The following is a 144,179-nucleotide window of genomic DNA, read 5'->3' as shown; positions in this document are numbered from 1 at the left end:
TGTTAATGTTGGTGTTAATAAACCTGGCATATTTTCAACTTAGATTGACACTATTCAAACTGATACTTCTCAGTAATAAAATATGTCACAAAATCTGGATGAAAACATTGGCTAGCTAAGTCAGGCTGCCTTACTTGAAAATATTGGAGGCTATTACAGATGTTCCATGATCAAATTATATTTTTTCATAAAATTACTACCTAGGAAGCCAAGATTAAATAATGGGCTATGTAGTCTACCTTCTGGTTAGAGAAAAATCACCAACACATAATTATCTATGATATTAAAGTTTTTAAAAAATAAACAAATTTACTTATTTGGATTGTGAAATGGAATGATTGTTTTATTGTTACTTTCCTTCCTTTAGCCAATATATATTGAGTTCATATTATATGTACTTTTGTGTTTATGATGTATATGGAACAAGACAGATAAAGATGTAGTCTACGTCTTTTTGATTTTATTATCAATTTAAAGTCTTGCTAAAGACTGACTGGAACACACTAGTAGAACAATAACTGATTGACAAAATCAGCAAGCAACTATAGACCAGAGACACACTACAGTGAGGGGCGTGGGGAGGAGAAGAGGGATTAGTGTCAGAAAAAGGGAATTGTATGGGGAATATAACCAAAATGAAAATGCATACATTATGCAAAAATGAAAAATGATGTAAGAATTATAAAATAAAATAATTCATAAAAAACAATAACTGATTGAAAAGCTATAATGACCTATAATTTAAATTTTTTATATGTAAAAATATATATTATTAAACATGTGAGACACATAGCATATAGACTTAAATTTATTGTTTGCAATACGTGATAGCCTTTTATGTGATTATATATTTAGGATAGCATAGAAAATTATTTATTATGCTTATAAATAGAGAAGATAAATTATTAGTATTTCATTTTAACGTAATTAGCACACAGATTCATAACACATTAGTCCAGATTATATAGATGAATTTTAGGAACCCTTATACCCAGGAGACAAGATTATCCAAAAATAAATTGTACCTTGAGACGATCTTATAAATAAATATGGGAAAACTTGTTATAATCAAGTTTTTTTGGTCATATTTTAAGTGTATCTCAAGGGACTGCTGAAGAAGATAATGAGCATTTAATATCAGTGCCTTCTAAATGGTTTTCTGTTTCCATGCATTATCCCCATAGACTATTCTTAATACAATAGCCAGAGGGATCCTTTTAAAATGTCTGATTTACTCACTTCTCTGATCAAACATTTTTTTACCCCAATGGCTTCCCAGCTCAAGTATGACATAAAGACAAATTCTGGCAGTAGCTTTTATGGCTCTTCTCCCCACCACCTCTCTGAACTCATTTCCTACTAATCTCATCACTTACTCTGCTCCAATCACATAGGTCTACTTTTCTTCAAATACAGCTAGCACCACTCACCCCAAGGGCTTCACATTCTTCCCTCTGTCCAGAATGCTCATCCACCCCAGGAAATGGCAGGACTTCCTCTCTCACTTTTTCATTCCTGCTCAAATGTCATTTTTCCAGAGGTTGTTACTGGTCACCTTACATAAAGTGATAGCAACAGCCACTCCCCAGCTCAGCACTTCCTATCCCTCCTTGCTCAGCTTTATTTTTCATTATATAGAATGCATTTATTTGCAAATTTCTTCATTGTCTGTCTCTTTCCACTATCATAACAAGGGTGAGATAAGGACTCTCCTCTAAATAAAGACTTTGTTTTCTACTGCCTCTTCCTAGAGCTTAAAGCAAAGTCCAGCAAAAATTAGGCACTCAATAAATATTTGTAGAATGAATGAATGATGAATGAAAAGAAGCTTAAACAATAGGGGATTTTGCCATATGATAGTAAAAAAAAAAAAATACAGAGGTAATTTGTCACAGGCTGTCACCAAGGACCTTCCACTGTGTGCCATCTTTAAGGCATCCACTGTTGTCATAAAGATTTCTGCTTCAAGATTACAAAATGACTCCTGCAGTTCTAAACATCACATTTGCCCACAAGTATTTATATTTACTCAGTCAGTCAATAAGCCAAGAAACTACTAAGTACAGGACTCATTCTAAGCATGAGAACATGCACAAAAACAAAACAGGTTAAGTCCCTACTCTCATGTTGCTTCATTCTAATGTGAAAAGATTCAAAAAAAGGAGAAGAGGGAGAAAGTACTTTTCTTACTTGTATCACTTTTAATGCTGAAGAAAAATCCTTCTCAGAAGTCACCAATCAGAATTTTTATTATGTCTCATGGGTCAGAATTATGTCTCATGGTTAACTCCACCTGCAAGGGACCTGGCTAGGAAAGCAAGTCTCCAAATTTTTCAACCTCTATCATGACATGTGGAATTTGCTATAGGAAATCAGAGGTAGGAGTATTTCTGCTACAGAGGTAACTGAGTGTTTGCCAAAAATAGTGCTGAACATATCTAGTCATTGATTATCTGTATCTGGATAAGGCACAAAAGTTGAGGATGATTGCCCTGTATTTAATAATTATTTCTGAGACTAAGTTTCTGTCACTTCTATCAGCCTTGAGCATACAACAGCTAATATAGTCAAACGAATACACTTTGGAAATTGACCAAGAAATGCTGGATTGCTCCCAGGACTAAGTGACGGCATTTAATTTTCTCACCTGGAAAGAACTACAACTCCAGAGAAGACCATTTCTCCTTTTGTTACTGATTGGCCAACCAACAACCTTAAGGCTAAAGCTGTGACTATATTTTCTGTCAGCCTTCTTTGTGTGTACTTCAGGACCAGGCCTGAGCCTGAAACTTCTTTTGTCCAGGGATGCTGCAAACCCAGCTCCAACTCCTCCCTTGGCTTCTCCTTGGGCAAAAAAGCAGCAGTTCCGTCAACATTGTCCATATGGCAAATGAGAAGTGATGGTTTGAGTATAAGATACTGTTTGGAAAAGAAGAGGAAGAGGCAGCGCTTCTGACAGCTGTTCACACTTTCTGGGCAAGCCTGGGAGACATTAGCTGCCTTTCCCCAGACTGGCCTGCTTTCTGGCATGGTAAGATAAAAACCCCGACAGCCTCCAAGGTAAACTGGATTTCTTTCATACACATTTAACAGCTAAATCACCAAAAGTCACTTTCATGTATTCATTCCAAGCTGCCTCTTTCCCCAAGGTCAAGAGTTCACTCAGAGTTAATAAAAAGGGACTTGTGGAAAAGAGGCAGGAAAAGAGACAATATTGATAGATTATCTTTATTCAAAAGCTTTTTTTCTTTTTGAGAGGGTTTTGCTCAGGAAAGTAGATAAAAGATAGTTTTTTCAATTGTGTCTAAAGAGACATAATTCAGTAGCTTCAAGTGAGGACTTATTTCAGCATTTGGACAGATCCAGGGAGTTTGACCTGTCTTTGTAGCATTTTGTGAGCACAAACTGGTTCCTTTTGGGTGGAATCTCAGGCAGAAGCAGGAGAGCTTCAGGTTTCCTATCACACATCTATGGATGATTGATTGCAAATCTTCTTTTAAACAACCTCTACCCTGTTAAAATCTACAGTATCTCAGACAGAGTCATACCTGAAATGCAACATACTGTTTGCCTATAAAAGAACGACTGAAACATTTTTACTGTAACCTGTAGTAAAACATGCATTGGATCACATGTGCGCTTGTGTGCTTGCACAAATACACACACACACACACAGCACTTGCCCTTACTAAATACAAATATTCTCTTTTCAAATCAAATCTATCATTTACTTTTTTTAAAGTGTTGTCCCTACTATATTGATTTCTCAACCCTCAATATGTCATCACCTGCAGTTTAGGAAACATGAATTTAAAAGACATGCTGTTAATTTGTCACCTTGATTTTAAAAGTTCTCTCTCCATGCTACTTAAATCATAAGAAAATAATATGCCTATAGAATATTATTTCCGTCCTCAAGGACTTGCTGTTAATTCATATTTTAACTTTGCCTTTCATCAAAGACTGAGATAAGGTATGACCATATGCAAGTAGACTCCTTTGTAGAGTAGTATTTGCTTTAGTGACAGAATGTGTTCATTGTGGAGGTCAAGAAAGTTTGGTCTTGACTGGTATAGACTTTTACTAGATAATTACTACTAAATAGCATCTTTTTATTTCAAAATTTTCCATGACTGTAAGTCAACTTAAAACATTAGGAAGTCTCTATGGTAGCTTTTCTTTTCTTTTTATATGTAATTTTTTAAATTTATTTTTTATTTTAACATTTATCATTTTTAAATTTTTTTAAGGCGATATTTGCTTTCCCCCACCCCCTCAGATTGAGTCCCCATAGAATTTCCTTCCCCAAGGCACCCATGCACCATCATATGGTAGCTTTTCTTTACATGGATTTTCTTGTGTCATTGTTTCATCTTCTCTGTCTCCAAGCTCACCATCTTTCTTCCTCTGTTCACAATGAAATTACTGTAATAGTTACAAATCACTGTCCGTAATCTTTTTACTCCTTATTCCACACTCTGGAATAATTTTACTAAAGCACGCTGTGATTATCTAAAACACAAAAATCATTACTCCAGTGCTTCAAATTTGTTCATGCCCTCTTCAGGGTCACTTCCAATACTTTGATGGCACACTAAGACTCTTCTGAAAAACTAGGTTGGAAAAATCTTATAATATTAATTTTGTAATACTCCAAAACCACTGATAAAAAGAGAAAAACTTCTAAATGGTTAATAAAGAACATGTGGCTCTAGATTGCTGATTGATTATATATTAGTTTTTAGTGTGCACATATTGAATCATAAAACATATAAGCTTATATATATAGGAGTGCTCTGGCTTATTCAACAGAAGAGAAACATGTAGATATGGATTTTAAGCTAGTGGTTCATAGGCCAAATTTGGTCTAGGCTTAGCATTTCATGGGCAACATTTTAAAATGTCTGTCTGGAATACCTTTAAATGGGTATATGCTAATTGGTTAACTGTTTTACACAGAGCCTGTCATATTCATTTTAGTACCTGCTAAAGCCAAAAAGTCTAATTCCCAAAGTGCTAAAAACCTGGAAGTCTTCCTGCCAATCCAAATAAATACATAAGTAAATAATGAAATAAAAACTTACAGTTTAGAATATGACATCCCTAATGAGATGGCATTTACACTGAGATTAGAAGGAGGAGGAGTGGGCTATACAAAGAATCAGTCTTGGTATGGAAAGGAGATTCTAAGTGCAAAGGGCCTGTGGCAGGAAAGAGGATGCTCAGTGTATTGGAACAATGTGACTAAGGTTTTTAGAAAGAGCAAGGATTGTTATGATATTGAAAATATCAGGGTTGGGAAGATGAAGCACCCCATCGATCATGTTAAGAATGAGCTTGTGGGCCTCCCCTGGTGGTGCAGGCGGTTGAGCGATGCACTGTGAAGCTGTCCGCAGCCTCTGCAGCGCCAGTTCAATCCCTGCTGGCCGGCGAGGGTCCCACATGGTGCAGCAGACCTCTCCTGTTGCGCCTGCTGCTCCCCTCAGCAGTGTATTTTATCAGTCTGCCTGTTCTGTTCCCCGCTCTGGCTCTGGTGAATCCTGTCACCCTCCCACACATCTGGCCTGTACACCCAGTTCTTGTATAAATAAATAAATAAATCTTTAAAAAAAAAGAATGAGCTTGTGCAGTGGTGAACAGAAGAGACTATCATGATTCATTCTTGGCAGGTTCAGTTTGAAATCTATTATCCAGCCATACAGATAGGACCCAAAGGAGAGGTACTAGGTAGAAGATGCAGATTACCTTCAGTTACAGATCGAATTTCAAACCTCAGTCAGGTGTAGACAGATAGGAGGTGGAATCCAACCCAAGGTGTGTGATACTCCAACAGTAGGATGACAATGTGATACCACCACAGCCTTCCAGGATGGAGGTGTCTACCTCATTGGATGATGTCGGAAAGACAAAATGAGGATAAAAAAATAATCATAGAATTTCACAGACTGCAGATAACCTGAAAATAAGTTTTGGTGAATGGTAGAATGGAAACCAAAGATTAAAGATTGTTCAATAAGTAGCTTTGCACACCTACTTTGAGCTACTTAGAAAGCTTAAAGCATTGTGAAAATATGAATTGGAGAATATGCTTGTACTGTTTGTCTTACCTCGAGGACCCCTTTCAATTTGAGGAAGTCAGCCTTTCCCTTGGTTCAGCCACTACTGCATTCAACCAGCTATTCTCTATAAAGACAGTTTTACTACTCGGCTGTGATCATTCTCTCCATAACTTCAGGGCCTGAGGTTATCTCAAGATGTTGTGATGGAGTCTGTACAAGTTTCATTTATTTAAAACTTGGACTTGGTTAAAGAGTCTCTTGAGATGTAACACCTCCCTCCCCTGGCAGGCTTTGGGAGGGAAAACAAATCAAACATGGCAAATATCATTTACACCATTCTAACACATTTCTTACCAAATCCTAATGAAGGGAGAGGGAGTACATATGCAATAGAGAAATTTAGATTAACATAAGTTCATAAAATAAGAGCTATACAGTTGCTTTTATAATATATAATCCAGTAAGGAAGTTGAGGAAAAGCTGCTGACCCTGACCCAAAACTTATTTTTTACTTTAATATAGTGTATTTTTATTTATACTCAGTGATATAGTTTTTATTTTTAAAATATCTGGCGTTTTGAAATCAGAACTAAATTAGTATATCATACATATCATGAGATTTTTTTTTTAAAGATTTATCCATTTATGATACAAGAGCTGGGGTACAGGCCAGAGATGCAGGGGTGAGAGGATTCACCAGAGACAGAGTGGGGAACAGAACAGGCAGACAGACTGAAGACACTGCTGAGGGGAGCGGGGGAGGGGGGAGCAAGACAGGAGAGGTCCTGCTTCGCCATGTGGATTGCTTCCTGGCCACCAGGGATCAAACTTGTGCTGCAGAGGCTGTGGATTGCTTCATAGTAAGGTGCTTAACCCCTTGTGCCACCAGGGAGGCCCCATATCATGAGATTTTATATAGCTATATAAATAAATACAAATATATAATGATAACGATACATACATAATGACTAAGATGCAGTGTGATAGCATTTGTTGATTTGATGACTCAACTAACGTAAATGACTATGTTGTTCATGATGTGTTTTGTTTTTTTAATTTTTTGTTATATTGATTTTCTTTTTCTTTCACTTGAATTTTTTACTGTAGTGTCTACCATAGATTTACATCAATGTTAGTATTTTGGAAGTTAAGGATCTCCCCCTTCAGGTGTAGTTAACCATAGAATACCTACTACCAAAGTAACCAGAATCCACCGTGCTCTCCCCCCTTCACCATGTTCTAACCCCTCCCTCTTGTCCACCTCTGGAGGTTATACCAATTGTTTGTTTTTTTTTCCCTGACCATTTTAACCTGAAGAGTTACCAGTTTCTCTATTACATGTTCTCCCATTGATTCCAGCTATTTTTACAGGAATCAAGATTCATCTCTATGGTCTGTATTTTCCTTGCTTCCTTTACTTATGCATTACTTTTCCTTGTCTAATCGTACAGAATTTCAGTAGGTCTCCATGAGCACCTAATTGTCCTGGTTTGCCAACAGGTCAATTTGTTACATCAGATTTCAGGAGAACCTGTAAATATGAATCTACTCATCCGTTATTATCCCTAATCAACGCTCACCACTTTTGTTTAATTTTCTTACTTCTCTCATGAGGAACCTATTCTAGTTTTTGGCTCACTTACTGCAATAATTAGAAAAATCCTTTTGCCTTAATGTCTAAATAAGGTAGCAATAATCGTATCTCAAGTGCATAGAGTTACCAAAAGAACTTGTCATAACTAAAACAAGGAAAAAAGATTCAGGAAATAATGAATTTATAGACAGTATTATTTGAAACATGTTCTCTTATGGTAAAGATGATTTCAAATAATGTAAACTTTGATATGCCTTTCATGAGAACATACTCAGAAATAATTCATTTTCCTGAGTCTAATTGACCATTGTAGCATTTTGGACTCCTTTTAACAAGCAATATGTACAACTTGGTTTGCTTCTCCAGTAGAAAGAAAAATGTTCTGACCTATAGGAGAATCCAGAATTTGAATCTACATATCTAAAATCTACATTTCTTTTTCTTTCTTTCTTTTTTTTTTAAAGATTTTATTTATTCATGCATACAAGAACTGGGGTTCAGGCCAGATGTGCAGGAGGGTGAGAGGATTCACCAGAGACAGAGCAGTGAACAGAACAGGCAAACTCACTGAAATACACTGCTGAGGGGAGCAGCAAGTGCATCAGGAGAGGTCTGTCGTGCCATGGGGGTATCTCCACGGCCAGCTGGGATCGAACCTGCACTGCAGAGGCTAAGGACAGCTTCACAGCGCTGCGTTCACTGCCTGTGCCACCAGGGAGGCCCTAAAATCTACATTTCTAACAGAAACTCAGGTAACTATGGAAACAAAATTATAACCCGCAATTCTTAGAAAATTAATAAATTTTATAAACAACTTTGAAGTTGGTGTCAAAATTTCAAAGTGACATTACTGAAAGGCTTTGTATCAAGACCCACCTGCCACTTCCCATGCTAATCACTCCAGTGAAGTATTCTCTAGACTTTATTAAGACAGTTTCTAACACTCTGACCTAGGTTGCCAGGGTTCTGATGAAAGATTCTCGGTGGCACCCAAAAATATAAAACCAAAAATCAGGTATTATTCCAAATGTGAAAAAAAACACTACTAATGTTAGAAGAAATAACCACATTGTATTAAATTTTAGCGTGAGATATTAAGAGAAAAGCTTTGGTAGAGGGAGAAATGAAGACATTCTAGAAGGCAGATAATACAGACAAAATGTAAGGCTAAAATAATAAACAGACTTGGAAAAAGCAAGTAGATCATCTGAGTTGAGCTGACAAAGTATTGAGTGAAGAAAGAAGAGAAATTTAAGGAGGTTATTGAAGAAAAGCTTAAAGAGTTCAAAATTGATGTGCTAAGCCAGAGGGAGCCACCACAGATTATTAAGCAATGAGAGATTTCCATTTCACTACTTTGATATGGAGGTGAAAAAGTACACTTAAAATCACATTTGCAGACTTCTTTTTAAATCTGCCCTCGTTAAAAACATCTTCTATGCTATTCAGATCTTGAGGCTTTACTGATTCTCTAATGGAAGACTTGGTGGGAAACACAGGAGTTTCAAGATATCCGCTAACGTATTTGGATTTTTGTTACCCTTACTAAATCTCAGTTTCCAGAAATGTCATCTTGAAGGAGAATGTTCTTAGAATTTTTATACAATCATTGACATACTAAAATGTCATGGTCAAGATGTTAGGTTTAACTAATTTTAATGTACTTTTGACAAACTGAAGGTGAGAAAGTATTCCTTGTCAATTAGTTTATTTTCTCTCCTTGCTGAATGATTTCAGTCTTATGAATTCTGAGGGTAAGATTAAAAGTGCGGTAATAGTCATTTCTAAAAGGCACAATTGTATAATGAAAGCTATGTATCTTGTAATGTCTCCAATTCCTCACGTGAAAAATAGGGCCATGTACTTATTCATTATTTTTCTTCATTCACTTTATACCATATCCTGCACGCATATTCCTTATAATTGGATATTGTCCAGATTTGGGCCAAAAGTTTCAGTTATTTGTTTCTTATCAAAACTGGAAATTTGATTGAAATTGGATATTAAATAATTTAAGATTATTTTCTTGGAATTCGTTTTGTTTTTATTTTTTGCTATACAATACATACAAATAATTTTAGATATCAAAGAGTGCTAAGGGGCTTCTAACAAAAATATAGCAATATCTGTCTTCTCCCACTTTCTCACTCCATTTTCATTTTCAGCTTTTTTGTTGTCTCCTCTGACCTTCACATCAACATTGTAAAATGATATACACAACATTTTGATTCTGCCTAAAAATCAGAAAAAGTGACTATTAATAAGACCAATGTCTTTCTAGTTTTTGTTCTTTTTAAGATAACCCATTCTTCTTAAGATCTTTTTGCTCCCTAATGTTCTGACATTTCACCATTAGGTACCAGACTGCAGGTTCTCTTTGTGCATTCTGCTGGCATTTGTCTTCTTGGTTTGACAGTACAGATGTAAAACTTACGCCATCCTCTTGAGTCACAAAACTGATCCACTTATCAATTACTTTTCAGGAGATTTTTATTTCAAGGAAATATTCTCATTTATATCTTCCTCACCTTCACCTCTATTCTTTTTTTAACTTAGATCTTCTATTCTTTAGATATTTTGAGCTCGGAATTTCTTCTATTGTCGTCTCTTTTTCCTTTGGTTCAAAGCTTCTGAATCTATCATGTTTACTCCCCTATGTTAAATTCTCTTATGTTTCCTTTCATTGTGTGCTGTTCTTATCTTACTTATATGACACTTCTCTCATCTGTTGATGTTTTCCTTGAGGCTTCTTTCCATCTGTCATTTTTTTCTTTTTCCTCTTTGCTTATTTTGATGTTTATTTCTTCTTGGAGATTATCCTCAAATGCCTGGTTATCAACAGCTTTTTTTTTATGTTTAAGAGTGAGACACTGAGAAATTTCCTGGCATCCATTTGTACAGGGTGGGATTGTGTGCTGGCAGCTTCACTTCAGGGCAACAGAGAGTCCCGCTGGCTTTTCACTTGGGGCCTCTCCAGATCAATATCAGTATGTCCTTCCTCCACAGGACCTTATTTGGAGGTGAGTTGATGACTGGGGAGAGAAGATAACCTGGTTGCTGTTCTAGGAATGGATGGGTGGGGATGGGGAAGGTGGGTGGGTGGTCATCTCACCCTTCAGGATGCTTGTATCCACTTGGTAGCACTGTTGTGGGTACGCCACCCCCTGGTCTCCATCCCACCAAAATATTAATGAACTCTTCTAAAGCATGAATGTATTGCTTATGTAGTAATTAAATTTTTGATGGGATTTGCAAATAAAAAACTTTTTAGAATGAGAATAATTAGTATTAAGTAAGTTCATGTAGCAATTATTTAAGCAACCTTTGTCCTCTGAGACCCTGCCACATTCACTAGCATAAGAACATAATTTGCAGACAGAAGGAATATTGTTTATTCCATTTGTTCTAGTCAAGAAGTGTATGTCTAGAGCATCCTAGTAATTGAGCTCCTAAATTATCAAGATATAGGACTGAGAAAAGGAAAACCACTGTAGCACCACTTTAAGCTCAAAAGAACAGGCTATTTCTGAGGAGTCTAATTCTCATGTCAGTGAGGAGTAAGTGGGTTTCCGAGAATTCTAAGTAATGAGGAATCCACATCTACTTTTTGATGAGCCACATGTTAAAATTCCTGTCTCTGGAGTTAAACTCCAAGAAAACAGGTAAAAGTTGAAAGCCATCATTATACTCTCCCTGTCAGATTTCTCCATGGGATGTTGAAGAGTGAAAAGCTTTCTCAGTGGTGAAGGAACCATTCCCTGGCTTTGCTGTCCCTGTGCAAATGTTTGGCCTGGGAAACCCAGACTTGCAGTTTGTTTAGGAATAAACAGGAAAAATATGAAACTGGGATTTCCACCAATTTGATAGCTCTGTATTTACAGGGGCATAAAAATTACTCTTTTATTTGTAATAGGAAAAATAAGGAGCCTCTGATAAAACTTTATTCTTGGAATACTAGCTAAATTCACTATTCTTCAGTAAAAGCCCCTAATCACAACTCACTTGTATACAATGATCATTTTGGACACAAAAGTAAACGAAACCCTCTTTGTATCACCAGTGCTTGATAGTTTCTGTTTTGATACGAATCTATGTAATGTTTGTGTTAAAGCTAGAAGGCTGAATACTTGGTATCTATACTTATTTACATTTTATTCTGTATTCAAGAATATTACCAAATATGTAAATTTGCATTCCATTTTTTAGCTATCATTCTATCATAAAGAATAGCAGTTATTTCATCTTAATAAAGATTTATGCCCAAATCCTAGCATGCTATGATCTCAGTCTGGGTGCCTGTGCAATGTGTCTGATGTGTAAATTCAACACACTTGTGAAATGCAAGTGTTCTCCGTGTACTGAAGGGTACTAATGATTTTAATAAGAGTGTAACGTTGTGCTTAAACCAAACTGATTAACCTTGACAACAGAAGTGTAAACAAGAGTCTAATGAATATTAATTTTTCTTTTTTCTTGCATTAGTTGTAGCCGTTGACTGATTAGCTCTGACACCTACATGGTCAAATTAACAAGCACATTTGTAAGACATTTTCCATTGTTTACAATATCAACCACATTTCTGAACTTTCATAAGGTTATAAATAGCAAGTTATCATCATTTCTTAAAATCTACCAGGTTAAGTTTAAATCATATAGATTAGCTCCCATGTTGCAGAAGATACATATCTTGGAATGGAGGCATATAGTTCCAATAATTTATAATGGGATTTCAGAGGCTAAACTAACATGTAATAATGATTCCATGGTAGGACTTACACAGGAGCTGGATTACTTATCAGCAGCATTGACACAACGACAAGCTTGATGTATCCAGAGCTACCATATTGAACTAAGTGCCACTTCCCATTATGCCCTTGCCATCTGTATAATGACATCAAAGGAGACAAGGCAGGAGCAGATGGCACCAATGGCATACAAGAGCAAAAGTCACACCCACAGCATGCTGCTGAGTAATGAAAGCGAGGTGATACACAGGCAGAGAGCAGAAGGAAATTAAGAAAGGGTCATGGTGGTGCTATGGACTGCTTAGCTCCCACCATTACAAAAGCACTTGCCCCACCCACTCCTCTCTCCTTTTTATAGGAAATGCGCTTCCACATTCCCAGCATGTGCTTCTAACAGGGGCTGTTACGTTTTTATAGGATCCCAACCTCCCTGGCAATAGCTGATTATTTTAGGAGGTTAGCACCTGACCCAATCTGGATCCATTTTGCCCAGAATTTGCATTAACCAAAAAGAGCTCTTTTTCTTCAGTGGTGGTGAGATACACAAGATAAAAACCTGTGAGTTGTTAGTAGTGAATGAGGACAATACTAGACTATGGTTAGAAAGAATGACATAGAACACCAACATGAAGTGAGAAGCAGAGATAGGAGATATATTTGAGGTTAGATTTCAAAGAGTAAGAAACCTCTGAAATGGATGAGAGATGGAACTCAGCCATAATCACTTCTATTCTTTTGCTACTAATGCTGGCATGCTGGCATAGATGTAAACTTTTGTAGGCTATGGCAGAACAATGTAAAAACTGGAGTACCCAAACTTGACTGCAACAGTCAAGGCTGGAAAGGAAAGTTTACTCTCAATTTGAGCTAAGAAAGGCATTTTTACCTGCCCTGTTTATAGACTCTCAGACTCAGATTGGGACTTTCATCAATATTTAGACCTTGGGCTCAGACTGAATAGCACTGTGGCTCTCCTGGGGCTGGTGCTGTGATCCTCTAGTTTGCAAATGGCATATCATGGGACTCCCCAGCCTCCATAACCATGTGAGCCAATTCCTGTAATAAATCTCTTATCTGCATCCCAATGTTTCGTTTTTCTGAGAACCCTGACACCAAAATGTGTTTAAATGCCTAAAATATAAAAAAATTAAATAAAGGAACATAGTTTTAAGCTTAACTACAAAGATATTTCAATGACTTTAATGATATATAGGACCTTATTATATACATATATAGTAATTATATTGTATAGCCTTAGTGGCTAGACCCTGAAGAATGCAAGATTACAAAGAAATCAATTTAAGTTTAATTATATTGTTAGTAACAATAGTGATTTGATTGTTTTTAATTGTATATTGTTAAGATCAAAGAAATAATTGTCATTAGAAACTAAGATTTTCAGTATAAGAGAAAGGAGATAAAACTATAAAATTAAATGTTAAAGTGATAAATTTATGTTGGAAATATTAGTATAAATTCATGCTATATCTTTTCTCGAAAAAATGAAAGTCCTAGTTCTGTTTTATTGAAAAGGCCTGAAAACAGTGATCATGTGGTAGTAAGTACTCCTAGTGCCCAAGATGTGGTTTCTAAATACCGTTTCCCACTAAAAGGAAACAGGGCTGATTGGACAGAGTTGATTCCAAACAGTGCAAAATAAGTCTTCCATCATTCCCCAAAGCAAGAAAGTACAACACTAGAAAAAGACCAAAGGAAAGAGAAATCAACTTGAAGAGTCTTTCTTTGGGCAAAGATAGAATAATTTTTTTGAATTACACATTCAAAATATATTTTGAAATCCCTGAGTTCTTAATAACAGGCAAGAATTTTTAAAAAATCCATCATTTCTCTTTTATACATTTTTGCTTCAAGTTAACTAATGGAGAACTTTATTAGAGTTGGATCAGGCTTTCAACACATAAACTCATTCATTTCTCTTAACATCACACACACACACGCACAGAGAGAGAGAGAAAAAGAGAGAGAGAGAGAGAGAGAGAGAGAGAGAGAGAGAGAGAGAGAAAACCTGACAATGCAAACCTCCTGATATATACAGAGAACTCAGGACTACTCATGAAATACTCTTGCAAGATAAAATCAAATCTGATTACGCTTGTAGGTCTAATTATCAGTTTATTGGAAACCCAGAGACTACAAAAACAGTTTTTTAAAGATTTATTTTATTTATTTATGTATACAAAAGCTGGGGTGTAGGCCAGAGGTGCGGGGAGTGAGAGGATTCACCAGAGACAGAGTGGGGATCAGAACAGGCGGATTGACTGAAATACACTGCTCAGGGGCAGTGGGTGAGACAGGAGAGGTCTGCTGTGCCATGTGGGTTAGCTCCCTGGTTGGGGATTGAACTCGTGTTGCAGTGGCTGCCTGTAGCTTCATAGTGCTGAGACTTAACCCCTTGTGCCACCAGGGAGGCCCTACAATAACATTTTATATACAACAATGAATAATTCCAGAAAGTTGGAAATACCACAGGCAATGGTCTTTTAATAAATTCATAGCAAGAAAAAAAATGAGAGAATCTATGGATTAATGAGAATTAAGAGATCTAGCATTTTATCCCATGTGTGTCTCTGGAATAGAACTATCAAATGAAACATAGGCAGCTGGAGACATTTTAACGATGACTGCATATTTAATAATAAATTGTTGGTATTTTCATTTTAGGCATTTTAATGATGTAGGTTTTTTGGTTTTTTTTTTTTTTTTTTTTAAGTCAAGGATTCTTTTGAAGGAACATTTAGTTATGGGCCTCCCCTGGTGGCGCAGCGGTTGAGCACTGGGCTGTGAAGCTGCCTGCAGCCTGAGCAGCGCCATTAGATCCCCGGCCACTGCCGAGGGTCCCACATGGCGTGATAGACCTCTTCTGCCGTGCCCCCTGCTCCCCTCCCTCAGCAGTGTATTTCGTCAGTCTGCCTGTTCTGTTCCCTGCTCTGGCTCTGGTGAATTCTCTCAGCCTCCCGCGCTTCTGACTATACCCAGTGCTTGTATAAATAAATAAATAAATCTTTAAAGGAACATTTAGTTTGAAGCGTATATTGGTGAAATAATAGGATACTTAAGATTTGCTTTCAAATAATCCAGGTTGGGGACCAATGGTAAAAAGTAGGTTGGCTTATAAATGAAGCAGTTTAGGCCATGGGATGATAGTTATAGAAACTGAGTGATGCATTCACATAATTTATTATACTAGTTTCTCTACTGTTAATGTATGTTGGAAAAGTAAAAGGTATCTTGTCAGGATTCCTAACCCACTTTTAGACTCTTTGTTCTTTTTAAGATGTTCCTTTTTTAGAGATGTTTGTGATTAAATTACATGCTGAGGGTTCTTAAAATTGAATCGAAGTAAAAAATATGGGAGTAGAGGGGGAGCTAGTTAGCCACAGGAATATTAAACCTAAAAATCTAGCGTCCAAGTCATAATACATTAGTATATAATTACATTTGTCCTCACTTTTGTTTGACTTCAAATGAAGCTGCATTTCTTCAATTCTCTGCCACTGGATAATAGTGTGCGATGAATGTCAAGCATAATTAAAACATAGCAGAGCACAAGGAGAGACATTGTCAGCAGCCAGTGAATACAGTGCTGTTCCTCATCCAGTCAAAAACTGTGCCACCGGCAGCTGAACAGATGCTGCATTTAACTCAAAGGAGTTTATAGAGAAGGGAAGCAATTTCATAATATAATATAACCCCTTTCTTTTCATCTCCTGGCCTTTTATTACCTGAACTATTCATAGTCTCTTACCTGTTTTCCTTGCCTTCAGACTTTCCCTCTCTAATTCTTCCAATTTTCCCAAAATGTGACCAGCTCAGATTCTGCTCTTGGCTACCCAGGTCCCCCCGCAGTCTGTTCAAGTCAACCCTGCTCCTGATCCTGGCATTCAAAGCCTCCCACCATCTGGCTCTAACCTTTGTTTCTGGCTTGAACTCCAGCTACTCTCTTTCCTACATCCCATGCCCCAGGCAAATTGGCTACTTATTCTTTCCTGAACACAACCAAACTCCTCATTTAGAATTACCAAGTTACACCTACTTCTTCCACCCTTTACTCTCTACCCTCTCCCTAATTTTAAAAGGAGCCTCAGAAACCTTCCAATTCTTAGATTGTCACTCCATAACTCAATGTCTGCATTCACCTGTCAAAGTCATGTAGCTAGATAACATTTTCATCTTCCTTCTTCAAGTTCCAAAGCCTTCTGTTGGTTTCTTCCCATTTATATCACTTTCATTTTATCTTTTTACTCCTTCCAGTTCCTTCTTTCTTGTCAACCTCCCATTTGTCCTCTACTTGCTAGGTCCATACATCTTTTGCCCATTGTAATAATTGCTTGTTAAATCTGTGTCTCCCCAACAAAGCTATAAATTCTCTATGACAAGGACCACACTTGTTTTTTTCACATGGTAATCCCAGTGTCTGGAGCAAAGAGACCAAACATGTATTTCCAGTGAATGAATAGGTGCAAGAAATCTCATACCTTCATTTTACTGCAATATTAATTACCTAATATTATTTATCCAATATCAATTTTGTTTTCTACTGAAGTTAGTGCATCCTCCACTACATGTCAGGAATAATCTTTTTTCTTCCTTTCATCATTAGAGAAAAATTTTGAAACTCAAAGTTCCTTTACATAATTTTTTTTGAAAGATAGTTTGCATGAACTCTGACAAACCTAAGCTATCTCAATACAGAATATTTGCTTTTCCTTAAATATCCATATCAAGGCTCCAAAATAGAAAAGTTATAAAATAAATTAATATTTGGGGTAAAGGTAAATCTAACCCTAGGAAATGATATCTGCATAAAATAGGGAATGGCAGACTACAGCCCATAGGTCACATTGAGCCTGTGGACTATAAAGCAATCATTGGAACCCAGCCACCCTCATTTATTTACATACTATTTATGGCTACTTTTGCACTGTAAGGACAGAAAGGTGCAGTTGTGACAGAGATTGTGTGACCCACACAGCCTAAAATATTTGCTATCTATTCCTTTAAGAAAAAGTTTGATGAGTCTTGGTGTAATTGTTTTTTAGTGAATGTTGCCAGAAGGACTTGTGATTTGGGTCCTAGTGAAAAGACATGTAGGGAGAGCAGTCTGGGCCATCTAGTGAACCCTTTGCAAGGTCTCATGAGCCCCGCGATAAGAAAAAAACCAAAATGAAAGTATAATGGCACAAGGAAGAAATAATTACTTAAGGGGAAGCAATCTATGCTATATAATCTATACTAGAAAACCAGCAGTAACCCCAGATGCTCTGGCCTGCTTGTGGGAATCCAGGAAGCATGCATCCAAGGCAAAGTAGTTCAAACTCTGATCATATCCAGGTGTGTTGCATCTGAATTAATTATCTGAGAGTTTGTATTTAATGTTAAACTAGTGGGTTTGTGGTGGTTGATGCTCAGAACCAAAGACCCAAGAACAATGAGGGAGAAGAGAATGAGAAGAATGCTGTGACCTTGGGGAGGTTGGGGAAGTATGCCTGACAACTTTGGGTCTCTGTTATCCCAGATGTGAGGTAGGGGTTAAAAATATGTAAAACGGGCCTCCCCTGGTGGCGCAAGGGTTGAGCACTGGGCTGCGAAGCTGCCCACAGCCTCTGCAGCGCCGGTTCGATCCCCGGCCGCCAGTGAGGGTCCAACATGGTGCGACAGACCTCTCCTGCTGTGCCCTCTGCTCCCCTCAACAGTGTATTTCATCAGTCTGCTTGTTCTGTTCCCTGCTCTAGTTCTGGTGAGTTCTCTTACCCTCCTGTGCTTCCGACTGTACCCAGTGCTTGTATAAATAAATAAATCTTTAAAAAAAAATATGTAAAACTTAGTAACAAAATGTATGTGGAAGTATCCTGACATAGACAAGTGGATATATTATCCTTGGTTTGGCGGAATGGGACAACTAGAATATATCATGAAAGGTTTGCCATACTCATGGATCTTGGCAGAATAAACTCACTGTAGATAATACTGTTTACATGTCAAATTACATAGAAATAGTCTCATGGGGTTGCTTTTCCTCAACTAGCCATAGAAGCAGAAGTATTGCATTTTTCTATATGTGTGATGGCTGGTTGTCCAGAAGTATCTCACAGAGATGACAATTTGCCATATTTTAGTACTAGTTTCTCTGACAGCCTTTTTGTGAAACTGCTCTAGTGTCTCTGACCTAAGCCAGTTTTTGTGACCCCTCAATGACATGATGTTACTATACTATTTTCTCGTGATCCCCAAAGTCACAGCTCGCCCTATGAATTAATGAGCAGGTAGCATTGCCTGCTCCACAACCCTTCCTATTCTCCCTTTAAAATAAGCTCTGATCTGGTCTGTTTGACAGTGACAACCCTAAAGGACCAAGGAATTGTGCTTATATGACAATTTTCTTTGCCATTCAATAGGGGGTTTTCATTTGTTCATTAAGGGCCTACTGTAGGCCAGATATGAATGGGATTTGAAAGCACAATTGTATATGTTAGTGCTCCTTAAGGTAATACTGGTTAGGTAATACTGGTTACCTTAAGTGTAACCTGTATTAAATGTCCACATCTCATTGGTTTAAACTAACAGACTTGTGCTGCTGGTTCTGTAAAGTCCAATACTTGGAGGAAGGGGGTGGAGCTCTCTGCACCATATAATCATTCAGGGATCAGAAAAATAGAGGTTCTGTTCTCTCTATGGCTCTCCAAAAGGTCCTGAGTTAGCAGATGAGGGGTAAGAGAGGGCCAGGTATTTTACGGGCAGGTCTAGAAGAGGTAGACCTCACTTCCATCCACATTCCTTTGGCCAGAACCAAGTCAAGTTGCTCCTTAGATGCAGGCATGCTGAGCAATGGTGTCTGTGACTAGAACTCTCATTGTTGCAACAGTTCTATGCTATTAAAGATGGAACATAGGCCAGACAACTTCCTCATAAAGAGAAAAACACCACTAACAATTACATGCATAACTATTTGAGCAGTTTTAAAAAAGCAGGGTTGTCAAAGGAGCCATCAGAGTTCACACAGTCTGTCACATGGAGCTCGCTGGGAAATTTTAGCAAGTGGTATCAACCCTTTAAATGCAGCTCATACATATTTTCATAATCAAAAGCAGAAAGGCACAGACTCATACCAAACAAAGGTTAATGCAAGGGTTTTGCTTTGTTCACTGTAACTTTATTTTACCATTTATGAGATCATTCCAACTTTCTTCTCAAAACTTTCCCTTCTTAAATTTGCTGCTATAACCTTAGAGAATGCATAGATAGATAGGTAGATAAATAAGCAAATAGATGAATAAATACATTTAAAAAATCCATCCCTGTTGGAGACTTGCTTGATGAACATCTGTCATAGTGTTTAATTGTATGTTAACAGTAACCATAAAAACATGCATTAATGACTTGCAATCTCGAACTGTTTATCTTGCAATCGTGTGGCTCATATTGTATTATGAAGTTTTTGCCAGGGAAAAACCAGAAGTTTCCAACTATCACAGGAACTCTGGGTCCTAATTAAGCAATCAGATCTGACAAAGTGTGTATTAATGTAAGATCACATACCTCAGGGGCATTGAAAAGCTGAAGTCTACTCTTGGGAAATCAATTAAATTTGTCATGTCACTGTATCACTGTAATATATCCCAAATTGTAAATGAAAGTATCTCCAGAGTTAAGTTGATAAAGTTTTTAAACTTTAATCCTTCCCTCAAGCAGAAAGGCATTTATTTTGAGATCCAAACATAACTTTATTGTATAATATTGATAGTTTTTACCTAACAGTGTAAGCATGCAATTATTTCTTAGATGTCCTTTTTGTTGGTGATTCTAATACCAGTGTAGTAATCTACACTGGAGTTAGGAACCTGAATTTTCATAATGGTGAATATCACTGTAAAATTCTGAACAAAACAAAGGCCAATCTCTCATGAAATTGAAAAATTATGAAAAATCAGTGTAGGTTACAGTATTTGAATCACCAATGCCAGACATTCAACACTATTGCTCTCCCATTTTAAAAGTAAAATGATAACTACTTCCTTATGTTTACTTTGTAGTCATATGTGAACTTTTATAAATCTTTCATTATATGTTACTTTCCCTTTATATCACCTGTGTTTTTGCTTTTGAACTGATGAATAACAGGAGACACACAAAACCTTTGTGACCAGTCTGAGAAGATCAAGAATCACTGTTTAGGTCTGGGTAGGTTTGCAAAATTGCCATGAAATCATAGCTAGAAATGTAACTGACATTTATGGAGTCCTTAACATGCACCAAGAAGTATGCTAATCACTTTACAAATATCTTCTCATTTGACTCTTTCAGTAGGTACTATTTTTATCTCTGTTTTTATAAGTGAGACAAGTTATTTTAAACTATTTATAGCACCAAAGGATTAACCCTGAGAAAATGATTTACAAAAGAAAAAGTTGTCTAGAACAAAATGAAGTGATGTAGAAATCAATGAATGAGGGCTTCCCTGGTGGCGCAGGGGTTTAGATGCAACCTATGAGGCAATCCGCCGCCACTGCAGCACGAGTTCGATTCCTGGCCTGCCAGGGAGAAACCCATATGGCGGGACAGACCTCTCTTGTCTCACCTGCTGCTCCACTCAGTAGTGTACTTCGGTCCGTCTGCCTGTTCTGTTTCCCACTCTGTCTCTGGTGAATCCTCTCTCCCCCGCATCTCTGGCCTGTACCCCAAATCTTGTATAAAAATAAATAAATCTTTAAAAAAAAAGAAATGAATGAAACAAATGATTGAAGTGCCTGCAACAGCCTGTGAACGAGGAGTTGTTATTACAGCTCTCTGGGGTGAAGTTGGGGGGAAAATAGGCAAAGATCTCTACCTATCAAGCAGACTATAAATAATAAATTCAATAAAGATATTTACAGTATGTTGGGATGTGATCAGTGCTGTAGGAAAAGGGAAAAGCAGAGGGGGCAAGGAGCATCAGCATATACGGTGAGGGAGTGAGAGGGAGGAGGGCAGGCATCATTTTGGGTTTTCACTGTGGATACAGAGGCCTGAGCAGAGGAGGAACAGCAATAGATGAAATATTGAAAAAAATAGACAACTGAGGATGTTCAACAGTAGGAAAAGAGTTAAAGTCCATGAAAGAATATGAAGTCTTTATTTAAAATACAGTCTTTTAAAAATCTATAAATATTTCTATATTCAAATCACAGAATATAAAAATAAAACACAATTGATTATAATCTTTGATTACTGCCATATTTAACTGAGAGGTGATTAGTGAGAAAAAGGAGAAAGTCAACTTCTATTTGTCTGACCAAGTGACAGAATAGAAAAAGTAGAGGAAAGGAAAAGAAAATCTTTTTATCAATCAATTAAGTCCTCAAACTAGCACAGCACCCCATGTGGCAGCATAATATCGAGGTCACCATGACATGCTCTCCTATATTCCTCTTTATATAAACTAAAGTTAGATACATACAAGTCAAATACACAACAAGATGAAATCTTTCCTAAGGTCAGAATACCTTCAGCTATTTCCTTTATAGAGTTAGTTCCCTTTTCCTTGCACTTCTATTTCATCCTCGTATTTTATAGAGACAAGTATTTTTTTTTTTAGTTGTGTTTATTGATGTAAAGTTGGTTTATATTGTTGCATCTTTGGTGAGTATAGGTCCAAATCGCAACAAATGCATAGACATAAGTAATTTAAAGATCTTTCTAACTTGAAAAATCCATGATGATTATTATTTTTGTAATTAATAGAGGCTCAAATCTCTGACCTCTGTTGCTTTGGTGCCCATAGCAGTGCTCAAACATATCGAGAGAGAGAGAAGAGCTATATAAAATAAACAGACCTTAAATGTGTCTGTTTCTTCCCCCGTTTAAAGAGTAAAAATGCAACCCAAGTCTCCAAGGTCAAAATCTCTGTTTGGCTCTTCTTCGTGAATAACTTCGTCACAGACTCAGGCAAAACCTTTGACCCCTAAGAAGCCAGCAGCATGGGTAATTATGCCTCAAAAACAACTCTTTATATGGTACCCACTCTATAATGGATTCAGAGACATGAATAAAACATCTTAATTTTCAAGTATTTCTTTTCAAATTAATTTTTGAAAGAAAAAGATCTTCTTGTAAAGAAAAGGGATTTTTTTTCAAAGGCGTGCAGCTCTTGCATAGAAAGATATAGTTTTCATGGCCTGTCTTGTTAAAAATGTTCTAGTACCCATCTGATGCACACTTATTTATGGATTTTAGACTAAAAGCTCTTTTTTGCCAGTTTTCTTCACAAGCACTTATCTCGACATCCTCATTAGGTGATTTTTCTCTTTTCTTTTTTGTCGAGGCCTAGCCATGCCCTTGGTACTCTCTTTTGTTCCATGCTGCAAAAGGAATGGTTTTAAAGGCTCCCTCTCCACCAGTCCCACCTTTTTTTTCCCTTTGTAATTAGCCTTATTTCAGGACCAGAGAAGCAAAAGACTGGAAAGAAATACAAAAACTGTTGAACAAAAGATACGATGTTCTTTACCCCAACCATATGCTGTACGGCTTGTGTACAACCTGGGTCAGATGACTCGCATATATGCCTTTAAAATGAAAAGAGAAAGAAAAAAAGAAAGAAAAAGGCAAAGCACTGACTTACCCGGCAGCTGCATTGGTATAAACAGGCTGGGAGTAAATGTCACAGTGAAAAGAAAATAATACATTTTACCTTCATTGCAAAAGCAATTCACTTTAAAACCAAAGAACATGATGAGACGCCATACCTGGTAACAATGCTTGCAGGCAGCCATTTGAATATCTTAATATTAATTTGCTTTAATTGGAGGAAGAGAAACAATTTCCTTTTTTCCAACTCTAAGCATACTTTATTATTTGAGCCCCATGCAAGGGGACTTGTTCAGCTATTTCCTTTAAAATGGGTTCATTAAAAAGGTTTTGATGCAGTGGTGATTAATGAAGCCTTTTTTCTCCTGCCTTCTCTTTCCTTGGTTCATTAGTTAAAAGTCTATGTTTAAATAAAGCGTCAAGCAATTTTTGCTGTCCTTGTTTTTAGAATCAGAACTCTACCTTCCAAAATATTACAATTCATAAATACTATCAACTGGCTGCTGGACCTGGAATAGGTCAGAATAGCTAAAAATTAAAAGGTATTTGTACCCGTAAAGATCCATGAGGATGATTTTCAAAGGCAGCTTTTAGAGGGCAAACGTTATAAAGTATGAAGACTCAGGACTCTGAAGTCTTAGTCAAGAAACCAGCCCAATCTCCCTTCCCTCAATACTCCAAAAAGAAAACATCTTAAGTTTACCTGAATTGGGGCTTTGGTTTCCCTATGATTTCCATTTTGATTGGGTAAGCATCAATGACCCAGCAGGAAACATGGAACATTAATAACTGGGTAACTTAAGAGTTCAGTAGGCAGACTATTGTAAAAGTGTAGAACATAAGAAGTAAGTTACAGTGTTGGTAAGCACTACCTTCCCTAGGACTGAAGTTATAAAAGGGAGGAACCATTATCAGAATGAGGTGAGGTTGCTATATGAAATGAAATATGGCTTTTTGGAAGGATTTGGCGCCAACCATAGTGACTTGGCAATGCAGAAGTTCAAGGAACAAACAGTCAGCCTTTCTCCTCCTGCCCACTGATTTTCTGCAGATACTTCCCATTTGTTAAACCCAGCTGCACCGAAAAGGACAAGGGACTCTACTGGTGCCATCCATACAGATGCACCCCTCCAGGCACGGAGTGGGTAGATGGGGAATCAGGAAGGGCAGATGGAAGTGCTCTGGTTTTTATTTTAGTCCCAAGTAAGCACCTCTTTCTCTCCCTACTTTTTACTATGGATGAAGACATGTATTCCCGGTAAGCTGTATTTTCCTTTTATGCAAAATTAGTTTAATGGAAGCAATTCTAAAAAGCATGCTTGGTCTTCTTAATATGTTAAAACATCTCAAGGAGCTCAAAATACCTGAAAAAGTTAATGCTCCTCTCTTCACCATCTACTGGGTGGAAAGTAATTAGTTGCTGTGATCATTTCATTCTGCAAATATTATTGAGCACTGAGCATATGTAAGGTACCATCTAAGAACAATGGTGTATCTTAAGGTATATCTAATATGGATCCCATCACAAGCATCTATCTCTACAGTCCCTGCATCCTTAATGTTTTCTTCTATTGTCCATACTCAGTCACAAGAATGGGTGTGTGACCCAAACCTGCCAATCACCTTTTTCCTTTTTCCAGGCTTGTGTGATAGCTTTAGGAAAGATAAATTATCCAAGATAGACTAATACGAGTCTTATTTGGGACTTTACTACCATATTTATCCTTCAAAAGGAATTGTTCCTTGAACAGGATATAGATAGTGGCAAGACTCTGAGAGAGGGGGATGAAGCCAAATTGACCTAAGAGAAGGAAATTGAACCTTTTGACCCAGCCATGCCTGGATCCCATTAGACTGCAGTGTTCTGAGATGATAGATTATCTTATCTTAAGCTGTGACTATCTTTGACAACCCAATGAGTCTTGACTAATCCATTCTCCTCAAGAAATTTATATGTAGTAAGGAAGATATGTGTGTAGTAAGGAAGATATGTGTGTAAGTTAAACACAAGATACAAAGTGAGAAATGGCATTTTTAAAAGATAAAGTGTTCAAGGAGGCTTGATTTACTGACAGACTTGATTATCTAAACTACCAAAGCAATTAGGATGCCATTTGAACTGGGTCCTAAGTCATAGAGAAAATGTGAAGTGTTGCTCTTGGGGCACAGAGGTAGCAGTATTGTGTACTGCTATTTACAAAGAAAGAGGTGAATGATACGGTGGAAACATGTTACAAGGTGTTGCTATTGAGGACACAAACTTTTTTTAAATGTATAATTTTGGAACATACAGTAAATTACTTAACAGTGCTTAACTTTTTATAGTAAGACTATGAACCATTTGTCTTCTCTCTGGTTTTCTACTTTTCAGACTGCATTTTGCCAATATGGAGAAAATACAGGTTTTTAAACAATTGTGAGAAAATGCCAAAATCTGTTAAAAATGGGAGAAGGATCACAATTATTGTCGTTTTGCAAATATTCATCCTAAAGTCCATTTTGTTTTGAAATGTTTGAAGACTAAATTCACATGTATTGGTCAACAACAGTTCTTAAAAGCATGCCGACAAATTCCAGCATAGAATTAGCTCTGGCCATGCAGCTCAGTTTTCAAACCACTTACTGTTTTTACAGGTTGCCTAAGATCAGTGTGTCAGAGAACTTGTTTTAACACTTCTTTGTCACTCTAGGAAACTAGATTTTATCAAAGAGTCAAAAATTCAGTATAACTATATGAACCAAACAAAACTGGAAAAATCCAAGCAGATTCTTTGGCTGGCAGAGGGGAGAGGAAGGAGATGCCTCAAAAATTGGTAATTGTTTGACGATTTCCTTTACTACAAGAGGGAGAAACTGATTTTGTGTGAAAATGGATAGTGCAAATATGCACGTTGGCCTCTAAAAGAACTAGTGAAGTAAAATCAAAACACTTTACAAAAATAATTAAGGTATTGTAAAGACTATAGCCAGTTTAGACTCTGGAGATGCTAACAATTTCCTCTGTTCTGTCACCTCTGAAAAATACAGAAATCTATCTCTTAGATGCTTTCATTTTTTAAAATTAATTTTTTCTTTAGACTCTTTTATAGACCGTTTGGATAATAAATTTTTGACATCCTTCCTCTCCTATCAGCTTTAATCTTTTCAACAGATTTTCCTCCTCTAGTTTCCTCCATTAGTTTTTAGTAAAGCTAGGAGATATGGGAAAGAAGGAATTGGAGTCCTTAGATTTTAAAATTTGAGACTATCTTTGTAGCATCACAAATTTTTTTTTCTCAGATTTAGCATTATATTTATTGCTTGTTTCAGATATCATTTTGCTATTACTGCCTTGTAATTCTAAAATGAGTTATAATTTGCATCGAGTCCTTTTTACAAAATTTCTAAACATGCACTAGTAAATTAGTTAGGTACATATGTACCTACTCTTTAGTGAATAGAATTTGTTTATTCTGAATTTTGAAGTAGGCTGATCAGGGAATTAACTTTCTTAGCTGTTAAGAAAAATCTATGATAATTTTAAGAACTATGCTACTATAGAAATAGAAATCAATGGAAAATTTCCATTGTGTCCAGAAACAAACCTGGGTTATATTTAGGAGTGTAATAGCACTTTAAATCATCAGGGAAAAGATAAACTTTTCAATAACTAGTTTGGGGATAACTGACTATCTACTTGGAAAAGATATCCTTACCTCACACCATCCATAAAAAACAAATTCCAGGTAAATAAATACTTGAATAAAACCTATGTTTTCACTGTAAATGTTGTAGAAGACAATATAGTAAAACCACTTTATAATCTCATGATAGAGAAGTTCATCAAAAATTTACCAAGACATACAGAAAGAAACCATAAAAGAAAACTATTAAAACCCAATCACACACATTTCTATTACCTTGTAAACTGAAAGATACCATAAAGTATGTAGTCTGAATTAATATATTGGAAGAAAATATTTTGCACACGTCACTCAATGACTATTATTCATTGAACATAAATAGTTCTTATAAATCCATAAGGATTAAATAAATAATTCAACTAAAAATGGTCCCAGAAGAGAAAAAAGTGAATGTTGAACTCATAAAAATGGTTACTTACATGAATAAAGAAATGTTAAGTAACATAATGAAATACGACTACAACTGTCTAGAAGCTTAATAGCAGAGTGTTTGCAAAGATGTAGACATACACAACATAATTTCTTATTTCTCACAGTTCTGTGGGGGCAGCAAAGGTGTTTCTTCTGACTTATGTAATCTTGACTGCAATAGTCACGTTCCCCTGCAGTGGTGACTGGTCAAGGCTAGACTTACTGAAAGTCTTCTCTAATGTCTGGTGCTTTAGTGCCCCCACATGACCTCTTTCCCTTCCCCTGGCTAGCTTGAGCCTCCACCCAGCATGGTGGACTTACAGTAATCAGACTTCTTTTATGGCAAATAGTTTTCAAGAGTCAGCATTTCAAGAGGACAAGCCCCATTGTGAAAGTGTTTATCAAGCTTCTGCCGTCCCATTACTTAAAGCAAGTCACGTGGCCAGGCTCATGTCCATGGGGGACAGACCTGCACAGGGCATGGATACCAGAGGAGGTGGTCCTTCCCTTAGGGACCATCAAGTAACAGCCTTCTGAACTTACAATAGAAAATAGCACAGCCATTTATAAAAAGGAAGGAGTCATTTTTATATTCCTTATAGACAGAAAACTGTCCAAGATGTATTTCTAATGGAAAAAGCAAGTTGCAAAACAGAACTTTTAGTCCAATCACATTTTTCAATTAAAAAACTACATGTATATCTCATATATGGGATATGCATGTGCATTTATGTATGCATGTATATGTATGTGTATATATACACACACACCAAAAGATAAGGAGAGAGAGATCTAAAAGGATAAACTCCAATATACCCAATCTGCTAAGAATGGTAAATACTGGAAATTAGGGTTGGAATGGAAAAGGCTTTATTTAAATTGTTGTGATGTTTGGTTTTGACTATAATTTTTGTGTTCTGTGTATTTAAATTTAATGCAACTAGCCCATGTTACTTCCGTGGTTTTTTTAAAAGGAAAAGTATTTGGAACTATGCTTTAGTTCATTGTACAGACCCATAAACAGTTGCAACGAACAGCATGCTGGTTGTGTTCTACCAAAACAGTGTGCTGAGGAGGGGCAGCAGGTAAGCAAATACACTCAGACATGAATTATGGCAGACAATTTATTGTAATGACTTTCTAAACAGTTTTAAAGTGTGAAAGATTACTTTTATCATTTCTCCCACTTTGGAATGTGACTTTTCCCAGCAAAATTCAAGTGTGATTTTGGTAGTAATTAGAATTCCATTTGTTTTACACACCAAAACCTCCCCAGTGGAGTTTATTTTCTCTTTTTTTTGTTGACTGGTGGTAGTCAGAATGGAGTAACAGTAATGATGTAACAATGGTGATAATCTAGTGCATGATATATATCAAGCCCTGTTTTAAGCATGTTGCATCCACAACAATCCTGTGCATTATCTACTACTGTAATCTGAAATTTGCAGTTGAGGAAACTGGCACATAAACTTGTACAAGTGGCATAGACGATGGTTGCTGAGATTTGACTTCATGCTATCCTGGTTCAGGGCTCCTATTAGACCACTTCTCTGTGGGAATGATGATAGGTGGCCTCTGCATATACAATCATCCTTCAAGAATTAGAAGCCCCATTCTTAATACAGATAAGAATGACAACTGAAAGTGTTCATTATTTAACACCCACTTCCCGTTATCATTGCGGTCCAGCTAGCTGAGGTGAAACATACATATAAGCCCATGATCTTGATTTTGGTATTGAATGAATTCAGAGGTAGTCAGGATTTCTAGCTTGCTTCTAGAACCCCATATCAGTCTGTGTGTGCCATAAGAATTCTCTGTGCCAGGAAGAATCTGATCTACCAATATTCTAATGCTGAAATTAAAGAGCTCAAACAACAGCTGATTGCACACCATGAGATCCACTAAAATCTGACAGCAGGTGTATTCACCAATTTTGACCATAATGACAGCAATAAGGAGACTTTCTGTTAAAGGGACAAGAGAGCAGATATCTGGCACCAGGCACTGGGAAAAAGCAAGACAATTTTAAACAAGTACCACATGTGGTGACTCATTAGATGTTGAGAGCTAATAAGAGGCTGAAGATTTTTAGCTTAGCACTGATGCTGTGGACAGCAGGGTATCCTAACATCTAGAAATTGAGAATGAATCAGGAGGTGGTGATAAATCCTGTGCTGATGCCTGGTGTGTGGAACTGTTGTATTTTTAGGATAAAAGTAAAGATATAAAAATCCGAGAGCGTGCCAGAGTGGAGCAAATACATTGAAAGATCTGCACATTTGTGTATTCATTCATTCATTCTTTCATTCATTCATTCAGCAAGTATGAGGGGATGGGTAGCAACCTAGGTTTCAGAATACAAAAGTCAACAAGAAAAACATAGCCCCTTCCTGATGGAGCTGGTAACTGAACAGAAAAGAAACAACTAACCAGATAAAGATTATAAAATATGATAAGGACTGTGATGCTACAAAGTATAGACAACCAGGAGGGCCAGGATCCAGAGAACTGAGGAAATCCCAGCAGAGGTCCAGGGCAAAGAGAAGGACATGAGCTTGAGCTGCCTTATTAATACTAAGGTATATAAAACACTACCTGGTGCATAGTATTTCAAAACTATAAAAAGAAATTAAAGATTTTTAAGTAACATTTCAATCCTACCTAATAAAGTGATTTTCAAATTATTCTCGACATTGCTTTTTGCAGTTCACTCTGAACCTCTATTGAAAAACAGCACATTCTTTCCCCAGAGTAATGCACACGTTGATAGGCACATGAAATTTTGGAAATGTTTATTGATGAGAGCTCTAGACAATTTTTGCAGAGCTTTTGAAGGGCTTGTTTTACAATAGAAACTGAACTGACAATTAGAACTGTGATTCCATCGAACCCCTCTGAGCATCCCAACTTTCTTGACAATGTGACTTAAATCTTTTTCCCTCTGTTGCTCATTCCCCCCTCTACCTCCACTTTATCTGTCCTCACTAAGCAGATGGATAGGTGGCAAGTGACACAAAAGGAAAAACATCATACGGTTTCATAACAAAGAAGAAAGCGATCGAAGGTCTACAGCAATGCTTCTCCTGTAGTGAATTTTGTCCTGAAAAATCTGGACATATCTGACTTCCTGAAATATACATTTGCATGATTTCTTTTACTCTGACAACTACAATAAGGGGACTGAGTCTTGTCTATATACTACTGGTACTAGGAGACCAGGACCACAAACACTCATGCACATCTACAGGGACAAACTTTATCAGAAATCTTAGATAATATTTATACTACCTCTCAAAAAAAAAAAAAAAAAACCTCATTGTAAACACATCACCAACCCCTGTATTAGTTTTCTAGAGCTTCCATAACCCAGTCCCATAAACTGAGTGACTTAAACAGAAACTTACTGTCTCGCAGTTCTGGAAGCCAGAAGTGCACGATCAAGTATCAGCAGTGTCAGTTCCTTCTAAAGGATACCCTATCTCAGTATGACCTCATTGTACCTTAACAAATCACATCTGCAATGGCTCTCTGTCCCAATAAGGTTACATTCTGATACATATGAATTTGGGGGAGACCATTAAGCCCATTACAACACTGAAATGAGGCATCTTTATTTTACATTTATTTATAACTCCCAAAAAAGACTCACTTTGGACTTTTTTTAGTTTAAAAACGAGGGAAAGGGGAACTTCCTCAACTTGGTAAAGAATCTCTATGTTCTGTGCACCAGTGGAATTTGAAATTAAAAACGCAATGTCTTTGATATCAGGACAGCGAAAAGTGAAATACTTAGATAGAAATCTAGCAAAACCTGTATAAGATCTCTGAAAGGAAAATTATAAAACTCTGATAAACATCAAAGGAGAACTAAATAAAGGGAGAGATACTTGATGTTTATAGATAGGTAGACTCAGCATTGTCAAGATGTAAGTTCTTGCTTATTTACTCTATTCAGTACAGTTCCAGCTAACATCCTAGCATTTATATTTGTAGACATCCACAAATTGATTCTAAAGTTTATATGCAGAAGCAAAAGACCTGTATTATCCAACATGATATTGAAGAACAAGGATGTCATACATTTCGTACAAATCTATAGAATGTACAATACCAACAGTAAACAACAATATAAACAATGGATTTGGGTGATTATGAACTGTCAGTTAGGTTATCAGCTGTCTCAAACATTCCACTCTGCTGGGAGATTTTGATAATCAGGGGAGTCTATTAATTTTGGGCATTAAGGCTGTACAGATAATCTCTGTGCCTTCCCCTACACTTTGTTGAAAACCTTAAGCTGATCTGAGAAGATAAAGTCTTAATTTAAAATGAGACTTTTTTTTTAGATATACTATTTTTTTATTTTTTTAATAATAAATTTTATTTTTATATTCCCCATACAATTGCAGAATTGCAACCCCCTTATTTCAACCCCAATCCCTCCCCTTCCTCCCCTCCCGCCCTCTACCCCCTATAGAGTGTCTCTGGTTCCTAGTTTTTTGTTGATTTTGATTTTCGCTTTCTTATAGTTATTCATTTTCCTGGTCCCTTATTTCATTAAGTTTTCTAGATTCCTGCTATGAGTGAGACCATCCGGTATTTTTCTTTTTCTTTCTGGCTTATTTCGCTGAGCATGATCCCTTCCAGCGCCATCCATGTTGCTGCAAATTGCATGTGTTTATCTTTTTTGAATGCTGAGTAATATTCCATGGTGTATATGTACCACATCTTCTTGATCCAGTCATCTATTTTTGGGCATTTGGGTTGTTTCCAAAGCTTAGCTATTGTAAACAGTGCTGCTATAAACATAGGGGTGCAGGTGTTCTTTGGAATTGATGTTTCTGTGTCCTTTGGGTAAATACCTAGGAGTGGAATTGCTGGATCATATGGAAGTTCTATGTTTAGTAGGTCCAGAAATCTCCACGCAGCTTTCCATAGTGGTTGGACCAGTTTGCACTCCCACCAACAGTGCAGAAGAGTTCCTTTTTCTCCACACCCTCGCCAACATTTGTTGTTGCTAGTTTTTTTAATATGTGCCATTCTCACTGGTGTAAGATGGTATCTCATGGTAGTTTTGATTTGCATTTCCCTGATTACAAGTGATGTTGAACATTTTTTCATATGCCTGTTGGCCATTTGCATTTCTTCTTCAGAGAAGTTTCTTTTTAGCTCTTCTGCCCATTTTTTGACTGGATTATTTTCTTTGTTGTTGTTGAGTCTCATCAGCTCTTTGCAGATTTTTGTGATCAGTCCTTTATCATTAGTGTTGTGTGCAAAAATGTTCTCCCAGTTGGTGGGGTTTCTCTTTGTTTTGGTTATTGTCTCTTAAAATGAGACTTCTTTTAAAAGATCTTGAGTTACTTAAGCCATTCCAGTTTAAAAAAGGCATTGCCTTTGAAGATACTATGCCTTGTTAAAAAAAAAATACAGCATTTTTTTTAAAAAAAAAGGAATTAAAAATGGAGAAGAATGTGATGCAGACCTCCCCACAGGTCCACTGTTATCACCACTTGTTTTCAAAGTTGACATTTGAGTCTCCAGGGTATCCAAGAACACGAGTTCATTCCATAAATCTCTGCTGCTCAGTTGGAACAACTGTTCCTGTTTATAAGGCACATGGTAAACTGCAGGTTACATTTATTTTAAATTAGTCTGGGGACTGGCATTGATACTCTAAAAATCTGAAGATGAAATTACAGATTTAAATTGTTCACATTAGTAGCAAAGCCTGCTGTTTACCATGGCAGAGGCTGTCAGGGCGCTTCCAGTTTCCTGTGGACTTGTCCTGCCAAAAGCACCTGTGACTCTTTGCCAAAGAACTTCCTATAGACCTGCTGCAAGTACTCGGGGTTATGGTCACTGAGATAACCCCATTTGAGACTCCTGCTTCTTCACAACTTGTTTGTGGTAGCTGAGGAAAGTCTACACTGACTCCTGGGATTCCTCAGCTGGATTAATCTCCATTTGTGCATTATTGTAACTTGATTTATAATGTACCTACCTTCCTTCTCTTGTTTTTCTACTTTTCTACTTCCCCACTGTTTCCTGTTTTCAGTTCCAGAGCATTACCTAGAAAGCATTATTTCTAACTATCTGAGACTTCATCACAGAAGGTCAATCCCATTACAATTTCTGCTTTCTATTTTTTTCCTTTTAAGGTTCAGTTGCATTCCAGTTCTGAAGGCAGAATTCTAATACTATATTGTAGGAAGTGTGATCTGGATTTCTTCTGCCATATTAATCTGATATTCGCTTTAGCATATAGCATAGCATCACTCATGCTACCTGAATATCCTTATTGTCTAAGATGCAAAGAACAGAATATCACATCATCAAAACCAACAAACAAGAAAAAGGGAGACTGGAAGACAGCAGCAAGTTCCAAACTATTGAATATGATAAGTCCCCATAAATGTACAGAGCTTGATAGAATGGGCAGCACAGGTTGGCAGACTACTTGTTTTGGGAGTACTGGAATCTAAAGAGCAAATACTCTGATCATTGATATAGATTCAGAAATTGTGCCTTATTACTTTCTCCTGGAAACAGATACAATCATCTTAGAAGAAACAAATATATAACAGGTCACCTAGTCATTTACAGGAAGAACTAGTTAAAATCCTTATGTCAGATTTCCCAATCTTATGGGATTATAAAACCTACCAGGATAGTTCTTGGGGACCACAGACTAAAAATAGCAAAAGTCAAAGTCTTGAAAGGTCTTTTATCTGGGCAGTGGCAAAGCCTGGTGGTCTGATTTTATTCCATGTCATCTAATTATTCATGACAGGCAGATGGGACTATGGGGCTTGAATAAGCCTTCATTTCTAGGATCTACATTTCTGAGACTCAGTAACAAGCCCTAGAATGGAATGGAGTTGACCCTGAGCCTAGTTGTATGTAAGTAGAAAGATGAAGATGGGGTTTATTCAATATTCAGAGAGTCAAAAGGAAAATTAGGACAAGGGACCTGACCTCATGGAACTGACATTCCACAAGAAGGAGACAAACAGTAAATGAGAAAAAAATAAATATATAACATGCTGGAAAGTGAGGGAAAAAACACACCCGAAGAAGAAAGATAATGTGTTGGAGTGAGAACAGCGGTACAATTTTAAGTTAGTTGTCCAGGTTAGTCCTCCTTGAGAAGAGGACTGCTGAGTAGAGGTCTGCAAGGAGGTCAAAGAGGAATGACCTATGGGGAAATAGCAGGTGCAGTGACCCAGAGTTGGGACCACTTCTTTTATGCTCAAAGAGCAAAGAGATGAGGCCAATGTGTTGGGTGAAGGCAAGATTACTGGTGTGAAGATCAGTAAAAGGGAGATCCTTGTCTCCCACTGGATGCAAGTAGCAATTCCGCCCCCTTCCCCCCAAAAGTGACAACCAAAAAAATTTCCAGTCACTATTAACTATTCCCTTGGTTGGGAATGGAGGGTGTAATTATCTTGTAAGAACAACAATGGAATGGAGTTACAAGGAGAAGTCTGGCTGAAGATATAAATTTGGAAGTCACCAGTACAAAGATGATATTTGAAGTTATTGGAGCAAATGATATTACTGACAGGTAGATAGAAAAGTGAAGACAGATTGGAGATAGGGGACTCCCATATTGGAAGTTGGATATGGAGGAGCCAGCAAAGATTCAGCAAAAGAAACATACAAAACCAGTCAATTAGGTGAGAGGAAAACCAAGAAAATCTAATGTCCAAGTGGGAAAAAAAGTTTGTCAAAAGAGAAGGGAATTTGCAGTGGTGCTTAAATACTGCCTACAAATTGAGAATTGATCAACTGATCAGTTGGTTGGGTTGATTATCATGGAAGTTATTGATTACCTTAACATCTCCTTCTGAAGTGACTGGGGCAAAAATATGTTTCAAAGTGACTCCAGAAATACTGGAAGTTTTGGACATTGAGTACAATTGAGTACAATGTGCTTCCTATGAAGGGGAGGCAAGAAAAAATTGATGGTGTTTGAGACATGCTATGTACATTTTGATGTGTTTTATAGACACCAAGAATGTTAAGTTTGAGATATATACAGCAGGGACCACATCCTCTTGGTATTTTCTGTTAGGTACATACTTACATTGTATCTTAAGCACACAGAGGCCTTACTCTGACTGGAAGGGCAGGTTTGGTCTAAAAATGTTGGCCTCCTCTCAGCCAAGCATTCCTCAGCCAATGACAGATGGGAGTTGGAGTTTAAGTACCCCAACTTCTTCACTCTTGGTGGGAGGGCAACTCTAAGGAGGTTTCTGTGCCATCTCCTCAGGCGACTCAGGAGGTGTCTCATTAGCTCTCCCTGTACTGCTGCTTCCCTTCTCTGTCTCACTTCCCCACTTCCTCACAGTGCCAGTCCTGCCTAGGATCACCTTCCAAATAAGCTACTTACACTCAGATTTTTGTCTCAGCATCTGAGACAGCATCTTGTCAACCCAGGGCAGTATAAACTAAAAGAATTTTGACTAAGCCCTATCTTCTAGTTAGTAGCACAGTACTTTTTACAAATCTTAGAGAAAATTTGGTATTCCAGACTCACTTCAAACAGTGCCTGTATACCTTCACAGATTTCGACCCAGAATGCAACGCAGTGGAGTATTTCTCTTGACTGAAGCAGCCGCATATCTGTGCTTGAGTGTCATTTTCTGTCAGATCAGCATGACAACACTAAGTGTTTAGCTGGAGTAAGTGGTTCCCTGTCCTCTGATAATACCTCATGGCATCCAGCATGCCCATCAAGGGCAGCCCAAGACGTCTCAGAATTCCCAGAGATTTTCAAACTCTGCTTCATTTGTTCTATTATGCACTCAGTCTGTCTTGTCCATCTGAACTGAATTCACTAGGGGATACAATTAGATCGCCACTTTTTTTGTTCTTTCTTTTTACACTCTCTAGTCTGCCATTTCATTTTTAGTCTGAATTGTATTGCTTCCCCCTCGCCCCCCAGTAATCTTTCATTTGAAGTTCCAAAGACTATAATATCGTTCCTCCTCTTTTAACACCAGGGGATATCATTTTATAGAGCTAGGTAATAATAGCCAATATTTATGTAGTGATTCATATGTGCCAAAATCTGTTTTAAATGTTTCACATGAGTTTTTTTTTATTCTTCACATCAACTCTATGTAGCAGGTACTATTATTATCTCAATTTTACAAGATTGAATTCTTATAAATTTTAATTGGTACCTGTTAAATTCGATAGCACATCAGGACTAGAAACAACCTTGAATTCATTTAGTTGTTTTTTTCTGGATAGAGATGTTTGCTAGTACTCCTAGGGTAATGATAGACCCAAACTTATGAAATAATATAGGTTTTATGGATGGAATTATGAACCCCCAAATTCATGGGTTAAAGCCTTAATCCCCAATGTGATGAGATGTTACTTCCTTGAGTCCTTTAGGAGGCAGTTAGGTTTAAGTTTAATGAGACACACTCACCCTATTTTACCATTTTATAAATACCTTTGTCCTGGCTCTTTTGTAAATAAAATAATAACCCCAAAACAGTTCATATACTAATCCTCAAAACACATGAATATGTTTCTTATCTCCTATTCTCAAAGAAGAGTCTGCAAAAAATCACAAAAGCCAATATCAAAATGCTTACTGCCCACATTCTCTTCTAACTATTTTGTTCTTACATTTAAGTCTTTAATCCATTTTGAATTAATTTTAGTATATAGTATAAGATGATGGTCTAACTTCATATGTTTGCATGTGGCTATATAGTTTTCTCAGCACCCTTTATTGAGGAGACTTTATTTTCTTCATTCTGTGTTAAGGTCTTCTTTGTCATAAATTAGTTGTACACATATGTGTGATTTTTTCTGAGTTCTTTGTTTTATTCTATTGATCTGTGTGCCAGTGCTTATTCCAGTACCATACAGTCTGTATTACTATAGCTTCATAATATTGTTTGACAACAGGGCACATGAATACCTCCATTCTTGTCTTTTTTCCCTTGGGATCATTTTGGCTGCTCAGGATCTTTTGTGGTTCAAATAATATGTTAATGAACTTAAAGGTCCAGTTCCTCAAAGAAGCAACACATTTGTAATGACTCTTTTGTGAATAATCATTTTAAACAAAGACAGATGTGTTTGTGTTGGCTTTTCTTAAGATGGTGTAATCATTGGTCTGCTAATATGGAATTTAGAAGTTGATCTTTTACATTTTTTCATAACACTCAAGTTCATGTTAAGTGATAACACAATGGTAGCCTGAATTTGGCCATAGTAGGAAATAATTTTTACATTATATCTTATTATATATAGGGAAATTTTTCAGTTAATAATACACATAACTACAATACTATAAATTGTGATGATTTGGTAAATAGTGACATATAATTACAAAGAACAAAGCCCAGAGGACATTTACAAAGCTGTTTACTATGGTGACCTAAAGAGGAATTGAGAGTGGGGGCAGTAATCAAAGTAGGAATTAAACGGAACTTCAACCCCTTCTGTAATACTTTAATTTCTATGAGGACAATATATTACTTGTAAAAAGTAAAATTTCATTTAAATGTTCATAAAATTTTTTATTCCAAAATGTTTAGAGAGGTAACATATCATTAGTTACAAAATGAGATATCCACATTACATTTTTAAGTGAACAAAGTAAATGTTAGATCAGTATGTATACTATAGCATCATTTGGGTAAAAATAAAGAGATAACTATTATTTAGATACATATTGCATTTAAATGGGAAATATGTGGAAATGGAACAATCCCTACAAATGTAATGGTGGCTACTTTACAGGGGGTGGGCATTAGGTGAGAGGAAGAGAGTACAAAGAGGAAACTTATTTCTTATAAAAGTATGCTTCTGTATAGTTATCGTTTTTATAATGAGGATGTACTTCTCTCATAATTAAAAAATCTAATTAAAAAAATTAATTCAGAAGTGGCCATCAATGCTAGTTATGAAACATCCTGAATTTCACACCTAAATCTTGAACCATGTCCAGGTCTTACTCTTGTTTAGAAGATGGAAGCATTTGTATCTCAGGAACTCACTCGAAGGTCATCCTTTCTGTCCACACACAACAGCCTCCTCTGTTCACACGAGCACTGATTGGCCTCCTTCATAGAAATGAAGGAAGTAGAAAGATGCAAATATTTTTTTCTACTGGCTACGGGAAGACCCTAAAATGACACGTTACATTTCATTATTGGTTTGTAGCCCTTTAGGCAAGGTGTGTAAGTGCTAAATGATCTGAACCAAATCTTAGTCAAGAATTTGTTCAAACCAAATGATAAAATAAGCACGGGAAAAGATGATTACTTCCAGTATGTCCTTAACAAACTTTTAAAAATTAACATAGGCACAAACGGTACATACATAAATTGATATTGTTACTGTCCCAACCCTTTGTCCCCCAAAAAAATAAAAGAAAAAGATTTTTACAGAGAGTGTTCTGTTTTGATGGTATCAAACATGGTAGGAAGAGCCTCTTCCTTTAGTCGTTTCCTGTTTGTCAGTTTTCTATCTAGGTGTCAAGTTTAAATTTGGAACATGCAATATGCAGTGAATTTATCTCAAGCAAAGGAAGAAAAAAAAAGATGAAAGACTTTAGATTACCCATGTGAAAACAAAATATAGTTTAATAAAGTTATGTGACTTTTTAAATTCTAAGGCTATAAATGGAGTTAATTTGCAAAATGCCAGTGAATGCCGTAAGTATGGCTCTAGTTATTTATGAACTGTTAGGCTGTGTTTAGAAGCTTGATTTGGGAAATGCTGACATTGAAAGATTGTAAAGTAAAAGTGATGATGAAAAGTGATAGATTCCTAAATCAAGATAAGTCAAAAGTGCAATATCAAGAGCAAAAATAATGCAAAAAATTGTGTAGCGAATGATAAGAAATGAAAGAATTTCTAACAGAAAAGACAAAATACAATAGCACTATTTAGAGCATGTGGTTGGTATCAGGATTCACTGATAAAAATAAAGGTCCTTGTTAGCTAACACACAGGGAAAAGGAAATGAGGGAGGCCCTATTTAGACCCTCCTAGTGACTGGCCAGACGAATAGTAAAATGCAAAGAGAGTTGTCTGGGTGCATGCATGTGCCTTCCTAAACAAAAAAGAGGAAAACCATACCTAAAGTTTTTTGGTACAATGCCAATTCATTTATTTATTTTCAATTGTGATGTAATTGACAGTAAAAATAGACAAATTTTGAGTAAATGACATCATTATTTTGTACATGTATCCATCCATGTAACCATCTTCCAGATCACCATATAAAACATTTATTACCTTAGAAGATTTTATGATTCTTTCTAGTCAATTCCTCTTCCCAAAGGGTTAGTCACCCCACTCTTGCAACCCCTATCATCATAGATTAATTTACACATTCTTGAAATTTACATAACCGGAATCATACAATATATAATCTTCTCATCTGACCTTTTTCATTATTGGATAACATTTGCATTATTTTTGTTTTGATATTAATGAATGAAGCTACTGTGAACATTCTTTAAATGTCTTTGGCGTACGTGTGTTTTTATCTAGTAGAAGTCATCGAATATAGTTCCAGTTGATCATAGGACCTGTGAATTAAAGAGAACAGGTGAAAAGGTAAGTGGTGAAATTGTGAGACATAGGTTAAGTAGTCATAATAGACAGTCCCATCCAAAAAGAGAACAAACAAAATGTACATAGGTCCATAGCAATTCTGAAATCTATTCAGGCACATGCCACCAATCTCCTGATTAGGGCCCAATTCTGCTCCCCATGAATAAACCATGCTTGGCTTGTGACTTTGATTCTTGGGTTCTTGGCTTCTCCTCTGAATCATCATTTCTCTTCCATTAAAAAAAAAAAATGTCTGTTTCTATAGTAAGGCAGCTTTCCTAGACTGGTTTCTACTCATAGAAATTCATTTTGTATTACCCTTTCTCTTTCATTTCAAGCTTTTTGTTTCCTTTCATAATTGTGTGGGTTTCTCATATCAATTTATAATAAACTCCAATAAACAAAACCATATCCTCATTTCTTTCTGAGACAAGTCCTTCTATATCTGAGCCATGTGTAAAACTATGGAATAATATCCTTAAAACTCTTCAAAATCTTTCCTTTAACTGAAAGAGTCTAGAAAAGCTTGCCCTTAAATCTTTCTGAGATCCTGATTCTTACAGCTACATACTTGTGATATTTACTCTGAGCCTGTGTTCTACTGATGGCTCTAGATTTGATCTTGCCATTCATTACTTTTAAAATCTTTTACAGGAAGACAATGGGAATGGAAAACAATTTTATTTTCAAAGCTGGTGAGACCAGAATGTGTTATATGCCCCCTGAATTTGACTCTTCTTTCTCCCTCTGATAACCAACATTATTGTTTTTATAATCTAAAGATTTTTGTTTTGTTTTGTTTTGTTTGTTCATTTGTTTTGTTTCTTTATCTTCCATGTATAAGTAGAATCATACAATATTTCTTTGTCCGTCTATTGTATTTCACTTGGCATAATACATTCATGTTGCTGCAAATGGTAAAATTCTGCCCTTTTTTTTAATAGTATGTGGTAACATACATCTGAAGGGTGTGATCCTATACCACTGAATCATGTACAGTGTTGAAAACCAATATTACCTCAATTTAAAAAAAATGAATGACGTATCAAAAAAAAAAAAAAATAAGAGACAATAAGTGTACCTGAGGGTGAGAAGAAGGAATCGTTTGTGCACTCTTCTATTCATGCAATCATATGGAAAACACTATGGGATTCCGCAAAAGAATTAGAAGTACCATATATGTTTTTCGATCTCGTTTTCCTGCTACCAAAAACCCTAATGGCATGACACTTGCTTGCCTAGTGGCACACCCAAACCAATAAAGAAGCAACGTGAGGCCCGGTATTTTCAGTGGGAGGTGCTGAAAGAGCAAGGTTGTTCCATGACCTGCAAGCATGTCTGTCCACACAGAGCCACACCCAGGGGAAGCCTTTCACCCACATGTCTGAAGAAAGAAAAAAAGCAGAATGTATATGAGGTGGAGGAAACATTTTCTGAATGAGATAAGTAAATTTTTGTTCATTCTTCAGTACTTAGTTTGTATCGTCTGGTGGGCTACTAGGATAGCCAAGATGGGTTGCATCACTTACTGCAGGACCTGCAGCCGGTGCTAATCTAGGACTCAGGAATGACTGCCTTTCGTGATGGATTAAAATTTTACCATATTCAAGACATTGAAACAACCCACATGTCCAAAAAGACTCAAGAAGATGTGGTATATATACACAATGGAATACTATGCAGCAATCAGAAAGATAAACTAATGCATTTGCAGCAACATGGATGGAGCTAGAAGGAATTATGTTCAGTGAAATAAGTCAGAAGGAAAAAGAAAAATATTGGATGGTTTCACTTATAGGAGGAATATAGGTGAACCAAATGAGGTACTGAGGGTAAAAAATAACAATAATAACAATAAAAAACACAGCAAAACCAAACAACAATAAAAAGACAACTACAAATCAAGTGACATTCTGCAGGAGAGGGGCAGGGAAAGAGAGCAGGGTGAGGGAGGGAAGAACACAAGGACTGTGGTGATGGTGCACAGGTGAATTGGTGGTAGAAATTCTATGAGGACTACACCTGAGAAAAGAAAGCAAACATTGAAAAAAAATTAATTAAAAATTTGGCCATATTTTTACTTTATAAAGGAATGACATATCAAAGAAAAAAAAGATAAGAGGCAATAAGTGTTCCTGAGGGTGAGGAGAAGGGATTGTCTGTGCATTGTTCTATTTGTGGGAATGTAAATTCATGCAATCATATGGAAAACACTATGGGATTGTGATATTTACTCTGAGCCTGTGTTCTACTGATGGTAAGCAGATTCAAAATTAGTAAGACTTTGTCACTAGAGTAAGAGAGCAATGAAATCAAAAGAGAGGGCCTGCCTGGTGGCACAAGGGGTTAAGTGTGGCACAGTGAAGCAGTCTGCAGCCTCTGCAGCATGAGTTACTTCCCCTGGCCCTCCAGGGAGCTACCCACATGGCACTGCAGACCTCTCCTGTCTTGCCCCCTTAGCAGTGTATTTCAGTCAATCCGCCTGTTCTGCTCCCCACTCTGTCTCTGGTGAATCCTCTCCCCCCCCTTACCCCCCGCACCTCTGGCCTGTACCCCAGTTCTTGTATGCATAAATAAATAAATCTTTAAAAAAAAGAAATTGAAAGTCACCTGGAGAGTTCATTATTTTTAAAGCTATCACAGTTCTTACTATTACTGTTTTGCATTATCAGAGTGCTCAGAGGATCCATATCTTTAATTATTCCTTCAGAAGACATGTCTAAAATTTCTGGTGGTGTCCTAGTGAAGTAACAGCTGATAGATTTCTGTTCCCTTACCTAAATCCATGAAGCAGTAACTCATTTGTAAAATGCCTCCACTTCATTCACTTACTTGAAACTGAAGATATGTACCAATCGATTCTGAAAGCAAATCTTATTATACATGGAAGATCAATTGTTTTATGAAATAAAATTAAAAGTGTAAATGCGCTAACATTTTCAGAATATGTCAGTTGAAAGTGCTCTTTGAACTCATTTGACCAAGTGGGGTTTTTTTTTTCCATTTTTTGAAATCACACCTGTGTTAAGACATGCACTCTCTTCCTCTATCTGGTAAGCACAAGGTGTGGGAACTTGTGCAATAGATAATTAATCTCTATTGCTATCTATAGTTTCATAGTTAACACTGTCTTAGCAGAAGTGTGAAAACACATTCACACCTTTGAAAATGGATGATTAACTAATCAAATGACAATATGAATGTTAGACAAAATTACAGAAATGACTGCAAGGCAGAGCTATTTATGATTATAACATTCTATTTAATTTTTAAGGGTGGATTGTTCAGTGTAATCTGTGCTTCTCAGACATCTAAGCAGATTCTCAACTTTTTAATTGCATGACTCCTCAAAAAAGGAATGCAGAAATTTCAGATTCTCTACTATCTTAGCATTTTTAAATATAAGACATTAAGAAGGAAAAGAAAGACAGAGTTCAAGACCATAGGCAGAAAGGAGTCTAGAAAAGAGAATCACATTTGAGTGAATAATCAGTTAATTTTTTTCCCTGGACATTGTCATATAGACTAATCGGAATAGATAAATGAATACCCAATTTATCACATCTCTTTTGGTAGTCTGATGTATAAGTTCTCTTTTAATAGTCTGATCCATGAAATTCCAAATTGAGAGAGAGGCCCCATCTTCATTATTTTGTAAATTTCCTAAGTTTACCTGTGTGTTCTTTTTCAGATATGAATGGGAAAAGGCAATGATACTATTGGAGACACGCAAGTATAACAGCTGGAACTTTAAAACTAGTATTCCAAGTATTGTATTAAGAGCCTTTAGATAAAAATATTTATCCATATTTATATTTTAAAGCCAAAGTGTATATTTGTGGTGCACATCACTTAATGCTTTCTAGTGAGGTATTTTATTTTTTTTTAAAGATTTATTTATTTACGCATACAAGAACTGGGGTGTAGGCCAGAGATGTGGGTGGGGAGGCGGGAGGTGAGAGGATTCACCAGAGACAGAGTGGGGAGCAGAACAGGCGGACCGACTGAAATACACCACTGAGGGGAGCAGCGGGTGAGACAGGAGAGGCCTGCTGAGCCATGTGGGTCACCTCGCTGGTGGGGGTCAAACCAGCGCTGCAGTAGTTGTGGATTGCTTCATAGTTCTGATGCTTAACCTCTTGTGCCACCAGGGAGAGCCCTAGTGTGTTATTTTAAAGGCATGTTAAGTTCCCTATAGTACCTTAAAATCTGGCCACATATCTATCTAACCGATCACCTCACCCAAATTAGCCCAGTGCTTTATACTAAGTAGACATCCTTGTTTGTTGAGTCAATGCTAATGATGGATGATAGGGCAAAAGTTGTTATAAAGTTGTTGTACCTCCATGGAAAAATTCAGTTACTTAAAGCATAAGAAAGCAAGTTTTTCTTCATAAATTCAAAACACATTTCTTTGTTACATAAAAAATAACAGTTCTATTAAATTAGCAACAATTTATCTATCAGCACCAAGGGAAGTGCTGTCAAATGTTAACCTTGTATTTGTTACTGCCCTACTGTGAACGTTTGTGAGTGTGAGTATATAAACACCTATTCTCCACCTCCAAGTTGACTTCTGTCTCCATTTCTCTACTGAAACCACTCTAGTCAGGGAAGCGTCTTTCCCGTTTTTTCTTTCCCTTGGCTTCTGAGCAACATTCAGTACCACTAAATACTCTTCCTTTTTTTTGAAATATTACCTTCTCTTCTGTGCTATCCCACACTTCTAGTTTTCCTCCTACATCTCTTCTTGGTGTAGCTCATTTACTCCTGTGGATCAGTTACTGTGTATAGTCTTACACCTGCCAAGTTTAAACCTCTGGCCCTGATAGTTGCCTCATCTTCAGTCCCATCAGTGTGTGTGATGCATGTACACGCATACACACACTCTTGAGACTTGGGGTCTCACTCTCTGTCCTGCAAACCTGCTCTTTTGCTGTTTCCCATGCCCATGACTGAGGAACTCTTCATTTAGTTGCCCAAGTAGGAACCTGGGTGTATCCCTTACTCTTCCTGCTTCGTCTCCCCCACATCTAATCTCTCACCATATCCTATTCACTCCTTCTCTCAGATACCCTTGGTTTCACCTGTTTCCATCCAACCCCCCTGAGCTACCCAGTCTGGGCAATCACTGTCCTGTTTCATTTTTACACAACTACCAGCTTATCCTATGCCTCAAAAAATAATTACAAATTCCTCAGCATGCAACATTATGCACACCTCTTATAATGAACCCAGGAATGCCTGTTAAGAACTCTGGGAGCTAGACTGGAATTGATTATGGATTCATTTTCTACTGTCAAGTCATTTAAGATCTACTAATCCCCTCTACTTTAAAGCCCTGTAGCCTCTTCCCATTGTACTACATTAATGAATCCAAATTTATCTGTTCAGACTGAAGTGCCTCACTTTAGTGGACAACATAGTTTTCTGCTTGTAAATTAATCAGGCATCTTAATTCTCTCTATTTTTAATCATTTGAATTTGAATACTTAATTATATCTTATGAAAATGATGAGAAAAGTTGTTAAATATTCTTGAGCTCTGTTTATTATTCAGTAGCTCTGATAAAAAGTTTGGTGTTGGAACAGAAGGTGTAGAATAAGATAAAATTGAAGGTTTTTTTTTTTTTAAGATTTATTTATTTATTTTTACAAGCACTGGGTACAGTCAGAAGCGCGGGAGGGTGAGAGAATTCACCAGAGCCAGAGCGGGGAACAGAACAGACAGACTTGACGAAGCACACTGCTGAGGGGAGCAGTGGGCATGGCAGGAGAGGTCTGTCGCGCCATGTGGGGCCCTTGCCTGGTGGCCAGGGATCGAACTGGCGCTGCAGAGGCAGTGGGCAGCTTCGCAACCCAGCACTCCACCACCAGGGGAGGCCTAAAATTGAAGTTTTTAAATGACTGTAGAGTTCATGGAATTTAGATTTCACTACTCCCATTTAAAACAAGTAGTATTCATGATATATATATATATTTTTATCAAGTTTTATATATATATAAAACTTGATCGCATATTTGCTAAGGGAAACTATCTTGGAGATTTCTGATGATTTTCATCAATATGTCATGTTAGTATATTTCTGTATTTTTATCTCCCCCACATGTTCAATAAATGATTAAATTCACCTTTTAAAACATGTAAATAGGACCATCAAGAATGAAAATGACAAAAACTTATTTAAAAAAGAGAATAATGGTTGCATCAGGGACCAGGGATAAGTTAACTATGAAGCTTAGCAATTAAAGTACTGCAAGTGTCCAGATAGGTAAGATATAATAGAAAATTCATTTGGTAACTCAGTTCTGAGTCTACTAAATAAACACCTATAGATTTGTTCTTCCCTGGATAGTCTTTTTTTCCATACCCATCAAGTTAGATAAGTTAGATAAAATTTAACATAAGTATTATGCAAATCTCAATATATTTTATATCTTCTGAGTCACTGACAAATACTAATTTATATAGCTTCAGGTGGACAGGAAGTTTGAGGCATAGGAGTCATAATTTTTATTAGTATGATATTTAATTCACATTATTTTACATTAGTTGAGGCACAAAAATATAATGATTTGATATTTGTATGTATTGTGAAATGATACAAATCATCACAAAAAGTCTGGTTAACATCTATCACCACACAGTTACAAAATCTTTTCCATTATGAGAAAACTTTTAAGATCTACTCTCTTAACAACTTCCAAACATACACTGTAGTATTGACTGTAGTCACCATGCTCTACATTATATTCCCAGGGCTTATTTTATAGCTGGAGTTTTATAGCTTTTTACTCTTTATCCATTTTACTTCTCCCCCCACCCAGTTGTATGTCATGCATTTGCTAGCATTGATAATGTCCTTATTTAATATTGACAGTGATGCTTTAAGTCAGACATTATTGGGTATTTTTGTTACCCATTTTTTTTTTTGTAGTGGCACCTCAAGGTTGTTTTGTTCCTCTTTTACTGGGAAATAATATCTTTATATCTTAAAACTTTGTATCTTAAAACTGAGAAAATGGCCCACACTTTGATCAAGAGATTAAAGAATCAGAATTAGAACACTATTCCAGCACTAGAGAATAATGTTTATAAGACCATGTATCACCTGTTGTTCTGATTTGTTATCAGTAGTTATTTGCAATTACAAATTTTTTTTTATTTTTTTTTTATAAATTTTATTGTTATATTCCCCATACAATTGCAGCCCCCCCATTCTGACCCCAATCCCTCCCCTCCCGCCCCCGCCCCCCTAAAAGTGTCTCTGGTTCATAGTTTTCTGTTGATTTTGATTTTCACTTTCTTATAGTTATTCATTTTCCTGGTCCCTTATTTAAGTTTTCTAGATTACTGCTATGAGTGAGACCATCCGGTATTTTTCTTTTTCTTTTTGGCTTATTTCGCTGAGCATGATCCCTTCCAGCGCCATCCATGTTGCTGCAAATTGCATGTGTGCAATTACAAATTATAGGCAGTTTCATCTACTAGAGATAAAATCAAGCTCATGTCAATTTATTGGACCCAAGTATAATTAAAACTTTTAATCTGAAGCTTGACATGGTGGTTTACCTATTATTTCTTGCTCTTGGGTTATCAGATGTTAACAAAGATTCTTCTGTTTTGTTTTTAACCTATTACCCTATGGGAGAAATATACTGTCACTTACACTTAAAGCCAATCTACAAAGTAAAATTAATTTACAAATTCGAAGTGTATTTCATCCTGAAAGTAAATAGGGTACGCAGTTTTTCATGGATAATAATATCTATAATTGGAATACTATATGCTTCTGGTATAATTAATGAATAGTTGGGTTATTCATACTTCTGAAACTCTAGCTTATGTTGCCCTCTTACTGGTAATTTGAAGAGGCTGTCACTAGCAATATTTCACAGGTGGGTTGTGATTGAAATTTTATTCTTTCTTTTCCAGCCTAGAGCTTTTCCCACTTTTTTTTTTTATGATTTCAGAATCTAATAATAAATAGTTTGAAGAGGAATAGTAGGTGATGTCACACCATTATCTTGTGCAAGCCCTGAGTTGAAGAATGAATTGAAGAATGGTTTAATAGTGAGCCAAGGCCAGAAGAAAAGTGTTTATGGGTGGAACCTTGGGAAAATAGAAGGTGAGGACCTTTTTTCTAGACTATCGTACCTGCAACTGGATGAGCCACAAACCTTGTGGTTGTTACCAGTTTAAAATTCAAGTGTTAGTGAGTCAAATCAGATTTGGCAAAGTGGCTGTGCTATTCTGGTAGGAAGCAGAGGTCTTGGAGCCTACTGAGCAGAGAATTAGAGGACGTACTCAGAACCTTAAGAAGTAAATGAGGATACCAAAGCGAACACTGCAGAGTATCAAACAAACGCATGATCAGCAAGGCCTGGGGTGGATGTCAGCTGCACAGACAAGTTGAATATGAGATCTAATGAGTAAAGAAAGCTGTGGGCAGTAATTGAAAGGAGTTGAAAGAAGCCCCAGTCAGGTCTCCTAGGTCTCACATCCTAAGAGAATGAAAGGAAAAAAAGCAAACATTGTACAAAAAGAATACTGATGTAAAATACATATAAATAAATAAATTATTTAAAAAAGGAATCTTTGGGGGTGTCATATATAGCACCAATGGCTTAAGCCTTTTACAAATAATTAAATTAACTTTACACAAATCACAGGTTCAGCATACACCCAGCAGCTGTTCCTGGCAGACAGTGTATGGGTCATCAGAAATACAAAAGTGAGATCTAGCCCCTGTGCCGGCAAACCCCAGAGGTTTGATTGATAGAAAATAATTAAAACAAAGCATCAGTAGAAAAAAGAGATATAAACAGTCTGTGGGCTCATTAAAATACTCTGCGAGAGTAAGGAATGGCTTAAGAGAGGAGGGACATGTGAGCTGGGTAGGAAATAGACACTGCCAGGCATAGAAGTGTGTGATAGTTCCTGAAGGGGTCTAAGTGAAGCAAACATAGGTGAGTAGACAGCAAGATACATTGGGGTTAGGAGGAGGGGGGGCAGCATGATGAGAAGGAGAGGGATAAGCCAACCAGAGCCAGATAGAGAGGCAAGAGCTGTGGTTATCTTCATCTGTAGGATATGGATTCTCAAAGTGTGGCCCCCCGATCAGTTGCATTAACATGTGCTGGGGTGGGTGAGAAATACAAATTCACTTCTCCACAGGCCTAGAGAATCAAGAATCAGGGGGGTGAGAGCAAGGAGTACATGGGATCCAGCAAGCCATGTTTAATGAGCCCTCCGATAACTTTGATGTATGATGAAGAACTCCCTTGGCAGGGGAACATGAGACTCTAGGGAACAGTTAAGCAGTTAAGCTTGGGAGTGACAAGGGGCTATTTTCTAGTAAGGCTGAAAACTAGCCCATGCATGGAGGATGGCCTACACCAATGGCCCACTAACTTTTTGCAATGCAACTGTCCATTTTTAAAGTTTCTCATACTTTTCATTATAAGATTTTCTCTGTTTCCTTATGTCTCTACATCATTGAACATAAATGGTAGCATTACTTCAGTAATAGGAATGCAGAAGGCCCTGGATAGCCCTGCAGTCAGAAAAATAATAGTTCACTTTAAGATGAGAAAGAGGGCCACCCCTGGTGGTGCAGCGGTTGAGCGCTGGGCTGCGAAGCTGCCCGCAGCCTCTGCAGCGCAGGTTCGCTCCCCAGCCACTGTTGAGGGTCCCACATGGTACGCAGACCTCTCCTGCCGCACCCGCTGCTCCCCTCAGCCGTGTACTTCTTCATCAGTCTGCCTCTTCTGCTCTCCGCTATGGCTCTGGTGAATTCTCTCACCCTCCGGTGCTTCTGACTGTACCCAATGCTTGTATAAATAAATAAATCTTAAAAAAAAAAAGTAAAAAAAAAATAATGAGAAAGAATAGGGAAAAACAATTCATAGAAAGACAACAAAAAGGTTATTAAACATACAAAATGTTTATCATTTAAATATTAGTAAATTTTACCAACAAAAATTAATGCATAGTGATATCTGTTTATATCATTTCAGCAAATATTTTTAAAATGACTTTACCTGTTGTCGACAATTTATCCTCAGTGGTTGGCACAATAATTATACTTCTAGGACAGAGCTGGAGAGAAAAGCTGTCCTTTAAAATATTTACCCCAGTGCTAATTTAAAATAAATTAGAACAACCTAAAACTTTAGTAATAGATAGTGAAATAATAAAATGGAATCTAGACAAGCTCACGACCGGAAAAGAAGAGACAAATGGTAGTCTTTCTGTAGACAATAAGCTGGGTTTTGTGCCTAGATTTTCATGTATTCCCAAAAGCATGTTGCATAGTCAGGGGACATTTGATAGGGAAAGGCTGATGGATATTTACATGGCTCTAGAGAAGTGCTGTGCAAGAGCAAGAATGTAGACTCTGGATCATATTTCCACATGTCCCCATTCAGAGCTATTGCTTATAGAACCTTATTCTATGGGCAGTGAGGGAATCATTGCAGGTTTTTGTTTTCTTTAGGACAGTGTCTTTGAGACATTGTCTCAAAGAGTAGAAACCAATTTGAATCAATTTAAACAGGAAGTGAGAAGCAATAAACAATTGCTCTTTTAGCCTGGGTTGTGTACAAGTGGATTGTCATGGAAGATAATCCCAGGAGCAGGAGTGAATGACAGGGAATAGTGAAACGGGAGGAGGAAAAATATGGCATGAATGTAGTATTATTGCTTCCCACTTTACAGGTGACTAGTGCTGGATACCAGAAGACCTTTGGGGCTGTCTTATCAAAATTGCTTTAGAACTATCTGTCCAGTGAATAACAAGTAGTATTCATCCACTGAATTCTAGCCATGATGATCAAGATGACCCCACAGGCATTAGTTTCCCCTGCACAGCTGTGTGTGTGTGTGTGTGTGTGTGTGTGTGTGTGTATGTCTGCTCAGAGGCTTCCTGCAAATGTTCCATATTAGAGGAGCCAGTGACAGGGAAAAGGAACTTCCAGATTGTACCTACATGGGCTGGTTAATGCTACAGTGCACTGGTGGTTGCATATGAGTTGGGACTGAGAGGATTTGGAGCGGTGTATAAGACATGTTCTGTAAAGAAATGCAAACACATGTAGCTCTTACATTCTCTGTTAATAAGGCTATGTACAACAAACATTTTTTTTTGCCAGATGCCATGCCTGTGAGAGGTGCTGGAGCCACAGTGTTGCATAAAGCACAGTCACCCCCATTCAAAAAGGAGAATCACTTGAAATCACATTGCTACTGGACCATAATTTCTATAGGAAACCTTTTATCCATGCCGTGGGATTAATTTGGTTAACAGAACTTATTTGAGTAAGTGCAATTGACAGAAGGTAAAGATCTGAGCTTTTGTGAGCTATGAATTTGGACTTACTGCATCATATCCAATTGATAAAGATACTAAAATCAATGACATGGAACTGTTTTGTCTGGGAATAACATATGAAAACATCGAAGCTTGATAGCAATTCTCCCCATTGCATCCTTTTTACCCTTGGGTCTTGTTTATGTGGCTCCAAAGTAGTGACTAATCTATCTATTTTGTCCATGTTTGAGGTTTGTCATAGTTAACCTTATCAATTCTGTAGAGTAAGACATTGCCAATTAAGACTCCTTTTGTCTTCCTCTTGTTAAATACTTTGTGAAAGTCTTAGCAAATAGAAGCATTTATAGAAAGTCTTCTGGAAGTCAAATTAATTTTTCCCTTTCCTAAACTACATCATCTTTTGTCATTACACAGTATCAGAGATTATTTGTTCACCATGAATGATTTGTGGGTGTGTTTGTCTCTCTTCTAAACTCAGAGCTTCATCTTACTAACCTTTGTTGCTCCAGGCTCTAGCTCAGTGCATAGCACTCAGTAGGTTCTCTGATTGGGGGGAGGGGTGAATAACAGATTCAGGAAGTTTGTTCTCTGTCAGAATAACACTGCAGAACATTTGGTGTAAAAAGGTAAGGTTTTCATTGACTTTAGTTCCTTTAAGTAAGCAAAGATGCTTGTGATGTTTGCAGTACAGCTGGCCACCTACCTGTCACTGGTATTTCAGTTTCAGTGTCAACAAAAAGCATTAGTTTACTGTTTGCCAAGGTTGTCAGCTCCTGTGAGGATTTCTACAAAGAATCACAGCATCTGCACAAGACCAAGGTAAGAGAACCCCAATATCAGCCATTATTCTTGTTTTTTTTAGGAGTAAGTGACCCCAAAGAAAATTGTGGTGTTTCAAATAAGGCCACCCAGAAAACAATACAAAGTAAAACCAAACCTAAAATATAGAAACTACTCCACAGAGGTGAGAGGTGATTCTTTTCACACTTATTCTTCTCACCTGATAAGTGATAGGAGGCACTGCTAAATCTTCTTTGTTCATTTGAAGGGTGTTTCACATAATACTGATTTAAGCATATTATTACCCACATTTCTGCAAAGTAGGCCTGAACTATTACATTTAAAAAAAAAATCAACAAACATGACTGCTGTACCGTCATAATCCAAAAGGATAGTTTTCTTAAACTAAAAGATAATCATTATGGGAACAATAGCCAGGATTTATGAACAATCTGTTCTGTCCTGAATAGCTCTTCCGTGTTCATTACAGGACATTTTTAATGTTCAAAGCAATCCAACAGGAATGGTGTTAGGACCTCACATCTCCAAGCTCATTCTGGGAAGTGCCTGCCTTGGGCATCGTGAGCTGAGAATGGTTCTAGTGGGGCTGTCAGTGGAATTTGGAGCTCCAAGGTGTTTCCAGTAGGGTCTGTGGTTTACCTATGTGCCCCAGGAGGGGTCCAGTTAATCTTGGCTATGGACCACAGCAGCCTGAGCCTGGTTCTAGTGGGGCAGTAGGTAGAACCTGTAACCCATGCTGTTGCTGATGGTGCCTGCTATATTTTTTTTTAATTTTTTTTTTATTTATACAAGAACTGGGGTACAGGCCAGATGTGCAGGAGCGTGAGAGGATTCACCAGAGACAGAGGGGGGAACAGAACAGGCAGACTGACCAAAATACACTGCTGAGGGAAGCAGCAGGCTAGACAGGAGATGTCTGCCGTGCTATGTGGATATCTCCCCAGCCAGGATCTATCCCGCACTGCAGAGACTGAGGACGGTTTCACAGTGCTGCACTCAGCCTCCTGTGTGCCAGCAAGGAGGCCAGGTCCGGGGCCTGCTATTTGACCTTGTAGGCCTAGTCTGGATGCAGTTCCTGCCTGTTGTGGATCCCTGCGAGCCCCAGGCTGCTTCGAAGATGCTTCAGGTACAAGTTGTAACACGAGCCAATACGGTGGGGCCAACTGGTCCAACTCAGAGCTCAAGAATCAGTCTGTGCAGTGCCACCTCTTGGAGGTTGGGAGCTAGAAAATGATTTGAGTGGGATTGTTGGTAGAACCATGAGGCCCAGGGTGGTTCGAATGGGGCCTGCTGTTTAACTATTTGCCCCAGGAGCAGGTCTGGGTTTTCTGGGTTTATGGGTCTCAGCAGCCAAAACCTAGAACTGGTGTGTCTATAGGTTGAACTGGTACTCTCACTCTGGTGCTAATGAGGCCTACTGTTCAACCTAGGGGCCCTAGACTCAGCAGGGTTGCTGCCCTCTGTCCATATGGGCTTGCCATTTGTACTGGTATCTTTAGGCTGGTGGGGACAGGACCTGCTGGTCGACCTCCAGTCCCTAGGCTGGGTGCAGGTATTGCAGGCTCTGGAGTTCTGGGAACCACAGGCTGCTTCTTATGTGGCTTCAGGTCCAAGTCAGAGCACAGGGAAGTATGGTTGTACCATCTGGTCAACCTCAGAGCTCTAGACGCAACTGCTCCACCTCAGAGCTCCAGGCAGTGCTGATTCATGGTTCTTGAGAGCCGGAGACAAGTTCAAGTGGGGCTGTCGGTGTATCTCGAAGCTCCCTTGGTTCGTATGAGAACTTCCAGTTTACCTATGTGCCCTAGAGGGGTCTAGGTTTTCCAGGCTTATGGGTCTTGCCAGCCAAAGTCTGTTTTTTTGTAGTTAACTGCTTGAATCGGTACCTCCAGGCTATTGGTGGGGCCTGCTGGTCGAGCTGTAGCACTAGCCTAGTTGCAGGTGCAGCCGGCTCCAGATCCCTGGGAGTCTGGCTCTTGGCATGAGACTTCAGGTCCAAGTAGGAGCATCAGGGAGGAGGGAGGGGCTCCTGGTGGACCTCAGGGCCCCAGACAACTGATCGAAGAGCTCTCATTTCCTACTGGGCAGTGCCAACTCCTGGTGCTCGGGAGCCGGAGACTGGTTCAAGTGGAGCTGTCACTGGATCTTGAGTCTTCAGGGTGGTTTGAATGGGACCTACTGGTTTCCCTACATGCCCCAGGAGGGGTCTAGTTTTTCAGGGCTCATGGGTCTTCACAGCCAAATCCTGTTTTTTTTGTGTGTGTGTCTATAAGTTGAACCAGTAACCATGGCTTTTGCTGGTGGGCCCTGCGGGTTGACCTGTAGCACTAGCCTTGTTTCAGATGCAGCCGGCTCTGGGTGCAGCTATTGGCTGCTCTGGAGTCCCAGGAGTCCCAGGCTGCTTCTGATGATGGTTCAGGTTCAATTTGGAGCCCCAGGTAGTATGGGGATCCAAATACTGAACCTCAGAGCCTGAGGCTCATTGTCAGAATTGCCTGGTCTTTAGCCTCCTTAGAGGAGCTGGTTATTGTGAGTCTGTTGGTCAAATCTGAGGCCCAGTATTATTCCATTGGGTCCCGCTGGTTTATCTATGTTCCCCTGGCAGGGTCCAGATTTTCTGGGGTCTCGTTTGTCTAACCCTAGTTCTTCTGGGGCTGTAGTTTGAAGTGGTGCCCCCAGTCCAGATTTGATGAGGCCTGATGTCAACCTGGTATCCCTAGCCTGGGTGTGGGTGTTCTGGCTGTGGATCCCCTGGCTTTCCAGGCTGCTTTGGATGGTAATTCAGATCCAAGTCTGAGTTCCAGGCTTGTAAGGTGGAAATCAAGGGCAGTTATGGATGTCTAGAAATATTCTATATCTTGACATCTATGGTATTTTAGTGTCTGTATATGCAAAAATTAATTTACCTGAACAAGTATTTATGTCCTTCATGTATAGTATATCTCATTTAAAATTAACCAAATGGGAAATAATTAGAATTTGTTTTGTTCCCAATTCCCTCTCTTTCCAGTTGTACTTTCTCTGCATTTATTTTCAAGATTTTATGATCAACAGATAATCTTACCTGTTTTTCTGGTACAGTGCACAAAAAAGTCTCCACAGAGACTTTAATAACTTTTGCAGTTAGTTTCTGTAGTGGAAAATACAGAGCACCAAAGGTTGGTTATGGAGGGTTGATGTACTTGACAAGCTGGGACTAGTTATAAACTTTGTAAACCTTGCTATTAGGGAATAGTTTGGATTTTATTTGTATGGAATTTTACATAAGAAATATTATGGTCATAATTGTTGTGAGTGAAATGGATTAGAGAGAATCAATGGAAGAAAAAAATCCTAGGAAGAGTGAACAAGTTAGGAGGCTCTTATAACCATGTCTGTAAAAGTGAATGGATCTGGGACTAAGAATTAGGATGGTTTGATTGATAGATGAAACAAAGATGTGTTCAAGGAGACTTGAGTATATGGTGTGATCAGTTGAATGTGAACAATGAGGAGCAGTCGGAGCTGACCTATGTGTCTGGGTGGACTGAGCTATAGTGAAGTAGGCCCTATTCAACGACCGAGACAGCGGAAACAGGGTATACTGATATTTGGATAGGCTTTACTGGACAGCTTGTTAGGACCTTAAGCAAGTGATTTGGGATTCAAGGAAGGATTCTATTTCTTGTGCAGAACTAGATGGTGTTATGGGTTCAATTGTGTACCTGGAAATTTTTATTTTGAAGTTCTAAGCCCCAATGCCTCAGAATGTGACTGTATTTGAACACATCATCTTTAAAGTGATAATGAAGTAAAACTGAGGCCATTAGCATGGGCTCTAATCCAACTGATAGCTTCCCTTACTGGAAAAGGAAGTTTGGATGTAGACATACAGAGGAAATACCATGTGACGAGATAAAGAGGATGGCCATCCATAGGCCAAGAAGAGAGAGGTCAGTGGAAACCAGGCCTATGCACATCTTGATCTTAGACTTGGAGCCTCCAATTATAAGAAAATTAATTTCTGTGGTATAAGCTAACCAAGCTGTGGTAATCTGTTATGGCAGCCCTAGAAAACAAATACAAGTGTCAACCTGGACCCAAGTCTATTCCAATCAATGGGGGGCACAGACCATGGGGATATAGGAGTTAAATCATTCTCAGAAAGCAGACTGGCCACCAGAGATCCTTGGAGAGTGATCTAGTCAAGAACTAGTTCCAAACTCCATCTACTGGTAAGGGTAGGGCTTCTAATATTCTCCTAAATTTTATTCTCCTTGGCTCAAAGATAGTGAAGAGCAGAATTAAATATGGAGAGTCTTTAATTCTGATGCTGGGCAGAGTTGAAAGCAAGTAGGGCAGACTGACCATCTCAACTAAAAAAAAAATAACTATCTAGGGGGCCTCCCCTGGTGGCGCAGTGGTTGAGCCATGGGCTGTGAAGCTGCCCTCAGCCTCTGCAGCGCCGGTTCGCTCCCAGGCCACCAGTGAGGGTCCCACCTAGTGCGCAAACCTCTCCTGCCGCACCCACTGCTCCCCTCAGCAGTGTATTTCGTCAGTCTGCCTGTTCTGTTCCCCACTCTGGCTCTGGTGAATCCTCTCACCCTCCCGCACTTCTGACTGTACCCAGTGCTTGTATAAATAAATAAATAAATAAATCTTAAAAAAAAAATTATCTAGGGACATAGAATGCTAGGGCCTCCCTGGTGACACAAGGGATTAAGCACCGCACTATGAAACAATCCGCAGCCTCTGCAGCACAAGTTCAATTCCCGGCCAGCCAGGGAGCAACCCACATGGTGCAGCAGACCTCTCCTGACTCGCCTGCTGCTCCCCTCAGCAGTGTATTTCAGTCAGTCTGCCTGTTCTGTTCTCCACTCTGTCTCTGGTGAATCCTCTCACCCCCTGCATCTCTGGCCTATACCCCAGCTCTTGTATGCATAAATAAATAAATCTTTTTTTTTTTTTAAAAAGAATGCTAGATCCAACCAGAGTGGACACAATAAACAATTAAGATCTTAGTTTGTACTTGAACATTCCTTGAGTATTATACTAAATAATAGAGGTATGTATGAATATATGTATATTAATGTCTAGTTCTGTGCCAGATACCTCTCATCTCTTTTTCTTCACATGCTCTACTGCGGATCAGCCCTTTTTCCCTGGGGTCACTGCAACTTCCTCCTAACTGGTTTCTCTGATTTGGCCTTGTCTCAGTAATGAGGATTGAGGATGGACCGTTGGAGGGGTGAGTGAGTTCATTGCCTAACTCATTTACCTCTAGACATCTGCCCAGGAATAGAATTGCCTAAAATCCTCCTTGACATCTTGTTCTGCTCTCCTATGTCAAATTAAAAAGCTAGCTACTTCCTTTCCAATTTCTCTCATATCCACCTTTTCTTTTACTTTTCCGTACATTCTAGTAAAGGCTCTTTTCATTTTCTTCCTGAACTTCAATAGCCTCCTTGCTGTTCTGCTTATCTCCTGGCTCGCACTTTACCATCTAAGTCTATCATGCACTCTCTCTTCAGAAAATATCACTTTGGCTATAGTGCAGTTTCCTGCTTGTTAACCTTCAACAGCTTCAGACTGGCTACAACAACAAATTCAAACACTCTTTAGTCGAATGTTTCAGGCTCTGGGAATCTGGTCTTTTCTACCATTTTCAGTCTCATTTATAACTACCCTAGCTTTCTAAATCCTCAAGCTCATTGAAGTGGCTTCACATGCCTGCCATTCAGCCTTGTGTTTTCCAGCCCTGTGCTATTGCAAATTCCGTTCCTTACCTCCAGTTTTTCTGTGCTTCACTTGTCCTTTAAGAACAATTCAGATTCCAGAAACTTTTCTTCATTTGGTCTTAGTATGATATACCTTATTCTTTGCCTACTCATGCTACTCATCTTCATTTTTTAAAATTGTATGATTATTATTTATTGAGGTAATGTTGATTGACAACACTATATAATTCAGAGGTATAGGTTGACACCTCTTAAAATGTATGTTACCCCACCACACCCCCCCCCATCACATCAACCACAGCGCTCCATCATAGCCCATTGGGTCTCTTCCACACTTTGCTCTCCCTCCCCTCCCCATCTGTGGCCTCAATTCTGCAACCAGACTTCTAGGGTCTGTTTTGGTTTAATTTTTGTCTATTTCTGCTATGTTTCTATATATTCCATACAGGAGTGAAATCATCTGGTATTTGTTTTTCTCCTTCTGACCTACTTCGTTTATCATAAAACCCTCCAGTTACATTCATGTTGTTGTGAATGGCAAAATTTCATGTTTGATTTTTTTTTTACAGCTGAGTAGTATTCCATTGTGTATATATACCACATCTTTTCTCTTTTTGTAACATTTTTAAAGAATTGAGATAACAGTGGTTCACAGCACTGTTTGATTTAGGGGACTTGGTCCATACCTCTTTAGATATGTGTTACCGCATACACACACACCATGAAAGCACTCATAATCCTCCACCATAGACCATTGGGTCCTCTTGCTTTGTTCCCCACTTGAGTCTTCCCCTCTGGCATGCTACCTACCTTTCAAGGTCAAACATAATTTCTACCTCATCTTTGAAATCTTTCATAACCAGTCAATGCTTTGTGAAAGGTACAACGAGACCACTAGCTGTCATATATTGCCTGAGCCCTAGAGACCATGGAAGATCCTTAATTTTCCAGCATAAGGTGCTCCCTCCTTCTTTATGCTTCTATTGCAGTCATTGCTCAAATATTTGTCTATTAATAATGTGATATCTTAGGAAATTTCTTGTTTTAAATAGCTAATTAAATTTCTTTGATTTAGCTTAAAAAATGGCATGTCTCTCCCAGTACAATGTAAATACTTTGCCCCCAAACTTGCTAAATGTGAAAAAGGAGAGGAGTACACTATTTTGTAGCAGGCATTGAGGTGCTAGTTTTGCTAGTGCTTCTTGTTAGTGTGATATGTCTAACAGTCTATTTTATAGGACACATCAAACATATGGTTTTACTGTTATGGCTTAGGATGAGGCTAAAGTAGAGAGTGTCCATTTATCATTTTTTAAATGTGAGTTGTTTTAAGTCAAAAAGTATTAATAATGGTTCAAGTGATATTTATGGCAACAACTGTAAAAGTGATTCTTCAATGACTGGAACAGTGTGATGACGATCACACATTGCTCCTTACAAGAAACTTGGAAGTTAGAAGCCAAAGTACAGAGAAACCTTGGAATTCAAATAAGTCACACATATCATGATGCAGGTTTCAGGTGGAAGTGAGTGACCTAGGTCTTTCAGAAAAGCTTTCCATGTTTCTGTCTGATAGCTTTTTGTATCTAGGAAGATTTCATTACTTAAGTGTGTGCCTGACCCGTGTTTTTATACCTCACTGTCTCCTCAAAAATATTTACATTCTAAATTAACTCCTTCACCTCTTCCAGAAAAATAAAAGGTCCCCATAATGAATTGGTGTGTTTCTAAGCACATTTGTAAAATTACAAGGAAAAGGACCCGATTTCCTGCCAGTCTGAAGGAAACATTAATTCTTTACCTTGGCATCTTAACCTACAGCTGTAGTAAGGACCGTTATGCCCAAATAGGCCCTTAAACGGAAGACCTGCTGAGCAGAGACCCACTTTCCTAGCCCTGCTCAACTGCGTCAGCTTTTCTGCCAACTGACCAGGCGGAAGCAGCAGCAGGGGAGGAGGGACTGCAGGTAGGTGGGGAGGGGATCATTTTGAAAGCCCTAAATCCCTCACAGGGAAGAAGCAGCTGCTCCATGTTTTTCTAACATCTGTCCCATCTGTCCCCAGCCGCACCTCACCCTTTGGAGGCTCCAGCTAGCAAAACTTGTATATGAAAAGGAAGGATTTCTGAAGGCTGATTGGTGAGTGGAAATGAGCATAGCTGCCACCCAGAAAGTTTCTTCTGCCTTGAGAAGAGGGCAGTTGGGGGGTTTGAAAAGGAGGATGACTATCACCTTCCTTCGTTTATCTCGTAAAACAGAAATAATTGACGGACAGAGCTGGGATTTGACAGAGCTGTCTGCCCTGAGAATATTATTTCACAAAATAGAGTACCCCAAGTGCCTATTTTTTAATTTTAACCTCCAGGGGAGCCACACGCTACTGATTTGGGAGAAACACCACTATGCCACTCCCCACCTTGGTCGAATAAGCTGTGCGTATTCGCGCGTGTGGCGCTAATCACGTCTAACTGCGTGTTGCCTGTATCCGACCCTGCTGTCAACACTGCTCCTCGAGAACAGGGACCTTATTTATGTTCAATTATTGCCCCCCCCCCACCGTATTCAGAACGGTGACTGGAAAATGGCAGGCAGGAAACGCACATTTATGAATGAATGCATGTTAGCGAAGAATAAAGGAACAGAAAAATTCATTTGGTTTTGCGAAAGCGGGTGTGGCGGGTGCGGTTGCACCGGGACCCACGCGCGGCCCCAGAGGCTCCGGCTCCGGGCGCAGCAAGCAGCGCCTCACGCCCGGCGCGCGGCGAGGCTGCGCGGGCCGGGCCCGGCCCCGCCCCCACGGCGCGCTGCGGCCACGCCCCCTTCCCTGTCATTCCCTCCGCGAAGTCCGCTCCACCGGGGAGTTTCAGGATCAGGGGCGGGGCCAGCCAGGCGCAGGCGCAGTGGGTGGCGGAAGTAGCGCCTCGGAAGGACGAGGGAAGGGTCCGCCGCGCTCGGGGAAGGGCGCCGCGCTCCTCCTCCTCCTCCGCCGCCGCCTCCTCCCGCTGGAGACTCGGGCGACCGCACGTGTAGCCCGAGCCAGGCTCCTCCCCTCCCCGCCCCCTGCCCGGGAGCGGCCGCCGGCTGCCATCCATCCACCCGCCGAGATGGCGCTCGACCCCGCAGGTACGGGGGCGGGGAGCGGGGGCTGCTGAGGCGTCCCGGCGGGGGCTGCGACCGCGGGCTGCGGGCGGGGGCCGGCCTGGGAAAGGTGCCGAGGGCTGAGGTTGCACCGCTTCCGCAGCGCCCGCTCGCCCCTGCGCGCGCGCTTGCCTTTCTGACCGGCCCCAGCTCCTTTCCAGCGGTCTTGAGTCATCTTCCCGCTCCTCGCGGTTTGGGTCAGGTGAAAGGCCTCGGGTTCACTGTCCACACTCGTCCGTTTGTGACTTTGCAAACATTTTCCTCTTTACTGCGACTGATCTTTTCACTGCCATGCTCTTTTTCTCCTTGGGGACGCAGGCTCCCCTCACTATTGTCGCCCAGTTCAAGCAGTTCCCAGGATCCACCCTGGAGGCAAGGTTTTCTTTGGAAAGGATCCCCAGAACCACAACGTAACCTTCACTCTTCCCAACGTGCCTCCACTTGCAGCCTGGTTTCAGCTCCCCTTGACTTTCCCTCCTTCCCAGCTCACCTGCAGCGTGTTTGCTTGAGGCTCTTTACGCAGGAGTAAAGTCAGAATTCATCTGGAGCTTCTTTGCTTTCAACTATTTATGTGAGAGTACAGAGAACTTCATGTTTGAAGGCAGTGTGTAATCTAGTCATTTCCTTTCGTTCTATGCATATGAAAGCTCGGCATTGGGAGGTAAAATGGCCTCAAACGTTTAGACATTCAGAGATGACAGATCCACATTGATGATACTCAAGGAAAACTACATATATATATATATATATATATATAAAAACAGGTAATACATTTATTCAAGCCTTTGTCATTGAGCTAAGTATTCTCAGTTAGCCAACAGTAGTATATGGAATTGCAAATAATACCGTCGTTTTATGGAGGGAACTGGCTGAGAGAATCGGGTGTAATCTAATTTGAAGCATACAAGACTTTCCTGAACACACGATCATACTAGTGTGAGGGCAGGGGATTGACTCACTCTGTGAGGAACTTAGCAAGTGAGCTGGGCTTTGAAGGGTGGTATTTCCAGTGTGTAGAGCTGGAGAAGAGGTGCAGGAGCAAAAGGTGAAGTCAGTGAAGTGCTTCGTGTGGTGTTTGGTTGTAGGATGAGCTCCTTGACTTGGTTGGTGGGTGTAGGAGGGGTGTAGATAAGTGAATAAGGAAAATTCAGGCTGGAAAGTAGATTGAGGCCCACATAATTCTAATTTCTGAGCCGAAAGTCACATTGAAAGTCATCTCATACAGAGGAGGAAACTGAGACTCAGCTTCAAGGCGTCCCTAGGTCTCTATTCTAGAATTTAGACCAGGAGATCTAGGAAAAAAACTTCATATTTGCTTTCCACTCTATGACAATCCAGTTACTCTTGTCCCATGCTCAAGGCTCCACAGCTACTTTCTGGTAGAGCCAAGTCCGGATACAACTCAAATACTTATTTCCAGTTCAGCATGTAAGTCGACCATGCCACCAGCTGAGTATTTATTGATGAAACAAATACTTGAGTGCTGTTATGGCAAGTATTGTGGGTCCTAGGAAATGAGGATAGGATAAACCAGACCCCTGCTCAGGGTACAATTTGTATTCTAGTGGTAGAACATATACACACTTTTATAGATGGTGATTAAATGAAGAAAATAGTGTGGTGGAACGGTGAAGAGAGGACTACTTTAGATAGAGAGGCCAGTGAAGAACTCCATGAAGAGTCATTTGAAATGGAACCTGAAAGATGGAGGAGAGGAAACAGTCCTGTGTGGAGATAGGGGGTGGTCATTCTAGGCAGTGGAATCGGATTTGACAGGAGCGAGACCCACCCAGAGTGTGGAGGAGACCCATGAGGAAAGATGCTAGATTCTGGGGCTTTGTGAATAAGGAAAAGTGGATAAGGAAAATTCAGGCTGGAAAGTAGATTGAGGCCCACATAATTCTAATTTCTTTTTCAACGTTTTGAAGGCGTTGAAAAGAAAGCATTTGGTCTTTTCCTGATGTCAAAAGTCTTTGGAGGTTTTTAGAGAGGGCAGTGACTTAATATAATTATGCCTTTACTACTGTGATTGCAGTGTGCACTCTCGAGGAGACAGGAGAGGGATCAAGGGGACCCTTAAGAGGTGGTAGCACTAGTCCAGGCCAAATACGATCGTATTTTGGTGTGGGATCATTTTAGAAAGGAAAAAAAAGAAATAAAGCTTCAGTATATGTTCTGGAGAAGTTGACAAGAACTGCTGTTGCATTGACTGAGGGTTGTTGAGGGAAAGGGGGATTTTTAAGAATAATTCCTAGGTTTTTGACTTCAGCAGCTGAGTGAGTAGTGAGGATTGAACCTTGGAAATTTTGATGAAATTGGAAGGGAAAGAAAAAAATGGCACACAGAAAACACATAATAGATTTTCCCCCCTAATTTCCTTGTCTATTGAAACTCCAGATTACAAATGTATTGAAACCAGATTTTTTTTTTCTTTTGCTGTTAATTTCATTTTTGTTTCATTCTTAGGCTCACATCTTAATGTTTTTCCTGCTTTTTAAAGTTCACAGTGCTCTTTGCCCATCCTGAGTAGAGGTGCTTCTGAGTAGATGAGTCATAGAGTGTTGCCAAATGAGGTTTATATAACGGAATCCTGAATTGGTTCATATTGTGCTTGTTGAGATCTTTATACTGTTTTCATCTTCCTTTGGCAGCAGCTTTTAACTGATTTTGTAGGGTCCATTTTCCTCAAAAATCTCTGACCCAGCAATGAAAAAAATACATACCTGTAGTTTTTTTTAAACTGTTTCCTTTTTGTTAATATAATGGTAATAAATAACCCTCTCTAAGTTTGGTGGCCATATAAATATGTCCCTTATCTTCTTTTACCATTAGAATGCTCAGGAAGTCCAAAACACCCAGGAAAAGTGGCTAAGGAGAGACCCAGAGACTCGGGTTTAATTTGCCCAAACTTCTGACATTTACAGATATACCATAGGTAGTTCGAATATGCAAACTTCAGAGTCACTTTTCTGAACTCTCCCAGTTTTACTGACTCATCTTTCAGCTTTGTTTGCTTCTCAGTTTAATTTTCTCCCTATGTAGAGAGGAAATTCTCCCTACATTTTTAGCCATAACTGGGACCTCTGATTATATAGTAATGATTTAGAAATATACAACATAGCTCATTCTCCTGTAAGGGGACTTCCACATAGTTTTATTCGAAGTTAGAGCTTCTAAATAATTTTTAACCCTTTCTATAAAGACTTGCATATTTAAAAAATCCAAACATAGGTGACTGAAAATTTAAAGGGGGGTGGTTTATTTTGAATGTCCAACCCATGGTCACCTCTAGAAGCAATGTTTAAAGTGATGCTTGTTTAAAAAGGTAAACATATTACTCATGCCAGTACGAAAAAGATGTGTTGAAGTTTTTCTTTGACTTGTTTAAAGAGAGCCAGTAAAATATAGAAAACAATTTGAAGAAACATTTGACAAGTTAGATACATAAATAGTTCCATAGAATGCGGGTTTAGCTTCAAACTGCCTAATTTCCAGCAGGACCAGAAACAGTAATCTTTGGGGTTATCTTTTCCACTGATGAGATATTATTTCACCCTCTGTTCAACAAAATTCTAGTAGTTAACCTGTGCCCCTAACAAGTTATAGTTCAGTAATGGAAAGTCAAGTCTAGAACTGAATGGAAAGAACACACGGTATGCCTTTCCAGATTCCACATAAACTTTCTGATACACTTGTATCCCCAGATGACAACCCACAAGAACCTGGACCTGATAATTTTGATTTCTTTCTTTCTCTAATAAACTTCAAGAATTTTTTTTTTTTAAAGATTTATTTTTGCATGCAAGAACTAGAATACAGGCCAAAGGTGTGAGGGGTGAGAGGATTCACCAGAGACAGAGTGGGGAGCAGGACAGGCAGATTGACTGAAGTACACGGCTAAGGGGAGCAGTGGGTGAGTCAGGAGAGGTCTGCTGCGCCACGTGGGTTGCTCCCCTGGCCGGGGATGGAACTCCTGCTGCAACGCCTGCGGATAGCTTCATAGTGCTGCGTCTTAACCCCTTGCGCCACCAGGGAGGCCCCAACTTCAAGAAATTCTCATCTCTCATGTTTCTTCTTTCTCACTTGGTAGCAGGATAGGAAGTTTTCCGTCCCCTGACCATTAGTGTGAATTCTGTCTCTACTTTTGTGAGGTTAGATGATGTTAACAAGTTTCCTTAATCAAGAGTGTATTTGCATTGGTGTCTTATTCCAGAAGACTAATAAGGGCAAAACATGGGACAGTGATAGGGCTTAGAGGGTAGAAAGTGGGGTCCGGTTATAATGTTCCACGAGTACATGTTATGGAACATGTGTCTTGGCAGGATGTCCTTATGGCAGCTTTTTGGAGTACTTGGGTTACAGGGATTCTTTGGTGGTTCCTCTGGAGAGACCAGTAGACAAGCTTCAGGGCTCTATGTCTTACCTTTAATGGAGAATTTTACTTTTTAAGTTTGATATTTATGCCGATTTGAAGTCATTTTTAAAATATGATTAATATAGTCGAGGGAAAACTTTTCTTGTTGATTTTACATCTCAACAGCATCTTCTTAGATGTAAATTACATTGGTAATTTAAAGCTAAAAGAGGGCCTCCCCAGTGGCGCAGCGGTTGAGCGCTGGGTTGCAAAGCTGCCCACAGCCTCTGCGGCACCGGTTCGATCCCCGGCTGCTCCCCGGCCACCGGAGGAGGGTCCCACATGGCGTGCAGACCTCTCCTGCCGCCCGCTGCTCCCCTCAGCAGTGTACTTCGGTCCTTCTGCCTGCTCTGCTCCCCGCTCTGGCTCTGGTGAATTCTCTCACCCTCCCGCGCTTCTGACTGTACCCAGTGCATGTATAAACAAAACAAACAAACAAACCAGCAAACAAATAAATAAAGCATACCTCTATAAAAAAATAAAGCTAAAAGATGTTTAGCTTCTACATCTTACGTATTTCTAAATTGAAATTATATTGGCCATAAAAAAATACTTGTGTTAGCTGCACTAGATTAATTTAGCACCCTTTCATGGCTTGCTTTCTAAAATTCGGAAAACACTGGCTTAAACAGAGAGCATAAGGTAAAGAGAGAAGAGAATAAAGAGGAGTGTGCAGTGTGGTGTAGAGGGTTTTGCCCTGTGACTCATGAAATGTGTTGTAAACCATTTCAAGGAGTTTGAATTTTGTCCTAAGAGCAATGGGAAGATATTGAAAACTTTCAGGATAGAGCGACAGGTAGAACTTTGCTCATTTATCCTGTGTTTATCTGACTTGTGGTTAGGTTGGGGTTTTGCGTTCTCAGCCCAGTACTGCTCCAGTGCTAATATACCTTTCTTAGGATGTCACATCTGGAGGCATATGATGATGACGTCTGTCTCTCTGTCATAGGTGATAGTAGTTTTGATCACAGTTTGAAGTCTTTTGTCATTTCTTGTTACCTTACAATTGGCGGGAAACTACTTATACCTGTGCAAATGTCCATTCCTCATCAAAAAATTCGTCTTTGAATTAGCATCTAGTAATGGCTTTTGCCTTGTTTGTTCGTCCTTTCCTATGATTGTTAAAAAATGATGATTTTTTTTTTAGGGCGTTCTTTCAAACTTATTAGATGCTTGTTGACATATTTTATTGCTCTGTGCAAGAGACCATTTTATTTCTTGTTTATTCATTTATGAATCATAAGTGTGGACGCATGAATTTCTATTTTTTCAGTGGTTTGTCACTTATCACTATAGATACTTTGGTGCTGACATTTTCCCAGATGGGTCAGTGAGTTCCTTCAAGCTAAATTCTGGGCTTTTGTAATATGTGCCCATTTTTTGGAGCATTTCCTTCTTTTCCTCACACAAGATGTCCCTGTCCCATCCTGTACTTAACCTGACCCGTTTAGAGCATTTGTCGTTAGGTCTGGGGACCACTTGGGTGTTTTATATGCATGTGATTTATTGATGCAGTAACGTAAGAGGGAGTGATGGGAACCGAGGAGGGGAAGGAAGCTGAACAAGGGTGTGGTTTCAGGGAAGGCCCGTCTCAGCCTAACCAGCTCTGGTGCACCACAAAGTGCAAAGTTTGTCCCACTTTGCAGCCCTGGCCCCCTGCAAGGGTTGCAAGAGGGGCAGCAGCGAGGAAAACTTGCAAAACGCTCCTGGGCAGTTGTGAGAAAGCTCTCAGATGAGTGAATGTTTCCACATTTTCTCCTGCAGGAGGCACCAGTACTCTCTCCTGCAGGGGGGATACCAGCTCCATCCTGAAAAGGATTTATCTGCATCTGTTAGGAACCTTAGTTTGGATAGTGATAGGTCAGGCAGGGAGAAGGGGTGTTACTTGCACAAATATATATTCATGTGCACGGGTGTGTGCTGCCTCCAGATGTCAAGTTTTTTTGAGTTTTGGTAAAAAAGTTAAGATATGCCAGACTGCTTTTTTCTTTTCTTTTTTTGCCTCTAGGCCATTGCACATGCTTTTTCTTCTATCTGGCATTTTCCCTTTCTTTCCCACCCCCAAATCTGTCTAATTCTTATTCATTTTTCACATCTCACTTTAAAATTGGTTTCAGAGAAGGCTTTTCCTGAATGCCAGTTCCCCCATCTTTAAATTTAAAAAAAAATGTAAATTTCAAAAAGCCCCGAGTTTCTTTCATTCTAGATTTAATGTTTTTTCCCCTTGAGTAATAAAATGAAACCTGCAGATGTGATATGTCTCTATGGAGCAAATAATTTGAGCGATGAAGAAAAGCACGCTGTAGAGAGCGGGAATATTCTTTTGTATGGAAAACAGTACTTATTCATCTTATGATTTAACCTCTTTAACTAAATGGATTAGAGACAAGATGATCAGTCATGCCATTTAATTACAACTGGATGGTTGGAGATGTTCCCCCCCACCCCTGGGAGATGCTGTGTTGTTAGGGGAAGAGTACTGAGTTGAGTTTGGAGACAGTAGGACTGACTTTCAGGCCCATAAAGTATTCTAAATGACATAGGTCATCTGAAACTTAAGGATGAGAGGTAGGGAGAGTGAGCTACGTCAGATAACTGTTAAGTCTGCTAAAAACCTTAAACTTTGATGATTTAATATCCTTGCAGTTGATCTAAAGGACTTTTAGCTCAGAAACTTCACCGTAGAAAACAATAACTAAGTTTGTGCTTCATTGACTGCATTGGTATTGTTATTTTTGTATAGGGACATTTTGTGTTGGGCTATAGCATATTTGTAGAACTCTCTAGTTTCATGGGTGTCAGAAAGGCAAAAATCATTACCTTATGCATGATGTAAGTAGACCACACAAAACTATGCCCAAGTAAGAATGTTGATACCCAAATTAACCCTATCCCCTACCATCCCCTCTTCTTTGTTTACATTTTTTGCAGGAAGATGATTGAGGGGGAAAATACGATTTAAGGATTGGGGTTTACTATCCCACAGTATTCCCACATTGTATTTGACTTAACTGTTACTGGGAGGTTTTTTTTTGTTTTAAAGATTTATTTTTATTTATGCATACAAGAACAAGGGTATAGGCCAGAGGTGGGGCTGGGGGGTGAGAGGATTCACCAGAGAGAGAATGGGGAGCAGAACAGGCGGATCTACTGAAATACACTGCTGAGGGGAGCAGCAGGTGAGACAGGAGAGGTCTGCTGCGCGATGTGCGTCACCTCCCCGGCTGGTGATCGAACTCATTCTGCAGTAGTTGTGGATTGCTTAATAGAGTTGTCTCTTAACCCCTTGCACCACCAGAGAGGCCCCTAGGTTTTTACAGATCAAAGGATACGTTATTTAGCTAAACATGATTGATCAGAGTATAGAGTTTCACATGTTCACACTGCAGAATGAGGAACTTTGCCTGCCTCATTTATAATTGTATATGCAATCCCTAGCATGGTGATTGATATGTAGGCAGTGCCTAATCAATATTTGATAGAATGACTATCTGTAATTGTCAAATATTGAAACTCTTTGAAATAATAAAAGATCAATTTTTAATAAATTTAAGATTTTAATTAAATTTAATAAAATCAAAGTTTTATTACATATATTAGGAATTCACCTTAGTTATAGAGATGAATTAGACATGGTGTCTGACCTCATTTAACCTTAATTACCTCCTAACAGCCCTGTTTCCAAATACAGTCATATTGGGGATTAGGGCTTTAACATGAATTTGAGGGGACACAATTCAGTCCATTGAAACCACTGATCTCAGGCCTCCCTTGGTGGCGCAGGTGGTTGAACACAGCGCTGTGAAGCTGTCTGCAGCCTCTGCAGGGCGAGTTCCATCCCGGCCGGTGAGGGTCCCACATGGCGCGGCAGACCTTTCCTGTCTCACCTGCTGCTCCCCTCAGCAGTGTATTTCATCAGTCTGCCTGTTCTGGTCCCCGCTTGGTCTCTGGTGCATCCTCTCACCTTCCTGCAGAGGTGTACCTCGGTTCTTGTATAAATAAATAAATAAATCTTTTAAAAAAACAAAAACACTGATCTCTTAGGAAAAGAAGATTGCTCCAATAGTGTGATGTGATATATTGTAAACCAAGGTGTGATTAGTGCCATAGCATCGGTGCCCGCAGAATCTTGGGGTTAAAGGAAGGAGAAATCATTTTCAGGTGCTGGGTGCAGAAAGTACTTTAGGATGAAACAAGTGCTCAGTTTGATTATAAATAAGTTAACTTTGATTACAGAAAGTAAGAGGTAGAAGACAGAAAATGAAGACGGAAGATGAAGCTGGAGTTTGACTTGACCGATTATCTGCTGGTTAATGTTGTGAGGTTGCTTTGAGCTTCCTGAGCCTTGACTCTTTTGTGATAACTGCTTCTAAATGTGATGATGTTTGTAAAGCAATTCCTTTATCCCTCCTTCCTTCTGCAAATATTAATATGCTTCTTCTTTCTGCAAATGTTAATATGCTTTACTTCTTTAAAAGTAAACTGTGGGCCTCCCCTGGTGGCGCAGTGGTTGAGCGCTGGGCTGTGAAGCTGCCCACAGCCTCTGCAGCGCTGGTTTGATCCCCTGCTGCCAGCAAGGGTCCCACATGGTATGCAGACCTCTCCTGCTACCCGCTGCTCCCCTCAGCAGTGTATTTCCTCAGTCTGCCTGTTCTGCTCCCTGCTCTGGCTCTGGTGAATTCTCTCACTCTCCCGAGCTTCTGACTGTACCCAGTGCTTGTATGTATAAATGAATGAATGAATGAATGAATGAATAAATAAATAAATAAATCTTAAAAAAAATTAACTAATTTTTTTTTCCAGACAAGGAGGATAATAGTTGTAACTACTGAGGTAGCAAAATGAAGATATAAATTTTAGACATTTTAACTTGAAATTGTGATGCTGGTGGTACTTGGAAATTACCAATAGATACTTTCAAATGAGATGGAGACAGCACTAAAACTCAGCATCTTAAGCCCCATCTTTAAAGACAGAACCTTGGGGCCTCCCTGGTGGCATGGTGGGTTGAGTGCCATGCTGTGAAGCTGTCCACAGTCTCTGCTGCACAGTTTCAATTCCTGGCCGGCCAGGGAGAAGCCCACATGGCGTGGCCGACCTCTCCTGTCTTGCCCGCTGCTCCCCCCAGCAGTGTATTTCTCTCCATCTGCCTGTTCTGCTCCCCACTCTGTCTCCGGTGAATTCTCTCACCCTCCCGTGCCTCTGGCCTGTACCCCAGTTCTTGTATAAATAAATAAATCTTTAAAAATAATAATAAAAAAGATACAACCTTGTGGGATTGCCAAAAGAAGAATGAGAGCAATTCTTACCTTGAAAGATTTTTAAACTATTTCTGCTATTGCCATTGTTCAGAATATTTTTGAAACTTATTTGCCTTCAGCTTCTACAGTATGTTCATCTTAATATTCTCATTTTGGCATTTTTTTGTCCTAAAGTGGACTTGAATTTCATCCAGAGGTTAGGCAGAGAAAACCTGGCAATGATTATCCTGGACACTGCTGCTCCCCATAAAAATTGAATTTATGTGTGTGGCTCTAAAGACCACAGTAAAGAAGATGTAAATGATTTTAGGTAAGGCTGAATCTTGAAAATAGTTGCATAACCTGTCAGTATGAAAATAATCAAAGTGGCACATGTTTTCCGTAGAATTTTATGATTCTATGATGAAGGAGAAGAACCAGGAGAGGATGAACAAAGGCACTGACTAATGTTGGTAGAATAGTCTACTATGTTCTAAATGCACATCAGAGAAAAAATAAATCAGGTATATATTGCTTAGGTCACAGGCATGCTGTCATTTATTCCTTTCTCTTATCTTTTCCTGTCTCTCACAACACTGCTGATTTTCTATTAAAAATCAGTGGGCAACTGTGCTTGTATAAAAAGCTAGTCCTGAAATTTTGCCAAATAAAGTAAATGTAAAAAAGTTTTGGTTTTTTTTTAAAGACTTATACATATAAGAATTGGGGTACAGGCCTGAGTTGTGGGGGGGGGTGTGACTTCACCAGAGACAGAGTGGGGAACAGAACAGGCAGTTTGACTGAAATACACTGCTGAGGGGAGCAGCAGGCGAGTCAGGAGAGGTCTGCTGCACATTGTGTGTTGCTCCCTGGCCGGGGATTGAACTTGTGCTGCAGAGGCTGTTGATAGCTTCATAGGTTGCATCTTAACCCCTTGGGCCACCAGGGACGCCCTAAAATTTTTTCATTTAAGAAATGATGGCCATGTTGGAGATTGCAGCACTTTTCTAAAATTGCTTTCTTATTGCATAAGTTGATTTCTTGCTTTGATACACTTTACATCTATTTTCCCTTGCTGGCCTCATCTTGGTTAAAATAATGTAGGCAGAAGAAGAAGTTTTCACACCTAGCAATCTGTAGAATCTGAGGTCCAAGAAATAGGTACTTTTTGGGAAATGGGCACATCTAGTGTGAACTCAGTGGTTGTTAACAGTGAAAGCGATAGGACAAAGATGTTCAAACGAAGTGCACCATTGTGGGATGTAGAAGGTACTTGACCCAGACGCTAAGCAGAAAGAGCTACGTCTACCTTTTATTGTGCTTTCTGTTTTTTGAGCTTTTAAAAACATAAGACTGTAGTGATTGACTTGATCTGTCATGTTTACTGCCTTTAAAGGTATTTTTCAGCCAACTGACAAATCATTCCTCTTTCTCTCCTTTTTTTTTTATTTTGAGGAATCAGATAATCAGAATTCTGTTTAACTGTACTTTCTGATTAAAAAATGAGAACTATGAAGTTGTGAATTTTGCTTGTTTGTAGTGATGCTTCTGAAACAGTCACAATCTTAAGAATTGTTTCATTCTTCATAACTTTGGAAACTCACACAGTGTCATTTGCTGATATCTCCTTAAATAGGCCACCCCCCACCATGTGCGCATGGTAGTGTCGCAGAAGAAGGTTCGGGACCTGGGTTATGCCCTCCTGGCATTGCCACTTTACCAGAGGCTTGGGTGGTTTCATCTCTGAGGCTTCACTTCTTAATCTGCAAACTCAATCAAAAATGCTTACCTGAGGGCCTCACTGGTGGCGCAGAGGGTTGAATGCAGCGCTGTGAAGCTGTCCGCAGCCTCTGCGGTGTGCGTTCGATTCCCTGCCAGACAGGGAGATACCCACATGGCGTGACAGACTCTCCTCTCTCGCCTGCAGCTCTCCTCAGCAGTGTTTTCCGTCCGTCTTCCTGTTCTGGTGCTTTCGGTCCGTCTGCCTGTTTTGCTTCCAGCTCTGTCTCAGGTGAATCCTCTCACCCTCCCACGCCTCTGGCCTGTACCCCAGTTCTTGTATAAATAAATAAATCTTTAAAAAAAAACGCTTACCTGAGAAGGCTGATAGGAACATTATTGGACATTCATTGTCCTCATCTTGACGTTTCCTAGCCAGAGGCATGCTGAAATTTGGGGGTGGGGGAGGGAATCTCTCCTACCATTTTTGTTTTTGTTCTGGGAGTTCTAGTATGGCTTGAAGGGAAGAAGGAGAAAGGAATTCTGATCTTTACCTTTCTAAGGTTCATACTTTACCAAGAAGGTATGAAGAGGCTGGCAAAAGCATGAAAATATGGTCAGGTGCATCCATATTTTTGTACTGTTGAGGAGAACTGGAGAGTGTCTGTCTTCCTGGTGTGAATCCCAATTAAGAACTCTGTTCTTGGGCCTCCCCTGGTGACGCAGTGGTTGAGCGCTGGGCTGCGAGGCTGGCGAGGGTCCCACCAAAAAAAAAAACAAAAAAACAACAAACTCTGTTCTTACTGTGTTTAACATGATGCCCTCTGCCTAGGACTTTGCATTTTGAGGTTCTTGGTAGCTGTTAGAGAAGGGTAATCTAATGGTTGCTTATGAAAACACTATTTGCTAATGCTAATTCTGTAAGCATTTTCTTTATTTTTTCCTCTAGAGTAAGCAGTAGCATGGAAATGTCTTCAGGAGTAAGTAAATACAACTAGGAAGTTTTGAAAAATATCATATCTACATAAGAATCCAATTAGTTAAATTAGAACATTTTTATTATTGAAGAGGCATACATTGCCCTTCAGGTGTGACGTCTTTCCAACGAAGTATTCACCATTATATTCTGATGTGCATCACTATTGTCTTAGTGGATTCAAATGCTGTTGTCAGTAGCCATATAATAAAGCTCTGCCATAATGCAAGAACACGTGAGCCCCAAAGCAAAATCTGAGCTAACAAATTCAGCTACTGAAAAAGGTGCAAATTGACTTTCAGGTGATGATAGAATATTGAGAAGTTAGATCTTTGGAAATTTTCCCTGGTGGTATTATCCTTATTTTTTATCTCAGTATAAATTCATGTGACTATATAGTAGCAAGCTCTCCAACTTTGATTTTTTTTATAGACTTGTGTACAGATGTATAATATATATATGCACCTTATTGATACTGACTCACTCTTAATCTTATGAATAAAAAGTTCCATATCAATACTATTTATAGTGTTGAAGCAGTCCATGGTTTTGAAATATATATAAAATTGTAGTTTAATACTTGTTAGTGATTGGTGAGCTACTAAGTGGGAAAATCTTTAGCAGAATTTGTATATTTTTAAGCCTGTCTTTCCTGATTTAACACCTGGGGTTGGAAAACGCTCAATATTTTTGGGATTCTAAAATTGTTTCTATGCCACAGGAGGTTTTAGAAGAATGGTCAGAAGAATTTCTTGCAAGTCATTTCAAAAGTGTGTTCAAATAGGTACTGTAACCTACAATTCATATTGTAGATAAATTTCTATTGTAATTTACTTCCAGAAAAATGCTTCAGGATCACCGAAGCTCTGACTGACTCTAAAGCAGACATAGTGACGTAGAGCAAAGAGTTGATTCATCAGTGAATATTATAACTTAATTGTATACATTAAACTTACGTAAGTGAAAATAGATAATGTTTGGAAATTTACTTGATAAAATACATTAGTAAATCACAGCTTCTAATGTGTTCAATAATACTGCTGTTAATTACAAATATCTAACTGTTATTATGTTTTTATAGACAAGGTGATATTAAGTTTGTGACAATCACCTTGGTTTTATTATTTACTCTTCCAGCACACATTAGCTTTCCACTCTGAGGATATTCCACAGGCATTTCACATTCAACATGTTCAAAACTGGTGTTCCTGTTCCACTAGCATTTCTTTTATATGCCCTCAGTGTGAGCTCATGGCTTTTTTGTCGTAGAGCCAGAAAACTGGGAGCCTCCCTTGAAACATTCTTTCCCCTTAGTCCCATCAGGCTACATTGGCACTCTGGGACCTCCCTCCGCATCTTCTCCTTTCTCTCCATATTTCTAGTTCCTTCTGTAAACTCATTGTTCTTTCTTCTCATCTTAAAGCAGCTCTGGTGAAGCTAAGGAAAAAGAGAAGGCATAAATAAATTATATTTAGCTAACTGTGGCCTGGGCAATATCTAGTATGGCCTGCAAGCCGTGAATGGTTAGTAACATTTTTAAAGGTTTGTAAGAAAAGTGTGTGTGTGTGTGTGTGTGTGTGTGTGTGTGTGTGTATGAGAGAGAGAGAGAGAACACGCATGAGAGAAGGATGATTTGTAGCCTACAAAACTTAAAATACACTTGGTCCTTAACAAAAAGTTTGTTGACCAGTGGTGTAGGTGGTAAAAATTGGGATAAAGTTATGGGTGTGTCACATAGAAAACTTATGTGAACATCTTGCCATCATTTTGAATATTTAGATGAAATGGATAATTTCCTTGGGAAATGTGAGCTTTCTAAAACTGCAACAGACTCAAGAATACATAAAAAGCCCTTACAAAATTCAGTGCTCGAAACACTGTGTTTGATTATCTCACACATACACAGACACGATACAGATCCCAGGCCCTGATAGGTGGTGTGTTAGGTATTTCTCAGGATTCTAGTAGAGGATCAAAAGGTAGGGGTGTGTGTGTGTGTGTGTGTGTGTGTGTGTGTGTGTGTATACATACATATATAGTTGTATATATTTGTGTAGACATATGTAGATATAGCATATGTGTATGTACTTATACGCATACCAACTTTTGTGATTTGGGAGCTTAGTTGGTAAATCTGAAATGTGTGTGGTAGGACTTTGAACTCATGGTCATGTGTGGGTCTGCTGGTGAAATTCTTCAGTAAAAATCTTATTTCTCTTCAGGTCTTTCTAGTGATGGAATCTGACCCACCCATGAGAGAATCTAGAATAATCACTCCTTAAAGTCAACTGATACAGATTTTAAGCAAATCAGCAAAATACCTTCACAGCAACACCTGGATCAGTCTTTGAGTAATTGGGAAGTGTAGCCTGACCAAGTTGGACCATAAAACTCTCAGTTGGTAGCCACAAAACCTTCCAGGAACAGACAGTAATATTTGTCTTATACAAAATAGTGTGGAGAATAAAAAGGAAAAAATAAAATAAAATAAAAATAAAATAAAAATAAAAGTCTTTTATTTATTGTTTAAGTAAGGTAAGAGGGGAAAATCATAAGCAAATTCCAACATGAAGAAAACTACGAAAGTTATCAGCGATATTTGAGCACCCAAGACAGAGGTGCTGCTGGTTACCATTTTTCTAAAAGACTAACCAGTAAGAATTGAAAAGGGAAAACACAAAGCTGTCCTTTTGCTTGTCTATATAAAAATTGGAAAAGAATTAATAGGCAAATCATTAGAATTAATGACAGTTAAGTATAGTTATAGGGACAATATAAAAGTTCAATAAAACCTTATACCAGCAGTATATAATTACATGTTATTTGCGAAAAAATACTTTTACCAACAGAAATAAATCTAATAAAATAACATTTTATTTTATATAATCTAATCTAACATAATCTAATAAAATAAAAATGACATTAATAAATAATAAAATAATTATTTTAAGGCAGCATTTTACATTGAGTTAGAGTAATGAACATAATGAAATTTATAGATTTTAAGTGCATTTTATGAGTTTTGATAAATGTACACCCCAATTAAGAATACCCTTTTCAATGCCATAGGCAACAAGTGTTCTAATTTTTATCACCGTAGATTGATTTTGAATGTTCTTAAATCATGCAGTGTGGGCTTAACACTTGGTTTTATTTCAACAGAATTTTTGAGATTTTCCCATGTTAAGTGTCGTCAGTGGTTTATTCTTTTGTATTGCTAGGTAGTTTGCAATTGTACATTTAGGTTGTTGGTGACTTTTTCTTATTATCAAGAATGCTTCCATAAATAGATTTGCATAAGTTGTTTTAAAGGTATCTTCGTTTATAGGTATCTTTTCATTTTCAGGTATCTTCATCTTGGGTACAGGAATAACTAGAAGTGGAAAATAGATTGGGCGTATATTAAACTTTATAACTTAGCAAGCAGTTTTCCAAAGAAGTTTATCATTTCACACTCCCACCACCAGTTCCACATTCTCTCCAACATTTGGTCTTGTCAGTTTTTTTTTCATCTTAGTCATTCTCGTGGGTGTAAAATGGTAGCATGGGTTTCATTTGCATTTTCTTAATGACTGGTGATTTTGAGTACATTTTCATTATGTATTTACAATTGTAGATATTCTTCTAGAAGTGTCCCTTCAAAACTTGTGCTAGGTTGCTTGTATTTTTGTTATTGATGTGTAGGAGTGCTTTATTCTGGATTCAAGTTCTTTGTCAGATTTTGATTGATAGATAGATAGATAGATAGATAGATAGATAGATATTCTTTCTCTTTTTCTCTCTCAGTGGACATTACCTCCTGATTTGTGACTTTTTTTTTGTTGGACTCTCTCTGGCGGCCGGGGAACGAACCGACACTGCAGAGGCTGCGGGCAGCCTCGCAGCCCAGCGCTCAACCGCTGCGCCACCAGGGGAGGCCCTGATTTGTGACTTTTTATACTGGTGTCTTAATGAGCAGATTTTATATTTGATGAAACCAATTCATTCTCCCTTTTCTGTTACTAAACAAAATCTGTCCTCATTAAAAAAACCTTTGTCTACTTTAGGAAATTAAAGGGTTTTTTTTGTTTATTAGTTTTACTTTTTACATTTAGATTTATTATGATCCATGACCAATTAATTTTTGTGGTTTCTGTGGAATAAGGGTCAAAGGGATCAAGCTGATATTTTCTTTTCTTTTTTTTTTTAAATAAATTATTTTTATGCACACAAGAACTGGGATATAGGCCAGATGTGTGTTGGGGGTGTGTGTGAGAGGATTCACCAGCTAGAGTGGGGAACAGAACAGGCAGACTGACTGAAATACACTGCTGAGAGGAGAAGCGGGCGAGTCAGGAGAGGTCTGCTGCACCATGTGGGTTACTCCCTGTCTGGGGATTGAACTTGTGGTGCAGTGGCTGTGGTTAGCTTCATAGGTTGTGGCTTAACCCCTTGTGCCACTTAGGGAGGCCCTCAGGCTGATATTTTCATGTTTCTCCAGGTCTACCACCATTTGTTGAAAATACTTTTATTTCTTTATTGACTAGCCTGATGCATTTGTTGAAATTATTGGACTGTGCATACATGGACATATTTTTGGACTTTCTTTTGTCTTGTTTGACAGTTCTTTTCTTTTAGTACTTGAAAACAGTGTACCATTTTCTTATGGCCTTTTTTCTTTTTTTTTTTTTAAAGATTTATTTATTTATTTATACAAGCACTGGGTATAGTCAGAAGCGCGGGAGGGTGAGAGAATTCAGCAGAGCCAGAGCGGGGAGCAGAGCAGGCAGAAGGACTGAAGGACACTGCTGAGGGGAGCAGCGGGCAGCAGAAGAGGTCTGCGCGCCATGTGGGACCCTCCTCCGGTGGCCGGGGAGCAGCCGGGGATCGAACCGGCGCCGCAGAGGCTGCGGGCAGCTTCGCAATCCAGCGCTCAACCACTGCGCCACCGGGGAGGCCCTCTTATGGCCTTTTTTCTGATGAAATCCTTTGTCCTTTGAATCTTTCTTCCTCTGTATTTTTCTCTGATGCTTTCAAGGTTTTTCTTTACCTGTTACTTTCAGATGTTTGTGATGTGTCCAGTTCTAAGATTCATTGGGGTATTACTGCTTTCTTACATTTGGAGGTTTATGTCTTTTCCCTAATTTGGAAGGATTTCAGCCATTATTTCTTCTTAGATATTTTTTCAGTCCTGCTTTATTTTTCCTATTTTTCTGGTAACATGAATGATGGGTCTTTTCATTTTTTCCCACAGATCCACAAGCCTCAGTTCATTTTTTAAAAGGCTGTTTAAAAAATATACTTTCTATTGAATTACTTTCTAGTCCTTAATTTTTTTTTAAATATCCATTGAATGTTTTTGATATTAATCTTGTGTCTGGAAACCTTACTAAACCCACTTTTTAGTTTTAGTAGCTTATTAGAATCCATTGAATTTTTTGTGTAGAGGATCATATTATCTTTGAATAACTGTAATTTTATTTCTTTTAAACCTGAAAGCCTTTTATTTTTCTTACCTAATAGCACTAGCAAGAACATCCAATATAATGCTGAATAGAAGTAAGAGTAGATTCTTTTGTCTTGTTTCCTATGTTAAGAGGAAGACATTCAATCTTTCATCATTAAATATAATGTTAGCTCTGGGGTTTTTGGGGGGTAGATGTCATTTGTCATGTTGATGAAGTTTCTTTCAATTCCCTCTTTAGTGAGAGTTTTTATTAGGATTGAATGTTGGATTTTCCTCAAGTGTATTTTCTGTGTCTTATGCTAACCATATCCCTTTATCAGTTTTTTAATATAATGAACTATGTTGACTGATTTGTAATTGTTAAACTCTGCAGTGCTGAGATAGACCTCACTTGGTCATGAAGTATTGTAATTTTTATATTTCTGGATTCAATTTGCCAATCTTCAGATTTCTGCATCTATATTCATGATGGGATGCTGAAATGTCTTTGGTTTTGGCAAAAGGGTCATGCTGGTCACAGAGCAATTTACTGAAAAAGCTTGTATGTAATTTATATTTCTTAATTGCTTAGTCAAATTCACCAGTGGGGCTGCCTGTTCCTGTAATTTTCTGTATGAGAAGCCTTCTAACTGCAGATTCCATGTGTTTGGAAAGAGTTATTCTGGTCTTTGAGGCAGCTTTGTTTGTGTTTTTCAAAGAATTTGTCTATTTTATTGGCCTACTTTAAACAATATTCCTTTATTATCACTAAAAGTGTATGTATACCATGTCTTTTTTTTCTGACTGCTGGTTTATCAATTTTAATGATTCCAAGGAACCCACTTTGCTTTCATTACTTTCTCTGTTATTTTGTTTGTTTGGGTTTTTATTTCATTGTTCCTGCTTTAATATTTGTTTCCTTTCTTTTGCTTATTTTAATTCATTCTTTTCTAGTTTCTTAGGTTTCTCAGGGTTGAAGCTTAAGTCATTGCTCTAAAACTGTCCCCCTCCCCAGTGTAACTTTTAGTGCTACAGATTTTCCTCTAAGTACTGCCTTGACTGCATCTCACAGTTTTTGTATGTGTTGTACTTTCATTTTTAATCATTTCTTAAAAACTTTAATTTCCCTTTCAGTTACTTCTGAGATATATGGGTTATTTAAAAGGGTGTTACTTAGTTTCCAAATATGTGACAGTTATCAAGAGATCTTTCTGCTTTTTCTTAATTTAGTTACAATGGTGTTAGGAAACATTTTGTGTGATTTGAATTGTCTTATAGTCATTGATACTTGCTTCATAGTTCAGAGTAAGGCTGTAAAGGCAGGACTGGCCACAGTGCAGGTTTTCTGATCCCATGCAGACCGGGTAAAGGAGGAGTCAGAGTCCTCAGTAGTTTTGCAGGTCTTTTATTTGGGGTTCACCAGGCATATGGCAGGCAGGGGTGCTGGCTGGGGGGCTGGGAGGCTGGCAGGCCTCCCAGCCCCCAGCAAGTCTTCACTCTTTCTGGGCTCTCTGGAGTTAGTTCTGCTGCTTCTCGGCTTCGGCTTCTCCTTCAGATTCTGCTGCTGCTGCTGCTGGTGCTGCTGCTGGCGTCCTCCCGTGACGCTGCCCTTAAAAGCGCAGTCTTAACTCAGCTGAATCCCATCTACCTATGCCCACACCCTATTCCAGGTGCCCGCCATCAGGCATGCATTCAGGACAAGGATCCATCATCTATCCTGATGGCGGAAGGGCAGAAAAGCCTGACATTTTCTTTACCCTACAAAGGCTTATCTTGGTAAATATGCTATTATTGAGTAGAATGTTCTACAAATGTTAAATAAGTGAAGTTACTTGATGATGTTGTTCACATACTTTACAGTTTTAATGTGAATTTAAATGGGGGCCTTTTAAATATGCTTTATTTCCATTGTATGTTATGGATTCATTTTTTAATTTATCAGAGTATCTCCTTTAGTACTGTGGCAGATTTTATTTTACAAAGAAGATCAGAACATTCTCTTATATCCCTCATACTCTCTTGTAAAGTGGCCTTGCCACAAAGAATGGAATCTTAAGTTCCCTCCACTTAAATATAAGCTGTACTTAGCAGCTTGAAATCAGTGATATAGCACAGATGATGCTGAATGGCTTACTTCTAGAAAAGGTCATGCCACTTTCACTCGTTATCTTGGAACATTCACTTTCTAGATGTTACTTCTCTGATCACTCCCTCATAACCTACCTACCTTCCCCTTACTTTGGAAAGTCAAACCAATGGAGGGGCCATTGAGTTACAGTATTCACTTAACCCATAGGTGTCAGATACATAAGTGAAAGAAGCATCTTGGAAGTAAATCCTCTAGCCCCAGTTATTGAAGTCAACACCTGCCATTTGATTCTTTCCAGATGAGGCAGACACTAAAGCTGAGAATTCTGCTTTGCCTTTCTAAATTCCTGAGGATATAGCATCCTTATGCATAGCACAATGTTTATTGTTTTACATCACTTAAGTGTTATTAGTGGCTTGTCTAAAAAGAGGGATATGGTTTGAAGAAGTAAGCTTTTTGACTCCTTACATACTGGAAAATGTCTTTAACTTCACTCTGAATGGCCCTATAATTTCTGAATATAAAGTAATTCTCAAAACTTTGAAGTTATTTCTCTACTGTCTTGCATCCATGTCTTGCCAGTAGAAACTGATATAAATCTGATTCTCATTCCTTTGTGTGGGTAATGATTTTTCCCTCTTGAAGCTTTTGGAATTTCAGACATTTCATGAAATGCGCTGAGGTAATATATGATTCATCTCTGCCTGAGGACTCATTTTTTTTATTAGCCTTAGTGTTATTATACTTATTCTAATTATTTTTATTTACTCTTAACTTTTGTAGGAATTGTGTATTTCTTGATTTAATTACAGTTGGTTTCTCCCTTGTACTGTGTTGCATTTCATCAAATTTAGATGATTTTTTGCTGTTCTGTTGTTGCTGATTTTGTTTGCTTGTTAAGATGCTGCTACCCTCATTGTATATAATACATATGCTCTTAGCGCTAGTATCCAGAGGTTGTTGGTAATGCACAGAACCAGAAAAAGTTAAGGGTTTGCTCTTGATTTTCCTAGGCACCACTAGATACTGGAGAACTTCATGATGCTTTGGGGATAAATTCCTTTATTAACTTTTACCCATAGCTTGAAGGCAGCAGAAGAGGTGACCTGTGTGGTTCCTAGTGAGGGATTTTAACCAATAATGCTTTAGTGTTTCCACTTGGGAAGTCTTTTGCTCCACATTTTTGCTGCTTCAGTGCATAGAGCAACACTCACTTTTGGTATCAGTTTTTTCACTTGGGGAGAAACTCTGCGGGGATTTGATTATCACCTTTAGTCTGATGTCATCTGCCTTTTGTCTTTTAGAAATTCCTGGTCATTTTTGGTTCCCTGAGAACACTTACCCTTTTGTTTTTCAGGGTGCTCTAGGAATTTGAGGAGCAGGTGAGACTCTGGAGCAGGTGCTCAGTCTACCATTTTAAACTAATTGTGGTAGTTGTGTTTAAAATGCACAGTAATTTCATGTGCTTTGTTTTTCTATGCATCTGCAGTTCTACTTTTTCTATTGCCAGTTCTTTCTTTCTTACTTACTCTTATTGCTAAGGTAAGGAGCTCTGCATGTGTCTCTTAATCTTGTATCTCATCATGTGTCCTTGGATCTCATTATGATTAAAAATCCTCTTTTTGTGGATTATTTTAACAAGAAAAGTGATGATATTTTAGTCTATAGCTTCAGTTTTGACAAGACTACATGAAATATACTGTCAGAGTGTTGCAAGATAGTTCATATAAATTTTTGGAAAGATATTGTCTATGTCCCTCAGGTTTTTTTCTGTTGTAGATAAAAAATATTTAGAATGATTTTCTGTGACTAATCACAATTTTATGATTATGATTGTGAAAGAGTCAGTTTTTAGTATATTTGCTTACCCTTTTATTTTCAGTAAACCCCAGAGTGTTTATTTTACCCCTAAACTGGTGATTCACTTGAGACTTTACTATATTAAAGATTTTTTTTTTTCAGAACAGCATCTCAGACATGTTGAAAAAGATGTTCTGATCCCTAAAATAATGAGAGAAAAGGCCCGAGAGAGATGTTCTGAACAAGTTCAAGGTAAGATTCAAATATTCATATAGAGATCAAATCCATTTTTTATAATATGATCTGAATTTAATCCTTAGCCTCAGAGTCGAATAGTCAGTGAATTAATATGTATGAATTTCTTCTCACCCTTTCGCTGAGATACCAGTATTTCAGCTTTCAGAACTTAGAGACAATGTTCAATTCATTTACAACTTAAAAATATTCTTCTAAATTACCAGGAAAAAACACTTTTTTCCCCCAGAAGTGCAGTTACATGTAGAGAAAAACTTGTAAGAGTATTTTGGAGAAACTGGTTATTTTGGTGATTTGATAGGAAAAGAAGGAACATAAAATATAACATAGTCCTATTTTCATCTATAAACATATTCATATTATGTTCTTAGGTGATTTTCTTTGGTGTCACTATCTATTGCTGAATTGTTAATAAAATTCTAATAGTACATGCACTGAGTCTGGTTTATTTTTTATTGTTTTATGTATTATGTTCCTAAGTGGAAGATGTTTAGATAAAGACATGCCCTAGGCACCCACATATATATGTTTTCTTTGGAAAACATTCTATAACATGAATGTGCCTGTATTCTATAAATCTAGGGATATATTGTTGAGTATTGTAACATAGTGAAAAATGTAAACAAAGAAATGGAAGGTAAGAAATGATGCTCAGAGTGATGGCAGTTTTACTGTAGAAATGCCTTTTTTTAAGAGACTTAAAGTCTAAAATAGCCATCTAAAAGAAATAGTAATACAATTTCACTATCTCAGACTATTTCCCTGACTCCTCTTCTTCACTTTCTCCTGTAGTTGTCCTCATTGAGGGACCACAGTGTTCAGTGTTTCTTTTTCTTTTTTTTTTTTAAAGATTTATTTATGCATTCAAGAACTGGGGTACAGGCCAGAGGTGTGGGGGCGGGGAGAGGATTCACCAGAACAGGAGTATCTGCTGAAATATACTGCTGAGAGGAGCAGCAGGCGCGACTGGAGAGGTCTGCTGAGCCATGTAGGTAGCTCCCTGGCCAGGCATCGAACTCGTGCTGCAGTGGCTACCGATTGCTTGATAGCACTGTCTTTAACCCCTGCACCACTAGGGAGGCCCCGACCACAGTGTTTCTTAGTGAGGAGGATGGCTGCAGTTCGACTCCATCTTTCTCTGGGAGGAACCAGCTGGTCAACTGCAGTTTGGGAGCATGTCAGTGACATTTTAATGCCAGGAAAATTTCCCTTTGATGTTGTCTCTTTAGAGACCCATTGCAATTGACAAATGGAGGCAATAAAAAAAGAGTAGTTCCCCAGACTTGACATTGTGTGTTGGTCATTTGTGTTTCTTAAATGACTCTTATGACCTACTTCAGTTTTTTTAAAAAGATTGATTTATTTATGCATACAAGAACTGGGATATAAGCCAGAGGTGCAGGGGTGAGGGGATTTACCAGAGAGAGTGGGGAGCAGAACAGGCAGATGTACTGAAATACACTGCTGAGACGAGCAGTGGGCGAGGCAGGAGTGGTCTGCTGTGCCATGTGGGTTGCTCCCTAGCAGGCCAAGGATCAAACTCATGCTGCAGTGGCTGGTGATAGCTTGATAGCGCTGTCTTTAAACCCTGTACCACCAGGGAGGCCCCTACTTCAGTTTTAAATCCATCAACAAATTAGATTTAAATTAAATCCATCCATAAATAAATGTATTAATAAATTATCCATAATTTATTAGTATTATTCCTTTCGCTCTGAATTATTTAATCAGTACCTTCCTTATAATGCCACTCCCAGGTGTCTGGAGAAATTAACCCAATGACACCTACAGGCATGGTTCAGTGCACATCTGGCATTGGCAGGTGTCATGTTGGCAGTCGCAGAAGATAATCTTCCACCTGCTTCCTAGAACTTTAAAACTATAGCCTGATCTAGGTGCGGGAAAATAAAACTTTAATATGAATGATAAAGTTAACTTTCACGACTGGGAAAAATACTTGTTAGTAAAATATTGATCTAAAGCTATGAATATGTTATATTTATGCTATTTTGTAATTGACTGTTGAGGTATCTACAGTGAAAGAAATTTAGCTCACTCAATTATAAATTGAGTTCTTACTCATGTGATTCAGAGGAAAATGTAGAATGATTTATATAGATTTGGATTTCAGAACTGCCTTTGCTTACTCTTAGTGAAACAGAGTTTTTGGTTTTTGAGATGAGAGAAATATAGAATGACTTTAAAATATTTATTTGGATGTTTTGTACAACTACTACTTTGTAATAGAACAGAAAGAAAATGTTTCAATTTCACTTTTAATCAAGAGTTAAGTTTAGAATGTTAGTTTTTGTCTTATTAACATACTTAAAATCTTAGGAAGACTGAAAGCATCTTAAAATTTGAGATCCATTTCAGTGCATCTGTTCTTATTAGAACATGTTATAATGATTGATTTTTGAATATTTGTATTTTTTATAGGTAATCATATATTGATTTTTTTTTAGGCCAGATGGTCCAAAACAGTGTCTTAGAATCTGAAATTGATTATTTTATAAAAGCAGAATCTTGTATTCTCCTTTTTAACCATGTAAACTAGGAAAGAACATATATTGGTATTGCTCAAGCACAACAGCTATATTTAAACTGAATAGTAAGGTGTAATTTAGAATCAGGACACATCCATTATAGTTTATTGACTATTTATAGTCTTTCCTTTATTAAATAATTATAGGACATTGTCTAAAAGCATTATATACGCTAATTATATAGTTCCTTGATAAAGACCCCGGACTTTTAATAAGCTATCTGACTTTCTGCTAAATGCCTGAAACATTGTGCAGGAAAGCTTTTCTCTTTGATTTTTATTTCATGTCATTTCAACCCAACTGATCATAAGAATTGGGTCATACTGCCAGCAACTTAGGTTTGTGAAGGTAGTGGAACAGCTTTTGCAGGGACAAAGAGAAATGAAATCACTTTCAATGAAAGAAAGATGCCTCATTATAGTCACCAACAGCAGTTATTGACAGCTACACTTCCTATTAACAAGGAGCATTTAACTAAGAGTTTGGCTGTTGGATCTTTGGACTTGATCTAATTTGCTAGCATTAATTAGTTTCTTTTGAGCACAGACACTTGGTGCTCACAGCTATAGATTTGGAGGGCTAATTAGGATAGAAAATTGAACAGAATGGGGTAAGGCATTAACCTTCAACCATTACCAGCTGGGACACTGATAAAGACCACAGAGTCCAAATGCTCCCTATTGATGTGAAGAGTACCCTAATGAATATCAATTTCAACCAGGTTGCTATATTCTTACTAGTTCCTTCTTCGTTATAAATTTTAGCCAGCTTCCATGTTACCTTCATCATATATATATATATATATATACACACACACACACACACACACACACACACACACACACTCTCTATACACTATTGGTTTCTACTATACACTGATTTAGTCTGGCAGGTTTCACCTTATGTGTAAACACAATTAAAATTTGTCTGAAATAACATAACATTTTAATATTTAACCCATATATATCCCAATATTGTAAGATTTAACATTTATCTGAAATTACATTCTAATTTGGCTTTAATTAGATTCTAATTCTACAGTGAATTTTTATAAAATCACAGTCTTCATCATTTCCATATAATTAAAATTATAACCTGAAACAACTTTAGTTTTGGATGACAGTTAACTGATGTTTGTATTAAACTGGCGTTAACTTGAATCTTTATGAAGCAGATACATACTTTTCTGTTTCTTTTTGCAGAGTAAAATAGTACTCAGCACCTTTTTTGGAGAAGTTAACTGTGATTTTCTGAGTAAAGATATTGACTTAGAGATAAGATACAGAATTGAGAAGCCTGATCTTATTGTATAAACTTTGACAAGATTATAAACTGTTAATAGAATATACATCAGAAGAAAACCTATTGAACAAATGATTTAAATAGAAAATTCAGCTTCATAGCTTTCTTTTTTTGCTGATGACAATATTGGCAGTGAATACTACTGATAAAATAAATGGCCAAAGTATACTAGTTTACATTAACACAGTGAACTTTGGGTGCATTGGAAATGCAACTGAAGGAAAATTCTAGGCTGGCCCATCTCTTTCTTACTCCCTCCCTCTCTCCTCACCTCCCAAAGCCAAAATGGAAACCCTCTTCTACCAAGTGTCATGGTGGAATCACCGTTCTTTTTTGGATTTGGGAGTTACAACTTGAAGTATTTAAGGAAGATGGTTTGTTGACCTTGGAGCTTGCTTTCTACGGTGTGACCTTTGCCATGTGTTTCACTCTGCTGACTTATGATTTATATTTTCTATGTAAGCAATATTTTTAAAAAATATTGTTTCATATATATTGGTAAAGTGCACATTCAGCAATTACAAATTTCTCATCTGGAAATAGAGTGTCCATAAGAGGAAAAGTCATTGAATTGCTGTGTTTTGGAACAATTGCTCATTCTATTTCTTTGCTTTTTTAGATCACATATTTGGCATTTTATATAAAGTCTCTGTGTTGACCACAAAGTTTGCTTTAAAAATTATGATTTTTTTTTTTTTTAATTTTAGCTGTGGCAGATCAAGATCAAAAAAGTACTTTGTCATCAGCGAGGACCTGGCACTTTAACCTAGCTATATTTTCTCTTCACTGATTTCCTTCATCCCTTGGGCATTTTTTGCCTTGTCTTAATGTTCTTTTATATCATTGTCTTCTGTGGCAGCCTTTTTGCTCTTTTGGCCTTTATGGGGTTTAGTTTTGAAGGAATTACATAAAGTATAGGGAAGTATATTTCTTTGAAATATTCTAAAACTATAGTTAACTAACATAGAAGCTTGATAAATTGTGTATTCTGAACAAGTCACATACAACTGAAGTATGTTACGTTTTTGAAATTACAAGAGGAAAATCAAATTAAGAATACTTAGAATATTTTGTAGGAGTTTTGCAGACAGGAACTGTCAAAACATTGTTAAAATAAATTGCAGGGCTACAGGCTGTAAGTGATCAAAGTAAACAGTTTTCTGTCCACTGTATTACATCAACCTGACAAAAACTTTTTGTTGTTTGAATTGTGCCATTGTTACCACATATATTTCTGCATTTAGCTAGTTGACCAATGATGACTAACACTGAATAGGGTGATGCAACGTATTTTAACTGTTTTGATATATTAGGAGAATAATATGTAAAATCATGACATATGATAGCTATCTATCATGTGTAAGAGTACACTGTGTACTCCAAAAGAGAAATATAGAGTGAAATTTCTGCTCTTTAGACCTGCACTAGACTATGTTGAGGTTCCCTGAGACCATCCCTGAGTTTGATGACTTGCTAGAAAGACTCATAGGACTCAGCATGTAGTCATACTCGTGGCTGGTTTATTCTAGTAAAAGGATGCAAAACCAAACCAGGAAAAAGAAAAGGCACACAGGAGGAAGTCTAGAGGAAGCCAGGTGCACCCTCAAAGGGTCCTTCCCAGTACAGTCACTCAAAAGGTGTGAAATATTATCTACCAGGTAAACTCTAATTAGAGATAGTCCTTACAGTTTTTATTGGTAATTGGCCATGTGGACACCCTTTGCCTAACATGTACCAAAGTATCAGGCGCCCAGAAAGAAAGCAGATGCTCAGCATATGGTTTGCACAAACAGTTTAGTCATAGAGAGCCAATCTTTTCAGTTAGGGAGTGGTGGGAACAGTCCCCAAATTCTTAGATGCCAGAAAAGGAACAACTTTGCAAGCAGGCCTGTCTAGGCCAGTCCTCTCTGGCCTGCCATGTAAATTCTTCTCTGCAAATGGACATAATACAAGTTAATAAACATTCATTAGCAGTATTTGTGTATGCCCATTGGGCCTGATGTCATACCAGTAGACTTGTATCAGTAGACCTGTAGTAAAAGATGTAATCAATCACAAATTATTTTGAGAACCAAAAAAAACCTATATAGGGCCTCCCCTGGTGGCTCAGCGGTTGAGCGCTGGGCTGCGAAGCTGCCCACAGCCTGCAGCATGGGTTCAATCCCCAGCCGCCAGGCGAGGGTCCCACATGGGGAGTAGACCTCTCCTGCCATGCCCACTGCTCCTTTCAGCAGTGTATTTCATCAGTCTGCCTGTTCTGTTCCCCACTCTGGCTCTGGTGGATTCTCTCACCCTCCCGCACTTCTGACTGTACCAAGTGCTTGTATGAATAAATAAATAAATCTTTTTTTAAAAAAATAACAAAAACAAAAGCCTATATAATCATCATTATTCATTGATTTGATGTTTCTCAGTTACATTTATTAACTCATACCTTGATTGTAGTACTTAATGGCTGTTATTGTCCTCTGAATAGCAGAGCAATTTTATAATAAAATTATCTATACTTGGACATAAATACTATTGAATAAAATAGCTAATTGTTTTCTCCTAACAGAAAGGTGCTGAATGTTTAGTTTTAGAAGTAAGTTAAATCACTAAGTGCTAAATCTTTAAATGACTAAATTAGGGAATTTTGTCAGGGGAGATGATTTTAATATTTTAAACAACTAATTTATGCCATCACTTGAAGTATAAATGTGAAAAGTACATTTGAACACAAAAGCAAAAAATTTACATGGCTCGAGACTTAGAAATATTGTTAAGATGAATAAATATTAATTTAAAATGAGTTATAACTGTACTGCTAGTACTTCATTAGCAAGTTTTTATTATTTTCCTAGACATCAACTCTCAATTATTTTTCTGTAATAGGCTTAAATTCTTCCATCTTATGAGATATTAATCCAAAATTAAATATGGTCTTTAAACAGTATCATGCCTTCATATGTAAAAATTTGAATATTAGGTTGTATAAGGTTGTGAAAATTTGAATATAAGGTTCATATAAGCTCCAGTTGTAATTGCCATTCTTTCCAGATAATCATAGCCTGTCTGATAAACTTTTTCGTACACTTGTAAATAAATTATATTTTGACTGAAGTATATTCTTATAGAAAGCTTGTGTGTCTTTTGAAAAAATAATAAAGGGGAAAATTTGGTTTGTACCAAACTCTGGAACACATTAGACTAGAATATTCAGAATCATTAAAAAAAAAAGTTTCTTTTTTCTTTGTGTGTAGGGTTATAGAATTTGCTTCAAACTATAGTTTGTAGTACAAGAAAAGCAGTATTTTCTTATATTATGCTTAATTTTGTTATATTTACAGAATCAGTACACACAATGTATTTTTTTCATGAAGTGTATTTTAAATCAGATAGCATAGATTGTAGTTGGATTCTAGTGCATATCTCCTCATCTGGTTCATTTTTGTGATTTTTTTTTTTTTTTGGAGGGGTACAAATTACAGAATTAATCCTAAATTACAGAGTAAGTCCTAAATCCTCTCTGGCATCATATTTTAATATATTGATCCAATATATTTGTAAGCATTTTTTGCATATATTTTAGTGTTAGTTACATCATTAGAAACATGAATTTTACAGTTTTATAAGGGAAGCTTTTAGATTCTCTTAAGCATGTGCATGAAACCTTAGGGTTATGAAAATATAGTCATTTGCAACTATTACCTGCATACCAGTCACCATTTATATGAGCAGTGAATAAAACAGGCAAAAATCTTTACCATTATAGACCTTATAATGAAGGAGGGAGATAAGTTACTATAAGTAAACATGTACACTGAGGAGAAATAAAGTTGGTTAAGGACAGTAACAGTTACAGGTGTCAGAACTGCAATTTTTAATAGGTAGCCAGAATAGGTCTCACTGAGAAGATGACTGTTTTAAAGATTTATTTATTTTTATACAAGAGCTGGAGTACAGGCCAGAGGGGCGGGAGGGTGAGAGGATTCATCAGAGACAGATTGACAGATTGGGGAGCAGAACAGGCAGACCACCGAAATACACTGCTGAGGGGAGCAGCGGGCGTGACAGGAGAGGTCTGCCGCGCCATGTGGGAATCACCCTGGCCGGCCAGGAATCGAACCCATGCTGCAGAGGCTGTGGACAGCTTCACAGCACTGTGCTCAATCTGCTGCGCCACCGGGAGGCCAAAAAAGATGACATTTTGACAAAAATCTTGAACAAGGTGAAGGAGTGAGACAGGCAGATGTATCCGGGAAGAATGAACAAAAGGAAAAGCACATGTGAAGACTGAAGCAGTAGGTGAACTTAGCATGTTCTAGGAACACCAAAAAGGTAACTGTGGTTAGGGTGGAGTGAATGAGGAGGAGAGTGGAAAATGAGGAATTCACAAATCACTTCAGTCTTGTGGGTACTGAGGACTTCTAGGTATTATGGAGAGAAATGGAAGGACATTGATGTCTTGGAACAGTTGGTAAGATGGTCTGATTTACATTTTTAATAGCATTATCACTGCTCTTTTGAAAATAGATGGACAGGGCAATCTGTTGACTGGTGTTCAAAATGTGACTGTGATGATACAACTGATAAGGTGATGGTGGGGGTGGCAGCAATGGAGAAGGCAGAGATAGAAGCAACAAAGAAAGAGATGACTTGCTGTTACTTGTCCTGGACTAGTAAAAGGACAGGATTGTAGTTACCAGAGATGAGAATGACTGCATGCGAACTCATTTTATGGTTTTAGTATTTGGTGATTGATGGATCTGGAGTTTAGTTTTTTTTTACATGAGTGTTTATGGCAGCTTTATTATTTTATGTATCTTTTTACAACATTTTTGTACAATGTAAGCATTTTCTTTTTTTAAAAAAGATTATGAATACAAGAGCTGGGGTACACGCCAGAGCTATGGGGGTGGGGGGTGAGAGGATTCACCAGAGACAGTGGGGAACAGAACAGGCAGATTGACCGAAATATACTGCTGAGGGGAGCTGCGGGCGAGACAGGAGAGGTCTGCTGCGCCATGTGTGTTGCTCCCTGGCGGACCGAGGATGGAACTTGTGCTGCAGAGGCTACGGATTGCTTCATAGTGAGGCGCTTAACTAGGGAAGCCCAATGTATGCATTTTTATCTAGGTTATAGTCCCCGTGAAATTCCCACCACCAATTCACTCATGTGCCATCATCATAGTCCATTGGGCTCTTCCCACCCCTGTTTTGATCCTGCTCCCTTCCGTCCTTCTGGAGAATGTCTCTGGTTTATAGTTGCCTGTTGATTTTGATTTTTACTTGATTATAATTACTTTTTTCCCCCGATCCCTTAGTTTTTGACATGCTATCTTTGAGGTCTATCAACATTCAAATTTTATTAGACAATAACGAAAATTAACCACTCTTATTTTTTTATTTTTTATTTTTTAAAAAAGATTTATTTATTTATTTATTTATTTATTTATTTATACATATAAGCATTGGGTACAGTCAGAAGCATGGGAGGGTGAGAGAATTCACCAGAGCCAGAGAGGGGAACAGAACAGGCAGACGGATGAAATACACTGCTGAGGGGAGCAGCGGGCGTGGCAGGAGAGTTCTGCACGCCATGTGGGACCCTCGCCGGTGGCCGGGATCGAACTGGCGCTGCAGAGTCTGTGGGCAGCTTCGCAGCCCAGTGCTCAACCGTTGCGCCACCAGGGGAGGCCCTAACCACTCTTTTAAAGGGAAGCAAAGGTGTGGCCACTTGTGGTGGTTTGGTTTTTTTCTTATTCTAATAAAATGTAAGGAATTTTAGTATCTATTTGGTACACATTTTCAGCTTGGTTAGTGCTAGATTAAAAAACTGACAATTTTATTCCTTTCATGATTCCACATAGACTATTTGCCTTGTAGAAATTCTAACAACACTAAATTGTCAATTCAGCAAACTACTTCATTACTGTCATGTGCAGTATATGGTGGGCAATACAAGGATATGGTCTCATACCACAAAAATGAGATTAAGTTCCCTATTCACTATCATATAACTTGTTAATTTATCAGAATTGACATTAGAATCCAGGTATCTTAATTCCTAGCCCAGTGTTCTTTGCATTACAACATGCTATTTAATTATATCAAAGATAGCATATAACGAAAGTGCCTTCCCTGTAGGAGGAGTCAATAGGAACGTGTGTCATCCGTGGTGCAGAAAGTTCAGGCAGAACAGCATTTGGCAATCGTTGCCTCTAAAGAAAAGAGTCACCGCACATAGCAAGGATTTTGTGCTCAGTAGTCCAGAGACCCTCAGGCAGACTACAGACTGTGAAAAAAAGTGTGGGATGTCTCATTTGAACAGATTGGATTTATCACAAGTTTACTAAATCAAGAATTCCAGATAAAGTGTTTCAGCCTTCACCGGCAGATCATGAAAAATATGGTAGGAATCCATAGCACCCTCATAAACTGCATATTGTTACGAATAAAAAGTACACAAAGCCAATCGTTCATTGAAATGAAAGACAGGGTAGATGTTTGCCACAGCTAAAGGGGCATCACTGTCTTAGACAGCTGTAGCATAACTCCTGGCATTGATGGAAATTGTCAGGCAATATAGAACTTCTACAGAGTTAATGATGACAGTCTTTTGAGATACAGGTGTCCTTAGGCATGTATTTTTCATGATCTTTCCTAGAGAAATTGATTTGTGAGATTTTTAAATCTTACCGTTTAATTTTATGTCCCCAAAGATAAAGAAAAACCGTTTTTGGTCTAAGAATGGCTAAATAACTAAATAGGTTCTTATCCACTTAATTTAATGGCAGCTGACTTCTGATTACATAATCTGAAAGTTTGCATTGCCAGGCTGCTGTCATTCCTCTCCCCTCTCCCCCTCAATCAACACCACTCATTTTACTCTGCATTCTAATATAATACCTGTGTCATTCCTCTTAAAATGTGTGAATGAATAATCTGTTTACATTGAATGCTTTTATCCTTTGATTCTTCAGCATAACCTTAAAATAAGTTTTAAGAACCAAACTCAAAGGGCTTCGGTGGTGGTGCAGTTGGTTGAGCACCGCACTGTGAAGCTGTCCACAGCCTCTGCAGTGTGGGTTTGATCCCGGCCAGCCGGCTGGCGAGAATCCCACACAGCATGGCAGATCTCTCCTGTCTCACCTGCTGTTCCCCTCAGCAGTGTATTTCATCAGTCTACCTGTTCTGTTCCCCGCTCTGTCTCTGGTGAATCCTCTCACCCTCCCGTGCCTGTACCCCGGTTCTTTTATAAATAAATAAATCTTTTTTTTTTTTTTTAAAAAGAAGAACCAAACTCAAAAACAGAGCATAGTTTTAACTCTGGTTGTATTAGTCGACCTTTTATTTTAAATAGCTCTACTAGTAAAGTTTGAGAAAACCTTGCCGGATTTAACTTACTAGAGCCATGTTACCTTTCTATAAGATTCCCAAGTCATCACATACAAGTTCAGCATCCATTTGACTTTCTGAACTTTGTGATGTATTTATGTAAAAGTATTTCCACAGTTGAATCCTATACTCACACCTCCCTGATCGATGACATTGCCTCAGAACCAAGTCTTGCATAGAATTTAATAGATGGGCAGAATCTTTAATGTAAAAGATTAGGTGATTGACTAGCCTTGGGTCAAACCATGGGTAGATCTCAAACAAATTGTTAGAACTCAGTTGTCTCTGCCATAATGTTTCACCCACTCTTTTAATTGTCTTTCTAAGCCTAGTAGATCCTTGTGCTCATTTCCATTCTGACTGACTTTAGACAGTAGCCCTTTATTATGCTGGAAAATGCCTTAATTGGACCCATAGGAGCACTTCTGTTCTAGCTCAGTAGCTCTTGTTTACACTTCTCATCACTCACCTACACAGACTAGACTGGACCATTCTAGGAGAGTAGTAAAGGCTATAGGGAACCCCCTTTAAAGAGGAGGAGATAGTCACTGAATCCTAAATCAATATAGGGTCCATCCTACCAGTATAGGATCCTATCAGCATCAGGTCCAAACTTAAATTTAAGGTCCATTGCTTCTAATACCTTGCCTGGCATATCTCCCCCACAGATATATTTTATGCCAAGCACATAAAATCTAAACTTTTGAAAAGCTGGATTTCTGATCTTATTAAAGATTTGACAAGCCATACTTTGAAATACTGATATGAAAAGTCTGAACTGTTTTTCTCCTATTTTCGCCCCAGGTCAATTTATATATTGGTGAGTTTATTAAGGAACTCTTGAATCTTGGTGATATCCTGTGATTTTCAGAGTGGATGTATTTACTCTGCGCTTCAGTGAGTAAGGCATTTTGCAATTTCTTCTGTTTTCTTTCTTCTCCTTCTACGTCTTGTTTGATCAAATCTATTCAGATGACAAGATTCACATCACCATATTCTTATGGTAGAACCATTACTCTCTTTGTGATTGAACTACATTTTGATTTTCATCTTTGATGCATAAACTTGATCAGTGCTCGGCAATCCTGTCTGCATATCTGAATTATCTGAGAATATTTTATAGAAATACCAAATGTGCAAGCTCTCCTCCCTACAAAGAATGGTATTGGTATTTTGTGGGTTTTTTTTTTCCCCCATTCAAAGTTTCCAAGGTGATGTGAATGTGCAGCCAAGGTTGTAATACAAGGAATTGGTCAAAAGCATAAATTTGCCCCTCAAAGGGGGACACAGCAGCTGACCATATGGTTTTTACTCCTGTCCTCAACTCATTCTGTGTATCTTAATGTCACTTACTTCACTTCCTATAACACTTTTTTATATCAACTAGAAGATTTTGGTTGTTTTGATGTTGTTGCCTTTTTTTTTTTTTTTTGTATGTGTGTGTTTTCTATTTCTTTAAGCTTCATTTCCCTTACTTTGATCTTGAAGGTTGAACCCCAGATTATCTCAACCAGTCTTCAATTTCTTTTCCAGCGGGCCAAGGGTGCTTAGCAAACTTTAGTTATCAGGACATGGTGAACTCAAGTATGTTCTTGCAGTCTTAACCTGATAAGTACCCCCTTTTATCCTGTCAGTTATGTGACTACTTTCTTTCTTTCTTTCTTTCTTTCTTTTTTTAAAGATTTATTTATTTATACAAGCACTGGGTACAGTCAGAAGCACGGGAGGGTGAGAGAATTCACCAGAGCCAGAGCTGGGAGCAGAGCAGGCAGAAGGACCGAAGTACACTGCTGAGGGGAGCAGCGGGCGGCAGGAGAGGTCTGCGCGCCATGCGGGACCCTCCTCTGGTGGCCGGGGAGCAGCCAGTGATCGAACCGGCGCTACAGAGGCTGCGGGCAGCTTCACAACCCAGCGCTCAACTGCTGCGCCACCGGGGAGGCCCTATGTGACTACTTTCTTATCTTCTATTTTATTCTGAAAATTTTGGAAAATGCTAACTTCATGGCACACAAACTTCACCCCCTCAGCCACCGCTCCCTTCACTGTGCTCCCTAATCACATTCTTTGTTATATAGGTCAGTTGCCTTGCTAGCTAGCACTCTTTTCATGTTGATGCATCAGTATCGATACTTATTTTTTGCTACATCAGTATTTTGAGTGGGCCTATTTGAATAGCAACACTGCTACCTCGTGATACAGAGTTAGACTGGGCACTCAGGAAGCCTCTGGATGTTTTTTTATCTTGCACAAACATTGATTTTCCTGTTATATTGGACAGTTTATATGAGATTAGATTAGATTCCTTGCCCTTTTTCCCCCCCATACATTTTAACTTGCCATTTAATGAATATAAAGTTATGTAAAGCAGGGCCTCTCCTGGTGGCGCAGTGGTTGAGCGCTGGGCTGCGAAGCTGCCTGCAGCCTCTGCAGCGCTGGTTCGATACCCTGGCCGCCAGCAAGGGTCCCGCAGGGCGCGTAGACCTCTTCTGCTGCGCCCGCTGCTCCCCTCAGCAGTGTATTACGTCAGTCTGCCTGTTCTGTTCCCCGCTCTGGCTCTGGTAAATTCTCTCACTCTCCTGCACTTCTGACTGTACCCAGTGCTTGTATACATAAATAAATAAATCTTTAAAAAAAAAAGTTATGCAAAGTATTTACATTAAACACTTAAACACTTAAATCTTTTCTATCTGCTGCATGGTTCCTGTAATTCAGTAATATACCTAAAAGAATTCAGTTATTCAGTAATATACCTAAAAGAATATGCCATATTCTTTACCTTTGATTTATCAGTGTTAAGAAGGTACTCCCTGATGATGTTTTTCATCAGTGAATGGAATATATTAATTTTCTTTCCATTTCTCTTGTATTATAAAGGAAAAGTTAAAGGTGTTAGGCTATAGGTTGTGGTAGTTATAGACTAGTTAAGAACTGAAGTATATTATGAAGTAAAAATTGAAGCTCAGTTGCCCTCTAGGGGTTCTGTTTTAACACAGCACAAGTAGAAATTATTTAATGAGATCTTTTGGGGAGGGTAGATCTGCTGACTGGAGGAGCTCTCTTTTTCATTTTGTTAAGAGTGTGACTGGTCAATAGCAAGTTGATTTTGAATATTTATTGGAAATGAGAATACATTACGATTTTGTAACCTACAGACATTTTGATTAAACATCCTTTTTTGGGTTGTTTTTAAAGTCAGAGCACCTGTGTCAGAATCCAACTCTCAGCATATTTCAAAGAATTATTTGATGACCAATCCATATATTCTTTTCTAACACTCTTTGGTTTTACCAGTATTACTTTTATAGATAGTGTTTTAGGTCTTCTCTCATCCCACTTTTGCCTAGTGTCAATACAGACCTCAGTAAAATTATTCCATCATGACTTTTTATGCTTTCAGCATGTAATCTTTTCTTAAATTCTTAAATCTTCACCTTAAAATTTTTTTTGGTTTCAGTGCCTTTGCTTGACATCTTTGTCAGGATTGTTGGGAAGATGTCTGCTCTAAAACCCAGTGGCTCTTGGCTCTCTAACCTAAGTGGTACCCGACTTTGCATTGTTTGTGGTCTACTTTTTTTTCAATATTTATTTATTTATTTATACAAGCACTGGGTACAGTCAGAAGCGTGAGAGGGCGAGAGAATTCACCAGAGCCAGAGCGGGGAGCAGAGCAGGCAGAAGGACCGAAGTAAACTGCTGAGGGGAGCAGCGGGCGGCAGGAGAGGTCTGCATGCCATGTGGGACCTTCCTCCGGTGGCCGGGGAGCAGCCGGGGATCGAACTGGTGCCGCAGAGGCTGCGGGCAGCTTCGCAACCCAGCGCTCAACCACTGCGCTACCGGGGAAGCCCTGTTTGTGGTCTACTTGATTGTTGGTGTCTGTCTTTGGTGCCAAGAGCTCCACTATGTATGTAGAATTAGACTCTTAAATGGATAAGAGGGAGCATTTTTTCCCCATCAATAATAATGTTAACTGAACTTTTCATTTATGTGTGTTTTTACATTGTTCATTTTTGTACAAGTTTGATTTCTCCTCTCAGGTATAATCCCCATAAAATTACTATCATCAAGGCACCCATGAACTGTCACCATAATCTCTTGTCCTCTTCTCTCCCCTGTTATGATCCCTCTCCCTACCCCTCCCCTGTCTAATGTCTCCTATTTATAGTTTGCCTACTGGTTTTGTCTTTTTTTTTTTCCTCTCCCTGATCCCTTGTTTGGTTCCCCTATATTCCTCCTATTAAAGAAACCATCCAGTATTTTTCTTTTTCCTTCTGACTTACTTTGCTGAGCATGCTCCCTTCCAGCTCCAATCATGTTGCTGCAAATGGCATAAGTTTATCTTTTTGTATTGCTGAGTAGTATTCCATATGTACCACATCTTCTTGATCTAGTCATCTGTTTTGGGCATTTAGGTTGTTTCCAGATCTTAGCTATTGTAAATAGTGCTGCAGTAAACATAGTAGTGCAGGTTTCCTTTCAAATTAATGTTTTTGAGGGCCTCCCCGGTGGTGCAGCGGTTGAGCGCTGGGTTGCGAAGCTGCCCGCAGCCTCTGCGGCGCCGGTTTGATCCCCGGCTGCTCCCAAGCCACCGGAGGAGGATCCCGCATGGCGCACAGACCTCTCCTGCCACCCGCTGCTGCTCCCCTCAGCAGTGTGCTTCGTCACTCTGCCTGCTCTGCTCCCCGCTCTGGCTCTGGTGAATTCTCTCACCCTCCCGCACCTCTGACTGTACCCAGTGCATGTATAAACAAAAAACAAACAAACAAACAAACAAATAAATAAAACATGCCTCTATTTAAAAAAAAAATTAATGTTTTTGTGACCTTTGGGTATATTCCTAGGAGTGAAATTGCTGGGTCAGATGGTAGCTCCATTTTTGTTAACTGAACTTTGACTTAAGTAAATGGTACATAGGGAGTTCATTTTGTGTGTAGATATTTAAATAATCTGAACATTTGTGTTAAAATACCTGTAAATATATATTAAATTGCCTGTGATACAGAGCTATACTATCCAGTTTATCAGTCATTAGTCACATTGGCTACTTAATTTTAAATTAATTGAAATTTAATAAAATTAAAAATACATTCTCTTAATAATACTAGTTACATTTGAAATTTTCACTGACCACACATGTCTGTCATGCTGGGTAGTGGCAGATAGCGATCATTTCCACTGTTGCAGAAAGTTCTGATGGTCAGTGGTGGTGCTGCCACATGAATCATCTTTGTTCGTGTACTTTGGAGAAATCTTAATACTGGTAGTTCTCTGCATGAAATAAATTGAAATAAGAAAAAAAAATACATCCTTATATTTCCTTCTCTATTATCCAAGAAATACTTTGAAAATCTGATTGAAGCTGATCATATAGGAAGTAGTTTTGCTTTTCTGTTTATCTTAAAGGCCAGCATATATTTTTTATTATGAACCAAGCAGTAACAAATGTTTTAATAAAAATTATTTATTTTTGAGATATGTAAATATATCTATCTCCATCTTGTGGTAGAAATAAATGAAATCCTGTTCTTAGGTTTATAATTCAACCGTACTCATCTTTACTATTGACTTATCCTGTTCTTTCCCATTCTATATGTAACATTAAGTGTTAAAATGTTTAACTTGGAGATCAAAATTAATTTTATATTTTATAGTTAATATTAAGGGAAAATTCAGAACTGCAGCTGCCATTCTGAATTTGTTGGGCTATTAAAACAAGGAGTATAAGCATTTTAATCATGGCTGAGGGAAAAATAAGTAAGATAACTTAGTTGCTTACTTGAAAATGTAGTTTTGTGTAATTATAGAGGATTATGACAAATACATTTTTCTAACATATGAAGTTACATAAATTGTTTCTCGCTGACTATAATTTTTTTTAATAATTGTCATTTTTATAATTTATGGTCTTTGAATGTGTTCACAGTCCTTTGTGAGGAATTATAATTGTTAAATATTTCTGGAAGTGAAAAAGTGAGCATTAAGTCACTTCATAAAGCATTTTTTACAAATGCTTATAGTTTTTTTATTACCTAATATGAAACATTGGCAATATCTGAGATTTAAGCACATATTTCAAAGCAGATATATTTATATCAATTTTTAATTTTTGTTTCAGTTAAATATATTTAACCTAATATTTAAAAATTTTCCATTCTTCTAGGTTTATTTCAATTTTTTTGAGTTAAGATTAGTACATTTTACAAAGTTGTATTAGAAAAGTCTGTGAATATTGTAGAAATTCTGAAGGAATATCAGTTGCTGGCATAAATTCCAGAATTTAAGAAGAATTTTATGCAACAAATACACTTTTTAACTTGGTTAGATTTCAGTAGCTTTTTTTTTTTTCAATAACTCACTATTGGAGAAGAAATAACCTATACCTTGATAACATCTAAATTGCATGTTTATTTAGAAGACAATCCCAAATCAGATTTAAAACATGAAAGATACAGGTAGTGCAAGATGCTTGATTGATTTGATTTCATCAACTAATTTATTTAAGAAAAATATGTGGGCTCTCAAATCTTTGATATCTATCTTGTTGGAAATAAATGCTTGTTGCATATAAGGTGTGTACAAAATTGTCCTGTTATCTTTCCTTCCCTCAGAACCTTCTTCTACTCATTGTATTAGTATTTATGACACTGAATGTTATATTGGGTAGTCTAAAACCAGCCTGATTCTTATCCCTACCCTACCAAAGGTGATTTGGTTTTTCTGCTTAGATCCTAGAAGCAGTCTTTCTTGAATTTGTAATAACTTAGATGTATATTGGGTGTTGTTGACTGTTCTGTATCAGTTATTTCTGAAACATACTGTGTCCTTTGGATTATAGACTTATTCATGTCAGACAACGTTTAATAAATTGTCATTTAAAATACATTTTTCTTTTCCTTTTTTGAAATTCTCTGTCTCAAAGATACCAGTCATACTTGGGACTTTAAATAAGATTAACACATGGTATTATTTGTTATATAACAGATTACCCCAAAACGTACTGGCTAAAAGCAGCATATATTTATTGTCTCAGTTTCTGTGGGCTCAGAAACCAGTATGACTTAACTAGGTCTCTGCTTTTGTCTCTGATAAGGATTCAATTAAGATGTTGGCTCAGGATCTGCAGTTTCATGTGAAGTCTTGACTGGGGAAGGCTTTGCCTCCAAACCTAGTGATTATGGCAGCATTTATAGTCCTCCCTCCCCCATATTGTGCTTGCAGACTCAGTTCCTCACTGACTGTTGGCAGAGGCCACCCTCTCTTCCTTCCCACGTGAGCCTTTCCCATGTGGCAGTTTTTTCCAGCAACGTGTGCAAGCTGGGAAGACAGCAGACAGCATCTGCTAACAGGACAGAATTTACGATCTTTTGTAACCTAATCTCCGCAGTGATGTCCCATTTACATCGCTGTATTCTTTGATGAGGAACAATCGTTTCATCTAGCATACCCTTAAGGGGAGTGGTTTATACAAAGACGTGGATACCAGGAGGCTGGAATTAGTCAAGCCCACTTTAGAAGGTGCTGACCACAGTGGTTGCCTACAACACCTTGGTTTTCTCTGGTCTAACCTTTATAGTATTTTTAAAATTAAGGTAACATTGGTTTACAACACTGTAAACCAGAAATACAGACTCTGACCTCTTCAGACGTAGGTTGACACACCACACCCACCACCGGGGCACCCATAGTTCTCTGCCATAGTCCATTGGGCCCACTCTTTACCCTGCTCTCCACCTTCCTCCTTCCTCACTGAGGAGTATATTCTATTCTGTTACTGTTTTATTTATTATCGCTCTTATAGATTTGTTTCGGTCTTCAGTTTATATTTTTACCTCCTCTTTTATCTCCCTTTACCAACTATTCCTTGAAATCTAGTTTTTTTGAATTTGTGTTTTTATTAAGTTCTTACATAGTGTGACATTTGGAATGAATATTCTCCTTAGTGTGTGTTAGCAGAGTTGCCCTGCTGATTCTCTGAAAATTTGGGGGTGAATTCTCTTTAAAACTCCTTCCACCTTTTTCTGATAGGCTTGTCTTCCCTTGTGGGCTGTGGTGAGGGCTGAGGTGTTGCTTTGTGTACTTTCCTGAAGCCTGAAGGGAGGGGGAAAAGGAACCCACTGGTCAGTGTGGTCTTTGCGGTGTTTTTATGACATGCCCTTCAGGAACGTTTCCTTTTCCTCCTGTATCGGGGTGACCTTTGGATCAGCTTCTCTGTCAAGTATTCAGCCCTGGTGGCTTTTCTAACTCTTTCCAAGATCCTCTGAAGGTGGGTAGAGGCTTGTTTGGAAGGGGTCTGGTTTTGTATTGTCCTTTTCTTTAGACTTCCCCTCTGCTTCTCTTGTGGATGAGGAGTTCTTTTAGTGGGACGCCTCAGGATTTTAAAGCTCATTTTCTTTCCCCAGTGTGTTCTAGGGGATGGAATCAGGACTATGAGCTGAACCTTGCCAGATCTTTTTTTTTTTTTTCCCTGACTACTGCGCTTAGAGGTTTATGGTAAGAGATGACATGGGTTTTTTCTCCTCTTTATAAACACCTTTCGTTTTATTGAAAAGGAAGAGTTTGAGTTTATAATGAGTAGCCTGCATTTTTTCCCTCGGAACTATCCTCAATATCTCTTGCCTGAGTTAGTTTATTAGCATATAGACTAGCTTTTCCTTTCTAGGAAATTTATTTTTCTTTTCCTTCCCTAACTTTACCCTCGATATTGCTGCTGGGTAAAAGCTTTCTGAAGTTCATACATGACGTGTACAGTTTAGTTCATGCTATTCCTCACCGCTGAGGATCAACTCTAGACTCTTAAAGTCTTCTAGGGTTTTAGTTAAGCCTACTTTGGTAATCATAGTCTTATTGTCTGCTTACACCTCATTTCTGGCTAATTTTATATATTTTTCCACACATACCCTGGATAGGGTCCCAAGATGTGTGTAGTATGTAATATGTTGTGTATATAGTCAGTTTTACACCTCTCAACTGCTTGATTTTTTTTGTGGAAACACCACATTTGTCAAGATTCATCTCAAAATCTGGTCTCCAGAGAAGAACACAGATTTGCTGTGAGCTCCTTGCCATTTTGCCTGAGACACTGATTGGTTTAGGGGTTCTGTCATTCTCATCATTTTGTTGGATCATATGGAGTTTGTCATCCTGGTCTTAAGTTTGAAAGCTTTCTTTAAAAACTTAAATACAAGAATTTGCATTTATCCCTGAAAAAGTTCACCTTAGCATTTCTTTGGCTCTGGTTTGTAATGTTGAAATTATTTTGGATCTCCAGTCAGTACTCTTATGACTATAATCATTCCTTTAGTGATTTTCCTTTCCAAGTCTCTAAAAGAAGTAAGAATTTTGGGGGAAGGCAAATACAGTAATTTTGCATTATTTTTGCATCATTTTCATCTCATCCAATTCTGTTTTCTTCCTCATGTTCTGGTGACAGGTTGAGATAAAAGTTTGTTCTGTTTTTGTGTTAAGGCTGGATGGAGGAGGTGGTGGGAGAGAATGGGGAAGCTTTTCCTTTGATTAAGCATGCATAGAGGGCCTGTTGTGTGTGGAATGAGGGTGAGAATGGAAAGCATCAAACATTTTTAAGACTTGGTGAAGGACGAGGAGACCACTGAAGGGAAGTGGAAGGCTGCCAGAAGTTTGCTTTCGGATGATTTGCAAAAAAATAGTCAGTATGGACACTGCGGTAGATAGTTTTGAGATATTCAAGAAGATAGCAGTTTTTTCACAGAAATTTACTTTGAACCTTAGGTTTTTAACAGATGGCATTACACAAGGGTTTGAAGCAAAAGACACACCTATTTTTTAACTGAAAATCCATTTAGAAATGAAATGTATGTTAATTTTCTTTGTAAGACCTTTCAGATTTAGGGTGCAAGATTAAATTTAAACTGGCTGGATTTCAAATAAGGGAGGAGAATAATTGTTATTTTTTGAATCACTCATTTTAATTGTGAAGTTGGTGCTATATTTTTTAAAAGGCCTTTAAGGTGTCAATGTGCAGTTACATAGAAAGTGCTATCACAGCATCTTACCATGTACCATACATAAAAGAATTCCTTCAAAAAAGTTATAGAACCAACATTGTAATTGTTGGAGCCTTAATTGATTGTTAAATAACATAAATAACAAAACATAAATTGCTTTTTCTCATTAATATGCAGAAATTTCTGTAATTGCTTTATTTTCGTGTAGATGTCATTTTTTTTTGTATCATAGGAAATAAATTCTCTTCAATACAGAACAAATAAACATTTTTTTCCCCCCATGTTCACAAGTCAGATGGATTTGAGAGAACTTTTCAGAGAATTTTACAAAAGTCAGAGGGAGCTCTTGTGTTGCTGTATGGACATTGCAAAGACACTAAGTGTATGTAATTAGATTTTTAGAAAATGAAACAAAACAAAATCTACTCTGGAAGGAGTGTTTTCACGCTTTGCTACCTTAGAAATACCCTTTTTCAATGGATTCATTTTCATCGGAACTCATTTTTGCTTTAAAATTTTATTTATTTTTTTGAAGATTTATTTTTTATTTATTTATACAAGAACTGGGGTACAGGCCAGATGCACGGGAGGGCGAGAGGATTCACCAGAGACTGAGCAGAGAACAGAACAGGCAGACTGATGAAATACTCTGCTGAGGGGAGCAGCGGGCGCGACAGGAGAGGTCTGCCACGCCATGTGGGACCCTCGCTGGCTGGGATCGAACCAGCGCTGCTGAGGCGGCGGACAGCTTCACAGCGCGGTGCTCAACCACCTGTGCCACCATGGGAGGCCCAGCTTTAAAATTTTAAATCAATTTTTCTTTTGTCTACTGTCTACTTTCATTTAAATGACTTTATAAAATTAAGCCCTGATTCCCACAAAAGCAAGATACTTGGTATTATTAGTATAATGTCTCTTTGGTGGCTGGTGGAGGGGATACCTGTATTGTGTTTTAAGAATTCAGTTCTGTAAATTTAGTCTGATCTACAATTATTCTTTCTTGGTGTCCATTTTTTAATCTGTCCTGTCTAGAATTAGAAACTTTGTTATGCTATCACCAGCTATATAAGGAATGTTACTGATTCCTTTCCTTCCTTTTAAGTTTCCCCCAAATTTTCAGAAAGACCTACCTTAAAGACCCTTAAAATGCAATCAATCCACTGTCTCTATTTCCCCATAATCTCCCTATCTCTCTCCTTATCTTCTACAACCACATTCTAGCATGTGCTAAAATAGTATGCTTCTTATTTCTTTTGAATAAGCTTTGCTAGAGATATGCCTTGTTTTACTTGTTGTCCAAGTACCTAAAATAAGGCTTGATATGTAGAAATGCTAAGTAAATATTTAACGAGAGAATGAATTAACAATAGGTAATTGGGGTTGTTTTTCTACTACTTTGAAGATAAGAATTAACATGCCCTGGCTAGTGGCTTTCAACAATTCTTTTCACCTGGCCCATGGCAGGACTACATTTTTTAAGTACAGCCCAGTGTATGCGCATATACGTAGGATTTTTGTGTGTATTTATGTATTTATGTAACTGAAGTGCGATGCACATTGCTATTTCCTTTTTCATGCAAATGCTGTTTTCCTGAACTTGCATGATTCACTAAAAAGTTGTAGATTACAGTATGAATTGGTCAAACCTAAAAATTTTCATGTAAAGAGAACAGGGTTTTCCCTCTGTCTTATGGCACTGTTTGCAAGTGTTTTAATTAATCTTTGAGGGTCCTGTACATTTTAATTTTCAAATTTCTGTATCTATTAGGTAATATGGGAACTTACTCTTTTTGTTTAAAACATTTTTTATCATTTAACATGGATCTGCAACATTTAACATTCATCTACAACACTGTATGTGAGTCAGAGGTGCAGGCGCCCACCACTTCAGATGTATATTACACACCACACCCCACTACCAGGACACCTGGGGTTCTCCGCCATCGTCCTTTGGGGTTTCCTCCATGCTTTGTTCTCCATCCTCCCCTTTCCTCTCTGGTCGCCTCAATTGTATAGTCAGATTTCTAGGGTTTATTTTTGGTTCGCTTTTTATCTGACCCTTTGTTCCCCTGTATTTCACATATGAGTGAAACCATCCCATATTTGTCTTTCTTTCTCTGATTTACCACACATAGCATAATCTCCAGTTCCTGCCATGTTGTCGCAAACTTATTCTTATAAGAACTATGGCTAAATTATTATGTAAAATGAAACTTAATATGTAATATGTGTTATTTCCGTCAAGTATGTTTGCTCTTTTAAGTTTGGGTTCCTTTCTTGTTGAAGGCAGAAGAGCCTCTTTCATGATAGGGAGCAGAATCAGGAGACATTGGTAGAACTGCTGCAGACTTGAAAGGCAGCCATGGGATTTTGAGATCTGAACAAAATCCAGGACCAAGTGGCTTGGGAACAGATTGTTAGAAATCTGAATTCCCCCCCCCCCCCCCCAGCTGTTATGAGACTTAACAGGCCAGAAATTATGCATATATTCAGTTAACTAGGATGTGACAGATATCACCCATGAAAAATGTAATTGCTGAGATTCCTTAAATGGTTGCTTGATTACCATTGTAACCATGTAATATTCTCTCCTAAAACCAGAAGACCTAGGAAGTAACTCCTTTTTATTTGGCATAAAAAATATGATGATTCTCTAGTTTTAAAGTTTGTACATTTTGAGAGAGCTCTTTTTAGCCTAATGTCAGCAAAGCAGCTGCTGTTTGAATTTGCTTTGAAAAACACTGAATTATTCATTTCCATAAACAAAACTTCCTTAGTAATTATTTAGCATTAATTTATTTCTCTTTATTTCAATCAACCCCGTTGACATTCTATTTTAACATTAAAAATATTCTTTGTGGAATTTAACAAATAAGACCATGACAGCCACTGTCTACTTTCTTCTGTTCTTTTGACAAAAATTTGCAACTCCTTTTTAACTTTTCGTATTTTAAATATTTTTATTTTAACTTTACTAGTAAGTGGTAGTTAGCATCTTTCAGACCAAGCCCTGAGTTTTTGACCTGTTAGAGTTTATTGTAATGCTTTGAGTATATTTAACAGCTAATGTAAAATTATGAGAACTCTTAAATAATGATTCATTTTGTTTGTACTCGCAGATTATTTAGTAGGCTAGTTAGTAAGAAAAGCAAGGTCAGCATTGTGGTTTTACATTTCTTGTCATTCTTCCATCCATCTTTGCAAATGTGGAGTAGTCCTTTGAATTTGGTGCTGTTTTTTCTAGTCCCTGGTAAGCCCTTCCACCTCCAGACTCTCACTGTCGTAACCACACATGCCTACCTCGCACTGCCACGTGATACTTGCAGTTATTCGACAATTGCTGTTTTACTTTGTATTGTTTAGTGTGTGAGTCCCTAGCTACCATCAGAGATTTCTTGAGGGCAGCCAACTCCTTGTTAGCTTAGTAAATACCTGGCAGTTCAATAGAAGAGGGAAAATAACCCTTTATTTTGTTATGTAGCATCCATTCAAATGCAACATGGGCTTTGGAGCACACATTGAGAGAGGGTTAGCAAGTGATGCTGCATTCAGTGAGGATTTGAAGGAAATGAAAACTTTTGGATAAGACCACATTTCAATTCCCTGCAGTTGGTTCCTGAGCAGAAGTAAACTTGTGTACCACACACACCCATCATGACTGAGCCTTCGCACAGGCTCACGGAAAGGATGAAGCCTGTGGAGTCACAGGTTGGGGAGTTAGGGATAGGGGTATCTGCACTTAACTTCTCTACTTCAGAGGCTGCAATTCTCTTTGGAATAATTATGAGATGTCTTGCTTTAATCATAGTCATGTGAGTGATGGTGGTTTTAGGAAACAGAGTTAGCAAAACTATTTAAAATGGTGAGATTTTTACATAAAACAAAAAGTCCAACTTAAAAAAAATAAATCCTCAGATCCGGTGTTGCCATGTTTTCATTTCTACAAGCAGTGACTGGCATGTGAACATGTAGTTGCAGACTTGGTGCTTGCACAGTTGTTGTATATATACATGCGCACATACATACATGCACATATTTATGTGTTTTTTTATAGCTAACATATACATTACATGTAATGCACAGAGAAAAATACTTCTAAGATGTTCTAAAGTCATAAGAAAATTAAGCTGAGATGGCTGCATGGTTTAAAAAAAATAGGTTGGAGTGTTTCACAAAAATAAAGAATATCCTTTTATATTTAACATGTAAATGACACAGCTTTTAAATTGCAGAGGCAGCCCACACTCAGAGTCTGCACATCTGGGGAGAGTAACAGAGCTTAACAAATTTTGATTTTCATGCCCATGGTTATATGGTCTAGAAGTACCTTCTTTAACTTTCTCATAGGATGTGAATTTTGGAAGTCTTTGTTTCTAGGTAAATTTGCATAATTCTTGGTTCCTTATATTCTTCTTTAAGGATAAATCCAAGACACCAGAAAAAGCACATTTAAAGTGAGTAATACTTCACAGTAATGCCTGTAAATTATTTACTACACAGCCGCAACTTCCTTTGTGAGATTTTGAAATAATATATAGTAAACATGTAGTTTATGTATAATACATACTTTATTGTACAGCACTTTCTTTATCTTACATATGTGTATAATAGATAATGCCCAATATGTTTGGCATACAATAAATACTCTCCAAATTGTATTCTTTTAATTCAAATAAATAATACATTTGTCATTTTTTCCCTTAAGGTCTGTTACTTAAAATTTTTAAATTTCCTGTCATTTTCATCTGAATTGTTAAGTTTATCTAATAAGCAATACCTTCTGTTCAATAATCTAGTAAATAAATTTGCTCTACTGTTGCTCAGTCTCAAATTTGAAGGGCTCATTACAGTTATAACAGAATGAAAATCCACATCATTTTCTCTTTAGTAATAAGAGTTATAGTGTAAGCATTATGTTATTTTTGGATTTACTCATTGCTCATCTCAGCAAGAATGGGCCATTATGTCTTGCTTCTTCTGGAGAAGTCATATACAGATAACGTATTTTTGGCTATGTGCATTTATTTTTAAGGTGGTGATGGAGAAAAGAGTATGCTCTAAAAAAGAATGGTTTCTTGGCCTACCATATAAAACATTTGCACCTGAAACAAGACTCTTCTCTGAGAGTAATCAATCTTTAATAAAACCATGTTCCTAACTACTTGAGCTGATAAATAGTGAATTTTTTATTTTAAAGAAGTCAAGTTTATTTTATGTCAATTTTCTATTTGCCCTGTGTAAGATCTATTTAATTACTTTATTCTATCTCTGTGTTCAAATTAATCAGATTCTGCTACATATTGGTGCTCAAATTAGAATAAGTCCTTAATCAACTGTGTTACCCATGCCTTGGTAGACTAGAGTAGAAAAGCTACTCTTGGCATACTGAAGATGCGTGCATTTTATTTTCTATTGTAATTTAAAAGTAAAATCAGAAATATTGATTTCTACTTGACTGGAGAGATGATTTAGTTTGAATATCAGTCTGATCTTAATCAGGTGAGAATTAATTGAGTCGGAGGTATTAGATATTCAGTGATGTTAACTGAACCATGATCAATCTAGAGAGAAGCTTTCTTTTGTACTATGTTAGAATTATCAAATAGCTCATGCACTACAATGTAAAATAATCTTTTCATGTTCATCCTTCTACTTCTTGTCTCATTAAATGCACCACTAAATTCATTGGGAACACAGACTAATCTTTAAAGTAGCAAGCTAATAAATCACAATTTAATAGCATATTAAAAGCATAATAATTTTGTCATAGAATGCTATTGTCAGAATTTCATAATGATGTATTTTTTAGTGTCTAATTTTAAAAACCAACTGATTAAAACTCCTTTTTCAAGTATACCTGGGACTTTCATAAAATTTTAGTTTTGCTTTTTTGTATATTCAACATTGCAAGAGTAAGTGAGCAATACAGAATTATTTTAATGTTTATTTCCAGAAATAAAAATAGAGTCTGTAGCATTATATTGGTCTGAAATGTGGCATGGGCTTTTCATTTATTTTAAGAGTGTGATAGCAATATCATAAGTGTTGTGAAAATATAAATGGTGAGATAACACCTCCATAGGACTTGCTCTTAAGTAGTAAAATTGTAAAGTCTTTAAATAAACTGCAGCCAGAACTGAAAGGATCTATTTGCCTTGTTAACTAGAGATACTACACTTATTAAATGTCTAATTAAATTTAGTAGAACATGTCTTTTATTCTCTCTTTTTTCTCTTTAAAAAAGAAATTTTGAACCTATGTATGAACTAGGCAGACTGTGTTATCGTTGTAGGGTTTATTCCATGCTGACAGTTGGTATGACCGGGTTAAATTAAAGGACGGTGGACAGCGTAACTTGTGATGATGTCACTTTACCTTGGAATAGTGCTTTTCACTTGGTAGAGATGTGATGGGAATATTAGGGTCCACATATCTGTATATTTTATGGCAGAGGATTGTCCATATTTGAATTTGAGAACAATTAGCATTTCATGAAATTAAGCCATACATGCAGAAACATCCCCAGAGTGTGATGAATGATCACACTTAGTGAGATGTGGAGGGGTTTCCCCACCCAATTGTTGCTAAGTAGTAATGCCAGGAAAAGGGCTTGCTTAGAGAAAAAAATGGGAGAGAGAGAGAGATGAGATTTTTCACTTGGCTCTTCAAAGCCAAAGCTTCTCTTTTCTGAACTTGACTCTCCCCTCCTCTTCATCCAAAACCTTTACCTTCTTCTTCTTCTTTTTTTTTTTAAAGATTTATTTATTCATGCATACAAGAACTGGGGTAAAGGCCAGATGTGCAGGAAGGTGAGAGGATTCACCAGAGACAGCAGGGAACAGAACAAGCAGACTGAAGAAATACACTGCTGAGGGGAGCAGTGGGTGTGACAGGAGAGGTCTGCTGCGCCATGTGGGCATCTCCCTGGCTGGCCGGGATCAAACCTGTGCCGCAGAGGTTGTGGACAGCTTCACAGCACTGCACTCAACTGCCTGCACCACCAGGGAGGCCCTATTCTTTTTAAATTACATTTTGTAGGAACAGAGCACCAAAATACAGTACAGACTTGTTCCTTCAATTCTCTGTCCCCAGGCCTGCAGTTTTCCTTTCCTAAGACAACCATGATTACCAGTTTCTTACATATTCTACATCTTGTGCTTACACAAGCACCTATCTATACATTTATCTACAGATACATTAATATATAAAGTATGCTCATGCACATGTTGGTGTGTATGTATGCTTTAGCAGAATGGTGACATTGGTAATATACCCCTTCTCACCCACAATATTTTCACTGAGTCTTGGAGACCATTCTGTATCAGTTTACCTTTTTTAGTGGCTGCATAAGTATGTCATAATATAATATTTTTACTTTGGCTGTTGGTGTGACTGTTTTTTTTTTTTAAAAAAGATTTATTTATTTATTTATACAAGCACTGGGTACAGTCAGAAGCACGGGTGGGTGAGAGAATTCACCAGAGCCAGAGTGGGGAGCAGAGCAGGCAGAGTGATGGAATACACTGCTGAGGGGAGGGCGTGCGAGATAGGAGAGGTCTGCTGGCCGTGTGGATTAGCTCCCTGGCAGGGGATCAACCTCAGTGATTGGCAATAGCCTGACAGCACTGAGACCTTAAGCCTGCGCCACCAGGGAGGTCCAATTGCGGTGTTTCATCCTTGAGGAAGAAAACTTTCATTAGTGTTAGTTCATCTGTTTTTTTTTTTTTTTTTAAAGATTTATTATTTATTTATACAAGCACTGGGTACAGTCAGAAGCGCGGGAGGGTGAGAGAATTCACCAGAGCCAGAGCGGGGAGCAGAGCAGGCAGAAGGACCAAAGTACACTGCTGAGGGGAGCAGCGGGCAGCAGGAGAGGTCTGCGCACCATGTGGGACCCTCCTGCTGTGGCCGGGTAGCAGCCGGGGATCAAACCAGCGCTGCAGAGACTGCGGGCAGCTTTGCAACCCAGCGCTCAACTGCTGTGCCACCGTGGAGGCCCGTGACTGTTAGATTTAAAAGAAATCCTGAAAGCGACTTTTAATCATGTCAAAGACTACCTTTTTACTTACATAATAATATTTTTTTTGCTTCAGTTAAAACAAGACAGGATGGGGAATGATTAGTAATAACTCTTTGTCTAATGATTCCCTACAAATGAGAACATGATTTATATATTCATTTTTATTAGACAAAAGATACAGGCATAGTTATTTTTGAACTATTTGAATTTAAATAACTATTTGTCTTTATGGGTGCTGTTTTTTAAGAAAGATGCCAAGTTATTTCAGAACCTTTTTGGAGCAAAGCAAGGTGTTATACTTTGACAACCCAGCTGATTATGGGGAGTATTTATCAATAATCTGGAAACCACATCTAAAAAGGAAGAGGGAAGGGGGTATGTTCACAATGGTCCTGTCCTAGGAGAAGGAGAAAATAGGAATGTTATTTTCTATAGTTATTGATGAGGAGGTGGCATTAGACTTGCTCTAGTGTTTTTCAGACTATAAATTCTCATGTGACCACTGTCCCAAAACACATACACACCCATCTACCCAGTAGGACTAGCTATCTGTGGGGTAAGGAATTTTGTGTCACCCTAAATACCAAGGTAATATCAAAAGTACTTCTTGAATTAAGAGTTCAGATTCTTTCTACTCTACTATTAGCTTGAGCTTGTTTTTTTCCTGTGGTAGTGATAGGATGTCTGATTCACCCCCACTTAACTCAGACATTATAGAAAATAAAAATGATAAATTTAATATTCATTCAATTTATCCAACTTTGAATGCCAGCTAAGAGGTTAATTTTATATGATTACACTTAGTATTTCCTTATATATATTACTTAGCCAGGTATTTTGATAGGCTTTAAAAAGATCAATGAATGGATGGATATGCCCTAAGGAAATAAGGACAATTATTGAGACTTAAATGATCATAAATTTCAAATCATGAAGCAATGCCATTTCATCACTAGCTGCCTGTTTGCCTCGCACCTGAAGTGTATGGAACCAAAGATTTCTACACCTGTGTTGTTCAATATGTTAGCCACTATCCACTAGTGACAATTTAAATTTAATTGAAATTAATTAAAATGAAAAATTCTGTTCTTCAGTGGCATTAGCCACTTCTCAAAGGCTGACTAAGTGTGGCTAAACGGCTAGGCTGTTGGAAAGTACAGAGAACATTTCCATCATTGCCGAAGGAATATAATATGAGCCACACAAAGATTTTTTAATTTATATAGTACCCTCATTTTTAAAATGTGAAATTCATTCAAATGAAGTTAATACCAATATTTAATATAACATTTCCAGTGTCTTTTCATTATGCAATTAATATAAAAATTCCTAAGATATTTTACATTTCTTTTGTTCCATCCTAAATTTTCAAGCTCTAATATGTATTTTCACTTAACAGCATTCTTCAGCTCCGACTAATCACACTTGAGGTGTTCAGAAATCATTTCCATATTGCACAGGGCTGGTCTAGAGGGTTATAAACCCAGATTGAGCAACTAAGTATTAGTACTGAATTTTTCCATGGGTCTTCTGCTACATTGTAAACAGACTGAAGTTGGGAACCACATTTTGTATTTAATGAACACTTGATCAAGGAAATGAATGTTGAAATAAAAGCTATGTTTAATCCATCAACAGTAATGAGCAAGGATGTTTAATCTCTAGCTATTTCTAGAAAGCAGTGTCACTCAGAATTTTAACATAAAAACTACTAGGTGACTTTTACTCCTCATTTTAGTAGAAGTCTCAACAGCACTTGATAATAATGACCACTCCATCAAAATATCCCAGAAAATGAATCATCTGATGAACACTTTATATTTTAAAGTCACATTCAGTAATTTACAGTGACTTAAAAAAAATGTTAGCAAGGATTTAAACGTAACAAGTCCAGATTTTTAGTCCATGTTTCCCTTGTTTTGAAAGCTTTATACTTGGAATGACCAATGTCCTTTTAATGCAACTAACTGCTCACCATGGACCTGAAACATATCTTTTGGTTAATACACTGGCTGCAGACTTTAAACATCTAGTTGACTTGTAATCCTGGCTTTCCTTATATCTACATCCTTAAAATACAGTATTGTTAAAGACTTGATGACCAATAATTTTGTTGAAGAAAGGATGTTCATCTTTTTTTGCTCCATAACTTTAATACTTTTTTATCTTTTAGACGTATGAGTACCATAAATACTATTTCCTTCTAAATCCTCTTTGTTTATATGTTGCCTTGAGCATTTGGATCAAGTACATTTCACCACACAAGTGTCATAAAACTTGGAAGAATACTAGCATATATCTTTTAACACAATGGGTTAGCACAGATTCTTGTTATGTAATACCACTTGAAAGTCCTTCCTCCTGCCAAATGACTAATGGAACGAGAAGACCATATTTCTCTTAATTATTACTCACTCATCACTTCCTGATTTTGAGGAACCTCATCTAGAATATTATCATCTGAAGACTCAGCCTATAATTAATTATGTTTATATGATCAGTTCCACCATCATCAAGTTCAGAGTGCTGTTTATTGGATTATTTGCATTCAGCCCCTGATTCCTCTTTAATTGTGAAATATCTTTTTGTCCATTTTCTTTTTTCCTCTATAAATTTATTTTTTTCCTTTATAAATTTATTCCTCTGCTGGAATAAATTACACGAACTGAGCAGCTTGATACAATACAACTGTATTATGGTACATCTAGGTTTTGCTGAGTTAAAATCAAGATGTTAGCAGGAGTGCATTCCTTCGGGAGGCTCTATAGGAAAATCTGTTTCTTTGCCTTTTTCAGCTTCAAGGTGCCTGTGCTTCAAGATGCTTGAGCTTCAATGGGAGAAATACCAGAACAGGGTAATTAATAAACAATAGAACTTCATTTTCCATAGTTCAGGAGACAGGAAGTCCTTGTGGATTAGGGTGGCTACAGGCCTGGCTTCTGTGAAACCCCCCTCCCTTCTGGGTTGCTGATGCCATCTTCCTGTTCCTGCATTGTGGAGATCAGAGAGAATTCAAACTCTCTCACACTATTATAATACCAATGATGCCTTTAATGGAGATAGTAGAATTTTGGGGAGACCTAAGCATCCATCCAAAACAACACACCCTTGTTTTACTTATTTTGCCTTTTTCCATCTCTGAAGCCAGCGAGAAAGATAACGTGTGTATGACCTGCTTACACCAGCACTTCTCTTTTATACTCTTCTGCCTCCCTCTTCCACCTTTATTTTTTTTTAAAGATTTATTTATTTTTATACAAGAATTGGGGTACAGGCCAGAGATGTGGGGAGTGAGAGAACTCACCAGAGACAGAGTGGGAAACAAAACAGGTAGACGGACCAAAGTACACTGCTGAGGGGAGCAGCGGGTAAGACAGGAGAGGTCTGTCCCGCCATGTGGGTTTCTCCCTGGCAGGCCGGGAATCGAACTGCGGATTGCCTCATAGGTTGCGTCTTAACCCCTGCGCCGCCAGGGAGACCCCTTCTTCCACCTTTAAGGACTCTTTTAATTGTTTTAATAAGTTACTGTTATCAAGACAGTATTGTTTCAGACTCATAGCTAACTGCCTTCAGGATAAGTTGGATGTTTCACAGGTCCCCTGGCTGAACATGTTGTAAACTCATTGTCAGCTCTATCCCCTCTCCCTCCCCTAGCCCTACCAGAACCTGCTTTTCTTTTTCTGCTCTTCTTTTTTAAGTCATCAAACTTCATCATCATTCACCTAGCAAGAAATGTAGAACTTGTCCTTGACTTTGATCTGTGTATCATCATAGCTCATTATGTCCTAAGACCTGACAAGTTTCAGTTGTAGTAATCTGCTCTCTTCATTCCCATTTTTTGATGTTTGAACCCCATATCATCTCTTGCTCAGATGATTGTACTGACTTCCTAACTAGTTTTCCTATTTCCTGCCTTCCCTTCCTGCTCTTTACTTCTATGCAGAAAGAATTTTTTGTGCCATCCACTGTTAAAAAACCCTTCTGATGATTTCCATTGCCCTTAGGACAATGCCTAAAGGTTTTAATACTGCCTGTTGGTCATAATTGGGTACATACCTTTCCTTCCTCACCTCAACCTCCATCCCACCTACATGCACACATACACACCCACACACCTGCATAACCAAATAACCTCAGATGTCCCGTTGCTTCTAAATTACCCTTTGTAATATATCCTGCCTTCTTGCCACTGTACCTTTTCTTGTGTTGCCTTTGTCCGAAACATTTCTTCTTCCACCTCTTTAGTTTGCTCAGTATGGATTGTAGCTTTAAAGTACTTCACATTGGAAGTCCCCCTTGGATGGGTTTGGTTTCCTCTTTGTGCTTCTGCACCGCCCTCCTGGCCCTTCTCCTACTAGAACAGGGGACAGACTCAGCTCTAGCACTTTTTAATTGTGTGTCATCCTGAGGGAATGTTGATGGCTCCCATATGGCAGAATTCCCTCTCTGTCTTGTTCAGCATGGAGACCTCAGGCCCTGACATAGTGCCAGGCACATAGTCAGTGGTTTGAAAATGTTTGTTGAAAATTTTATGAGCCTATAGTAAAGTATGAAAGTTTGTAAAAAATTAAAATTTTAACTCAACTGAATCAGTTCTGATGAAGCCTGGTATGTGGTAAACGCAGCAGATGTGAGCTATTATTACTGGTGTTACTGTCACAAAGACAGGAATGTAGGTGTTTTTTTCTTCTATTTTGATAAGAAAAACAAAGATATTTACATAGGATATCTTAAACATTAAGGTGACAATATGACTTAGCAATTTCCCATGCAGTGTGTTGGAGATTTGGGCTGGCTTCAGCTCAGTGGTTAGTAGGGGAAATGTATTAGAGATTTGCCTATTTGCCTTTGGAAATTAAAACATTTTTAAAGGTATGAATGCAAAAGCCACTCTTTCAGTGTATGTGTTCTTTAAAAGATGCTTTTGTTTCTGCCTATATTTTTTTCTATTTGAATTACTAATTTTATTGATCTCTTGGGAAAAAAAATCCCACAAAATTCCTTTGGTTTTGTTAGAATGTTTGTTGGCAAATGCTCATTGATACATTTTTTAATCAGCTTCTCATCCAGTCTGGAATTATTGATAATATTTGGCTTTGTTGTTTGAATTGGATTGATTTCTCTTTTCAAACATCAAACTATGAACTATCAGTGACTCAAAGGTTGCAAAAAGATCCATAGTTCTGTTAACAAATTATAAACGGGTATACATAGAGTCAGAACTAATTACAAAATCTCTCACATGAACTTCAGGAAATACTGTTCAAGCTGTCGGTTACACAGAATCATGCACTTTGCAACCTTTTGATGTTGATTCCTTCTGCTGGGCAGTCCTGAGAAGGAAGAGGACAAAGGCCTGTCCTCATTGTCTGTGCCTTGCTTCAGGTCTGCAGCGTTGTCTTTAGACTGGTGAGCTCAGATCTGAGGGTGACCTTCTGTTGTCTCTGGTGCTTGTACCTCACAGCTTCCAGAGAGGGTGATGATTACTGTAAAGCTCAGCCCTTAGACACTGTCTTCAGGGCCCCAGCATTACACTGTGAACTATAAAAGTCTTCCCTTAAAAGATAATCTTTTCTGAGGTCACTTACTTCGAAGTTTTAATTTATATTGTAAATCTAAAACTGCAGGTACCTTTGTATGGGGGAAAATCTTATTAACAGGCAGCACCAACCTAGGCCCCCAAATTGTATCTTTTTCAGTTCTATATTTTTAAACCTTCTTATGATTCAGTAACTGGGTCAAATGATCTTTATACATTATGTTTAAAGTACATCTCTGTTTCTATTATCTAGTTCTTTATAAGGAAACAGTTTTATGTTTAAGATTTTCAGTTTGTAAGGTTGATGACATATTATCAATTTAGAGTAATTTTAAAATCTGCCTAACTGCAAGACCTGTAGTAACTAAAATTTTTTCATTTAGATAAAATCATAGTTCCAGATTTAAAGGTGTAACTATAAGGATAACACTGTAGTTACAGAAATAGTACACAGAACTTATATGTTAAAATTTGAAATTATGTTCTTATCTGAATATACTTCTGCTTTTTGTAATGTTGGAAAAATACTTTCTAAAAACTTTACTACTTAAGGAAATAATAGTTGGAAAGTTAGAAATAAGTGCTGTATGACTGTAGTTGTGTAAAAATTCCTAAATCTAGGCTTTCTTGAAAACTATATATTAGGACCTCTCTGGTGGTGTAAGGGGTTAAGCACACACAGCACTGTGAAGCTGTCCGCAGCCTCTGCAGCACAAATTTGATCCCCTGCCCACCAGGAAGCAACCTCCATGGCACAGCAGACCTCTACTGTTTTGGCCAGGAAGCAACCCACATGGCACAGCAGACCTCTCCTGTTTCGCCCACTGTCTCCCTCAGCAGTGTATTTCAGTCAGTCTGCCTGTTCTGTTTGTCTCTGGTGAATCCTGTCACCCACCACCCCGCACCTCTGGCCTGTACCCCAGTTCTTATATGTATGAATAAATAAATCTTTAAAAAAAACTCTATAAATTAGTAGAGATATAAAATGGAGTGAGTGGTTCTAATCAGACATCAACCATTGGGGTTATTTATTTTTTGAATTTGGTATGTATTAAAATTGTCATCTTTTTGAATGCTTTAGGTAAGTGGGTGACTGCATTTGCAAAAATAATAATGTTTGAAATTAATCAAATGAAAAGTGTAACATATTAAGTAGCCTGATATGCATATTTTTACATACAGCTATTACTCTATAAATTCTTGTCCTCAGCTTGATTATTCATTTTGGGGTATTATTTCAATGTTAAAATATAGTCGGAAGTTCCATAAAACAAATAAATTAGAATAATTCTAATCTGTTATTTCTTTTACTACCTTTATACAGAGGCTCCCTAAAAGTTTTCTCTTACATAGACTGGAAATTATATAGACTACTTGTACTTAATTATAATAGGGTTATTTTGCCCATTATCTTAGACTAAACTTACGAAGGTTTATCTCTGTTTTTCCTGGGTTTACTTGACCCAAATATTATTATGCACAAAGAATATTTTTTCTAAAGATTTATTTATTTGTGCATACAAGAGCTGGGGTATAGGCCAGAGATCCATGGGGGTGAGAGGATTCAACAGAGACAGAGTGGGGAACAGAACAGGCAGATTGACTGAAATACACTGCTGAGGGGAGCAGCGGGTGAGTCAGGAGAGGTCTGCTGCGCCATGTGGGTAGCTCCCTGGCTGGTAGGGGATCAAACTCATGCTGCAGAGACTGCAGATTACTTCGTGGTGCGGTGCTTAACCCCTTGTGCCACCAGGGAGGCCCCCAAAGAATATTTTTACCGGTAGTTTATAATATGGTATTAAGTGGTTTCTTTCACAGAAATGAGGTTTCACAAAAGAAAGAATCTCAAACATAGTTTAAAAAGTTTTTAAGCATATTTCCTTAAACTTTAGAATAACTTTTAATAATCTCTCTATTCTGACTAATTACAGAATTCACTTATATTACCTTAAAATACACCAGTGAATTAAAATTTATTTTCGTAGTTTTTAATGGTAATTAAAATTAAATCATCAGTAGAGAGAATTTGTTTGTAAGCTCTTTAACATTTGCCATAACAGGGCCTCCCCTGTGGTGCAGCACTTGAGCGCTGGGCTGCGAAGCTGCCCGTGGCTTCTGCAGCTCCAGTACAATCCCCGGCTACCAGCAAGGGTCCCACATGGTGCGCAGACCTCTCATGCCGCACCCACTGTGCCCCTCAGCAGTGCAATTTGTCACTCTGCTTGTTTTGCTCCCCGCTCTGGGTCTGGTGAATTCTCTCACCCTCCCGTGCTTCTGACTGTACCCAGTGCCTGTATAAATAAATAAATAAATAAATAAATAAATAAATAAATAAATAAATAAATAAATAAATCTTTTAAAAAATTACCATAACATTGAAAGAGCAATTTAAATTGGATTTGTTTCAGAATACCACTTTAGAAGTCAGTTGGCAGTATTAGCAGCATCACTATCATCTGAATGTATGCTAATATGCTATGAAAGAATGATCCTCATTAAAATCTTGTTGCTAAACAAGTGACAAAAACGTTACAAACAGCTTGAGGCTTCAGGCCAGTCACAGTTAATCCTGAAGAGATTTGGACAAGTGTGAAAATCTATAGACTGTGCCTTTGATTGTGATCAGAACACATAAGTACTATCAAGCATCAGTTTCATACCACAGACATTTTTATTCATTTAGGGAAAATGAATCTTAAAATAATGAAGTTCCTAAGCATTTTTGTTACGGATTTCTCATGTAAAAGTACTGGGTTTATGAAATCCAGAATGTGACTTTTGATAATTACCATTGTTCATGTTTTCCATAAAAGGGCTGGAGTTTGATAAACTAGAATATTTTCATTAGACAGAATTCATAATGCTAATGGTCTTTCTTCCAGACATTGAGTGAACTAGTCTGGTGGAGGCCTAGTGAGGTTCAAGTAGGGTAAGGTGGTGTAGGGGCATCAGCCCTTGTTCATCACCACTGGCAAACGTGGCAATTTTCTTAATCCCTTTGCGGATTTAATCACTTCTGGATTAACTTTATGTACATAATTCCTTTGAGGATTGCCCATGCCTTAATTTTTATTTGTGATCATAACCATGCTTCTACAAGGGCAGATCTCAATTATCATTCTATAAGTAGAAAAATTAACATGCAGGAATAAGTAGACATTTCATAGTGAATGTTAATAGACTTGTTGATCACCATGTGGCCACCCCTCTGGGTCTACATAGGGAGCAGGCTAAGTCTGTTTTGCCTTCTTGAGTTGTAGGGGTCTTCAGTGAAAAAGAAAATTCCCTTGTCCTGATTTTGCCCATGTGCCCAGCTTATGTACACAGAAAGAAACCAGAACTTGTATTTTAGAATAAAAAAGCTACCCAGTTAGGGGCCTCCACTGGTGGCTCAGGCAGTTGAGTGTAGCGCTGTGAAGCTGTCTGCAGCCTCTGCAGCGCCGGTTTGATCCCGGCCAGCTGGCGAGGGTCTCACATGGTGCGGCAGACCTCTCCTGTTGCCCCCTCTGCTCCCCTCAGCAGTGTACTTTGTCAGTCTGCCTGTTCTGTTCCTCGCTCTGTCTCTGGTGAATCCTCTCACCCTCCTGCACATCTGGCCTGTACCCTGGTTCTTGTATAAATAAGTAAACAATATTTAAAAAAAAAAACAAAACTACCCAGTTACATACAGGAATCAGAGAGCAAAGAATGGATACTGACATCAGTGAACTACAGGAAGCTAATCCTGTGTGTCTTTCAAGTGGAGAATTATATGTCATCCATAATTTATTGTGATTATACACATTAAATTACTTGAATTAAAGTCTGCATCTATTGTCCTTTTTCCTGATCTACTACTACGTAGCCTTCAAAATATGCTGCCATCTTGCAGGTAGATAGAAATATCTGTGCTGTAGGGATCTTGTCCCAGCAAAGCCTGTTCATGAGATTTTTGTGCATTTAACAAATTGTAATCATTTCTAGTTTCCTTTTTGTTACTTATTATAGTATGTGTCTTCATGGAGACTCCTAAAATTACCTACTTGGTTTAAGTAATCCTTGTAACTCATATTCCTTAGTGACTGAACAGATAATGCATAGCTCAAAAAAAGAGATAGATTTTTAATTTTTTTTGAAGAAGTTAAGAATATTCAGAAAACAGTATTCCAACTTCTTTGCGAAGAATGAAAATTTTAGACATGACATGGAAATGGTTGGGCTGCTTACACCACATTGGAGGCGGCACAGCCTGAAACTAGAGCAGCCGGTTGTCTCATGAGGAAGGACCAGAATAGTTCAGGAGAGTAGCTGCAAAGGGTGGGGAGCAAAGCACACCATCCGGTGGAAGGGATTAGGTAAGACCTAATCAAACTCAAAGCGAACACAAGAGGGTAGCAAGTGGCCCTGGGTTTCACCAGACTTTTCTGGATTGGTGATCCTGAGAAGGCAGGATACCCGAGGGGCCAGTGCAACTTAAACAGCAAACTCCTTCCCTGGGACTTGGACTGAAAACCATTTGAATTTTCTGGGGCATGCAAGAGTGGACTCAAGAATGGAGTGGAGCCCTGTTATCAGAAGTGAAGGCACCATGGCCGAGTTCTCTTAAGTAAAGGGGGTACTTTGATATCATAAAGACAAGGCATGCAGACTGGACAGCAGATGTCCAAGTCTGGAAACAACTCTCCTCTTGTTCTTATATGTTTCTTCTAGAATACATTGTTTTTACTCTATTGGGAATCCTGCATATTCTCTCCATCACCGAAGTCTTCATGAAGCTTCTCACTCTATCTCAGAGTCCTCTGTCCACTCATCTCATTTCTAAAAGTCAACTACATTTGTCTTACTCTGCCTTTTCTTCTTGTGCGTGTCTTTTGGGGAGCTTCTCTTTGTGCTGAGCACCATGTAGATGGTAGATGTTTAGAACAGAATAAACATTGTATAGAGTTGTTACTAATTATGTTGACACAATGCATATTTTCCTTTCCAACTTTTATTTCAGATTTTACCAAATGTTGCAAGGCCTCTGGAGTGCTTATGGTAGTAAAATGCCGGAAAGAAAATTCTGCACTGAAAGAATGCCTAACTGCCTAGTAAGTAGCTACTCCATTTCTATACTTCTGTGTATGTCTGTGTAATGTGCGCAGGTAAGAATATGCTGTTAGCTCACTACATGTCTGTCATATAGTCTGTATTTCCCCTCACCATATCCATAGTATTGTTGGCTAAATCTGAAATTTCAATTTGCTGAAGATTATTCTAAAATAGCAACATAAAATGTTTATGAAGTAGCTTTTTCAGGTTATATGCCAGTATTGTATCTGATTAAAAATATGAGGTCAGCAAGCAAAAATACATGATTTTTTCACATGATTTCACAAATTCCGTCTCATGAACAGGTTGACTTAGAGAACGTATTCTAAACGAGTTAATATTTATGTGGGTAACACATTGCTACAGGGCCTGGCATATAGTGGGCATTCAATAAATGTTAGCTTGGTTTTTTTAAATTTTTTTTTTATTAGTTTTTGTTATCTGAACATTCATCATTTGAATAGTCTTCCATCCCTTGACCCCTGGAAACAGAAGGAAGAAAGAACAAGTCTTGTCCATCTTGGGAGAGTGGCTGGTTTGGGTGGGAAAAGACCATTTCTGTTTGTTTTGAAGAGAGAGAAGCAGCAAGAAACAAAGAAGAATATGGCATTGGCTGCAAATAAATAGTTACTAAGAAAGAGTTTTATTTGACCAGTTTGGAAATTCCTTCAGATTCCCTTCTCTCTCTGACTCTCCTTATAATGCTCTTTTTCATTTCTCCAACATCTCTTCCTACTTCCCAGCCATTCCTTCTTTAACTTGTTATATAAAGTTGTTAATTTCCTAGATTCTCTTCTCATTTTTAAATCGTTGGATGCGTGAATTGCATTCTTGGCAATTGCTTCCAGAGGGCATGACATTTCTCTGCTTCTCTTTTCAGGTCCAAAACAGAACTCAGCTCCTTCTACTCCTTGTGCATTGTGTGTGTGTAGACAGTTACCTAGAATCTAGAATTTTCTTTATCTCCTAACTCTTACTGGTCATTTCCTATTGATTTCATGTCTTAAATCTCCTCCAGATTAATTTCCTCCTTTTCATCATAACTGCTCCTTACTCATCATTTCTTGTCTGAATTACTGTAATTGCTTATTTATTGGTTGTCCTGCCTCTCACCTTGCTCCCTCGCTTTATTTGCTGCATACTGCAGATTCATCTAAGACACCAACTGATGCTACAGTTGCTCTGTTAATAGTGCCTTCAGGGTCAATTTTCTTAGTATGGCATAAATGAATCATCCACAATTTGACTCTTACCCATTCCAGCTGCATCTCAGGACATTTCTCCTGTGTGCGTAAATGGCTGCAGTGGTACCAGTGCACTTGCAAATCTTCATGCATCAGTTTTTTCTCATCTGTATGCCTTTCCACATGTCCTTCTATTTAGATTTCTATTTTGGTTGGTCCTTCAAATCGCAGCACAAGCATGCCCCACCTCTTCCCCATGTTTCCGTGATGCATTGGGCCATACTTCTGTCGAAGTTGTGTTCTCACTTGGATTGTCGATCTTGTCTGCTGTTTACCACACTGGGCTCCCTGTGGGTAGGAACTGTGCTTCTCAGTGCTGGGACAGGGCTATCCAGAAAACCGCTATAGTTTATGTCCTTTAATTTATGTCTCCTAAAGATGAATGTCTGAATATTATTAAAGTAAGCTTATATTAAAGGTTTACAAAGTGATTCACTTTAAGAGATTTTTATTTCCTTCTTGTAGCTATCAGGATCCAGCCTTTTATGAAGAATGTAAACTGGAATACCTGAAGGAAAGGGAAGAATTCAGAAAAACTGGAATTCCTACCAAGAAAAGACTACAGAAGCTTCCCACAAGCATGTAGGCAAATGTTCAAGTGATACTCATGGAAACCACAATCACCTAAAAAGTTGGACTCAAGAAAGGGGTTTTGCTTTATCCTAAATTATGGAAATATTAAATTTTATCGATAATAAAGATTTATAAAAATTGCAGTGTTAAGCTTATTAAATGGAATAGAAGTACATACTGAAATGGGGTATGGTTGCCTAGTCATTATGTATATTTTATTTTTCCATGACTATAGTTCTTCAATAGCGCTAGTGATTTTTAGGGTTCCATATGGGTCTTATTCTCTTCCAATGGATAAACTAGCGGCTAATCATGAGAACCAGAAGTTACTAAAGGAAAGCAGGAATAGACAACTTTTAAAGGTGTTAATAATTAGGCAGCAGAACAGTATGGTTATGAGCCAGAATCCTTGTACCACTATTGACCATGCCACTGTAGAAATTAATCTCATGCAGTTATTGTGAGGAATTGCAGGCTGGTCAGAATGCACATAGAAAATGCCCGAGCCATGTTAGATGCTCTTGTTTTACTACTAGTAGTAAGGGCCTATTTGGAAGTGTACATTATCCATCACTTATTTTCCTGACACCTTTAATGGAATTTTGTGTTTAATGGAAAAATTCCTAAATTATGTTACTTTACTGTTGATTTGGCTATTGAAAATATTTCAATTTTTCTTAAAAAGAAATCATAAAATTAACATTCTGTAACATAGTAATGCTTTGAGGAACCAGTTTAAACATTTGTCTCAATGCAATAATTTTGGTTTCAGGTTGAGCCGTTATATTAAAATTTTTTTCCCTGAGGGCTGTTCAGTCTCCACCATAAACATTGTAGACAGTTTCCAGGTAAGTAAATTTTGCATATATTTATACAACTTTCAGTGAAAGCACTGACAGAAATTACTAGCTGCTAGGAAAAGATTTAACTGTGGCCCCAAATCCATGGCAAACATTTTTTTTTTTTTAAGAAATTGGCTATATTAGAGCAAATAGTAAATAGAACTCTAAGGAACCAATGCAGTGTTCAGGAGCCATACTTCTAAGTGAATCTGTCAAAGAACTACTTTTTTCTTATTTGAAGCCCAAAGAAACCATATTTTCCCAGGCCACAGATAAAAGGAGTGAGATTACTAGCGCATACAAAAAGAGCACATATAGAAACTGGAGATCACATAGCACAGAAGCAATTAAGCATATATTCTTCTATTAGTCTAATACTTACATTAGATATTGGTGTATCTTCTAGAGCACAGAGGTTTAATTCTTGTTTTTAATGACTGAAAGAAAGGGTGAAAGTTACTTTGAAAATTTAGTGAAATGTATAACCTGGCCATTTTATAAATTTAGTTTGAATCAAAGGGGCCAGCTGTGAAAAATTCGTGTATAGATGTCACTTTCCCCATAGGTACTAGGCAAATTAGGTTACACAGTATAAATAATATGTTTATCCCTCTTTATTAGGTCAAAAACTAAACCATTCGTCATAGCTTTCAAGACATGCATGCCTTTCCTCACTCAAGTCTGCTTCTTGACTGGTACATCAGCCTCAGTTGGGTCTTTCTTATTCGTGTCTCTGATGTTATCCTGGTAAGTGATGATCCATAGATTTTTCTACCCCTTAAGATACCCCTTTTCTAAGTAAGCTTTTTTTGATAAGATCATTACTGTGTTTCCACGTGATTCAGACCATCAGTTCTTTACATATGTATTCCTCTCCCTCTTTTTTGGGGCATTCTAATGTTTCATTTATGCCTGTTCTACTTAGGAGTTGTTCTATTTTTGCAAGGGAAGCCTTCTGGAGCACGTTTCAGCTAGTAGGAAAGAAGGTAATACCACATTTTGCATTTTAAATAATTATAAGCTATAGATGGCCCATTTCTTATTTTCTTTTTAATCTTCCCTAGGACAGAGAATATCATAAAGTATACATTTTTAAATTTCTGACTGGGTCTAAAAAAAATTTTTTTTCCTTAAAAAAGAGAGCAGGGCCTCCCCTGGTGGCGCAGCAGTTGAGCGCTGGGCTGAAAGGCTGCCCGCGGTCTCTGCAGCGCCAGTTCGTTCCCCGGCCGCCCCAGCCACTGGTGAGGGTCCCACAAAAAAAAAAAAAAAGGCATTATTTACCCAGCACTGTAAGCTGTCAAGAACCACCATCACTGACTTTCTAGCTTAGCTATTGTCACCCTACTGTTTAACTGAAAAAAGCATTTTCTCCACTCAAAAGAAATTGATTTAACAAGATACATGTCTGTTATATGAATTAACAACTACCAATTAGTACCTGAATATAGAGGCAAGGACAATATTTCACACCCACTTCAATTTCAAACAAAAATAATTTATTTTAATTAAACAGTTTCTTGGTATTGTTCAAACAATCAAGCCATTGTTCATATAACTTTTCTTTGCAAGGAACGTTTTCAACCTGGTTTTTAAAAAAGGCCAACTGGTAAGCTACATTAAAGATTAGATATAATATACAGCCTATGCAGCCACATGAGAAATAGTTCCTGCTGCTTTGTTATTACACAGGTAGTTGCTTCCTTCAGCTAAAGCCTGGAGTCTTGTATTTGTTTTATGCATATTGGATTTTGTTCTATTACTTGGCAGGAGATTGTACTCCCTCGAGTCAGTTGTGTTCATTGGTCAGAATAAATTCCAGCATCTGACACCAATTCCATTAATCACAGACAAGCTCGAATAAGTGAGTAAGATAATAGAAAGACAGAAATATCTGGTGAACGGTGAACATTATGTATGTATGCTATTCAGTTAATATATAAGAGATCTGAGATACTCTGTTGAGTTCAATATATTTGAAACTGTCTATCAAAAGGGATAAAGGTCTCGAAATACTTTATCTCAAGCAAACGATGTATGTACCAAGTAATGTTTTATTACTAATGTTCTTAATACCACCACCTTGAAAGAATTTAGATACATTCCATGTGAAGCCATTCTTATAACTTCCTTACTTGTTTATAAATGATAGACAACTTAGAATCAGAGCTTGGGAATTCCATGATTGTACTTTATCAATACAGCACAGAATTTGGTTTCTAGAAAATTCCTAATTCACCTAAAAGTCCTTCCCAATGAATAAAATGTTACATTTCAAAACAGGGTCTAACAATATAGAAACTGCTCTATATAGCAAGCAGCTGCATAGTTACATCTACTTTCATATTTTCACTAAGGACCACTGAAGGGAGAGACTAGACTGAAACCTCTGTGATGCTCTTTCTACTTGATGTATAGAATTATAATAGCTTATTCACACACTACGTAATTTATCAGCTATGTCATCACTTTTTAAAATTAGGAAAGTTGGCTTCCATGATCAGGTTATATTAAGTTGTAGAATTCAAATTGCAATTCTAAACTATACCAACAACATTGTGATTAAAAAACTATTTTAGACCTTAAACTTTGAAACACAATAGCATACAGATAGAATAACCTAGATACTATTATTCCACTATTTTTCTTAACTTTATGCTTTGTACAGTCAACAGAAATATAACCTATTCACATTTCCACTTGCTCCTTTATGCAACTTACATGAATTTCCTGTCTTTATTTTTATGTATAGATATTTAGGTTTTACACTTTGTAAAACCTTATCTAAAAACTTTAATTTCCATTCTTTATGTGAGGCAAAATTTATATAATTATCAAAGGTAGAACTGTCTTTATGAAACACCTAAGAGTTTATTAATTTATTAATTAGTAGCATATATCTGATTCTTTGTCACAACATGGAACTGGATGGTACTCTTTCATACTGCAAAATCAGCTACACAATATGGTACAATATGTGCAAATGTATACGCTAAAGAACTACAAAATTTTAGTCAAAACCCGCTTTCAGTTTGTTAAATAATTTCTTGAGAACCATGAAGGGAAACAGCATCCTTAAGTCTTGAAACCTCTTGAGAATTAATTCTTATAAAGGCAGTTTTGATTATGTTGATCCAAGTAATGCAGTGGTGTCAGGTTGGGTAAAGGCAATGTTTTATTTTTAGTTTCCCCAAAGGCTGTATCACTTGATTTAGGAGGACTTGGGAACACCCAAGAATTATCTTCGAGAGAATTTCTGCTGTAAGAGTTGTGTTCCTGGAAGTTTGTACCATCATGAGGAATGGAGCGCTCATTATCTATCCATGATTGGAGAATTGCTTTCTCTGACAAAACCTTTATATCTCCTTGTAGAGGGGAAGATGTGGTATGACAAAGAGTTTTGCCATTAGGTGAGAGAGGGAGGTGTCTTTTGTATGTTGCAGTAAAATTTGTCAAATGCAGTTTTGTGCTGTCTTTCCCAAGGTCCTCCATGCATTCTGGGGCACAGGCTGAAAAAGAAAATACAGGCTAAATGTCAGTTGTTGTGGCAAATATGATCATAAAATGTCACTTATTCGGTGAATTGGAGAACCAGAAATAAAAGATTTCAAGAGGCAGCATGGCGTGGAGATAGATGACAGAAGATCTGATTCTAATTCTGGAGTGGCTATTTAGTAATATTGTAACTACGTAAGTCGCTAAACTGTTCTATATGTCTCCCCTGTCTGAAAACAGACACAGTAATCCTGTTCTACCTTCATCACAGAGCCAAGGAATTAAAATACAAGCAAAAATCCCCTCACTGACTCCTACCGTGGTTAAAAGCTTGCAGACTGTATAATGTGTCTGCTTTTCCTAAGTTTTAGGTTTTTATTTTAGTTAAATATAAATTCCTTTCTTTATTCAAATCTTCTTTCCATATAGTCCAAAAGTAAATCTAGAAATAACTGAATTGGTGAGACCCCAAATGAAGCTTTAATATATTTTCAGAGGCTTCGTATAGATAAAACCACTTGAAAAAAGCTATCAATTGATTTTTGTAAAACACATAGTAAATTCCAGTTTTCCTATGGCCAATTAAAAGAAAACAGAAAAATATGTTCAATACACAAATGATGGCTTATATATTTGGCCTACAGGTCATTAAAGATAGATTTATCCTAAGTCCAAGAAAGATGACAAGTGCAACTAAAGCTTGCTACTATTTAATTTTAGAAGAGATTGAACCACATTACAAAACAAAGATTATTACCTTTTCTACTGGGAGGGTGGATAGGAGTGGGGGAGAACTGGAAGCAACTGCTCAGCTTCTAGAAAAAGGTGATATAGGTCAGGAAAAATAGTGGCCTAGTCTCAACTCTGTCTACTCAAGAAAGCAGTTGAGTTCTGTGGTGAGGGGTGGTAGCCTTGAGTTGCCACCACTGTAGGAAATGTGCTAGGAAACTGAAGATTCAAAGCAACAGATTTATCATTTACCAGCTCAGAAGGGACATATGAGTGAAGTATTAATTCATAGTTCACTTGTCCTCAACGCTGCAAATATAGAAAGAACATTTTCTCCTTTATTATTCTTTGGAAGTGATGAAGACACACTGAAAACTCACTGCAAATTAATCAAGTCCCTTTTAAGACAAGTCTTATCTCTACTATGAACTTAACATAATTAGCTGTTTTATACCTGACTGCTGTGAAGCCTGAGAACAACTGAACGCGTTAGGCGCTGCAAAAACACCGTATTATTTTGTCCGCTTCATAAGTAACTCACTAGAAACTGAAAGGACTTTTGAATTTAGTTTTCTTTACCAATTTGCCACTAGAAAACACTTCTGAGAATTATTTATAAAATAAACCATCTCTTTTCCCTTCTCAGGGACAACCTGAGATGCAAATGATGACTTAAAACTTTGTAGTGACTTTTTTTATAAAAAAGACATATTCCTTTAAAAAGCAGACTTTAGGGCGTTATTATTTATGTTACACACGTTTTCAGAAATAGAACTACTATCTAATAAAAGGTACAAACACACTGATTTTTCTCTGAAGTATAAAAATAGCTTTGGTAAAGTAGCCACTGCTAGTTAAAACAAAACTCAAACATTTTAGTCAGCCAGGCAGTTAAACATGAAGGTAAAAGCAGTGAAGATTTTGTTTCGTTGGTGGGGAAGAAGCCTCCATTCTAAACAACTTGTGGGAAAAAATTTAAGCTTATAAAAAATGAAACCCAAATAATGAATCAAACTTCTGTTTTTCAAAACAAACTAAAAGGTTAGGTCTTGCTGTACTCTCTAGCACTGGAATGAAAAATAGCCTTTGGTCTTTTTTTCAATATATGAAGTAGTTGTGGTAAAAGGTCAACTAGAGCAAACTTAACACCTCAGCCTTTTACATATAAGCAACACTTGGCTGAGAAAAAAAAGCCACAAGGGGAAAAGAATACAGTACTAAAGAAAAAACACATCAGCAACACCTTTATGTGTGAAGTTGACCAGTATGAGACTGAAGCCAAAGCACAAAATGGGTTGACTATGAACACTGTGTATACTTTGGCTTATCAAACTCATTTGATGAGATTTGGTAAGATACAAGACCTAGTTGCTCTTCAAGCAGTTTGGCTGGAACCAGTGGTTTCCAGCACTGACTTAACCTTTTTTTTTTTTTTTCCTCTTTAAAGATTTACTCATTTATGATTACAAGAGCTGGGGTACAGGCCAGAGGTGTGGGAGGTGAGAGGATTCACCAGAGACAGAGCAGGGAACAGAACAGGCAGGCAGACCGACGTATACTGCTGATGGGAGCAGCAGACGAGTCAGGAGAGGCCTGCTGTGCCATGTGGGTAGCTCCCTGGCTGGGGTTTGAACGTGTTGCAGAAGCTGCAGACATCTTCACAGCGCTGCGCTTAACCCCTTGCACCGCCAGGGAGGCCTGACTTACCTTTCTTGATTGCAGTTGAGGTTTTCAGTTTTCTTAGTAGTTCAGCTTGTACTTGAGTCACCAGATGTAAATTAGACATCTCTCTCTTCAGTTCCCAGTATGCATGTTGTATATTGTCACTGAAATAGATTTTTATTTTTTTAAAGTCATTTTTTTTAATGGACCAAAAGGGCAATAATCTTAAAATAAGAATGAACCATATCTATTTCTACTGAAATTTTAAGATGTAGGTTAATCTTCCTCATTTAATTGAAAGATGTTTAATTAGGCTATGATAACAAGTGAAAAGATATTACTCATAAAAACAATTTCTAGCAATTAACCGCACTATTTAAACAGAAGGGTATTACCAAGAGTATTTGAATGAGGTGAAATAATAATTATGTTTGTGAGTAGATTTAGATACTGAGAGTGTTATCCCTTGAAGTTTATAGTTAAACAAAAAGTATGAAATGTTTTTTTCATGTGATTTCATTATTATTAAAATTACACCTATAGAATGGGGGAGATAACGGTCATTTGAATGCGATGACATCATTTGTACTTAAATTTAAAATTTTTCTTTATTCTTGGATATAATACCAAAAGTTTTCTAATGAGTTTATCATTCTCTTCTCAGAATTAAAATTTTATTGCAGCCAATAATATGTAGTGTCCTGCTTATATATAGTCAGTAGTAGTGGCATCACATGATATCATTCCTGTATAGGTTTAAATTTGTATTTACCTTCTGGTTGGTTTGACATTGTGAAGTAAAATGATACATCAAATTTTTGAGTGTATACTCAGGTCCACATTAAAATAAAATTTTGGTTTCTTGCATTACATTCTTACATGTTTGTGCTGTATCACTCACTGTTGCTTACCAATATGACATGAGAGCACAAGACGTGAGCAGCCACATGACTTCCTAGCAAGGAGAAAGAAGCTTCAGAGAGGATTATATGAAACAAGTAAAAACTTTACAAATGTTTCCTATTTTTATAATCAAAATTATTTTAATTATCTTAATCAGGTAAGTTACTTTAAAGCTAATTTTTGTAAATTTCATCTTCCATTGACTATTCTTAGTTGGATATTCATGATTCCTTTAGGTTTTAATTGCCAATTAAATTTACCAAAATCTTCAACATGTACAAGAATATGTAAAATTTTAAATTAAAGTACAAATGATGTCATAGCGTTCAAATGACCATTTTCTCCCCCATTTTATAGGTGCAGTGTAATTTTAGTAACAATTAAATCACGTGAGACAAACATTTCATACTTTCTAACTATAAACTTCAAGGGATGACACACTCAGTATCTAAATCTACTCACAAACATAATTATGTATTCCCTCTCATTCAATCCATTCAATACAAGTGTTAAGAAATAATGATAAACTTTATATTGCTTTTCAGAAAGACCTACTTATTTTAGTCCATTGTGTCACTCATTAACCACCAGTCTATTAAAAATCACAATGCTTTTTGCAGGCTTTTGATAGGTGTGAAATAATTACTTAACAAAACTTAGTTAACCACCTCTACCTCACCAGTAAACATCTAAAATGTATGCTACAATGAATGTTTCACATAAGAACCTGTCTTAAGTGTGAAAAGAGTTGTTGGTTCCTTGGTGAAACTCTGGGCATTCAGTATGCTTTCCAGAGTTATATTACATAGCAAGAAATGTAAACACTGTGCATGTGCTAATTCATGCAGACAATCATGATGTGAATAAGAGTTTAAAAACTTACTGGCATGAGATGGTAAATCAGGACCTGACTTGGAGAAAAGCAAATACCCAAGGTAATATTTGGGTACTATCAATAATTTGTCAAGCATATTTATTTTTCATTCAAAATAAACATGTAAGATAAAGATAATTGCTATAGAGGTATTGAATCAGTGCCTGATATATATAAATTCAGTTTCATGAAGAGTGACTATAAATTAGGTTAAACCAGAAACTAGCAACAAAGTTTAACGTACTTCTAAGTCTTTTACCCTTAATGTCACCTCAGTTGAAGACACAGATCGAACTAATTTTGGATTTTTCTAAGTATAAGCTCTCCCTCTAGTGGATAACAAAGTAATTACAGTTACTGTCAAGCACTGTAGTCTGAAAAGTGTTTAAAATTTAATTCTAGGTGAACAAAATATTTAAATCATTACTCAAGTGCAATTAGAAAAGGTTAAGTTGTTATCTCACAAATCTTTTAGCAGGCTTCCAACTAATCATTACTTACCTAGATATTTCTGAGTCTGTATCAGTTTCCCATATACCCTCCAACGGGGAGTATAAACTTAAGTAAACTTTTGTTTTAAATGCCGTACAAGCAAATTTCTGATAATATATGTAGTTGTCATAAAACTACTTAGATATTAGGATATAGCACTAAAGTATCCCAAATGAAAACACAAAAAAATAGGCGAACAAATAAAAAGGGATGGTTGCAGTGGTTGAGAATTTGGTATGTGGCAGACACTTCACCCTCTTTCTCACACCGCTTTGGCAAACTGAGTAACCTCATTTTATGCATGTGGAACCACGTTCAGGATCACTTACTTGAACATGCTGCTTTTCAAAGCCACCTTTACTCATCTACTCTAATGACTGCTTACTCCCCTTTGGGGTAGCATTTTTCCTAACATTCACTTACCAGGCACCTACAACATGCTACACAATATGCCAATACCACCTTCTTGACCCCATGTAAAGTTACCCACCCCCTGAATTTTAAATGTAATGAAATCTGCTTGCTGCATCAAAAGGGATACATGTCCTGCTTACAAAGCTCGTGTAAAAGCCCAGTTTTCTTAATTGGCACTATACAGTCAACTCTAATATTAGTGTGTATATAAAAATGAACATTACTTACATAAGAAAATCCACTAACTTGAGTTTTAACTTTAACCATACATATTTTTCTTTAGCTTGTAAAAATTTGAACTATTAAATCCACTAGAAAAAGTAATAGGAAAGTATGGGGTAGTCTTAGTTCAGCACTATAGACTAAAAGATGTTGTATATTGTCAAATATGATTGCCCCAAACAAATGCCTTCCGAACATTCTGGATTGCCTGGCAGAACAAATAATCATTTTATACTGCAGCCCCCACCCCCCAAAGTAAGTTAAGAGAAGCCAACTTGTTAGGTTCTATTCTGTTCTGCTTTATCCCATGTTTTTAAAATGCTTCTCTTTACTCACAAATTTTCGTGCCTAAATTAAACATAGCAAAGTTTAGAATTTAAATTCTATGAAGTTTTATTTATCTTATACCTCTATCTGGCTTAAGAACTGATGGCATCAACCTAAAGCTAACACCAAAAACAGCCCACTGGCAGGACATTGATGAAATTCCTGCTGGATAGGGCTTTACTGTTAATTCATGTTATGCACACTGAGTACCTATAAAAAGCCTCTAGTACTAAACTAAAAAGTTCACTCTGTATTAGGGAAATGGTATATACAATACCTCATTTGCAAGACCAAGTGATATACAAAAAAAGCTTTCCCCAAAAAGAGAATTTTCCAAATAAATGAAAAATAATCCTTAAAAATATCTAATTGTTTGGGGGATATCACCAAGATGGTGGCAGAGGATGTTTGCTCATAGGATGAACCACTATTAGCAAGGAATGGGATACCACTGAGAGAACCCCATAGTACAAAGGTGAGGCTGAAGCACCTCAGTGACTAACACAGACTGCATTAGAGGAGAAACTGAGGAGTTCAACACATTGGTGTAATGGATGGCGGGTGAAGAATTACATGTGGACGTGGTGGTCCGGAAGTGCTGAGACAGCAGGGCTACCAGCCCAGCCGAAGACACTGAGGAAGGGTGACTGAGACAGGGTAGCAGCACACACCCTTGATTACCCAAGTGAAGCTGAAAATGTAGAAAGTGAGGTACTCCATAAGAAGGCTAGCAGCTCCACAAGGATGACACAGAGCAATCAGTCTACACTATATTTGCAGTCCCCCACACGTTGGGATCTGTACTGGCACCATTTAAGAGCCGCCGTGAAGTGTACCGATAGTGGATATATTGCTTAATCTCAGCACTGGGATTCCAAAGAGCAGGGACAACAGCTTGGCCATCCACAGGAAGACCTATGCCAGCATGTCCATGATGGCAGCTCGTTACTCTTCATGTCCCTCCCCAAACCCCCTGACACAGGCAGCTCCTCATGTGCTTGAGGCATTTAGAATAGCATCAAAAGGCAAGAACCAAAAAAGAAAAAAAAAAAGCCATAGCACCACCTGCTGGAAAGCCTAAGCTGCTCAGTGTTAAGTGGCTAATCCAATTTTTAAAAGGAAAAGCCAGGATAACTTGAAAGCAGCAAAATGGGCAGAGAAAAATAGAACGCCTAGCAACTTGAAGTCTTTAATACCCTTTTGACTTACTGAATTTTTTCCTGCTTTTTCAAAATTTAAAAGTTTATGAAAATGACAAATATAACAATCATTAAGGGGAAACCTACACACCTAGACTGACAACTGAAAAGACAACTGACAAAGACAACCTTAAAAAATAATTCATGTGCAAGTATATTAGGCACTGTTTAAGAAAAATGTAAAAACTTTCTTGCTATAAATTTAGATGAAAGTTGAAGATATAACTGAAATACTATTCAAATGGCAGAGCGGAAAAGTTGTAACAGTTACTAGATGACCCGCATGGCCTAAAATATTTACTGCCCGTCCTTTATAGAAGAAGTATAAGAGTGGCTGCATTGTATCTCCTAAAATTGATCATCTCTCTCAATTAGGCTTCTGATAGAAATGGAATGAAACAATTCACATTTTTACTTCAGGTCAGTAAACTTTGGAAGTCAAATGATTCAACAATGAAGTCAGTTAGGTAGTATTTTTCTTTGGATGGCAGTATATGTGGAGAAAGAGGATGATACCATAGCAGAAAAGAAAATCACCAAATAATTTAAAACATAGCACTTAAATTACTCAGGTAAAAATGATATATTTTGAGGGAAAAAAAGGTTAAAATAACATACATGAACTCCTGATAGCTACTTTTGTTTCTACCACAGAGCAAAGTTCTCTTAAAATTCATACTATACCAAAGAATGAAAAGGTGGTTCAGGTTTGTTCTTAAGACAAAGGGTTATTACAGTATGTAAAAATGCATAATCCTTCATGTACAAAATCAGAATTTATTATAGAATATTTCTTTACAGCTAGTTTTCTAAAATTTAATCTAAAATATTTTGAATGGTCAAAAATTTTAAGATCACAATATACACCTTTTCTCCTACTCAAGTGTAAGCCTATTATTAAAGAATAGTTAAATGTTTTTCATGAATATACTGTGATCGGAGTTCACATGTGGTATCCAACAAGTGTCCACTTGTTTTTAAGCTTCATCCTAGCAGAAATCTAGGTATCTATAGGAAATGGCCTATGGAAAACAAATTTTTTTCTTTGAATGCTGAAGAATGTTCATACCTTGAAATGCTTAATCTTTGGAGATCTTTGCTCTTCAGACTGTCTTCCTGAGATGGAACCTGTTATTCATTTTTTAAAAAAGTAAAAGTTGAACTAAATCATTCTATTTATTCTCATCACTTTATTAAGACATTTCAAGCTTTTACAGAATATATCTGTAACTGTATAGCATAAAACTAGACTTTACATTAAATTTAACAGAATACCACCAACCTATACCAGTTATTTTTAAATCACTTCCATTTATTTAAAGTCACTAATGCTTTGATTTTCTTTAAAAAATAAAACTGCTCATGGGAAAAAAATAAAACCTTAAGTCTTTGAAATGTGAAAGGATCAGATCATAAGTATTTCTTTAACTAGTATATTCTTACACTTGTATGTGCAATAGAAACCTTATTTTTAAAGCCATTGGTATTTTGGGGTAGGAAATTATTTTCTGGCTACCAACTAATAATTCAGAAACTCTTGTTTGAACTATCACTAAGCACAAAAGTCTCTAATATTCTAAGACATGTACCTGACAGTGTCCTTCTAACAGTGATGGAATAATGGATCTGCTTAGTGCCATATGTGGCAATTTCATATAAACAAGGGCCTATGGCTACAAAATCTTGGGAAATATCGCTCAGAATAAACAGGTTCTTATACTACAGAACTTCTCGCAACTTTTAGTATACCCCAACATATTGTGAGTCTCTAAAAGGACTATTAATGGGTACATTAGACATCTAATCCAACTACATCTTATTCTTGCAGAGTTTGTTATATTTCTTTGGCCTTACAATCTGTTTTCTAAAAAGATCAACCATTTTGAATATAAGTGGCTAGAAATTTGGGGGGGATCCAGATAGTCTAAAAGGTCCATCCTGGAACCTACCAAGAATTAAAGGAAGTCACCAAGTGCTTAAAATAAAAACAAATACTGTTATGTCCATGCAGGATACTATCTCACACTTCAAAATGTATTATAAAATGTTTCACAAAAAGTACGATCTTAAAAAAATTATGGTGTAAAATATGGCCACATGAGATGTAAAATTATAAATGGCTTTTCTCTCCTTGGTTTTTTGTTTGATTCTCATATTTAGGAGGACTCTGATTAGCAACATCTCTAAATAAGACTTAAAAGACTAGAACATGAAGATTTCAACTTGGAACCCTTGATAAGTAGATATTAGGCATTTCTATTCTTCCTGGTTTCATTGCTTAGTAATAGCTGTGAGCATGTTTTACTTTAAATCTTCCTTCCACCCACCACATAAATTCCTATGGAGATCGAACAGCTTAAAACCTTAAAACAACAACAACAACAACAAAAAAAAAAAAAAAAAAAAAAAAAAAACGAACCTTCCCCTTATCTTTGAATTGTTAAAGCTTCTTTGTATCTCAAACTCCATTTCATTAGCTCAATCCCCTAGCACCATCTAGTGGAAAAGAGTAACTAGTAATTAGGAAGTGAAACTGCATGAGCATGACCTGGCACATGCACCACACACACAAAGCATTGCTTTTCTGAATTAACCTACCTTTTTTTTTTTTCAGACATTCACTGATTGAATTTATTGTATGTGAGGCAGGGACTGTTTTATTTATATCTCATTTAATCTTCATTTAAAAAATAGGTATTTAATGTTTACTTTTCTAGAAAACAAATTCCAAATGGTTAAATGACTTTCCTAATGTAAGAGTTAGTAAGTCACACCATAATTATGAGGTGAGTTTTTAATTCAGTGGTATTGCTTCCTACTGTATAAGGAATATCCATTATATATAAATGCCATCAAATGATTTCAAGTAGAATGTATACACTGACAACTGTAAGTCAAAGCTCTTACATGCAGATCTTTTCTTGCAAGTTTTTTTTCAAAAAGATGCTTTCTGGGCTATTGTGACTGGGCTTATGTGACCAGATGCTGGAAACCTTTTCAGGAAATTGTGGCATGTAGCTGTAAGATCACAGTTGGGAAAATCAACTTCAGATATCAAGTAGAATAAAAAGCATTTTGTTTCTAATTGACAATTTTTGTTTTTCCCCTTTTTTGGGTCAGTGGAAGGGAGGGGGGCTTCAAACCAAGTTCTCATTATCCAGCGGAATTCATTTATTCAAGGCCAATGGAGGACGCTTTTTTTATTCTTAATGCCTGGCTCATTCTTAATGAATGGTCATCTTTGATAACTACATTATAGAAGAGAAATGTCAAATGTCAGCTCCAACTAAAGACACTTGGGACTCAGGGCAGACTGTGGGCAATCAGGAAATATGGGAAGTAGTTCCTTTTTCAGTTAGTGGCAGAGGAACTTGAGGTAAGTGACACAGCTCCTCAATAGTGTTAGAATCCTCTGAAGGACAAAATGGTTGAACTATATAAGTGCATATAACATAGATAATTGTTATGACTCCAGACTAGTAAGCTTTCCATTTTCTGATAACTATTTTAAACCTTGTGTTTTGGTGCATTGCTTTCACACATTCCTGCTTCTCTATCATGTCTTCTTTTCATTCTCAGAACTAATTGTCATCACTAATCTGCAAAAACATATCCAAGCTTGTTAGAATCCAATGGGAAGTATTAGTAAACATACTCTTGGTGAGAACCTGAGAGGCAATTTGTATTTTAATGGATGACTAGGTTAACCTCAGTTTAGCAGTTAACAGGATTTTTAGTTTTTACTTGTGTTCCCAATTCCTGAATTCCATATAATTTGCTGAAATTAAAGTTGCCCTGTATTATATTTCTAGATGTTTGTGAACTCTGCAAAGTTTTCTTCTTCTTTTAAAGAATTCTAGAAATCAAGTCACTCTTATGATGTCTAAATTAATCAAAATACTAGTTTAAATAAAATGGGAAACTTAAAACCTGAATTATCTTTGAACTTTTCAGAGAAGTAATAACTCAAGGAAATTGAAAGAAAGGGAATGTGAAAGAATTGTTTTAATAAACTGTAAACTTTTAAAAAATTACTTTATTAAACAAAATTATGTAATTCTGAGTTTATGCTAACCAAAGTATATCAATATTAGCAAAAATGATTAAAGGGAAATATAAAGGAACTTTTCAAAGCAAAATAGTTTTATGTGAACTCTATGGTTTTAATAGTTATAAATCCTACATATAATCCCCACAGAATATTGAATTTCTCAGTTTAATGTTGTAGTACCGTTTGTTTGGCTTTTTGTAGCTCTATTTTGAGATCGCTACATTCTTTCCTCATCAGTTCCAGTTCTTGTTCCAAGCCATGGATCTTCAGGTCACAGCTCAACTTTTCCACCTCCCAATGTGATGAAGGTGGATTTAAATTCCTTATCACTACAAAAGGGATGGACATTAAAATTTTTATCTCTGCCTTTTACATAAACTGTAATTTAAAATAAATTATGCTGGTAAAGTATAGATGATAGAAAAATTGATATAAAACATGCACAATTAATAATATTTGAAAAACAGTAAATACGTTCAAAGATCTGTTACTGAGAATAAGAAATCTAGCATCTTGTTTTAGAATGTATTCATCTCCCCTGGTTCTTATTTTCTGTTTAGTTTAAAATACAAATTTGTTGGTCTGGGAACTTGAAAGATACAACACTAATAGCAAGCATTTTCTAAAACTGTAGACATCGATAATCTATTAATTTAAGGTTAAGATAATAATGAAAATTAAATGAAGTGAATAAACTGAAGCACACTCAGCAAACAACATTTGGTCCCTTCAGAGTACTAAAATATTTGACCATCAGGCCTAGAACATGTCAGTACAATTTTATTTATAAATATTTCATTGTAGTAATGCAATACAACTGAGTACTAACATCCTTGACTTCTTCATTCTACCAAGAAAAAAGCCCTCACTAGCTACCACAATAGGTATCATCTCAATACCCTAACAAAAGATCTGTCAAAGACCCATTATTCAGTTTGTCTCATCAGAATGTTCATGGGAACTGGTTAATACCCATAACCCCCAGACTTAACTTTTAACTTTAGTATCTATCTCACATTTTAAGAACCTGAGAAAATTAAAAAAGTAAAAAGCAATTATAACTATTCCATGATAGTGTGTCTAACAGTGAACAAAAATTCAAGAGGAAGGAAGAGCCAGAACACACTAGCAGGTAAGAAGTTTTGACAAAGATGGAGTTTACTCCTTTCTTCCTGTAATTCCTATACAAACTAGTACTGAATAACAACCCTCTTTTTTTTTAATTGCAGTTTATATCTATGGAAATATTAAAAGGAGTTAACACTTCATAAAAGCAGAACAGAAAAATTAATGTAAGTCTAAAAATTAAATAAGCATTAGAGATATAGAAAATTGATCATGGATATAACACATGAATGGAAAAATGTATTAATTCCATTAGAATATTTATAACAAGTAAGTGGCATACCCTGCTGAGTTTCCACCTCTGTCCTTAGCTGCAGGAGTTCTACTTCTTTAGATTGTAGCTGTTCATTCAATACTTTCAAAGATTCAGAGTTGTCTTTATTCTAGTTAAGTAGGGAAAACGCCAAATTATATTCAGTAAAATCTGTAAGTTGGTATTATATATAAATTTTCAGCTAGATGTTTAAAAAACTCATTCTAGCCCTTTAAAAGAAGAATGGGAAAATAAAATCCTGCTTCTTAATTTCTCATGTTCATGTTCTAACTCAGGACATAGTATTCACTGGCTTTCTTTTTTTTTTTTTGACATAGTGACTAATTCCACCATGTAATGTTTTTTTCAAAATCAGTGGCATCAGATGTATTTAAGTCCTAAAAATCATTACACATTATTTATTTTGTATACAAATAAGTTATAAGTATTTACTATAAAAATTTTTTACCTTGATTTTTCATTTTTAATTTAATAAATGTAAATATTTCTTATTCCACTTGTAAACCTCTTAAAGGAGAAAATTCATTTGCAATATTCTTTTCAAGCTAACTTACCATTTTGTCCAGTTTGCTCTTCAAATTATCTCTATCAATGCAAACTTCTCGATATGCACGATAAGCCTTGTTTACTTGTTCTCGTCCCACAGAACTTGTTTCTTCATCTGATCGAGCTCCTATAAGCTAATGGCATAAAATTACAAAGAAGAGCTTTAGAGGCATTCTGCGCACACACACAAACTAAATCAGTTTTTTGGTGACTGCATATCTTACTTTAATCATTGTATTCAAAGATAAAGCCTGAACTATAACTGAACGTTTTATTTCCACACAATTCTTTATTGATTTATTAATGAAGTACCATTGTTTTACATTCTTGTTAATATTTTGACAGCATAGGATATCTCCCCTCAGGTGCTTCCATATAATTATGCTTTATGAACAATATTTAAAGTCTTCTATTTTATGCTTTTATCAGTATATTACATGTTATAGTATTTGTGTTATATTAACCCATCATACTAAAACATAGTGTATTATTCTTTTATAGTCCTTAGGTATTTTCCAAGTCAATAGTATTTAACTTCCCTCAGAAAATGTATCAAGGTAAGGTGTTTCCTGACTTTTTATGAAATACATGTGCTAGTTCATAAAATATTATTCTAGAAAAGGAATTACTATGACTGTTGGTCAAAGTACAAAATATTTCCAGTATTAATTATTCCAAACCCCATTTTTCTACTTTAAAACAAAGATACAAGTTCCAATATGTTCTCTTTTCTCACTCTATCCCTAGATGGCACAAATTTATTTAACTGCAGTGAAAGTAAATTAGTATGAGAAACTATACCCATAACACAGAATAGAAAGGTCTGGATCACTCCCCTAAACACAACTAAAAAGAAAATAAAACTAGAATCAAATTAGCTCAAAGGAAGATTTTATGGTTCACTGACAGAGACAAAGGACTTGTTGGAAGTTCTGTGCTGAAGTTGGTGGCTTGCGGGGACAATGAGCAAAGCAGCAAAGGAGGTCATGGGGTAAGATGGTGGGACAGGCCAGTGGATGGCCACTGGTCCTCCCAGGCCTGAAAATATTACTGGCGTACTCTTCTGGAAAGGGAGTGAGGCAGAGGGTGCACATAATGCAGAACCAAGAGTGCCTGCAGTTTGGGGACTCCCTCCCCTCCCACTGTAAAGAGCAAAAGGAAACTTGGCAGCAGTGGTGGAGAGGACTGCTCTGAGCTGAGTTGTGGGAGTTGGGCTGCAGGCAGAGCAGGTGGGAGAGACCTCTTCCCATTCCCTAGGAAAAGATCTAAGGGAGAAATCCACAGCATCTGGGAGTCTGGGTTCTGCTGCCTGGTGGTAGTGGCCTTACTAGGTAACTGAGACACACAGTTCACAGTTAGCACCTCATGCCAGGCAAGCAGCACAAGGTTGCCCGTGTCCAGCTACTTGGGCTCTGCTTGTCATGTCTGGCACCCCTTGCCAGGTGACTCAAGCTTGGTGGAGTGCAGATCCCATAACACAGAACGGAAGAGCAAGCAAGTGGGGCAGGGACATAAGATCCCTGAAGCACTGAGCAGAGCTTGCTTTGGGGGGGAGAGAAGAGAGGAGGCTGAGGCAGCCAAAATTAGCTTTTCCTGTCTCCAGGAATGAGAATAAGTCTCCTCACTCCTCCACCTACCACCAAGGTAAACAAAGACAAGAAACAAAATCAAACCCACCATGCCCTAATACCCGCCCTCCCCCACCCCACCTCCCTGCAAAAACAAAGAAGTCAACACATATGCCTAGGAAGTAAGAACATCTGGACACAAGATGGAAAAAAGAAGAATAACACTTTCAGCCCTGCTGAAGGTATTATTAAACATAATGTTCTTGGAGCCGCCTCCTTTGACAATTTAGCACAACCATGGAAGACAGGAAAGTATTTAAATTTCAAATACTTTGTATTATTTAAGTGATAGAAAAATGAAGATAATGCATAATTACCTTTTCTTCCAAAAACCTTATTCTTTTCTTTAAGAGAGAATTCTCTTTCTCTGAATCCTTAAGTCGCTTTTTGATGTCTTCATATGCAGTGACAAGGGCAAAATGTGAAGCAACAGACTCATCGCCTGAATATATTGAAACTGGAGTATCTCTTCTTTGGGCTTTTTCATGGTTCAGAATGCAGATATCATCTTCTACCAGTGCATCCATGACAGCTATTTAAAAGAATGAAAATATTAACATACAAATGTTTCATTGAATAAAATGAGCAAAATATATTTAGAATAATGTGGTTACTGGTGAAGATGTTTAAAAACTCCTCCTTTTATAGGTAGTACAGCATAGTAGTTAAGAATATGGACTCTGAAACCAAACTGCCTAGGTTTGAAATCAAGCTCTACTACTTAAGTTTCTGTGTGAGTCTGGGCAAACTGATTAACCTCTCTGCCTCAGTTCCTGTGTCTGTAAAGCACAGGAAATAACACCAACTACCTCACAGAATTCTTAAGAATACTGAGTGTTGGTAAATAAATAAAATAAAGCATTTAAAACCAAAAATCTGTAAGTTTTATAAAAAGTATAAAATACAATTTTCATTAAAATGATAAAGGTTTTAAATGCTTTTACTGATGTCTTTTTTCAGCATATCCACACTGACAGAAAGGTAGTAACTTTCATAGCTTCCCATACCCATAATTGTTTGTTGTACGTCAGAAGACGAAGGAATTAACATTTGGGTGCTTACTATGTCCTAGCACCATGCATGACATTCTTTAAACATTATCTTATTAAATTCACTTAAATAATTCTATGAGTCTACGTATCCTCTATATTTTATAGGAAAAGACTGGAGA

At 37.6% G+C, this 144,179-nt stretch overlaps 2 protein-coding genes across 3 annotated transcripts; one reads left to right on the top strand and one right to left on the bottom strand.

Moving 5' to 3' along the window:
• Positions 1-82,528: 82,528 nt before the first annotated feature.
• CMC1 (C-X9-C motif containing 1) lies at positions 82,529-124,241 on the top strand (the record flags this gene model as incomplete). The annotated part of the gene is made up of 3 exons (XM_084247411.1): positions 82,529-82,571; positions 122,320-122,410; positions 124,121-124,241. The coding sequence occupies 3 exons, from the start codon at positions 82,529-82,531 to the stop codon at positions 124,239-124,241; spliced, it is 255 nt and encodes an 84-aa protein (XP_084103537.1).
• A 3,925-nt stretch (positions 124,242-128,166) lies between these two features.
• AZI2 (5-azacytidine induced 2) lies at positions 128,167-143,535 on the bottom strand (the record flags this gene model as incomplete). Of its 2 annotated transcripts, none has more annotated exons than XM_084246764.1 (7): positions 128,167-128,564; positions 130,978-131,117; positions 136,454-136,512; positions 139,616-139,764; positions 140,844-140,943; positions 141,389-141,514; positions 143,326-143,535. In XM_084246764.1, 7 exons carry the CDS (start codon positions 143,533-143,535, stop codon positions 128,167-128,169), a joined length of 1,182 nt encoding a protein of 393 aa, XP_084102890.1. The 2 variants fall into 2 exon arrangements, with proteins under 2 accessions (XP_084102890.1, XP_084102891.1); XM_084246765.1 differs by having other exon boundaries at positions 128,167-128,576; positions 130,999-131,117.
• Positions 143,536-144,179: the final 644 nt, after the last annotated feature.

This window comes from Talpa europaea, assembly GCF_964194135.1.
Source record: "Talpa europaea genome assembly, chromosome: 11".
Taxonomy (NCBI): Eukaryota; Metazoa; Chordata; class Mammalia; order Eulipotyphla; family Talpidae; genus Talpa; species Talpa europaea.
Note: the sequence above shows the minus strand (reverse complement) of the source record. Positions and strands in the feature narration are given on the sequence as shown.